This window comes from Solea solea, chromosome 8 (genome assembly GCF_958295425.1).
Source record: "Solea solea chromosome 8, fSolSol10.1, whole genome shotgun sequence".
Classification (NCBI taxonomy): domain Eukaryota; kingdom Metazoa; phylum Chordata; class Actinopteri; order Pleuronectiformes; family Soleidae; genus Solea; species Solea solea.
The window spans coordinates 8314228-8415889 of NC_081141.1; the positions used below are offsets into that span (position 1 = coordinate 8314228).

The following is a 101662-nucleotide window of genomic DNA, read 5'->3' on the forward strand; positions in this document are numbered from 1 at the left end:
GCTCCGTTTATACATATTTTCAGTTTCATTTTCACCTCATCAGTCAAAAACTAAATCCCTTGCTGACTATTTTCGTTTCTCATAAGTTGTATTTTCGACAGAACTTTCCTGCACAGCCCACCACTGTCCACTTTCCTGGAAGAGAATGGACAAATACTCTCAGCTTGTGTTCACTCAAATTAACATTAACTACCGTGCAGTGAAACTTACTCTCATCTCAAGGTTTATTTAATATATTTTTTACACCAAATTAGTGGCAACACCTGGGTTTTCTTCGATGTGAGTAAAACTGATTAAAAAGGGTAATTGATAGTGTTCTACAAACATATAGTAAACAACCAAAGTTAATACCACAAAGAAATCTGACAATGTTATGGTGGTAACACTTTTATGTCTTTCACTGTAATACTCTTTCATACACGACAGCAACTGAATAATTTAAAAGTGCTGCAGCAGTCTTGTAATGTAACAAAGTACAAATAATTAATTGCTGTACTTACTAACAAAAATTCAAGTGTCTGTATTTTCTTTGTAATTTATATTTCCAGCAACTTTTACTTTTACTCCACCACATTTACTAAATAAATGGTGTACCTTTACTTCAATACACTTCCCCTAACTATCTTTGTTACCAAATAAAATTAGAAGAGTAAAGCTTTTCTAGTCTTGATGACCACTCAAAGTTACAGCTTTGCCATTCACACCCATGCACTTACATTCATACAGCACATCTACATCTTGCTGCTGGCAGAGCCGCCAAGACCAACCCAGCGGGGGTTAAGTGTCTTGCCCAAGGACACATACTAGCAGAGCCTCGAGTGAACCCACAACCTTCCAGTTCAAAGTAGAAGAACTCACTCTACCACTGACCTACTGTTGCTCAATTCTAACTCCTACTACTTTTACTTCTAAAACTTGAGTACATTTTATGTCAATTACTTATAAGTAACTTTCTGGAAAGATACTTTTACTCAAGGATCCCTTGAGGTACTTTATGCAACTATACAAGACTGGTGCTGCCTGAATAGTGTACAATGTAACACTATAAAGATGACAATATAACTTTGTCCACCCAAGTATCATGTTTACATTACAGCTGATCAGGTCAAGAGTTTATAAAAACTTGTGTTTGTTACAAAGTGAATGATAACTGTATCTATCCCAAGTGCAGACAAAAAAACAGATGTTAATGAGTTTTTGCGACTTGGGCTATGGACAACAAATCCTCCATGTGACTGTCCTCACATATTTAGGTCCCCACAAGGTGAGAAATACCTGAACCACGCACGTGCACACACTCACACACAGATACACACACACAGACACACACACAGCAGGTTCTTTATATTTCCCACAGGACAGAAGTCTATTATTCAGAGCTTTGTTCAGTTCAGTGGGACAGAGACAGAGTTATTACACTTTACATCATGCTGTATGTCTTCAAGCTGTCACACTCTCTGTGTGATGATATTTGAAGCAGAGCACTGTGAGCTCATTAGCAGAAGATGCAGATGAGGAAATTAAAGAGAAAGAAACAAACATGTGAGTAAAATGATACTGTATCAGAGAAGGTTCACTGTGTTGATCCTAAATGGCAGGAATTGCATTCTTCTAAAGGATTTCCCTTGTTTAGTGGCTCACAGTCCACTCAAAGACCAATGATCATCCTTAAAGTCAGTTCACGTTTTTTGAAATGTGGCTGCATGAGGCACAAACACATACACCACCCACTTCACTGTGAGCGCCCCCTGTCAGAGACACGCATGCTGCCAATGGGGACACATGGATAAAGTGTTTTTAGACACTTAACAAAAGGCTCACCTGATCAATAAAAGCAGCTTCAGTCTGTGACATCTAAACAATGTGTTTGCTGCTTTATCTTGCAGTTAGAAGTTTGGAAATCACTCACTCTCTAGACCAAACTCCATAGAGAATATTAGTGTGTTTAGCTTTAAGTTGGTGAACTGCTGCCTCTTTAATAAGTTTGTGTCACTAAGATTTCAAATATCAGAGTCAAAACAATAACACATTTAAACAATGATGCGGATGGATGGATGGATGGATGATAGATAGATAGATAGATAGATAGATAGATGTTGTACTGCTGGTGAGGTAGGCAGATTTGAGGGAGTGTTACATAAAACCATCCTCTCCTCCTTAATCCATCCTCCCTCCTCTCCTCCGTGTGCTCACTCCCCCGCAGCCTCTTACATAACGTCCGAATATCATCACAAACTGACTGATTCATATGTGCCTGATAATTACACTCTGATAAATCAGCGTGTGTTGAGGCAAAAACAAAAGGATGGATGTAATAAACGCGGGGTAAGGAGGAGGGGGCGGGACAACAGGACACCTCTGTCCGCGGCGAGTCACTGCGCAGGCTACCCCGGACGACAGGGACCACAGCCGGGGGAGCGACCCGAACCAAAGTCCCGTAAACAATCATCCGCACATTATCCGTAATCCGTCAGTATGTGAGAGCACACTGTCCAGTTTCACTGCATATCAAGACATCGACCTTCTCTGGAATATCCCTTTAAAAAAGCCCATAAGTGTATTTGATATGACGTGTTCGGGCTGAATATAATTATCAATCGATCACATTGATCGGCTGATCAAATAAAGCATCAGCAGGATCTTACCTGTGAGTTGTTACCAGAGTCTGTCACAAACATCCAGCAGCTCCGTAATCAGCTGCTTCCTAGCAGCCACTGAGTGTAAGTGTGTATGTGTGTGTGTGTGTGTGTGTGTGCGTGTGTGATAACACAGCGGTGTATGTGTGTGAGAGAGAGACACACAGCGGTGTGTGTGTGTGTGAGAGAGAGACACACAGCGGTGTGTGTGTGTGTGTGTGTGTGTGAGAGAGAGAGAGAGACACACACAGTGGGGGCGGGTTGAGTTGTATTGTGTGTAATAATTACGTAATTATAACAAGTTGTTTTTATCACTTATTCATTGATTACTGATATACTTCGTTACTTAATCGGAGCCTCTCTCTGTATTTAAAGTTAAACTTAAAACTTTCCTTTTTGAAAAAGCTTATAGTTAGTTATGCTGCTATAGACCTAGACTGCTGGGGGATTTTTCCTGTGGTGCACGCACATTCACTCTCTCACACTCAGGGTATGAATATGACTTTTTATATGTCTTTATCCTTGTATCTTTCTCTCCCTAGTTTGTGTCTTTCCTTCCTTCTCTCTCTCTCTCTCTCTGTATTCTCATCTTGCAGGTTGCAGGATCAAGATCCAGTTTTCGAGGCTATTCATATCATACATATCATCACCATTATTATTGTGCTATAATTAAAAAGTTGATATCATTAACTGTATAAACTTGTAACTTCTCTCTCTTCTGTCTCTACCTGATCTCCCTCTTGTCCTTTCTCTCCCCCCTTTCTGTCCTCCACCTCTCCGCTGTCCCCCATTTTCCTTTCACCCCAACCGGTTGAGGCAGATGACTGCACATCTCTGAGCCTGGTTCTGTCAGAGATTTCTTCCTGTTAAGAGGGAGTTTTTTCTTTCCACTGATGCCTAGTGTTTGCTCATTGTGTGAACTGTTGGGGTTCTCTGCTCTCCTTGATGTTGTCTATGTACAGTACCTTGAGATAATGTATGTTATGATTTGGCCCTATACAAATAAAATTGAATTGAATTGAATTGAGTCTCTTCAGCAAACACTTTGGTCTATTCAGGACAATTATGCAAAAAGGTCTTCACTCTCATCCTATCTTCGAAACCGAACATACAGAGTAACCTGGAGAGGATCTGTGTCGGAACCTTGTCCTCTTACTACTGGGGTCCCTCAGGGTTCTGTCCTGGGCCCCATCCTCTTGTCTCTGTACACCAACTCTCTTGGTTCTTCCCAACACTGCTACGCTGATGACACCCAACTCATTCTCCCTTTTCCCCGGTCTGAAACACGTATAGCAGAACGGACCTCTGCTTGTCTGACCGACATTTCTCAGTGGATGTCTGACCATCACTTGATAATCAATCTTGACAAGACTGAGTTTCTTTTTCTTCCAGGAACGGACTCTCCCACCACAGACCTGACCATCACCCTCGACAACTCTGTGGTAGCTCCCTCTCATACTGCAAACATACCGCTCCCTCACTGCCAACATTGCTGCAACAGCTCGATCTTGCAGATACATGTTGCATAACATCAGAAGGATACGGCCTCTTCTAACCCAGAAGGCAGCACAGGTTCTGGTCCAGGCTCTTGTCATCTTACACCTGGACTACTGCAACTCCCTCCTGGCTGGTCTCCCTGCGTGTGCCATACGACCTCTGCAGCTCATCCAGAATGCAGCAGCTCGACTGGTCTTCAACTTACCAAAGTTCTCTCACTCTACACCGCTCCTTCACTCCCTTCACTGTCTTCCTGTAGCCACTCACATCCGCTGCAAGGTGGTAGTGCTTGCGTTCCATGCTACAAACAGATCCAGCCCACTCCGCTCTGCATCGGCAAACCGGCTTGCTTCTGAGAGGATTGCAGAGTCATTCATCAAACTCACGACTGTTCGCTGTCCTGGCTCCCAAATGGTGGAACAAGCTCCCCATCGTCATCCCAACAGCAGAAAGCCTCCACATCTTCTGCCACCGACTAAAAACACATCTCTTTTGACTCTACCTCGACTCAGACAACAATGACGACGAGACAAAAAAACATGTTTGTAAACAAATGTTTAAATGCACTTATTGTATGTCGCTTTGGACAAAAGCGTCTGCTAAATGACATGTGATGTAATGTAATGGTGTGTGGCCCTGCTGAGGTCACAGAGAAGCCTCCAGAGGTACTCATTGACTTTGTCCCTTTAAATGGAGCCTTGTTTACAACATGATTCCACATGAATATACCCTTATGTTGTATTCATTCAACAATTCACAAGTTGTAACATCTTTGCTGATGTCTAAAATGGCAGCGCCCATAGACATTTATTTTAAGATTATTGAAAAAATTATTGTCATTTTAACTGGAAATGTTCAATTTATTTATGTAAGGGTTCCCAAATTATTATTTTTTTTCCTCTGTCTTACTTGCATAACATAAATTTCAGAAAATCACACCACGTATAACCAATAAAAAGCATGCTTATCGCCATATTTATTCAAGGAATGTCTGTCTGTCCATCTGTTACTCTCATAACTGTCTTATGGTATGCTTGACAGGCATCAGACTTGGCAGGTTGACTTACAAAGTGCACCCACATGTGCAGTGACGACTTTGGTGGTATTTGGACGAAAAATGAAGACAGAGGCCACCCTCACCTTCCTTTGATCTATACACTGCGTTTTAAATTATTATGCAAATTGTATTTAAGTGTCATAAAGATTACATTTTTTGTTTTTCAATTAAACTCATGGAGGGTGTTGTGTCTCAGGGCTCTTTGGATCACTGATATCAATCTCAGACACTGATATCAATCTCAGACACCTGTGATAATCAGTTTGCCAGGTGAGCCCAATTAAAGGAAAAACTACTAAAGAAGGACATTCCACATTATTATTAAGGGTGAAAGGGAAATGGGGGACAGCGGAGAGGTGGGGGACAGAAAGGGGGGAGAGAAAGGACAAGAGGGAGATGAGGTACAGACAGAAGAGAGAGAGAGAGACCAGGAGCGAGGGTAGGGTTAGGGCAAAAAAGACAGGGCTAGGTAGTAAAAATTAAAAAAATATTAAAAAGATGGTATAGTATAGTTCGACGACGCTCCAGCGCAGTGCTGTCGCCACTGAGCCGATTGCCGGTGCCAACATCAGCGAAGCTACTAGATACCGCGTCTAAGGCGGAAGTGGTTGCTGCTATGTATACAACCACTAGGGGCGCTGGTTTTGAAAACGTAAACATAGGTCATAATTCCTGCATACGACCTGTATATACGTTTTATTGGAGGACAGTCTACAGGAGCAGATACACAACTGTATCAAGTTACAAGTTTATACAGTCAATGATATCGACTTTTAATTATAGCACAATAACAACGGTGATGATATGTATGATATGGATAGCCTCGAAAACTGGATCTTGATCCTGCAACCTGCAATATGAGAATACAGAGAGCGGAAAGGAAGGAAAGACACAAACTAGGGAGAGAAAGAGAGAAGGTTAATGACATATAAAAAGTCATATTCATACCCTGAGAGTGACAGAGTGAGTGTGTGCACCACAGGAAAATCCCCCAGCAGTCTAGGTCTATAGCAGCATAACTAAGAGATGGTCCAGGTTTCCCTGAACCAGCTCTAACTATAAGCTTTATCAAAAAGGAAAGTTTTAAGTCTAACTTTAAATACAGAGAGAGGCTCCGCCTCCTGAACTGTCATTGGAAGCTGGTTCCACAGGAGAGGAGCATGGTAACTGAAGGCTCTGCCTCCCATTCTGCTCTCACAGACTCTGGGAACCACAAGTAAACCTGTATTTTGTGACCTAAGTGGTCTGTTAGGGTGATAAGGTAAGACTAGGTCTTTCAGGTATGAAGGGGCCTGACCATTAAGTGCTTTGTACGTTAGGAGGAGGATTTTAAATTGAATTCTAAACTGTACGGGGAGCCAGTGTAGAGAAGCTAACACTGGAGTTATATGGTCTCTCTTTCTAGCTCCTGTCAGAACTCGTGCTGCAACATTTTGAATTAACTGAAGGGTTCTAACAGACTTGTTGGAACATCCTGATAATAAGGAGTTACAGTTATCTAATCTAGATGTAACAAAAGCATGAACTAGTTTTTCAGCATCCTGTAAAGACAGAATATTTCTAATTTTCATAATGTTCCGCAGGTGGAAGAAGGCTGTTCTGGAAATGAGTTTTATGTGTGAATCAAATGACATTTCCTGGTCAAAAGTAACTCCAAGGTTCCTCACAGTGGAACTGGAAGCCATGGTGATGTCATCTAAAGTGACAATGTGATCAGAAAGCCTTTCTCTGAGGTGTTTAGGGCCGAGTAAAATGACCTCAGTTTTTTCTGAGTTTAAAAGTAGAAAGTTACAGGTCATCCAGGACTTACTGTCTCTGAGACATTCCTGGAGTTGAACAACCTGATTAATTTCATCCGGCCTCCCCCGGAGCTAAATATAGCTGTGTGTTATCTGCATAACAATGAAAGTGTATGTTGTGCTTTCTAATAATGAGGAAGCATATATAAAGATAAAAAGTATAGGCCCAAGCACTAAGCCTTGTGGAACTCCACAATTAACTTTTGTTTGTAGTGAGGCTTTATCATTAACATGAACAAACTGGAATCTATCAGATAAGTATGATTTAAACCAGCAGAGGGCAGCACCTGTGATACCAAGGGTCTGCTCCAATCTCTGCAGTAGAATATTATTAATAAATAATAATACATTTTATTTGGAGGCGCCTCTCTGGGCACTCGAGGACACCGTACAATACATAAATATATAAAAACACTAAGAAAACAAAACAAACAAACAGATTAGAAAAGACAATGTAGATAGTTAAGTGGGGTAGGCAGTTCGGAATAGGTGAGTTTTAGTCTTGTTTTGAAGAGTGTGAGAGAGTCCAAGTTCCTGAGGTCCGGTGGGAGTGCGTTCCAGAGTTGGGGGGCAGAGCGGCTGAAAGCCCTGCTCCCCATGGTGACGAGGCAGGCGGGAGGGACAGCGAGGTGGACAGAGGAGGCAGATCTGAGGGAACGGGAAGGGGTGGTGATGTGGAGGAGTTTGGACAGATAAGGAGGGGAAAGGTTGTGGATGGCCTTGAACGTAAACAGGAGGATTTTGAAGTTGATGCGGAGTTTGACCGGGAGCCAGTGGAGTTGCTGCAGAACAGGGGTGATGTGGTGGATGGAGGGGGTTCTGGTGATGAGCCGAGCTGCAGAGTTCTGAACCAGTTGGAGTTTATGGAGGTATTTATGAGGTAGACCAAAGAGAAGGGAGTTGCAGTAGTTGATGCGGGAGGTGACAAGGCTGTGTACAAGAATGGCAGTGGAGTGGGGAGAAAGGGAGGGGTGGAGGCAATTAATATTGCATAGGTGGAAGTATGCAGACCGGGTGATGTTATTGATATGGGATTGGAATGATAATGTGCTGTCGAGGATGACACCCAGACTCTTAACCTGGGGGGAGGGGGAGACAGAGGAGTGGTCGATAGTGAGGGAAAAACTGTCCGTTTTTGAGAGGGTTGATTTGGTACCAATTAGAAGGAATTCGGTTTTATCACTGTTGAGTTTAAGGAAGTTGGAGGAGAACCAAGATTTGAGCTCGGTGAAGCAGTCAGTGAGGGAGGAAGGTGGGAGAGTGGAATTTGGTTTGCTGGAGAGGTAGAGCTGGGTGTCATCCGCATAGCAATGGAAATGAATGTTATATTTACGGAAGATATTGCCAAGAGGAAGGAGGTAGATGATGAAGAGAAGGGGCCCCAGGACAGAGCCCTGGGGCACACCAGTGGTGACGGGGGACGGGTGGGAACTGAAGGGTTGGAGTTGGATGAACTGAGTGCGGCCTGAGAGGTAGGATTTAAACCAGTCAAGGGGTGTGTGTGAAATACCAATGGAGATTCATCTGTTGAGGAGGATAGTGTGAGAGATGGTGTCGAAGGCCGCACTCAGATCGAGGAGGATGAGGATAGTGAGTAAACCAGAGTTGGCTGCCAGGAGGAGGTTGTTTGTGATTTTGATTAGTGAAGATTCAGTGCTGTGGAGGAGGCGGAAACCAGATTGGAATTGTTCGTACAGGTTGTTAAGGGTTAGTTGGGAATGAATTTGGGAAGCAACAGTTTTTTTCGAGGATTTTGGAGAGGAAAGGTAGATTGGAGATGGGACGAAGATTATTGTAATTATTAGGATCAGCACCAGGTTTTTTTCAATATTGGAGTGATGGCAGCCGGTGGAGGCTTGAGCGGGTGAATACGGAGCCGATGGAGTTCAGCTGCTGAGTACTGGAGGAGTCCTGTCACCGGTTGATGGAGAAGCGACAGGAGAAACCAGACGAGGATCCCCGTATAAAGCCTACGAGCCCACACACTTTTAACCACAAAGGTTAAAAGTTATCGGCGAGCAGCGGCAGCATCGGCGCCAGCGTTCACTCGTGCCGTCATACCATACCATACCATATTATGATCAATGGTGTCAAATGCAGCACTAAGATCTAACAGGACAAGTAAAGAAACTAGAACATTATCTGAAGCCAAGCGAAGGTTGTTACTAACTTTAACTAGCGTTGTTTCTTTGCTATGGTTTAATCTAAAACCTGACTGAAAATCTTCAAACAGATGGATTAGTGGAAGGTTGGTGGACGACCACCATGTCCCACTGTGACGTCAGTAAGGAGGTGGCGGAGTCATGTTTTGGGTCGGAATCATGGGGAGAGAGCTGGTCGGCCCCTTTAGGGTCCCTAAAGGTGTGAAAATGACCTCTGAAAAGTATGTGGAGTTTCTGACTGACCACTTACTTCCATGGTACAAAAAGAAGAACCATGCTTTCTGTAACAAAATCATCTTCATTGCATGACAATGCACTATGTCATGCTGCAAGGAATACCTCTGCATCATTGGCTGCTATGGGCATAAAAGGAGAGAAACTCATGGTGTGGCCCCCATCCTCCCCTGACCTCAAACCTATTGAGAACTTTTGGAGCATCCTCAAGCAAAAGATCTATGAGGGTGGGAGGCAGTTCACATCCAAACAGCAGCTCTGGGAGGCTATACTGACATTCTGCAAAGAAATTCAAGCAGAAACTCATAAGTTCAATGGATGCAAGAATTGTGAAGCTGCTATCAAATAAGGGGTCCTATGTTAAGATGTTTTTGATTGAAATAGCTTTTGATTCCAATAAATATGACCTCCTAATGCTGCAGATTCAACAAATGACAATTTTCAGTTCTTTACAACCTATAAAATGTTTTGAAACTCTGTTGTGCATAATAATTTGGAACAGTGCATTTTAAGTTTTTTTATTTTTTGAAAAAAATACTGTTATCATTGGAAGGTTTGTTCAATAACATTCAAATGATATTCTAATGGTTAATGACTTGAAAATAATGCTGACTGTTATTTGCATTTAGAAAAATTAGAGAAAAATATCACTTGCATAATAATTTGGAACGCGGTGTATGTGGATTACTGCAGCAACAATGGTAGTAAATTACACACTTACAAACAAGTGTGTGCAGTGTGGACTTTGCTTGGATAAGATATTAAGGGGATATGGGTAGCAGGGGTCGCGTTAACCGAATATTTTCCGTCATTTACCGTTTTTTAAAACGATGACGGAAAAATCTGAGAGCCATCCGTCATTTTGACAGATTGCAATTCACACCCCTAAAAACTATGTTGATAAAAGAGGTGAAAAAAGAGGGATAGATGCAGATGAAGGACAAACTCAGCCCTTGGCCTCAGCGGAGCAAGGAAGCGGCAGTAAGGAGGTTAGGCGAGTTCAGTGGGAGCGGGAGTTCTCCTGGCTGAGGAGGGCGGATAGAAAAATGTTGTGCGACAAAATAAAGATTCCCATCGGAGAATCTGAGCATAATTTCTGACCTGGACACCGTACTCAATGCATCTCGCTATCCTTGTAGTGCTGACAGCGTGTTAAAGAGCTATGGACAGGAGGCTTTGGAGCGCGTCTGTGACCGGTGCAGCTGATCCACTGGTGCAGAAGGAGCGCATGTTGCGGGATTTCCTACCACGCGCAACTACACGCAAGCAGGCACGCGATTTAAGTCCATGTGGACCAGGAGGAAGGTGTGAGACTGTGCGTTTAGGCCACAGGTGAACTGTTCATATTCCACTGCAATATGAACAATGCAATTGAATATGTCATTATTATCATTTAAAGTGACCGGTAAAAATTGATTATGACGGGATTTTTATGACCCTGTCAGTCAAAATGACAGACAACGAAAAAGTCTAGCGCAACCTCTGATGGGTAGTATATTTTTTAGAATCTAAACAGAATTACATAATGGGTGTCACTTTTTGATGATCTCAGTCTCAGACATGGATATATGGTTTTGAATATAACGTCATGTCATTGTCTTGTCTCACGGTGTCCAGGTAATGACCCTGACAGCAGTCTGAGCAGCCCGCCGGATGTCCTCGTCCTCCTCTGCTGCCTCACTCCTCCTCTCCAGTAGAGGGAGCTGCTCCAGCAGAAGGCAACGGCCGTTTGGAGCTTCAGCCAGAGCGGTCAGAGCTCGCAATGAGTACATGATGAGGGCCTTCATCCTCCTCCTCCTCTCCATGTTGTCATCTTCCTCTTCCTCTTTCTTCTTGGACACAAGGTCAAGGAGAATGGGGACGACGTCCAGATCGAGACACTGCAGTTTACCTGCAGGAAGAGAAGGTACAGTCATGACACCCATCATCTGAGGACAACCTGATTAGAGCTGAAGATCCGACAGGACCCGACGGGTTCAGGCTTAATTTCTATCATTTTACACAGGCTCCGGCTTGCGCGGTAAATGAGCGGTCAGGTGATATGTTTCAATTAGCGTGAGAAAGATGCGAAAGTGGATCTTAAGGAGGCCCCGGACACACTGGGCTTTTTGATAGACTTTCTGTAGATGTTCTATGAAGCACAGCGGGAACTTGAGCTTAATCGTGTGTGAGAAACTGAAACGCTACTATCAGCCCAACGCCCTGGACTCCCCTCAGCAAGCTGTCGTGCGTAAACTGCATGAAGACTGGCTTGCGCGGAAAGTGATAATACAGGACCTCCACAAGATTGCAACATTCCTCTGGCCAGAATTTAACCAGGTGTGAATGTTGTCACACTCAGACAGGAATGCTGTAAATGCTCATGCAAGCCATGGCTGCAGGTGCACCAGATGTGGAGAGTCGAGACCCAGAGCTCTCTGGAGTCGAACCCACTCCTCTTTGAGAGTGCTGAGATGTTACGATGTTAACAGAGGACTTGTTTTATTTCTTTGTTCCAACTTCCAAGTGGCCTATGTAAATGTATAAATGACTCATTCTTGACAAAAGGCAAAAGAGCTTTGTGCGTGTACACATTTGAATAATGTCGGGCTGTAAACGGGTTCAGGCTTTTAAAAAGCTGTCAATCAAAATGTACTTGTCGGGCTCGTGCTGAATTCTGTCGGGCCCGGGCCTTGTCGGGCCTAACTTTAACCTAACCTGATGGGTCATGTGGTGCATTTAAAGCACAACTCAACCCCCTCTTTTGCACCTAACTCCATCCAATGTCTGATTTTGAAATATGTCAAGAAGTGGGCAGAGACTTGAGTGAGAGAGAGGAGGGAGAGTGGAGCAGCAAGTGAGCATGGTCTGGCAGTGAAATCTGACACCGAAATACAGCTGTCTAACAAGGTGCTCTGTTCTTCACGTGGCAGAGAGCGAAAGGAGACAGAACAACAACTCCTGTGTTTTTAAACAGTCTGGGACAATGAGCCTTGCACTGATTAGAGTGTACCAGTGACGCAAGCATGAACTAAAATAGCCAATGGCAACATTTTAATGCAGTATCTGGTGTTTGACCAAAGAGTGACATAAGGTACACCAATTTTCAACTCAACATGTATAATTTCAATACTTTGCACTAAACTGTGAAGATTTGCACCTGGATCAACAAATAACATTACTAGATAAGACACATACACTGGTTTTCACTTTAAGGTGCATGAAGATAGTCCTTTCAAAAACATGAATTCTCTCAGTGGCCTGTACCTGGAGTGGTGATGGCGGTGTACATGATGACTCCTGCAGCGTTGGCCTGAACCTTGACATCTGTGTCCTGCAGCAGACCAACCATGACAGGAAGTACGGCCTCCTCACACACCCGCCGCTTCCCGTCCTCAGGAACGCTAACCATAAATGAGCATAAGTGCACAAGCAAACAAACAAACCGAAAAAAAGAAAAAAAACAGTAACAAACAACCTCTGCACACACACAGACACAGACACAGACAGCAGACGGCATTTCACCTGAGCGCCATCATGGCTGCAGCAGCCTCTCTGCGCACGTTCGGGGAACCGTGCGAGAGTTTGTGTCTCACAAGTGACACAGCATCAAGGGCCAGAGCAGGAAGAGCATCCAGAGAGGAGCAGCAGCTGAGGGTGGAGAGGAGTAGCACCTGCACCTCCTCCTCCTCCTCCTCTTCCTCCTCTTTGAGCTTCATCATTAGTTTAGGAACCAGACACAGGAGAGCATCTGCACCTGCAGGACAACACACCTCAGTGACCTCATACACACAGCCTCATGCTCAGTATGACTTCATCCAGATCAACAGTCATCACAACAAACATCTCTTAATTTGTGCCCCAGAGAAACATAGAAATAACTCAATCATTAAGTTGCTGAAAATTCTCAGCCTTAGAAAAAACAAGAAAATACAATCACTTTACTGAGCAAAAAAAACATCTGTAATGGTTCTGCTCTCTCAATATTGATATTTAGTAACATTTCCACATTTTACTTGCTGCTTTCTTTTATTAATAACTTTTTGAGTTATCACAGGGTCGGTATTATTGACAAAATATGTACAAAAATAAGAAGAACTTCAAAACCAACAACCTTTGAATGACAGTTCGCTCATGTGCAAATTCATTGACCTGCGTCTATCTTTTATGTCGCATAATTAAAAATCTATCTATGGGGTAGTAATTAATTCATCAAAATAAATATTTTTCATGCATTTGTTATTTAAGTTGTGGTGGAAACATTTTCTCTGGTTGAAGAGTAACCTCTACATTAGAGTGTATACCTGCAGGCAGCAGAGCGAGGCGGTTCAACACCTGGTGGACGTTTCTCCTGCAGGACGATGAGTCGTCGTCCAGCAGCTCTGACAGAGGGGGGAGGAGAGAGGAGGAGAGCAGTGCCTGTCTGCAGGAGGTCACAAGAGAAATGTCATGGAATAAAACTAAAGACAGCACTCAGAGTCTGCCATAACTGCACCCATGACTGAATTAGTCACCACCAAAATCAAATAAAGTCTTCCTTGGGGCCATAAACTACATTCACAGACAATTATATCGAAGCTGCAAACAAACAAACAAACAAACAAACAAACAAACAGCCTCTTCTCAGTAACATCTGCAACTAATTGTTGCAGGAATCAAAGTTAAACCACATGCAGGTGGTAACGCAGTATAGCTCTGGTGCACCAATGAACGCGTCATGTCAAATTAAATTACATTAAATGTAATTGATCTTCAACAACAGTCCATAACACGTGACTGCTATGAGACAACATGGAGACAGTGGAGTTAACAGCTGTATAAACGTCTTCTAATGATTTGTGGCAGACAACAAACATTACATTGACAGGTGTAATGCTGCCCTCTGCAGTATGAACTGTATGTACCTGCCAATGTTGTGGCCGCTGAGCAGGTGCAGCAGCTCGCACGTTTGTTTTCTAACTGTTGGATCTTTGTCCTTCAACAAACCCTTCAATTGCTCAAGAAAACCTGCAGAGGAAAAGGACATACTGTCATCACAACATGGAAATCTCAGCTTCCTGGTGAAGTAAAAGTGGAGAACGTGCACCCAGTACAGAGTACAGATTATGGTCTTGATGTGAGTAGTTGATCTTGTCAGAAGCCCTAATATCTTGTTATGGATTTGGGTACTACTTCAAATACATTTCTCATATACATTTCTATAAAGAGTACAAAAAATATATATATTATTTGAGTACTTTTTAGATTTAATTTCCACATTCAAAAAAAATAAACTATTTCAAATAGCGCCCATGACCCTGATAAATCAATAGACATTGGGACTTCAGGGACACAGTAGTTTCTAGATAGTGTGTATAGTTTACAGTTTACAGTGGATGTGAGAACGTCAGTGGCATGCACACAGACATTTGGAAATTAAAAGGGCACCTACTGCATACCAGTGGGGCAGGCACTAGTGCAAAAACCCTGCGCACTAAAGTCAAAGTGGAAAATTATAAAATAATATCATTTCCCACATTCACTTTAGTGCGCAGGGTTTTTGTAAATGGTAAATGATCTGTGTTTTATATTTTTCTAGTCTTGATGACCACTCAAAGCTGCTTTACACTACAGTTTTGCGATTCACCCACTCATTCACTCACACTTTCATACAGCAGTGCATTTTCTATCACTCATCTTGCATATCCATTCACACGGAGCAACGTGGGGTTAAGTGTCTGGCCCAAGGACACATCGGGCAAGACGAGACCTCGACGAGAGTGTTTTTGGTTTTCCCGATGTCTCACTCACTCACTCACCTCCGTTAACGGTCTGGTAGATCCGCTCCGGCTCGTGCATCAGGTCGCAGAGTGAAGCCAAAGCGCGCCGCCTACTATCGCTCTCAGGCCGCTGCAGCTGCTCGAACAGCTGCGGAACAGCTCGACGGCCAAAGGCAACCGGAGCACGGGTCTGGTCCAGCAGAACAGCGTCCATCCCGGATATTAATAAGTATATTTCTCTCCGGGTTAAAGTGCTTTGACAGATGAACAAAAATATAATCCTGAGAGGTAACACAAGAGAAAACGATGGCGAACACAAACAAACACACTATCTTAACATTTACTTACCGGTATCGCTGAGAAGCCTGTCACTCTCCAACATCTGAGCGAAGTAAGAAATGAAACAGACGATAAAAAAGATAAAAGGATAAAATGACGACATCGCATTAGGACAAAACCCCGACCTATTTCTGCAGAGAGAATGGTCAGACCCGTGCACCCACTGCTAACCCTAACATTTCAACTCTTAGAAACTATAGGCGGCAGGAAACCCAAACAAAACTCTGTAGCTGTTGCCTAGTAACCACATGATTAGACGACGGTGCTGCGTTCTCGGATGGTGGGACTCTACGAGAGCTCGCCAGACCACGTGACCAACACGTGACGCAATGCATTCTGGGGGTAAAGGCAAAATGCCGGTCGTCCCAAGCAGTCTGGTTGTTTACTTGTTTACTATTGACGCACACGCATGAACACAAACACATAAAAGCACCCCACTTTTTTGTATATGTGGCAGCATTACGCTTCCATAGATAAAACTTCAACAACCTGAACAACTGAAAAGAACAATAATTCGGGTCGTAAATGCTAATGCTGTAATATACTCTTATTACATTATATCTAAACTCTACTGTCATTCTTCATGCTCGTCTTTGCCGAACATGTCGACCATAACACACTGTGGACGGGAAACGGGTAACGAGCAGGTAAAATGTCCATGGACACCTGGTGGGCAGGTGGGGTACTGTAGGAGACAGTGACGGGAAGGCCGCCATGAATCATAAAGGACAGGATTATACAGAAACCAAAAAATAAAACAAATTTTGACTTTTATAATCACTAATGTGACCTCCCTAGTGACCCGTTTTTATGGATGAGGTGTAAAGAATGATGATAATATACGCTGATAATATCATCCAGGTGGATTTAATGTATCAGTAAAAATCTGTATCATCCAGTTTTTGTTGCACCAATTGCACTAAAATCACTGTTTTTTGCTCACGGAAAAATGGGAGCTGTTGATCTACTGCTGCTTGTTTGGCAAGTCACAAAATAACACATTTAAACTTACTGATTAAAACAACACAAGATGATATGACATAAAATCATTCCGAGACTAAGTTGTTTAAAAAACGAACAAACTTTAATTTTCTGTTGAAAGTGTGTCCAATGTCACATTTTTTAAGATATTTAACGACTTAAACTGACAGATTTTATTTAGGGATGTGTGATATTGACACAATCTTGGTATTGGCTGATGTTGGCTTTAAATATATTATTGGATATTGGCAAACACACCAAGATCCCCAGATATGACTAAGGATTAAAACAGCAGGCAGAATAGACTGCTGCCTCCTTGATGTCTATGCCATATTGTCAATGAAAAAGAGCCTGGATTACAGGCAAAGTACTGTAGGCGTGCCAAGCTGACACTAAACAAAACAAAAACAAATAAATACTAGACACAAGAGTCAAAAGTAATACTTAAAAATGTCAAGTTTATTCTGAACAAAGACTCAATCCAGGTCCATTAACCACACATGAAAAAACAATATGCAGAATTCAGGTCAGGTTCAGCAGGACCAAGACCAGTTCTGAACTGCAGCAGAGCTCGTCAGGATGTTACTAAAACTACAAAATATGCTCCTGAAAAGGTCTTTGCTTAACGTCCATAAGGAAGATCCATTTACTTAAACATAACTGATATCTTTTGTCAAGGATCCATGACTTTAACAAAATCAAAATGAAGCCGTTTGAGAAATTAAACAGGAACAAAAGCCAATTTCAGATATGACCTATGGGCGAGACTCTCCAGAGTATCTCGCAACTCCTGTGGACATCAGCATTTACACATATATAGCCCCATCACACCATCTCCAGAGTTCAGTGCATGTCTGAGAGCAGCTTTACGATGCACCTCCACCACTTCACATAAACTCAAAGCAACACACCTGGGAGTTTTTAACATTGAAAACATTGTCTATTTCTTCTTTTTCTTGCTCTTCTTCCCCCCCTCTCCCTGCTGAGAGCTGGTGTCTGCTCCACCCTTCTGTGTCCGAGTCTTGAGTTTGGGAATCATTTCAGCCACGTAAAACATCACATCTTTACCTGAGGAAAAAAGAAATTTCACCTTCAATTTATCCACTTTAATTAATATTTAATTGATTAATTACTAGAGATGCAACTAACGATTATTTTCATAATCGATTAATCTGTCGATTCTTTTCTCGATTAATCGTTTGGTCCATAAAATATCAGAAAACCTTAAAAAATGTTGATCGGTGTTCATTAAACCTGGAAATGATGATGTTCTCAAATATCAGAAGAAGATTCTCACATTTAAGAAGCTTAAACAATCGGAAATCTTGTTTTAATCCTGACAAAAGCTTTAAACCGATTAATCGCTTTCAAAACAGTTGTCGATTAAATTAGTAATCGATTATTAATAATAATGTAACAATATGTAACAACCTGAAAGTGTGTACAAACACAAACATATACACACAGCAGAGTGTGTAGGACTTACGAGAGCCGAACCTGTCCTGACAGAAGTGGCCTTCTTCCTGCTTCAGCTGAACTCTAACACGACCTTTGAACTGGATGTCTCTGTTCCACTCCCTGGGATGCATTTTGTTCTGAACAAATGACAGACATAACAAACTTAATTTATGAAAAAAAGCAATTTTCTCAACAAAGATGCTGACTGGAACGAGTTTGGAAACCACTCATTCTAGCATTCTTACACAAAACTACATAGCAAAAATTTTACATTTTAGCTCACAGAACACACGAGCTGCTGATTTTCTGCTGCCTCTTAATTAAAATCCAAAATCTCGAACGTGCAGTGAATCAAATCCTGTGTGCTGTGATGAAAAATCAAAGCTTTTCTCTTTGTACTTAGGTGACTTTTGTGAGTGAGAAGTATCTTCAAGGTTATATCTAATAAATGTATTACGTTATAAAATAACCATACGCCATTAGAGATGAAAGAAACTGAAATGATTTAAATACCTGCATTTAAGACCTAATGTGTGTGAGATTTTTACCTCCATGTAGACGTTCAGTCCAGCAGCAGTCAGGACATCTCTGATTTCAGTACAGGACGGATTCTCCACAGCCTGCAGATACACAACAGCAGCTACAGTTAAATGGTTTGCTTCTTAAACTGTGTGCTTCTAAAGCGCTTGTGCTAAAAGATGAATTAGTACCACTAGGAGGGAGGAGATGATCCATTTTTTCTCCAATTGATGTTATTTTATTCACAAAGAAGTAAATGGTTTGTATTTATAAAGCGCTTTTCTAGTCTTGATGACCACTCAAAGCTGCTTTACACTACAGTTTTGCCATTCACTCACACTTTCATACAGTGCATCGATGTGCAGCGCATTTTTTGTGCATCTGTCGCTCATCTTTCATGCGCATTCACATGCTGCCGATACGAAGTTCATGAAGTCATCACTGCTCAGTGTTAAAGGAATAGATGGTTCAGTGGAGCTGTGGCTCTCTGTCAGCCTGGCTAGTGCTATAAAGAAACCGGTGATTATTCTTTTTTTCTTCAATTACAGAATAATAATAATAATAATAATAATAATAATAATAATAATAGGCAGCTCTAGCTTCATGTAGGGCTTTCTTGTATGCTACAAAACCATCTTTCCAGGCTATATGAAATTCTTCTAGATTAGTGGAACGCCATTTTCTTTGTGATCTACATAAAGCCTGTTAAATACCGTTAGTATTGGAGTTAAACCATGGTGCTTGTCTCCTCTGATCCAACTATCAATAAGGTTATCTATGAGGATGGGAGTAAAATCACAATAGGTAACTTCACATGTACTGACATATGGCACTAAAGGTTGGATATATGGAGTAAAGGTTGCACTGTCTCTTTGAATGTGAATGTATTAATATTTTTATCAGACAGACACCGGATGTAGCGGTATTTTTCCTTTATGTTATTGGGGTTAATTATTGTACAATTAAATGTGAGTAAATGATGATCAGTTAGGAGAGGGTTTTAGAGAAAATTGTTGAAGTTTTAAATGTCAATAACATAAGTTAGTTAGTAACACCTAAGACTATCACTGTCAATATCTATCTACATGGATGTTGAAATCCCCTACAATTATGACAGATTAGTTTCTTTGTTTTCACACTCTCTATGTTTGTTTGTTTTTTGTTGTTTTTTTAAATTGGTGACCGCTTAAAAAGAAGCCCAGAGAAGCGTGTAAGACTATTGCCTCCTACATCCGCTACTTCTGCACTCCATATCAAAAGAAATCATATTCCAACCAGACAGACTGTTGGAGATGTTGCGGAAGCAAAGAGGCAAATCATTATCATGTATTTTGGAGTCCTGGAAACGGTTTTCAACAAAAATAACTTTATGTTTCAATTTGTTATATCTGATTGATCTGGAGGAACAAAGATAAATACTTGCTGAGAATATTACTGGTGGCTTGTAAGAAATCCATAACCAAGAAATGGCTGAAGAGGGAGACACCTAGTGTAGATTAATGGATTGATATAGTGCACAACATCTTTGAAATGGAAAGAATTACTTTTTATCTGAGAACACAAAAAGAGGTATTTATTGAAAATTGGCAAAAATGGATTACAAGGACCGTCAGTCCTTTTTACTGCTCTCACTCGCTCAGCTCCTGTTCCCTCCGCTCCATTCCTCTCCCCCTCCCTCCACTAGTTCTCTGATAATATCAACATGGCAGCGTGCGTGGAAAACAGCGAGAGTGCCGTCACAGGAAGAGACGTCCGACACAAGGATCAAGCTGAACACTGCCGAACTGTAAATCAGTTAAAAACACTTAGGGACAGCACCGCTGATCGCCAGCGGCGAGCTGCATAAACTGCCGCTGTATGTGACTGTGTGTGACCTTTTCTTAAAAATGTGTGTGTTTGTACGTCGGTGAAATACGGTCGCTGACTAAATACGGCGATCGCTGGCCACAGTCTGATGTGAAGTGGTGCGAACACACAAACACACGTTTGCTGACTTTATCCGGCACATTAGCTTCATATATAAAATCCTCTGAGGCTGGAAGTTTGTGTAAAACACTGTGCTCCACTGTGCAGCCACCAACAGCACACTTGTCCCTCCGCGTTGACATAATACCGCTCTTCCTTCCTCGCCTGCACTCTCGCATTTTATATGGACAAGGTGGAGCTAATGTGGAGCTCTCCAAGTACACTTACTGGTGGGGTGATAACATTTGCGGTGAAATGCGCATGCTGCCGGCATAAGCGCAGGGAATTCAACATCACATGTTTTATCGCCTATACTTGCACTAAGGGGGACCACGAAAACATGACTGAGTATTATTTTTCCACACCTTGGCGACTGGTAGGGCCTCCAGAGTCCCAAATATAAGTATTGAAATGGTTAAAAAGTTGATTTTGCATAATATGTCCCCTTTAATACTTTTATTTATCTACTTTTATTGCTTGCTTTCATGTCTGGTGGTGATTACAAGTCTCTTTATGTACGTCTATACTTTTCCCCTGATATTATTGCACTCATCTATAGGTCTTGGGTTGTTAATAAACTTCACTAAATTTCTATATTAAAGAGCTGCTCCATCCAAAGTGGGATGGACGCCAGTCATCTATAAAACCAATGTTTTCTGGACACCACTTTGACAGCCAGCGATTGAATGACGACATGCGGCTATACATGTCATCACTGTTCACATTGGGCCATAGAAAAATGACAGTGTGCAACATTAATTTAGCATACCTACACATAGTCAATATTACCCTTTGTGACCGCCGATTGGAGTAATCTGGAGTCATTACTGCCTAAATGAATAGTAACTTTACTGAATCTACGGTTATCTTTAGCCAGCAGTTTCAGATAAGACTATGTCACCCACTCTGGCCCTGGGAAAACTATTATTGCTATTTTCACATTCTTGAGGATAGTCACAAATCACCAGAGTTTCCTTCTCAGTCTGTGTGGTACTGAGTGAGGAAGAGAAGAGTCACCTTCTCTGCAGGGATCCTGCGTCCCTCAGCCAGTGTCTTCTTACTGTTGATGTAGACCGGGTAGAGGCAGATAAACCTGAAACATGCAGTGAAGGCAAAGTTTAAGGAGACACTGAAGCGAACAAATCAAAACAGTGGGAGACAGTCAACTGTAAATAACCTGACAGGATACATTACACTAAATGTAAAAGGTGCTGCACAAATATAACAGAATACACTTTCTTAGAGTGTACTCATTCTATAGTTGTCTGTTCCACCATCAAGCGGTGCTGCCATTACTGTGTCAGCATGGAGAATCAGGTTCAGTGTGGAAGAAGTAGTAACCTCTAATGGTGAGAGTGCAGATGGTAGGACTCCTCCACTCATTCCTCCCTTTCCCAAGTGCATCAGATAACCGTGTGACATTTGCTATTGTAGAAAGGATATTTTTTTTCCTAAAGTACATATTACATTACATTACATTACATTACATGTCATTTAGCAGACAATTTTATCCAAAGTGACTTACAATAAGTGCATTTCAACATTTGGGTACAAACAAAAGCTAGAAGTAAGTAAATGTAAGTACTACATATAAAAGACATTCTAAGGCTGTGAGGATCTCATCTTCATATATACTCCTCCAAAGGTATTTATGGTAATATATTGAATTTCTGCTAATATATCCTCCTGAATAATCCACACTGGACCTGTAACCAAGAGAAAGCTGTTGTGACTTGGAATGCACCATTATTATTAATAAATTAATGATTTACGCTTTTTAAGTAGGGTGCAAATCGGCAAAAGTCAAAATGGCCCGATGTTCTTGTTGAGTTGAGGCCATGGATAATGTCGACTTTTTTGTTCGTCTTGGTCTATAACATCTTCCCACCAAATTCGGTGGAGTTCATTTTTGCCTCCGTGTTCACCTTAGGGGGCGCTTTAGAGCCCTCGAGCAACGCACGGGTCCGGGAACTATGCCAATATCGCACTTTCGCCAGACCTGACCTCAATGCAAAGTTTCAAGATTTTTACATACGTTAAGCCCCTCAAAAATGACCGCAAAGCAACGGATATAATAACAATTTGAAGGATAACAATAGGCAGAAATTCGTGCCAGTATCCGTTTCGGCCCCTGACTTTCGTGGCCCGGGTCCTAAAAAAACGTATGTTTTAATTAATATGTCTTAACTCATGTACTACGATGGGTCTCGTTTGAGAACAATGTGACGTGAGACGGCTGCCCTTTTAACATAAAATACAACATAATCCAGCAAAAACAAGAAATCGGCGGATAAATGGACTTGTACACGTCATGCTAACGGGCTTCTCGGTACCACACCACATTCTATGCAGGAATGCATTTTAGCATTGTTAACGCAACATAAAAGTGGCACAGCTGTTAGAGAAATTAACCACATTATATAGTAGATGTTTAAGTTGCCAAATATCCTATGTAAGTTTTATAATGCGCGAGGAGGCGGCTGAGCACTTCTAGCTTAGTTTAGCTGACAGGCTAGCTCTAAAGGAACTCACCTCTCCTTGTCGGCGGGGTTCTGCGTCAAATGAGCCATTGTTGGGTTTTGTACACCTGGTATTCACAGACTGGATGTTAAGAGTCGTATTTTTCTTCAGTGTACAGTTTGTGTGGAACACAAACAGCCATATGGCCGCTTCTCTGACACGTTCACTAATGTTGACAACCAGCTGGCGTTCAGTCTCGGGAACGCGTATGAACTAGCGGATATGTCTTAATACACTTCCGGTAGGTTGTAAACTTATGCTGCCCTCTAAAGGGTGGCTGAAGTAATGATTCCTGATCTTATTATCAGAATCAGAATCAGCTTTTTTGGCCAAGTATGTGAACACATACAAGGAATTTGACTCCGATTTTATCCAGCACACGCTGTACATTAGACGTAAAACATTACATACATAAACATAACATAACAGACATTTAACTGGGAAGAATAAGGACAACAAAGAACAATAATTTAAATATATATATATATATATATATATATATATAAATAAATTATATAATATGTTTATATATATATATATATATATACATATATATATATATTACATTATTTACACAGAGAGACGTTGAGAATAAAAAGTGCAAAATAGTGAATACATTTAAAGTCTGTTGGATTTGGAGTCAAGGGGGTTAATGACACTGGGTGACTGATCAGGTGTTCATCAGTGTGACGGCATGGGGGAAAAAACTGTTCTTATGTCTGGATGTTCTGGTGTACAGTGTTCTGTAACGCCTGCCAGAGGGAAGAAGTTCGAACAGATTGTGTCCGGGGTGTGATAGATCTGCAGAGATATTACCTGCCCGTTTCTTGACTCTGGATGTGTCAAGTCCTGGATGATGGGCAGTTTAACACCAATGATTCTCTCTGCAATCCTGATGGTCTGATTCAGTCTGTTTCTATCCTGTTTGGTGGCTGATCCAAACCAAACGATGATGGAGGTGCAGAGAACAGACTAATGCCGTCTAGAACTGGATCAGCAGCACCTGGGGAAGGTTGTACTTCCTGAGCTGACGCAGGAAGTACAGCCTCTGCTGGGCACTTTTTGACTATGGAGTCAATGTTTGGTGCCCACTTTAGGTCCTGGGAGATAATAGATCCCAGAAACCTGAAGGTTTCCACAGCAGACACAGAGTTATTGAGAACGGTGAGGGGGGGCAGAGCAGGGGGGCTACTCCTGAAGTCCGTTGTCATCTCCACAGTTTTGAGCGTTTTCAGCTCCAGGTTGTTCTGACCCCACCAGAGGACCAGCTGTTCCACCTCCCGTCTGTATGACTGTCGATGACTGTCGTGTCATCTGCAAACTTTTAGGAGTTTGACAGATGGGTCACTCGAAGTGCAGTCGTTAGTGTAAAGGGAGAAGAGCAGTGGGGAGAGCACACATCCCTGGGGGGCGCCATATTAAATTACAGAAGTTAAGATTTAAAAGACATTAGTTAAAGATTTACACTTATTAATAAATGGTCACCCATATCAGATTAGGCTACTCAATAAATTAGACAAAATCAATTATCCTACCAATCAACCATGGCTTCAAATCATCACCATCCAGTCCAGAAACATCAGATATCTGGGTATACATTTTCTCTCCAGGCTGTCAGATCTAACACAATTAAACTATACTCCACTACTTAAATCAATAGAGGATGACCTCCTACGATGGAACTCTAACTATATCACTTATAGCAAGAGTAACCACCATAAAAATGATGATCTTACCAAAAATCAATTACCTTTTTTCAAAGATCCCCACTCAACCTTCACCAATCTGGTTTAAATTATTAGACTCTGCCACCATTAAATTCCTCTGGAAAAACAATCCAACACACATTAGTTTAAAAACCCTCCAAAAAGCAAAAGCCTATGGTGGTCTGGAACTTCCAGACTTCCACAGTTACTTTCTTGCAGCTTCAGTATGTCCAAAAATTGATTAAACCCAACCCACTGGACACCCTGTGGCTAGACATTGAGAAACACTCCGATCTGCCATTTATAAGCAAAACCATCAAACGACATCAGTGCTTTAAAAGCGTAAATATAACTACCTTCCTGTCAGCCTGGTGGGAATTTATTAAACTCACTGGGTCCTCACATATTCCATGTAAATTTACCCCAATCTGGAATAATCCAGACATCCTGTGGAATAAAACAACATTAAAACTAAAATCGTGGCAAGAAAAAGGTATAAGGCACCTGAAACAAATTATCCAAGATAACAAATTCATCCAATTTCAGAACTTAGTGGAACAATATGGTATCAACAGCAACACGGTTTTTGAATATCTACAAATCAAATCTGTAATCCAGACGAGGTTTTAAAACTAGGAAATTGGGCCTAGAACTACCTTCAGCGATCAAACAATTTCTAAAACGTATGTCTCCCAAAATGGTGTCTAAAACACATGCTCTATTAACAGAAAATGATTGTACAATTTCTTTGCCAACCACAAAATGGGAGACAGACCCAGATAAAAATGTCTGGTTACGACGGACACACATACACATCCCACTACATTATCCCATAACTGATACCCTCTCTTAATGTGGTTGTTAATGATTACTATAGAAACTGTACCTGTTATACAAATGAATGTCAATCTAATGTTGTTTATGTTTTGTTTTGTGAGTATGTTCCGTCTGTTTTATATAATTTTAATTCTTTAATGTTGCTAACCTATACACTGTCATTGATATCGTTGTCCACCTCTCTCTCTGTTTAAAAGGCTCCGACAGCATAAACAATTTAGTTTTTTTCTCAATTGATCAGTGAAAGACGTTGCTGTCACATCTCTTGAAAATCGGTGTTTTTAGCTTTAACTAACAATATGTGTTAAATGAGCGGTGCACCGACATCCAACTCCATTTCTATCCGTACTTGAGCAAACTGTCCATTCAGTTCAGAATCAAGGCAGATGATAGCAATGCAATCTTCATGTGTCGAAATGGCTATAACCCTAAATCGACCAATGGACATATTACATCACAAAAAAATTGAAGGAACACAAATCTTTTGGCCAGTTATCAGTTTTCCGACACAAACCAGTGTGTTGTTGAGGTCCTCATCCTCACACCACTGCTACCTTGAGAGGGTAAGCTTGTTTCACCAAGACAAATTGAAACAAAAATAACATGTATATACTGTACTTGCTGACTGGGGATGCAGTGGATTGACTCCTGTGTGTCATGATGTAAACAAATATCTATAAACTTTGCTGTAGGGATGTGGACAATTTACAATGTGACACAAACTTTAATATCCTGTTGTAAAAGTCCAACAGTGAGAGGAAGCTGAAAGCACATTATTTTGGAATGAAGCTGCCATGTTTTCAACTGAGAGCACGCCTCCAAGTCTCAGGCAGGTTTTTCACAGCAGTCAGCACCGACTGCTGTTGTGTCAGGTCCTTTACAACCACAAAACTTGAAGTATCATGAAAGACTACATGGAAAAGTGACACAGCTGACCTCATCATGCAATCACAAAATCATTAGAACCAAAAACAAAACATACTATTTCACATTTCAGTGAATAATTTCAACAAAATAAGGACAATAAGTTCAGTGGAAAATCCTTCAGATCATTGGAAAACGGTTTTATTTAGAGCTGAAACTTTCCATCACTTCCTTTCCACATTGTCTGATGTTACAGGCTGCTGTTCATGTCATCTCTCCATCACACAATCTACCACGTGTTACAGAAAATAATCTGGAAAAGAATGAGACTGAAATGTTCAGGACATTTACAAACATTTTGTAATGTTGCGATTCCGAAGCATCCACACGTTGAGAAAAAGCTTAATTTCAAAAAGTGACGGTTTTCAACACATGGTCACCATGACAACAGACACCCTGAAATCCTCAAACATTTTCTTGTACCAAGTGACATCTCTTAATATACAAAAAAACAAAAACATTAAGATAAAAAGTTGTGGTTCAGATTTTTATTGTCGCATTGTCCTTACGTCCACTGAAACTTTTGACGTTTGAACACAAATGTCAAAATGGGATCCGTTTCCTGATTTTTTTTCTTTAAGATTCACATTCTCGATCCAACTGACATGGATGTTTGAGTACTCAGAACAGGCGTAAACTGAAATGAAAGAATAAATGAATCATATGTCCACTCTAAAGCAACCCTCTTGTTTGAAATTAAAACTACAATCCAAAAGTCCTAATGAAATCTGAAGATTCAAGAACCTGGAAAACACTGTTTATGGTTTGGATGAAGGTTTTCTCTTTCCTGAAGTGAAATGCGGATTTGTTGATTCACCTTCATTTTAAACCTCGTTCAGAGTCACTCACAGTGTTTTAAATACCACGCTCTCCCTGGATGGTCCACCATTTTGTATACAACATCATTGTCATCAACAGCACTCTGCTTCAGTTGTCTTTGTCAGCAGCAGCTGAGAAGTGTGCTTAAAGGGTTAACCTCCTTCCAGCTTCCCCTGCTGTACTTTAGTCCAGAACAGAACCATGGTCTGACATGAAACTCTGGAACTTTGTCTCTCAAAACCTTAACTTCTGCACCCGGGACATTCAAATTAGTCCTCCAGAGGCATTCAGGGTTAATCTTGCACACCGTAAAAAGAAAGCACCTGGTTTTAGCCTGAGAATGCTACCATTAACACATTTTTAACAACGCGTTCATCGTTAATAAGGTAAAGAAGAAGCTACATGTTAATATCTGGTTGAGAAAACAAAAAGGAATTATCATCAATGGGTTCCTAGTCATGTTAAAGGTAAATGTGCCAATTTAAAAAAAATATTTTTTCAACTTTTCCACTGACAACTTGACTTTTCTTTAATGTATTATGTTTAAATGAGACTAAGGATCCATTCATATGCAACATCCAAATGGAGGTGTTTATAAGGACAAAGACCAGTTTGACCCACTTCTTTGGCACCGATTATCAAAAAATGGGTTGACAGTTGGGAACTGCAACAGATACCCACTGCAATTAATACGCATCGTAACAATGTCTTTATTGTTTAAGTGTATGTCTTCAATGATGATGTATTTGTGTGCGCATAAGATGCTGCATCTGAATGGCTATATCCATAGGCTAGATCCACTCTACTCTGTTATCATTTAAAACACATTAATCTGATATGCCTACTGTCAATGCTCGCATTATTAAAGCTCTCAAAATGGACACATTTGTAAACACTGCTGACTGATTTTAGTTTGAACTCCAGGGCTTTGTTTTAGTCTGAACAGCTGTCATTTCAGTCTCACAATGTCATGCCATGTCAGTTCTGCCTTCTGTTTCCACCAACATGTGCATGCCTAGTCTACCTGAATGGTCAGGTGATATAGGTTTCCAGGTGTGTCAGTGTGGACGCAGGTAACCCCCAATACGGAGCTGGAACACCTGCTGAACAGAGATCAGGACTGTGGATGTAGCCTTAATGAAGTTGACAGAAAACATGCGGGCGTGAGAGTGGGGGTTCAACAAGTGTTTCTGTTTCACTGTGATCTTCAAATGTCTTCATGTAATTTTCACACAGAGGTTTAAATGCAGAATCAGGTTAGATAGATGTTTGGGAACATGTGTCAGACCAGGTGTGCACATGAGGTCTGGCTGCTGGTCTATGATGATGGTGTATGTGAAAATGGGCTGGGGCAGGGTTACCGCCTCTGCTGGCTGTAGACGGGGAAGGCCAGCGTGACGTTGAGCGAGTCGTTGTGTTGGACCAGTGATGTGTGCTTATAGTGCAGCACCAGCTCCTTTAGGGATCCATAAAGGTTGTAGGGCTCAGCGAAACCATAGCCAGTGCTCGTCTTGTTGATGACGCAGTGCTTCACCTCCCCATCCACTCTGCGAGAGGAATAGAAACAGAGAGGATAGTAAAGTCATGTAGCTTGCAAAGTCACTCCACCTTTGGGGTTTACTATGTTATATGTATATTTTACAGTCCACAGTGCCACAGAAAAGCGAGAGAAAATGTGTATTTGTTCCTCCAGTTGTTTTTTGCTTTCCCCTATGCCAATGACTGCAGCACATACACTGGTGACTCTGGCCAACAGGTTAACATTTTAAACAAACTAAACAGGTCAAGAGGCAAAACTCACACCACAGAGCAGGCGTAGCAGCCCGGTTTGCTGCTGTCTCGGACCAGGAAGGTGCCATCTCGCTTCCCTCGCAGCAGAGACTCAGCCTGACTGCGGTTGATGTTTCCCAGACGCCAGAGACGATCGTCATGATGGGGGAGGTCCTCCTCGTCCTCCACCATACTGTACTCACTGGGGGGAATATCATGTTAGTGCCACCAACATAACCAATTTGAAGTGCTGTTCTAATTTTGAGGTGTGGTACACCCCTTTTCATCACTGTTGTGGAAACTACTTCAAATTTCGTCACATGGGTATTGGTTGGTGTTTACAGCTGAAAGAATGACTTAATAGTAAAACATACAATATTTCCTATATATTAAAAACTTTTATGAGGAGACAACAACTCAGGCCTTTGTATAATATTGAAACGGATTAACACTGGTTTGTATACAAGTAAAAGTGTATGGTCTCACTATCACTATTTTTAGGTTTTTTTTCAATACAGCATGATGTCTATTTTGTTAACTATGGTCCCATTTTAAGTCAAGTAATAATAAGTTACCCTTCAGGCAGGGCTACGGTGTGATTGAGAGACCTGCTGGCAGTAAGGTCCATCCCTTGTTTTTTCCTCAGCTCCTCCTCATCAAGCAAAACTTACACCTGCTTTCAGAAAACCAAGATGGCGCCAGACTAATGGCAAAACTGCAGCTCACAAAACTCTTGTTGACATCACAACACACACTTACTCCTCTGTGGTTTCATTTTTCAGGCCGAGCCACTCGTTCAGTTTCCTCTGACGAACGCCTTTCTGTGTCAGCCACCTGAGAAACACATGCAGCTGAGGTGTTAGTACTGTGTACACCGATATGATACAGTCGAAGAAAATAAAAAATGTGATAAAAGAGGAAAAAGAGTGAGATCCTGTATATCACACAAACCAACCTAAGCTTGAATGTATATGTTACATATGTTACAGGGCAAGTATGTGACTTACATGAGGTATTGGTCCCTGGTCTTGCGCAGCTGGATAAGGTCTGGTTTGATGCTGTTCATCTTCTTGTCTATCTCTCGGTAGTCAGCGGCCTGTTTTTTCAGATCCACCTCAAGGTGATGTTTACTGTCCACAATCTCACTGATTCGAGACTTTAGCTTGTCGTAGTTCTCCATTATTCTGTAATGACGAAGGAGACATGAGTGAAACCGATTATGTTTACTTAGAAATGACAAACCTCACATGAATATTTCAAGCACTGACAAAAATGTATAAAGTGAGTCAATGCATTCTGTCTGTAAAGAACAACATCAACATCAGTGACTGAAGGAAGGAAGAGAGGCAGAAGGAGTTTGACAGAGTTTCACAGACTCCAACGACAACTACTTCCAGCCCTGGACTAGATTTACCAGCAGGTGGTTTTATTCCTGTAGGCACTGTTGCCACAGCAACAAGACCTCCTTTGCAAAAAAGTCTCTGTCAGTTACTACGGTAACAGCCAACCTCTGAATCTCCTTGTCATTGCCCTCTCGACGAAACTTCTCAATGTACTCTTTGCTGAAGCGCTCCTGAGTCTGACACTGCTCCTCAAAGATCTTTATGGTCTCGTTGAATGCCTCAATGGCTGTCCGCTTCATCTGGATCTCCTGAGGGATGAAGAAGAAGGGCGAGAGGAAAACAAACAGGACAAATAGATTAAAACATATTCTGGGAGACTCGAGAAAACTGCTGATACTACATTTCCCAACGTGTGACCTGTGACGACTAAGTGGTGGAGGCTCCACCTTGTGTTATAGACAGAAAACTTAACTTTGTGTCATACCATGTGTTTGTACGCACATGCACGGGAGAGAAAATCAATCAAGACCACGCAGCTAGGGTCCAAGAGAGAACAACCCAAGTAGGGATGGGCATAATTAATCAACGTTCGATTAATTGATCATTAAGAATTTCATCGATGGCGTTAATTTTCTATCGATAAAACTAATGCAGGTTCTGTTGCGTAGTCAGTGGAGATCGGTAAGGCGACTATTCCAGAGGCTGAGGGAGACAAGGAGCATGCGTTGTCTGACACAGACGGGGGGAGAGCAAACACTAGAGTCGCAGCCTCCCTGTCCCAGGTCTCTGCTATTACACAACTCCTGCACAGGTACCTGTGCAAATTAATGATGAATTGAAAATCGATCGTTAATTCTTGCAGCGATCGATTCAGAAAAATTAAACCCTAAACCCAAGCTTCTAAACCCATGTTTCTGTATCTGACCCAACCCAGAGCCTGTTGCAGTTAATATAAACACAGTTCCCGTTGGACAAATGTAACCATGGTCACTGCTTACTGTCTTTCATCACCAACATGTGCATTGTAAGTTACTGCTACAACACACATACTGATATAAAATAAGAAACTTGGTCAACGTCAAAGAAGCAAAAGCAGACCAAATACTGATTGGAGATCTCAACTATGTTCTGCTTCTATGATGAGGTTGCTCTGTGCATGACTGCCTGGCAGCAGAAAGAGAGAAAGTCCCAGAATGCATCATTTATAGCTAATTTAGTGAACAATTGTTACAATGGAATTTGAAAAAAATATATAGTGGAATTTTAGGTTGCAATTGCCCACCCTGGTGTATAGTAGTGCTGATGTGTACCTGTGATGTTCTGGTGTACTCTTCATACAGCCTATCGTACTCTCTGTTCTTCTCCTGGTACTGCAGATGATACTCATGGAGCTTCTTACCCACAGCTTCGATGCTGTCCTCCTTCACCACCTGGTCCTGAAGAATGACAACGATGCTTCCAATCAAATGACTCAACAACGAATATAAGAACCCACTACTGCATTGTGCACTGGGAAAACATGAGCAGACCTGTTGGTGTTTGGAGACTGGGTAAAGCAGTTTGACGTCCAGTTTGGGGTTATACTGGGCCAGAGATTCATGGCGGTAATGGTTGATCAGCTCCACCACTGAGCTGAAGGTCAAAGGGTCAGAAAAACCGTACTTCCCCTCCCGATGAAAAATCTTTATCAGCTTGTTGTTGCCTCCTTTCCTGTGAAGTGGAAGAGGACAAATCAGGCCAACTACCTGTGTCTGTAGATAGTTCTTTAAAGCAGAGCTGCTCAAAGTGTGGGGTGAGGTTTGTAAAGCGGCTCCTTCTGAAAATAACTGCAACATTTTGTTTCAAACAATGTTCGAAAAAGCGGTGTGAATTTTGAAAGTCACTTTTTAGCACATATATGTATATATATATATATATATATATATATATATATATACATATACATATATACACATATATATATATATATATATGTATATATATATACATATATATATATATATACAAAAAAAAGAGAAACATCCTCTCTTTTTTACAGGTGTCAAGTATTTAGCGTGATCTACCCTTACACTTGAACAATAACACAGCTCTGTTAATACTGGAGTGGAACCTTAATTAACGTTACTGGTAAATCCTGTGTTTGTCCTACTATTTAATTTAAAGAAATATCTGCTGTAAAAAACGTCTATTACGCCAGGTTTATTCAAGACATGCTTGAGCATTACATACACATGTTGCATGAGTTAAAGTCACTGACAGCTCGTTAATATATAAGACCAGCTTTAAGTCGTATCACTTCATTCCAATGATCACAGAATTTGACAGAAAAAACAACAGAGGTGGTGGTGCCTGAAACTTTTGCACAGTACTGTGTGTGTGTGTGTGTGTGTGTATATATATATATATACACACACACATATCTACATATAGATATATACACACACACACACACACATATATATTATTATATTATATATTTTATTTTCTATATATGTACACACACACACACACCCACACCCACACCCACACACACAAACATGAGATTCGTGATGTGACCTAAAATTAGTTTTGTGGGAAATAAGCCTGTATATATCGGTATCGGTTGATAGTGTTAGACAATATCAGCATATCGAATATCGGTGAAAAGCCAATATCGGACATCCCTAGTGCTGATATGAGATAACACAGCAGGAGAAGCTCAGGAAGTGTTGTTTCTTCTACATTCATGACCTGGAGATGTTCTGTGAACACGTATGACTTGACAATCAGCTGGACTTGTCTAATGTGAACAACAAATTCAGAAAAATTCAAGGACCCAGTGTTGCAGAGGTTGTTACCTCAGCGTTAGAGTGTAGTCTCCATGCATCTTAGTGGAGGCGTCTCGCACCAGAAATGTACCGTCAGCTGTGTCTCTCAGTTTCTCGTTTACCTCCTCCCTGTTAAACACAAATGCAAAAGCATACATCTTGATTTTTGAAATCAAGTCAACAAAAGCACATAACAAAATAGAAAATGTTCAACGTGTGGAGACCATAGACTGTACATGAAAAAAGTGGACATTCCAGATGGATCCTGAAACCAAATAGGAAGTGAAAATATATTGAGGAGCCACCAGGTGGCAACCCTGGTGGTTGCAAAAAGAAGTTTGAATGGACGTTTATGGGAAATTGACTCTATTTCTCACTCAGTTGTCTAATGAGTTTATTGTTAGTTTCACCTCTTCTTCACACACAATGTCAGATTTGTATATTTAGAGAGTACGGCACTCGGGAGGTTGTTATGAATGACATCACAATCTCTTCCCACATGATGGAGACAAATACCAGACCAAAAAAATATCTTAGGGGCGGAGTATCTTAAACATCAAAGATCGAGGAAGTTGTTATAGGAATCAATACATAGTAAGCTGCATGGAAAATCTACACTTTCTTCTTTTATTTACATATTTTAAATATTTAATTAACCTTGTTTAATTGTTAAGCTTCAGCCCTTAACTTGGCTCTACTGATCTGTATGGCCCTTTTCCACAATGTGTGGCGTGCGCCCATGGCGCAGCAGGGCAGGGCACGGCAACGCACAGGTTGCATTTCCACTACAAAAAAGTACAGACTCAACGTAGAGCAGAGCAGGTGCTAAAAAAAAGTACCTGATACCAGGTACTATGCTAGTGGAAACGCAACCTAACTGTGCCATGGTGAGGCGAGTAGAGCCGGTGGAAACACGCCATGTTACCTGGAAATGTCTCCCCAGTACCACTCGGCATCCTGCAGAGCAATACTGTTGTTAAAGCTACTGGAAGCTGATGAAGTCGATGACTTGACTGGTTTTGGAGGTAAAGCTGAAAGACAGAATCAGAGATGAAAGTAGTAATTAAAACGGAATACAACACTACAAAGACACAGTGTGAAGACACAGAAAGACAAAGACACATAAAGAAGACCTGCTATTCTCTTGACATAATCAAATTGGGTTGTTTACGACATTCATTTGAACACTGGAACTGTAACTCTAAATTTTGTGTGGCTCAGAGTTCAGGATGTTGCTGTACATTTGCAACCTTCCATTTAACACAGCAAGGGACACGACATATAACAAGCTGAATGCTAGCTGTAGGCGACCTTCAGTTTGACTTCCAAAGAAGGTTCTTCACCCCCTGTACTTGTAAGTAGCGGTATTCCTTATATGCTTTTAGAATTCTTCACCTTTAACCTAATATGTGCATAGTTTAGTTCAAACACTTACTGTCTAAACATTCACACCAAACTGGGTAATGCCCACACTGAACTAATTTACTAATCTTTCTGTTCCTGAGACCCAAGGCCATATTTCTCCTTTCACAGGAGCCTTTTGTGTGCTACACAGATAAGTTCATGAGGTGAGAAATGACTATAAAACTATGTATCTTTCTCTGTGCCTCAGAGCCATTATGACTTGCCTCTGAGGTGTCCATCTTGACTCTCTCTTTGCATACATATACATGCATACATAATGTTCCATTTTTTTTGTGGTCTATCATGTTTTTAAAATTATAATTAGCAAATGCAAATTATAATTAAATATATTATATCAAATAATTTTCTTCAGAATAATCATGACACAAATTTTTCATATCATCCGCCATGACCATCTGTTGAACAGATGTATTCAGATATCCATCCGGCAAAAAGCTAACAGATGAAATCAAAGTTAGAATTAAATACAATACAATACATAACACAGCTGAAAATAACTAGCAGTAGCAATAGAATCTGACTTTTAAAAGATAATCACTATTAATCACTAACTGAATCGATATCCAACTATTTTGATAATCCATTAAATGTTTGAGAGAATTATTTAAAACATAAGAACAAGATCTGTGATTTTAGCTTCATAAATGTGTAGCAGTCTATGACAATAAAGTAGATGATTTTGGTTTGTTGACAAAAGCAAACATTTGAGGATGTCTTCATTTTCATCAATAAAATTATCATCAGCTGCCAGAAACATTTGCAGGACTACACTCTACACTGTGTGTAACTTTACAAAAACAAATGAAGACACACTCAAAGCAAAACAGTCACAGTAAAAACTCCATTTTAAAAAGTGGGACAGCGACGGCCATCTTATCATGTGTGAGTCACACCACTACAGGTGTTGTCCCCTCTGACAGCTCTGGCTTCAGGTCTAGGCTCCTACCTGGACTCTGCATGTCAATGTAGCAGAGTATTTTCTCCTGTCCTTCTCTCACCAGCTCAGCCTCAGCCCTGCTTCCCACATCACGCTCCATGTCAGCCTCTCTAAACCCTCACCCGCCTCCACGGCGTTTCAGCAGCAGAGCAAAACAAGGACTGTTTCTGTTTGGATCTCATCATCTCCTGCCTTCAGCTGAACTGACTGCTCCGATCCGGCCGCAACATCACTGACGTCATCTCATAGGAAAGAGGTTAGGTTACATTTTCCTCAGAGACCTTTTCTCTCTTTGTGATTATTCTCTTAATTTCTAAGAGACTCTCTACCACACTGAGACTTGCAGGATTTCTTCTTCTCCCCTTTCTAAACACCTCAGCTACAGAAAAAAACACCACTGTTTGTGTTTATCCAACACCAGCAGTCTTCTTCTGGCATTTAAAATAATAGCAACTTTCTCTGTCAGCCTCAGTCCCTCTATCATTCTCTCTTAGCCTCAGTTCAAAGCTCAGGAGAGCAGCTTGGTGATGTATGACATCACTGCTGCCCCCAACCAATCCAATAATGGCAGTGATATCACTGAGGTAACATCCCCTCCCCTCCTCTCCTATTCCCTTCTCTGCTGCATTTCTTGCTCTGTGGATGGATGATGTCATTGTTTTAATCGCCACTCAGTCTGACCGACTGACTAATCAATACACTCAAACTGACACTCAAACTGACTAAGCAGTAAGATTACTGGCCCTGTAATGTACTGCTGACTGATTGAAAGAAATCAGGCTGTGACAACGTTACTTAATTATTGAATATCTGTCAATCTTTTTTGATGAATTGAGAATAAATTGGAAATCCTCATCAATCTTTATCAATTTCTATCAACTGTGCTTTCTGTGTTCAGTTATATGTGGAGCTCACACCCACTCGTATTAGTTCAGCGACACTTCCTATAAAAGTGTATTTAAACAGGATGATGGTGACCCCAATGTTTTCAAAAAGAAAGAAAGGCATTGCTGCTTTGTGAAATTCCACCATAAACTGAAAAACACTAAAACACTGAGCCTCAGACAGGTGAAGAGTCAGATGAAGCTGTTTTATGTCACAGCAGTCAACATCAGCAGAGTCTACAGAGGTCAAAGGTCGCCACCAAAAGGTTTTCTGTTGAAACTTTACGACACAAAAATAAGGATTATATTTTCTTTGTCACAGTTAACAGAACATCTTCTCGTTTTACAGACAAAATGATGACAAAATGTTAAATACATTTAGTTGCCAAGGACACATCTAACTGAGGAGAGTAATGTTAACTTGGAGAGAGCGGACCAGCCGGTAAGGCTTCATGGGTAACAGAGAATCATTAACTACACTCACGCTGCTTCAAAAGTGTGAGAAAAGCAAATGCAAGCCCACTCAAACCCAAATAAGATTTCAAAATGATTTGTCCTTGAGTAGCTGTTCTGGCCACACATCAGCTCACTTATGTCACAGGGGAATACTAGTAATAAAAAAACAAGCATACACACTGATAAATAAAGTTGAGAACCATGGCGACTACAGTGCAAACCATCCTGTTCACTCAGCTAGCAGGAAAAAAATAAACTATAATCTAGTCTAAATAAACAAAGATTATCATCTACAATTATTTCTAAAAGCTGTGCTGTGTGTGTGTGTATGATACATTTTTCGAGTTTTATTTTAAATAAGGATATTGAAAATTAGCTGACCACACAATTTTTCCTATTTTCTTGCCATCTCTTTATTTAACTTCACCTCTATGGTCTCATTGTGTGGAAGGACATGACCATCATCTACATGTAACAATGAGACACAAAACCAGGGTGATGCTGCTATAGAGGAATAGAAATAGAAATAGAAAATATCCATTCAAGTGACATCAAAATCATTACAGCTAAGATCACTGATAAACACACACTTTCTATTTGCTCACAATGACAACAGAGCTGATTAATTCAAGCATTTTAGGGTTTCCTATCAACAGTATCACGTTTAACCTGTTAATACAGTTGTATGTTAATGTCTGTGTGTTTATGTTACCTGGTGCAGCCTGGTTCATGTTGAGCTCGCTGGTTATCAGAACCTCCAGGACCTGAACCAGAGGATCAAAACCAGACTCTGGCCTAAAGAGACAAACAGACTCATAGTTGGATTCAAGATAAAAGTGTCCTCTCAGGTGGACGTTACTTTAAGTCATCAGGAAACATTTCGCTGTTGAGTCTCATCTCCAAGTGGTAAAATAGAAATGCTTTGAGATGGAGGCTCTCTGTCCTTAGCTCCTCCCACCAGATAGGCAGAGGCACAAGCATGAGTATCTGTGGCTATCTCTCAGAAAACATTCAACTCTGGAGTCTACCTGCAAAAGATAGTGTCATCACTGGAAGGGTAAGTGTCATGTTAGCATGATGTAGCATAACATTAGCCACCATCTTCACTTTTACGACGAAAACAGCCGCCAAATGGCGCATTTCCACCGGCTCTACTCACCTCACCTCCCTCGCCCCGCCCCGCCTCGCCAAGTGGTTTAAGTAGCGTTTCCACTAGCATTGTACCTGGTACCAGGTACTATTTTTAGTACCTGCTCCGGCGAGGTTCCAAAAGCGTGCTGAGTAGGTACTATGCGATGATTGGTCAGACTGCCGGCCGCTGACTGGCCAGAGTGCCGTCACAGGAAGAGACGTCCCACACACAAATCAAGCCGAACAGCGCCGAACTGTAGATCACTTAAAACTACTTAACAATCCTAAAAACATAGGTTAAAGATTCCATAGCCCAAAAGTGCCAATTGACGCTGCATTTTTGTGTGTATCTGCATCATTACCTCGTTTATGAAGCCCTAAAAGTCCTTAAGAATCAGTTCAGCCACTGCTGAGAGCGCAGGGTTTTATTGTTTTCCTGAGCTCTACGAAGCGGAACGGCACTTCCGTTGACTAGTTACGTCACTGGCGAATTTCACCACTCCTCTAAACAGCAGTGCCTCCTAGTCCGGGCACTAGAGTCTGGGCACATCTGGTGAAGTAGTTTCAACCGTAGAAGAAGAAGAACTACTCTCGTTGTAGCTGCTACAACAGACCTGTGGCTCTCACAGGTCTGTGAGAGCCACCGATCTTGCGTGTTTGTAGGTGACCAAATACTTATTTTCCACCATAATTTACAAATAAATTCTTTAAAAATCCTACAATGTGATTTCCAGTATTTTTCACATTCTGTCTCTCACAGTTGAAGTGTACCTATGATGAAAATTACAGACCTATGTCATCATTTTAAGTGGGAGACCTTGCACAATACTTTTATGCCCCACTGTAAGTGAGATAGGACCATGCTATGGCCGCTTTAATCTCCAACAACTACCAGGGAAAACTCTATATTTAACAGAGGAGTCTAAGGCGTGTATTTAGGGACAGCATTGGCGATAGGGAGCGGCATCACAGACCGCTGCTGCTGTTGTCTGTGGAGTGGGAGGCTGTGCTCCGGAAACGTGTAGACAGAAATCAAGCCGAACGGCGCCGAACTGTAGATCACTTAACACTACTTAACAATCCTAAAAACGTGGGTTAATCTCCATCAACTACAGGAGTCTGTAGTGGAGAAGCAACCTAATTGTGCCGTGCCGAGGCGAGGCGAGGCGAATAGAGCCGGTGGAAATACGCCAAAAGAGACAAGTTTTCTGACATATTGCCTGACTTATATGTTGTCTAGTATACAGTACAAACTATACAGGTGAACAGCATTGTTGCCTGCCAAAGGGGTTTAAACTTATTTGCGTGATGACAGCTACTGGAGCTCAAATAGAATAAAACAACTAATGCAGTAAGCTCTGTATGTTTTGTGCGTCTTACTGACCCTGCCGTCTGTCTGAACAGCAGAGGGCTGAAGCTCTCTGCCAGGTTCCGAGGGCTCAGCTGGTTTCTGGAACCGTGAAAACAGACCCGGGCCAGGTGCCGCACGACGCTGAGCAGGGTCAAGCCATACTGGGTGGGACAGGCCGGTGAGCTTGCCACGCCTCGAAGCATCTGGGCGCAGTTCTCCGGGTCTCGGACCTCTACAGACAGAAACAGTGGAACAGAAGTATGAACAAATAGTGACCCAACCATGAAAAAAACAGAATTGTTAGGACATGACATGACTTCTGCTGACCTTGCACTGCATGGATCATGTCGGCCTGTAGTGAAGATGGGAGGACGGGGCCAGGGAGGTCCAGCAGGAACCGAACCACCCCTTCACAGAGTGATGGCACCTCCAGCTGCTCTGGGTCTAAAAAAAACAAGCACACCCCAGTTTAAAATTAACAGAGAAATTAAGGAACAGAGAGGAGAATCACGTGGAAGATTGAGCTAAATTCAGTATATAATTATTCTTAGTCATTCTTTACTTTTCATTACTTATTCCATTCCTGGCATCAAGAGCTCTGTGGCAAGAACCACATTTTTTTGGTAAGTATTTTTGATGTTTTTTTGGCAGAAAACATCAAAATTAAAACTCATTAGTCATTGCTGCTTCTTACCAGTATCTGCCAGCTGCCGGGCATCGAGACCTCCTCCACTCACGCTTCGATAAAGACTGGGACTGTCGAGACCTGTAGTATCACAGAGCTTTGATGAAATTCATGCTTATACAAAGTGCAGCATAACAGAGAGGATAAAACATAAGACTACGAAGCAGTGCATGAACACCCAACAGATTGAGCCAGATTAGAGTTCTCAACGGGTCGGGCCGGCCCGACAAACCCGACCGGACCCGTGGGTTCGGGCCAGGTTGAGTCCGAAAAAATCTGCAAATGAGGCGGGTCGGGTCGGGTCATGGGTTTCCTTTTTTCCGCTCAAAAAACAAATTTCTTGCAGGTTGTGTATGTGTATGTGTTTTTATTCACTGTAACACATGACCTTTGTACCTTTTGTCTCTATGGCCTCCATCAGTCTGCTAAGGAGGGGAGGGGCTGTGTCTGGTGGTCCAAACTGATCTGGGAGATCTGGCAACATGAAGCCTGAAGAAAAAACAAACAACCTGATCAGCAAAACAGACTTAATCATTAGAGTTAGGTAAAGGTCTGAGTTGCTTTCATTCCTGACTAAGGGCCCGTCCACACGCTGTGTTATGTGTCAGATGCATGCATAGTACGTTGGTCAACTAGAGTCTGTAAACACGGAGCAACAACATGGAGCGAGTGGAAAAACTCAGTAGTAAAACTTAGTAGTAAATACTTTCTGAGAAGGAAAAGCACAATGCTGCCACACAAGTAAGATGTATTTACTGCGGGCAGAGGCAGAGACACACCAAACCATCTCAATTGGGTTTAGGTCAGGTGACAGTAGCGGCCAGATCATCTGGCACAGCACTCCATCACTCTCCTTCTTGGTCAAATAGCCCTTACACAGCCTGGAGGTGTGTTTGGGGTCATTGCCCTGTTGAAAAATAAATGAAGGTCCAACTAAATGCAAACCGGATGGGATGGCATGATGCTGCAGGATGCTGTGGTAGCCATGCTGGTTCAGTGTGCCTTCAATTTTGAATAAATCCCCAACAGTGTCACCAGCAAAGCAGTCCTACACCATCACATCTCCTCCTCCATGCTTCACAGTCGGAACCATGTATGTAGACCAACCGTTCACCTTTTCTGCATTGCACAAAGACATGGCGGGTGGAACCAAAGATCTAAAATTTGGACTCATCAGACAAAAGCACAGATTTCCACTGGTCTAATGTCCATTCCTTGTGTTTCTTGGCCCAAACAAATCACTTCTGCTTGTTGCTTTTCCTTAGTAGTGTTTTTTTAGCAGCTATTTGACCATAAAGGCCTGAATTTAAAACCCCATAGAGACTGTGTCTATCCCTCAACCTACTAAAGTAAAAACTAAAGTAAATAAATCAATAACAAACAGAAGAGGAGTTAGACATTCTAACTTAATAAAGACTAATACCAACAATAAAATAGAGTCAAATAATACCACTTTTAAATGTGGACTATTAAATATAAGGTCACTCTCCTCAAAATCTGTTTTAATAAATGATCTTAACCCGACAATTGTATTGATTTATTATGTGTAACTGAAACTTGGTTACATGAAGAAGATTACGTTAGTCTAAATGAGTCAACTCCACCCACTCATGCAAATACCCATATTCCTAGAAGCTCAGGCCGAGGAGGAGGTGTAGCAGCCATTTTTATTACTACCAATTATGATAGTCACAGTTTATCGTCCACCTGCACCTTATTTAGAGTTCCTATCAGAGTTCTCTGAGTTCTGATCTGAGTTAATGCTTAAGACAGATAAAATCATAATTGCAGGGGATTTCAACATCCATGTAGATGTTGACCGTGATAGTCTACACTGTTGGAATCAATTGGTTTTATTCAACACGTTAATAAACCAACTCTTAGTCACACCCTTGATCTTGTTTTAACTTAAAGCATTGATATTGATAACTTAAACATAGTTCCTCAAAACCCTCTCCTTACTGATCATTATTTACTCACATTTAATTGTACTATAATGAACTACAATAACATAAATAAATAAAAAATACAGCTACACTCAGCTACAGGTGCCTGTCTGATAATAATATTAATACATTCAAAGAGACAGTGCAACCTTTATTTAACTCGGTGCCATATATCAGAACATCTGAAGGTACCTGTTGTGATTTTACTCCCGCCCTCATAGATAACCTTGTTGATAGTACAGCGGCCTCACTGCGTACTACATTAGATTGCGTTGCCCCTCTGAAAAAGGAAGTGGTGAATCAGATGACACGAGCACCATGGTTTAACTCCAATACTCGCACTCTTAAACAGGCGTTTTCAAATGTTTAAAGATGTTTTTCCTTTAATTAACAGCTCTATATTAACTCAAATTAATCTATCCTTATTAACTGGATATGTGCCCCATACGATTAAAATAACAGTTATTAAACCCCTTCTCAAAAAAGTGACCCTTTGTCCCAGATATTTTAGCTAATTACCGACCTATATCTAATCTTCCCTTTGTTTCTGAAATCTTAGAAAAGGCAGTTGCTAATCAATTATGTGAATATTTGCGCATTAATGGCCTGTTTGAAGATTTTCAGTCAGGTTTTAGATTAAACCATAGCACTAGTTAAAGTTAGTAATGATCTTCTCTTGGCCTCAGATAATGGTCTAGTCTCTTTACTTGTCCTGTTAGATCTTAGTGCTGCATTTGACACCATTGATCATAATATTCTACTGCAGAGATTGGAGCAGACTCTTGGTATCACAGGTGCTGCCCTCTGCTGGTTTAAATCATACTTATCTGATAGATTCCAGTTTGTTCATGTTAATGATAAAGCCTCAGTACAAACAAAAGTTAATTGTGGAGTTCCATAAGGCTCAGTGCTTGGGCCTATACTTTTTTACCTTTTATATGCTTCCTCTAGGGAAGATTATTAGAAAGCACAACATACACTTTCATTATTATGCAGATGACACACAACTATATTTATCAATGAGGCCGGATGAAATAAATCAGGTTGTTCAACTCCAGGAATGTCTCAGAGACAGTAAGTCCTGGATGACCTGTAACTTTCTACTTTTAAACTCAGAAAAAACTGAGGTAAAAAACTGATACTCTGCCCTAAACACCTCAGAGAAAGGCTTTCTGATCACATTGTCACTTTAGATGACATCACCATGGCTTCCAGTTCCACTGTGAGGAACCTTGGAGTTACTTTTGACCAGGAAATGTCATTTGATTCACACATAAAACTAATTTCCAGAACAGCCTTCTTCCACCTGCGGAACATTATGAAAATTAGAAACATTCTGTCATTACAGGATGCTGAAAAACTAGTTAATGCTTTTGTTACATCTAGATTAGATTACTGTAACTCCTTATTATCAGGATGTTCCAACAAGTCTGTTAGAACCCTTCAGTTAATTCAAAATGTTGCAGCACGAGTTCTGACAGGAACTAGAAAGAGAGACCATATAACTCCAGTGTTAGCTTCTCTACACTGGCTCCCCATACAGTTTAGAATTCAATTTAAAGGTGACATCGAATGCTTGTATCACACATATGTTAGTTATGGAGGTCTACTTGCATATATTAACTTGTTTTCATGGTTAAAAACCTCCTAATCGCTGCAAACAAGCCGATCAAAATATCTCCTCACTGACGCTCTCGTCAGCCGCGCTGTTTCAGACCAAAATCACACCCCCAGAACGTGGACTGTGTTGTGATTGGCCAGCCAACAAGAGCTTTCCCACTGTCCTGTGATTGGCCAGGTACCTGGAAGTGACGTAATTGGTAGGCCAGCTCTCAGATACACAGCTCCCCCTCTGGCACGGTGGATGCTCTGCATCTCAGCAGCTACAACGAGAGTAGTTCTTCTTCTACTGCGGTTGAATGTACGCAACCGGATGTGCCCGGACTAGTGCCGCACCAGGAGGCACTACGGTGGTGAGAGGAGTGGTGAGGATTTCTGGTGACGACATCAAATTACGGAAGTGCCGATCCGCTTCGCAGAGCCCAGGAAAACAATACAACACTATTTTCTCAGCAGTGGCTGAACTGTTTGTTCTGAAACTTTAGGGTTTCATAAACGAGGTAATGACGCAGATACACACACACACAAACGCAGCGTTAATTGGAGCTTCTGTTCTATGTGGCCTTTAAAATCCTCCTCCTTAACCACTTAATGGTCAGGCCCCTTCATACCTGAAAGACCTAGTCTTACCTTATCACCCTAACAGACCACTTAGGTCACAAAATACAGGTTTACTTGTGGTTCCCAGAGTCTGTAAGAGCAGAATGGGAGGCAGAGCCTTCAGTTACCAGGCTCCTCTCCTGTGGAACCAGCTTCCAATGACCAATGATCATGATGATGATCCAGGAAGCAGAGCCTCTCTCTGTATTTAAAGTTAGACTTAAAACTTTCCTTTTTGATAAAGCTTATAGTTAGAGCTGGTTCAGGGAAACCTGGACCATCTCTTAGTTATGCTGCTATAGACCTAGACTGCTGGGGGATTTTCCTGTGGTGCACGCACATTCACTCTCTCACACTCAGGGTATGAACATGACTTTTTATATGTCTTTATCCTTGTCTCTTTCTCTCTCTCTCTCTCTCTCTCTCTCTCTCTCTCTCTCTCTCTGTCTCTCTCTCTCTCTCTCTCTCTCTCTCTCTTGCAGGTTGCAGGTTGCAGGATCAAGATCCAGTTTTCGAGGCTATTCATATCATACATATCATCACCATTATTATTGTGCTATAATTAAAAAGTCGATATCGACTGTATAAGCTTGTAACTTGATACAGTTGTTGTGTATCTGCTCCTGGTCTCCCTCTCTCTTCTGTCTCTACCTCATCTCCCTCTTGTCCTTTCTCTCCCCCCTTTCTGTCCTCCACCTCTCCGCTGTCCCCCATTTTCCTTTCACCCCAACCGGTCGAGGCAGATGACTGCACATCTCTGAGCCTGGTTCTGTCAGATTTCTTCCTGTTAAGAGGGAGTTTTTTCTCTCCACTGATGCCCGTTTGCTCATTGTGTGAACTGTTGGGATTCTCTGCTCTCCTTGATGTTGTCTATGTACAGTGCCTTGAGATAATGTATGTTATGATTTGGTGCTATACAAATTGAATTGAATTGAATTTGCACAGTCTCCTCTGAACAGTTGATGTAGAGATGTGTCTGCTACTAGAACTCTGTGTGGCATTCATATGGGCTCTAATCTGAGGTGCTGTTAACTTGTGATTTCTGAGGCTGGTGACTCGGATGAACTTATCCTCAGCAGCAGAGGTGACTCCTGGTCATCCTTTCCTGGGGCGGTCCTCATGTGAGCCAGTTTTGTCTAGCACTTGATGGTTTTTGCGACTGCACTTGGAGACACATTCAAAGTTTTTGCAATTTTCCGGACTGACTGACCTTCATTTCTCAAAGTAATGATGAACTGTCGTTTCTCTTTATTTAGCTGATTGGTTCTTGACATAATATGAATTCTAACAGTTGTCAAATAGGGCTGTCATCTGTGTACCAACCTGGCTTCTGCACAACACAACTGATGGACCCAACCCCATTAAGAAGGCAAGAAATTCCACAAATGAACCCTGACAAGGCTGTGAAGTGAAAACCATTTCAGCTGACTACATCATGAAACTCATTGAGAGAAGGCCAAGGGTTTGCGGTGATGTCAACAAACCAAAGGGTGGCTACTTTGAGTCAAATATAAAACATCCATCCATCCATTATCTACCACTTTATCCTCCACCGGAGGGTCGCGGGTGGTGCCTGTGCCAATCTCAACTGACAGAGCGTTAGGCAGGTAAATATATAACATGTTTTGAGTTATTTCACACTTTTTTGTTTATTACATAATTTCATGTGTTCATTCATAGTGTTGATGCCTTCAGTGAGAATCTACAATGTAAATAGTCATGAAAACAAAGAAAAACCATTAAATGAGACAGTGTTTCCAAACTTTTGACTGGTAGCGTAGGAGACAACACCAGGCCAAGACACATCAATGTCCGGTTCCTACGGAACAAAGCCAAGACTGCAGTGTTAACAGCAGCAAGAATAAAGAAGCCAGTTACCTGGAACGGTGCGAGGATTTTTTTCTTCCAAGACTATGCTCAGGAGATACAAGAGAAATGCAAAAAATATGAGGACGTGAGATGAATTCTCTGTAAGCATAATACGAAATATGCCTTGCGATACCCAGTAATAATGACATTTTCACTGGACAACTGGCGGCAAGAGGTCTGGTGTGCGGTGTCTGCCAAAGCATTGCTCACCCGCCATGAAGATAAGGGGACAGCGGGGGCCAGTGAAGGAGAAGTGTGCGACACTGACAACACATGAAAATATGCCATGGAACAACACAGAATGCTGAAAAGTTTGAACTGAACATGAGCAGTCATTACATGGATGTGGACAGACATTGTGCGGTTTAAGGGATAAAACGATGGTCACTGGCGTGAAGCTGCCGATGTGGCTTTCGGGCTGTTTACATGAGCAGTGATTTTATTTTCTGGACAAAAGTGGATTTTCGGGCTGCTAACGCGAGTAGTGATTTTACTTTCTGAACCGACAGGTGTGTGTGCACGTATGTGTAGGCCTATATGCCTTTTTTCATTATCTTTGTTCCTTGTTGCCATGAACAGAAGAGAATATGTGACATTTTTCAGTTATTTCTGTCATGTTAAAGTCCTGTTGGAGGGACATGACATGTCCTTTGTGATTTTCAGTTAGCTTATGTCAAATATATTAAGACCTACAGTATATCACAAAAGTGAGTACACCCCTAACATCTTCTCATGGGACAACACTGAAGAAATGACACTTTGCTACAATGTTAAGTAGTCTGTGTACAGCTTGTATAACAGTGAAAATTTGCTGTCCATTCAAAATAACTCGACAAACAGCCATTAATGTCTAAACTGCTGGCAACAAAAGTGAGTACACCCCTAAGTGAAAATGTCCAAGTTGGGCCCAATTAGTAATTTTCCCTCCCCGGTGTCATGTGACTCGTTAGTGTTACAAGGTCTCAGGTGTAAATGGGGAACAGGGTGTGTTAAATTTGGTGTTATCGCTCTCACACTCCTCATACCATACGCCGCACACTGCATCATATTGATCTGTATGGCTGTTGTCCCAGAAAGAAGCCTCTTCTAAAGTTGATGCACAAGAAAGCCTGCAAACAGTTTGCAGAAAACAAGCAGACTAAGGACATGGGTTACTGGAACCATGTCCTGTGGTCTGATGAGACCAAGATCAACTTATTTGGTTCAGATGGTGTCACGTGTGTGTGGCGGCAACCAGGTTAGGAGTACAAAGACAAGTGTCTCTTGCCTACAGTCAAGCATGGTGGTGGGAGTGTCATGGTCTGGGGCTGCATGAGTGCTGCTGGCACTGGGGAGCTACAGTTCATCAAGGGAACTATGAATGCTAACATGTAGTGTGAAATACTCAAGCAGAGCACGATTCTCTCTCTTCGGAAACTGGGCCACAGGGCAGTATTCCAGCATGATAGAGACTCCAAGCATACCTCCAAGATGACCACTGCCTTGCTAAAGAAGCTGAGGATAAAGGTGAAGGACTGGCTGAGCATGTCTCCAGACCTAAACCCAATTTGGACACTTTCACTTAGGGGTGTACTCACTTTTGTTGCCAGCAGTTTACACATTATTGGCTGTGTGTTGAGTTATTTTGAATGGACAGCAAATTTTCACTGTTATACAAGCTGTACACTGACTACTTAACATTGTAGCAAAGTGTCATTTCTTCAATGTTGTCCCATGAAAAGATATAATTAAAAATGTATACAAATGTGAGGGGTGTACTCACTTTTGTGATATACTGTACATTTAAATTGAATCAGAGTAATAACTGTATGGGTTTAAAATGAATGTTAAATAAGAATTGCCTTTATAAGTGGTGGGGACAAAATTGTTGATCATAAATAGTGCTGGGGACATGTCCCTTAGTGTATCTGACACTTATGGGTGTTATGGCAATTGATGCACTGTCAGAAGAGCTGGGTCTTGTTGATATTTGGAGATTATTGCATCCAAATGAAAAGGACTTAACTTTTTTTTTTTTTTTACATACTCACTCGAGTTATTCTAGGATAGATTACTTGTTATCTGTTATCCCGTAATTTGGTCAGTCAGGTGCGGAATTCTGCAATTGGAAACATAGTACTATCAGATCATACACCAGTGAATTTAGTCTGCTAGACAAAGCTGAAAAAAGCTTGAGATGGCATTTAAGCAACTGTATGCTGAACAGGGAAGAAAACTGCAACTTTATTAAATCCAAAATGCAGGAATTCTGGGAGCATAATGAAAGCTCTATAGAAGATCATGGGATAATGTGGGATGGGGGGGCGTATTATTCAAAGAAGATCACTTATCAAGAAAGTAGAGGGTCAAAGGATACTTAAACTAGATCAAGATATCACAAAGCTTGAAAAGCAACACATGGAACAACACAACTCAGATATATGGAGTAAAATGAAAGAGCTCAAATGTGAATTAAATGACATACTGAACAGGAAAACTGAATTTGCACTGTTCTGTACTAGAAATATGCCAGAAAAGAGAGAGCTGGTAAAGTACTGGCACACAGAGTAAAACAAATACAATCTCAGAATATTATTCATTCGATTTTTGATAAAGACAACCTTATCATGAAAAAGAGAGACATTAATACCACTTTTGGGAATTTTTTTTATCAAGAATTGAATAAATCTCAGGGTGGGATGGACAAAAACAAATTTTAAAGTTTTTTTTTCCTTTTTTTGAAATCCCAGCTTTAGTAGATTTCTATCAGAAATTCAGAGAAGATCTTGCCCCTAAATTACTGGTCGTATATCGAGATGCGTTACAAAGTGGTAGGCTACCTGAAAGCATGAGGCCAGCGGTTATTACACTACTGCATGAAAAGGGAGATCTTCCAGGGAAGAGTGCTAATTACCACCCTATATCTTTAATTAATGTGGATGAAAAAAATTATAGCCAAAATATTAGCAACTAGATTCTTATTCATCAGGATCAGGTGGGGTTTATGTGGGACAACCTTCGAAAACTGTTACGCATTATGTGGATGACAAGAAATTATGACATACCAACTGTCTCTTCAGACACTGAAAAGGCTTTTGATAAAGTGGAGTTCCCTTTTTTGTTTTATACGCTAGAAAAATTTAGATTTGGACTAATACTTAGGAAGTGGGTGGAATTAATGTACACCGATCCATCAGCCACAGACTTAACTAATGGGATTTTGTCACCTAAAACCAGGCTAAATCATGGCATTTGACAAGGATCTCCTCTGTCACCTCTAATGTTTGCCATTTTTCTTGAACCACTGGCCATAGCCTTATGGGCTAATTAAAATATACGGGGTGTGCAGGCAGGTCAGGAGGAACACAAGCTTCTTATCTATGCAGATGATGTATTATTGATATCCAGCAACCCTGAAGCCTCAGTCCCAGAAATTTGCTAAGTTATAAAACTGTTTACAGAGCTATCTGGATACACTGTTAACTGGTTAGCCATGCTGTTATCAAAGACGTGCCCCCCAGATATCATAAATAATTGGAAATTCAGATGGATGCCAGAAGGTTCTCTTGAGTCCCAAAGCTTTAGAAAGGTCTTTGTAACCTTTTCCAGACCGATAGATGTCAATTACGTTGTTTCTCATTTGTTCCTGAATTGCTTTAGATCGCGGCATGATGTCCTCCTTTTTTGGGATCTTTTAGCCGACTTCACTTTGTCTGACAGGTTCTATTTAAGTTGTCTCTTGATTTAATAGGTCTGACAGTAATCAGGCCTGGGTGTGGCAAGAAAAAATTTCCAAAAAATGTGACTACCACAGTGACCTGATGATTTTACAAAGGGGGCAATTACTTTTTCCACATTAGGGCCATGTAGGTTTGGATAGTTTTTTCCCCCGTAATAAATAAAATCATCACTTAAAAACTGCATTTTGTGTTTAACTTGGGTTATATATGTGTGTATATATATGTATATATATATACATATATATATACACACATATACATATATACACATATACATACATACATATACATATATATATATATATATACATACACACACACACATATATATATACACATATATATACATATACACACACACACACACATATATATACATATATATATATATATATATATATATATATATATATATATATAGCTTCCTGGGCGCTACTCAGTGTGGCAGCCCACTGCTCCTAATTCTAGGATGGGTCAATATATATTAGAACTGCAACTAACGACAGATTAATCAATTATGAAAACTCTCGATTAATCATCGTTTGGTCCATAAAATATCAGAAAACCTTAAAAAAATGTTGATCGGCGTTGATGATGTTCTCAAATGTCTTATGTCCACAAACCAAAATGATTAACTTTTAATGATTTCTTTGTTTTCAGAGCTAAGAAATTAAGAAAATATTCACATTCAAGAAGCTTAAACAATCAGAAATCTTCTTTTAATCATGAAAAAAGCTTTAAACCGATTAATCGATTATCAAAATAGTTGTTGATTAATTCAGTAATCGATTAATCGTTTCAGCTCTAATATATATATCTTCCACATGGTAAGGTATACAGTTTATTAATTAAATGGAATCGGATCGTATTGGGTATCAGCCGATATGCAAAGGCCAGGTATCAGGAATGAAAATGTCGGATCGGTGCATCTCTAGTTTTGGGAGCTTCCATGTGGATGGAGGCATTTCCTGAAACAATGCCATGTTTACAAGAAACTTTTCCAAAACGGCAAAGAAAAAGACATTTTTCTTTTTCCTTTCCTTTCCATGTGTATATGGCCTTAAACACAACCCTTGAGTGTTTTTTTTTTTAGCATGAAACAGCAGCAGCTGGTCCTGTTTATTGATTCTGGTCTAATAAACTTCAGAGTAGAGTGGATGTGAGATAAAACTGTAGAAACAGTGGAGAGCCTTTAAGTTAAAATGTCAAGGTGAATATACATTATTTATTTATTATTGAGCAGAGAAGAATAAGGCTGTAAAATTAGGATTTACATCTGAGCTACACATACGCCTACATGAAAAGCACGATGTTCTGTGACATTTAAGTGCTGCTCATGCATCAAGTGTGTGTGTGGCCCAGGCTTTAGTTAAAAACAACTCCAGGAACTAGGGGCTCAGGGGCTTCACAGCTCTGTACACAAGAGGACCTTTTAATGTGAACGCAGCAGGAAGCAGAGGCAGCTCTGCCGCAGAAAGGCAACATCATCTGCTGCAACACACACACATTGGCAATGCATTCTTTTTGTAAACACTCATAAACATAATGCATTCCCTAACCCCTTGCCTTAGCCATCACTGCTAAATGCCTAACCCTTACCCAAAACCAAAGTAAATCCTAGCATAACCCTAAAACCAAGTCTTAAAGCAGAACTTTGCAAATGTGGTCTCTTTTTTGCCCTTTTCTCTACAGGGCTCCCCATACAGTTTCAAAGTACATATTTTTACAACACCGCTATAAACCTCCATCCATTCATTGTCTACTGCTTTATCCTTCCGTAAAAACTCACCGTTCCCCCCTCCCACATGCATTTGTTTTCAACGGATCTGGTGAACACAAACAGTGGAGCCATGTCCATGCCTGTCGACATCTGTTTTGGATGCTTCTGTGCTTTTAAATGATCTTCTTTTTCACCAGCTCCGCCATAATGAACATCTAAAATAATACTATGACTGCCTTCATCTTATAGTCGGTACCTGGCTATGGTGTATGTGTGTAGTGCAATAAAGCAATTTGTGTTTCCAGCGAGACCCGAGACTTTGGGAGACCTCCTGATTCTGAGGACTCCGGGTCGGTGGCCCTAATCTTGAATGGGTAGGTTTTCCACTAACAGATGGTAAGGGGTGTGGAGGAGTGTGGAGACAGCCCCAATCTCCCCACAACAAGCCATTTAAGCTTCTTAAATGACTGAAGCGGTTAAATTAGGGTAAAAATTCTGCACAGATCTGCTTTAACCCTCAAAAAACTTTAAAGTTGTGAGGAACTGCCAAAATGTCCTAACAAAGATAGGTTTGCATGACTATTGGTCCTCACAGTCTTCTAGAGACGTGTACACAAACACAAACACACTTCCTGTGTTTTTTGTTAAGGCTGGTGGCAGCATCTGATCTGTTCAGTCAGCAACCACAACATTGCTGTGTGTGTGTGTGTGTGTGTGTGTGTGCAAACTCAAAGCATTAAACATATACATGCTGTTGTGATGTTTTTGAAAATGTGTTTTCCATCTTGTGGTTAGAGTTTAGTCTGTATATGCAGTACAAAGATGTGACACCTGGTCACTGGCAATGTTTGAGGACACATTTCAGAAGAGGAGTTAAACTTGGTCTGACTATAAACAAAAGTTGTGTCCCCCATTTAAAAAAGTATTAGGTTAGGGTCATGTGAACCTTCAGGAAATGAAGGTAAATCTATATACTGGCCTCAAAAGTGTGTGTGTCTGTGCGTAATCGTGTGTCATTAAACTCATGATGAGGAAGCAGCTGAAGGAAATTGAAGTGTGTGACTCACACAAATCTCGTTTCAGGCTAAAAACAGTTTTTACTAAGCACCATCATATTTAAAGGAGCTAGTGGTCTTCAGAGGTCTCCTTACTATGGTTCGGGGTCTGCCAGCTTGGTTGGTCACACTGCATACAGCACAGATTATGAACTCCCCACAACATTCACTCGGATCCCCTGCACTTCATCATGACTGTACTTGATCCTCGTCATAAAGATCATTACTTGGATCTGGGGTGTACATTGAGAAATGATCCAGGCTGCTGTTTTGTTGTATGTTTTACTGTAAACATCATCGAATGCCAATTCAGGAGACATCGCCCAACCCTAATTCACACAAAGTGCATAGCAAATGTTTTTCTGGATGCAGGATCATTAATGTTTAATCGCACAGGTGTGAACATGATATCACTTTTTTTTTCCCCCCAAGAAAAGAAAAAAAGAGAAAGGGCCATTTTGTCGAACTTAACTCACACTCCGATTCTGAGTCAGTCCTCCCTGATGCTGCAGATGGCGGTCTGGGTGGGCGAGGTTTTGGTGTGGGAGGGGACATTCTCTTTCTGCCAATAAACTCCACGTATGTTCCTGGAAAGTCACCTTTTTCCTGAGGAAAATTTCAAGACACAGAGTTGTCCAAATATAACTTTTGATAACTTTAAATAGACACATGTTTATGTAGCATTAATCCAGTACAACCTAGTTAATCCAGGGCTGACATGATCAAACCATGTTTATCCAAGTCTGATTCAGACCAGCCAAATTAATCTAGGACTAACCTGGTCCAACCAAGTTAATGCCAGACTAATTTGGTGCAACTGCATTAACAACTAAGAACCCTAACCCTTAAGAACTAACCAGGACCATTCACAGCCTAAAACCATCTGACCTAAATAATCCAGAATGAACCAGGTGCGAACATGTTAATAAAGAAGAAACTGGTCTCACTGGTGTTCTCAGGACTGTGCTTAACTGCTTAACTGTTTCAGGGTCCTACCTGAGTGGTCTCATTAAAGCCTGGCAGCCATCCGATCTCTGATGGACGTTCTTCAGCTCCATTAGTGCAGCCAAGTGCAAGCAGTGCTCCTTTACTGACCAGCAACATGTCCCCAACATGCAGGTCGATGTCCTCCTCCCGCTCCTTCTTGTAGTCGTACAGTGCACGGTATTGAAATCCTTCTGAGCTCATCCTGACGTTTTGAGTATGTATGGCTTTGCAATAACTATCAGAAACAGCGATGAATAAAAATATTTATATAAAAATAGCTTTTACTTATCCTGAGGGGATCTAAACCAGATAATATCGGCTTCATAAATCCAGCTGTTTGTGTGTCTCCCCTGTCTCCATGTCTGCTAGTGTCCTGTCATCCCTCCAGGCCGAGCCACAGCCGCTCAACCAAAGTATCTTCACCGTTCATGAACAGGAGTCTGAGCAGAGGTAGAAGCCACATCTGGCGATGCGATGAATGAACCTGAGAGAGAAGAAATAGGTCAAAGTTTTTACGCAAGGACAAAGGACAAGCTAACAATGTTCAGAGCTTTGGCTCAGCAACAGAGGAAACCTTGGAGAGTCAAAACAACCGGTTGCAGAAATCCAGTCTGGACAAAATGAAGTGATGGATGATGATTTCCAAATCTTTACAGGTGAAGGTATGGTTTCAATGATGCTTAGTCCTTAACTAATAAAAAACACACTTCATGACACTAGAAACCTGAGTTCAGCCTATTGTTTTAGTCACCAGTCACACTGGGGGATCTTGGCATGTTTGCCGATATCTGATAATACTATCAAGCATGTAGGACTAAATGGTTTTTCCTTTCAATGTTCAAGCCTGTTCGGAGACTGCTGATAAATCTCTTAATTACGTTGACAAAAGTTGTGTTTATTTCCTATGATGTGGCAAAATGCAAGCTATTAAGCTTGAGGGTTTATGTTTTTGTAATGTCCTTCGGACAGACTAAACCAAGCATTTATTTATAGTCAACTTGACTACTACAATAGTGTGTTTGCACAGCTCTCTCTAGAAGAAAAAAAGAAGGAAATCATTGACAGCTGTAGCCAAGTCTAAACCAACAGCAAGGGAGGGGATTGTATCAGGTTAATAATTGAATTTCTAATCTAATGCATAAAAAGATATCAAAACAATTGATCAATAATCAAAACTGTTGAAAATATTATTTTAATTATCAACTAATCGATTAACTGATTATAGCAGCTTTTATCCAACTGCAGCTCAACACCATAAATACCCATCTTAGTGGCATCAAACACAGAATATCGAAAAAATACCCCAGAAGACAGTTAATAATTGGGGAAAATAATCAATAATCAAATCAATTGCAGCTAATTTCTTGACCTGATAAATGTCTAACAAATACTGTGCCTAGTTTCTGGAAAATAGCAGTCATTTGAAAACATAATTCTGGACAATCATGGCCATTTATAAATGTAAGAATTATGTAAATCAATCAATTATATGGTGAGTAAATTGTATATCAGAGACATCAATAAATAAACAGAAAAAACAAAACTTCAATTCATCAGATTAGCTGGAAAATGTATTATTAATCAAACCAATATAAATCAATACATTTCTTGTAATGTATGAAAATTAAGTCAATAATATAAAAAACTCCATATCACGAAAAGCAAATATACCAGGGTAATCATCAACATGTAGCAAATATTTATTGAAAAGGGGGAACGTCAAATTATTTGACAAAATATTTAAAAGGCAATCGTCTAATCGTGTTATACTCAATTCGCGTCAAGCCACAATACATGGAATGCTAGCAGTTTCAACGAAATAGAAAAAAAGACGGACATTCTTGCCGAAAAGACGGAAACATTGAACATTGTTTCACCTGCCCTTATTCTTTTCTAAAAAAGTATTTTGAATCTTTTACGTTGTCTTTTTTTAAAACTTGTACCGAGGAGAGATAAAAAAGCTGTTTATTTAATGGGCTTTCGTTTAGGACGCACTACACAGACAAAAACAAGGAAAACTGATAACAGACTGAAATGATTTTCTGTGTGATTCTTTCTTCTAAACAGACTCAGTTTCTTGAACAATATTTTCAAAGCCCAGATGTTAAAGATAATACGATAATAAGATTAAGCATTGATTTATTTGTGAAGTCCCAATCAAAATGTAACTTCACGAAATGCTCCGCGTTCTTCATTTTGACGCAGGTTGCAGTTGATCATCTGAGATTTTGCTTGAATAATAATTATGACTTTGTTGTCATCATTTTACGACTTTTGTTCTCGGAAGATTACGACTTTATCCTCATAATATTATGACTTTATTCTCGAAAGGCGTAAATAATTAAAGAATAATAAATAAATAAATAAATAAATAAAATCTTCACTCCGTCGTCTAAATCAAATCAAGGCTTCATTTTAAGTTTTAAGTTTTTCATTTCACCACGAACACGAAAAAAACATAAAACGTTGTAAAAGAGTATCATAAAAAGCGCTGGCGTAAATCAGACAGTAAATCCTTCCAGGAAACGGGAAACGACAATCGACAATGCATGCCAACAGTAGCTTAGCATGCTAGCTTGCCAGTCGCGAAAGTGGCTCACCTTTTTAATTCTTTCACCACGAAGATCCTCCGGTACTGTAAAGAGCAGGCGGCATTATACAGCAACGAGCAGTCACGATATCCGGTTGTAATTCCAAATAGAAAACTTCATTGATTTTACCGAATATATCCAAGACAAAGTTTTAAGTAGCTCAGCCGTCTGATGTTAGCATAGCAGAAGTGCGTCAAGACGGCAAAATACCTCGACGCACTTCCGGTGCGGACTGTCAAAATCAAACGCATTTGTGGCATTACAATGTCAAACGTTTAAATGAAATATTAGTAATTTAGGTAAATTATCAGACTATTTTGAGGACTCAAAAATAAATATCCAATGTTCACCCAAAGCCAACTTTAACGCCATATTCATCTTGTGAATATACCAATATAACAATGGCGAGGGAAAGGAATCGGCAAGTTCCGGAATTATTTCAATATAAGAACAATAGCAACCATGTGCTGCAAAATAAATATCAGTGAAGTCATGTGCTTTATTGATTTATAACGTTTCAAATAAATATTTGAAACAGCTTCTGCAGCTCACATTTGTAGCGTTGAAACGACCCAAACGTGTATTTAAGAGATTATAAACGATTACAACTAGGCAAGGAGGCACGGCACTGACGTCACGTCCGGTGACCGAGATTTCAACGCAGCGCCGTGAAGACAGGACAGGAGTTGTGTGGGAGATGAGTGGTGGCCGCTCTGCTGTTCCCGTTCGCATAGTGAAAGGACGAGTGTTTTACTTGATTTGCGTGTCATTTATTTCTATTTTCACTTGCTTTATCCATGCAATCATCTCTTCCTCTGTGAAAATGAATGCAGGGTTAGGGTTAGCTATTCTTTAGCAGGACACTGCATTGACTTCCATTCATGTGGACAGCCTAAAACTTTATCCCTAACCTTAACTATAACCAGCTCATGCCTAACCTAACCACAACTCAAGTCAAATTAGGTTCTATCTCATTAGTACCAGGTCTTGGTCACCATGAGGACTTCTGGTCCTGACAAGGTAACTTCTTATGCCAGAAAATGAAAGGTAACAAATACAAGTGTACACACACACTTCAATAAAAATGCCAAACCTTTATTTTCATCAGTAGTGACAATATGTCAATCATCTGTTTTCAAAAGTATAAATATTCATAACCAGTTTTTTTTTCTCTCTCTTTCAGTTCAATAATAAATTAACTCATACAATTCCCATGCAGTTCTGCATTTATTAAAATCAGAAAGACCAATGTAAAAAAGCTATGCAAGTGATTAAAATATATTTTTGTACCATGTTGTGTCTTTAAAATATTTATTTATCTGCTGCTAAACTTAGAGATGTTGAATAAATGTTTGAAGGTTATTATCAGGGTTTATCTGTTGCTCATATTGCAAGCAAGTGTGGAAGCACACACACACACAGACAGACAGAGCCACCAAAAACAATACTTTACTCCCACTCCATGGGGTGAAGTAATAAAAAGACAAGGGAAGCTAAAGTCCAAGACAGATTTCACACACACACAAATCAACTCATTTAAAATGTCACACTTGATTTTGTTTCCTGACTAAACCCAACTTTCAGAGATGTGTCTGGTTTGACGGCATCTTTACTTCTCAGAAATCCTTCAGCTGATGTGTGAACAATTTCATTCTGGGTTTTAAAAACTTCGGTATTAAATGAGGCAGGCTTATGATCATGTTATAACAATATTGCTGTAACCAATAACTAGGTTTCTTGTGTCCCATGTTAAAGTGATAGTTTAGTTGTTTTTTTTATGTGTGGTTCTATGAGGTACTGACATATGCATTACATATCAAGGATTACAATGTGCCTTCACCTACTAAGGTTTTTTTGGGTTAGGAAGGCTCCCTAAAGAAAAGGTTTGTAAACATCTACATGCTGAGAACATCTCCCCTTCTGGGGACTGAGAGGACAATCTTCCCCGACAGCTGCAGCTCATTCTTCAGGAAATGTCCCACCTGCTCAGAGCAGAGAATATCGCAGAACACCCAGATCTCTGCCTGATCTCTTTGGATGTTGGCGTTGCATGTTGGAAGCCCTGTGCTTCTGACAGAACGATTCAGAGTCCGCCACACCTGTGAGGAGGGGGTCAACAACAGGGAAGAAATGATCAAAATCTAAATAAAAAGCCATGAACCATACTTTTTCATCATCATCAGTTTGTCATTTGTCTAGTATTTAACTAATGCCATGGCATTTCCATGAGCCTCAGTTGCCCTTTGTGTTTACTGCTAAATAACCACCTGAAACTAATGATTATTGGTGTTTAATCTGTTGACTTCTTTATTTTCTTTAAGGCTGATTAACTGACCTGTTCAATGTCCCCGGTTGCTCCACAGTTGTGCTCAGCAATAACCCATTTGGCTCTCTGGCGGAGGTGGAGCCTGTGGACTGACACCATGTGCCCAAACTGTTTGGACAGTGACTGGGAGCCTCGGTGCAGGATTCCTCTCTGTGTGAACACATTCCAGGAGCAACTGACAGGAGAGTCTGTGACAGTGACATCATCTTTGACTTTAAGTGGGGGTTTTTCAGGTGACAGTCTGGTGACCCCTCTCTCTGGTTTGTGATGGTTTGACTTTTCTAAGACACAGCAGGCAGCTTCTCTTATCTTTACTTTTTCAGGTGGACTTGTTGAAGGTGGATGATTATGGCATCTCCCAGCAACACAGTCGTCACCTTCAGGGTTTTTTAACTGGTTTCCTGCGAGTGCTGTGTTCAGTGTTGTGAGAATGCATGGCCTGCTGTGAGAAACAAGTGGACTGTCTGAGACGGTGATAAGGGGAGCTGGTTTGGCAGGTCTGATGGGCAGCCGATGGATTGAAGTTGTGAGGGGAAACCAGGACGTAAAGACAGGAGAAGTACGACAAGGAAAAGGCTTGAGAAGCTTCTCTGTCCTCTCTAACAGAGAGCTGAGCACTTCTGTTGATTCAGGCTGATAGTGCAGAACCACATCCTCCATGCAGACAGACAGGTCAGAGGACTGACTGTACTGCTCTCCTCCTCCCCATCTCCGTCTTCATGGCTACAGCACAGTCTAAGGAAGCCAAGTTTCTGTAGATATGGAAAAACATATTTGCAGTTACAGTTGCAACACATTTACTTGTGTTTAGATGTGGTTTGTGGTTCAAGGACATCATTAGAAACCTGAAAGCCTTTAGGTTTATACTTTGTATAGAAACGTTTCTATACAAAGTACAAAACCTAAACTGCGACTGTGTAAAAACCGTGAAAGGTATCAAAACATGGATTTAGGTGAGAAATGATTACGTTTTGCATTTTGTAAATTTGTTTTAACTTTTGTTAATTTGTTTTAGTATTTGTAAAAATGTTTTGCACTTTGTAAATTTGTTTCGGAAAATGTAAATGTGTTAATTTGTTTCTGTATTTGTAAATTTATTTCAAGTTTTTCGAATACTGGTTTGCAATTCCAGGCCACCGTACGAACCGACTTTACCTCGGTAGTAAAGTCTAGCTTTAAAACACACAGCACCACAATATCAACGGTGATACTGACTCGTTTTACTGTCATACTAGTTTGATTAAAGTCAATCTACAACTACTAGCTTTAGGTAATCATGTTGGTAAGCTAACGACAGCTAATTTAAACGATGGAAAACAAAGAGTATAACGGTAGTTCAAAATGACGACGAACGACAAAGTGAGATAAATAAATGCACATTACACCACAGAACACTCACCTTTAATATCTCAGCTTTCCATGAGCCAAAGCTTACAGAAACTGTTCGTTCAACGTTCCAGGACCGCCCGAGTCTTCTTCTTCTAACGCGTTTCCGGCAGGCTTGAAGTACTACGGTACGCTTGAAGTACTACGGTACGCTAAGAAGCACAACGTCCGAATCGTTGTTTGTTACATGCCTGGCAGACAAGAAGAGGTAAAGATTAACTCATCTGAATACAGCCAGTCACATCCACACTCCTCTGGCGTGTGTCCATGTTTATTTAGCCCTGTGGAAAAATAGCTCTGTTCATTTTCTCTCGTCCATCTTGTTTCGACTGTAATGTCATCCACCTCCACCTTGTGGACACATGTAGAAATATCTTCAACCAACAAACACAATCATGTATATCGTTATCGTTTGAGTAAAATGTGACTATATATTGTTGCCTTTGTTTATTGTTGACTAATGACAACATGTGGATTCTCCCCGTGTGTGTGGGTTTTCTCTGGGTTATCTGGTTTCCTACCACGGTCCAAAAACATGCAGATTTGGGTATTAAATTAAATAAATTGTACACTCTTATTTGACCGTAGCTGTGAGTGAGAGTGAATGGTTGTTTGTGGCCCTGTGATGGACTGGCGATTTGTCTGGAGAAGATGGATGGATGGATGGAGAACAAGTTGAGTTTTATAGTTGTAGTTTCTTTGTGTAACACACTTATCTGTCCCACATTGACAGGAATCCTGTAAAATAAATTGGTGATTGATCTCCTATATCATCACATGCTGTCACAGCAATCCAACGTCTAAGGTGGTTAGGGCAGTAATTAAAAAAAGCAGCCACATAATGACAAATGCTGCATATAACTGACATTGAAACAAAACATCCGTTTGTACACATAGAGAATAGGTATAATTACTTATCTTTCGTTTCTGAAGTTTTTATTTTTTTACACCTTTAACTAATCTACAGACTGCTTGTGTCACCTTGTAAATTGCTGAAAAATCTGACATTTTTGCTAAAAGAAAACAGGAGTTGCTTGTCTACTGCTACCCTGTTTGGTGCATTTGTCACTGAGGTAAATACAAATGAAAGAGGTCTTTCAGATAGATGAGTGTGATCGATCACCTTTTTGGAAAATGCTATGTAATTGCAGGAGTAAGCAGTGAAAACATTCATAAGACATTGTAGACTTATGCAGGAGGATAATCAATTCCATTAATTAAGCCTTTTTAAGAGCCTAAACCCTGCTTTTCCTGGTGTTCCCACTGGCAGCCATGCTCTCATCAACCAAATGTCAAAAATCCTGAGCTTCACAACATACTTGAACATAGCCTCAAAAACAACACAGACGCAGCCCAGTAGTTTGTCAATAGGACATTTTATTTCATACGTCTGTTGATTTATTCAAATTACAGTAATATACTTGCTGAGATGACCACTGGCTGCAGTCTGGACAGCTAAAACTGACAGCTGTACTACTTAAAGCAAACTTCTTTTTTTTTTTTTTTTTAATGTTTCCTCCTTTTTTTAAAATGATCTTGCAACAGAAAAAAAGCACATACTGTATATATGCCATGAGATGTGATGAGTGAAAGTGACATCAGGTAGGGTGGGGTCATAGTTGGGTTAAAGAACAAAAACAAAGAAATGAAAAACATGTTAAAGGATCAGAATATGGCACATTTGGTCCACGTTGGTAGTTTTATTATCTCATTTTCAAACATGTAAGAAACAAAAAGAAAGGAAACAGATAATTGCATTTGTACGTGTTGTTTTTCTTCAGAAGCACAGCATTAATGACAGCATATTGAAGACATGACTGTAGAGGGGGCCACTCTTAAAGTTTGTCTTTGTTAAAAATCTGGGATTCACCTGCCAATTGTTTTTATTCTCTCTAGAACAGTTTCATTATCATCATCATCATCATCAATGTTATTAGTATCTTCTTTACATCCAAAAATGGGAGGTATGTGGAGGTGGTGGAGCATTGTGGATGATTGGTAGGGATGGCTTTGGACATTCACAGGAAGTAGTCGGGAGTGCGTCTGGTCACATGGGGCTCGCCACGGCGTGGAGCCGGGTCAAACTGAAGACTGGAGGCAGAAAGTGTTTAGTTATTGATGAGGCCACTGATGGAAAAAAAGAGAATCAAGTACACAATAACAAGGCAATGTGAAATAGGATACCACATTAGCTATAACCATTCATGTTTGGAATAATAATAATAATAATAATAATAATAATAATAATAATAATAATAATAATAATAATAATAATAATAATAATAATTCATATCCTGATATATGGGCCATACGGTGGTGTAGTGGTTAGCACTCTCGCCTTGCAGCGAGAAGACCCGGGTTCGAGCCCCGGTTGGAACAAGGGCCTTCCTGCATGGAGTTTGCATGTTCTCCCCGTGTGTGCGTGGGTTCTCTCCGGGTACTCCGGCTTCCTCCCACAGTCCAAAAACATGCAATGTGGGGATAGGTAAATTGGACACTCCAAATTGACCATAGGAGTGAGTGTGAGGGTGAATGGTTGTTTGTCTGTCTCTGTATGTGGCCCTGCGATGGACTGGCGAACTGTCCAGGGTGTACCCCGCCTATCGCCCGATGTAGCTGAGATTGGCACAGCACCCCCCGCGACCCTCTGGTGGAGGATAAAGCGGTAGATGATGACTGATCCTGATATATTTTGGCTGAATTTCCGTTATACCTTTTTTCTTAATGCTTTGGTCAAAATGCAACTGTGCCACTTGTATAACTAAAAATACATTGATGTCAAACTGGGTATACCGCCAAGCCCTTGTTTAATGCTTAGTAACAGAAAATACTCGTTTTAAATTTTTTACCCACGTCTCAGTTTCTGGTTGTCCACACTTAAACACGTGTATAGTTTCTGGCCATTTGAGTACCATGTTCATGAAGAAGTAATTATATTTACAGGAGGTCCCTTGGAGGTTAAAAGAAAATCTCCCTTTCTGTTAAGGTAATCAATAGAATTGGTTGATGGTTGTTTCTACATGTGTCCCATCCTCAGCACTTAGAAAGGTTGTTAACTTGTTGGAACTCCTCCACAGCAGATTCTCTTGTATGCAGTAGTATAAATATGAAGGACCTAAGTGGATGGTTTTTCCTTCACAGGTCTGTCTGATTGTTTTTGACACAATCTGTCAAGAGAGACAGAATGAGTTTGCCGTCTTATATCATGTATCCTCCTCAGATAAACAGTATTGGATGCATCACACCAGCGATCACATCAGTCATCTGCCCTTCAAAGTAACTTGGAGGGCAACATTACAAAATGCACACATCATTCCTTTGGGAGCATGACTTCCTTCTCAAAGTTTTTCCACCATCCAACAGTTTATCTCAGTTTGGTAACAAATGGTAAAAGTGTGTGAGGAAAAAAAAAGGAAATGAGTATACGCACGGTACGCATGAGGCTTGTGTCTGTACTGGCTCTAATAGCCCTTAGCAAGTGTTTTTCATAAATTGGTCTTGCAGTATACGAAAAATTCATACCACAAAAATAAATAAATACCGGTTTTCGGTATGAACTTGTATATTGCCCAGCAATTCTCGAAATCAACAGGGAAGAGCTGAGAAAGTTTGCATCCCAGGCTCTCTCTATATCCGTTTGGGATCCGTCTGTATAATTCAGCACAAAACCACTAAAAAAACATAACAATTTAAGAAAAGTACTGGTTTTTAAACAGATCTCACACTCACTCTCTTGCACACAGGCCCCAGCAAAAAAAGTGTTAACTTATCAAAAAAATATTGGTAATGTGGGGAGACAGGCGAGGCAAACGCAGTCGAAATGCAGCCAGTGTGAACACCCACACACAACGCAGCCACGACACCCATGCAAGACATTCTGTGTGAACCATGACAAAAATGCATACTTTCATAGCATCAAATTGTATCAGAAATACAGTCAAATGTCAAAATGCGTGCCTGGTACACACAATGCATAGAGGTTGGCAGGTATGCACCATGTTTACAGAATTAATTTTCAGGGACCTAAAACAGGCAAAAACGCATTAAAAGCCACAAACGTACATGGCATTAATGTGATGGCACCTTCTTTACCAAGAAAACGCAGACAAACTAAAACTAATGTAGCTCCCGTGTGCAGAAATGAAACACCAGTTGGTGCGAGGTGCAAAACATTATGTGATGTTTACAGAATTTTCCATGGATCATTCAGACAAGCCTCTGTACTTACAAAGAGTATTTCAGAGTGTCATCCAGTTCCATGATGGCCGCCTGGTTTCCACAGCGGTAGCAGTAGTTTGGAGCACTGAAAATGGTCACCACATTCTTGTCATGGCCCCAGTTGTAGCCCTGAAGAAACAAGCACATGCAAAGTTTGGACCAGAAAACATTGTATGACAAGCTCGGCCTGACTGTGTCAAGGGCTGTCACGATAGAGGTTTCATTCACACAGAACAGGATGAAGGGAAGCAACTTTGTTCATCATGTCAACACGTTTGTGTTTTGGTGCCAGGAGAAAGGTTATGGTGGTTATTTGGTCCATAAAACATCAGAAATGTGTAAAAAAAAAAGAATGAAAATGAATATATATATATACATACATACATACATACATACATACACACACACACATACATATACACACACACACACACACACATACACTGTATATATACACACACACACACATTATATACACACACAACTCAAAAAAAGCTAGGGATATTCGGCTTGGTGAGAACGTAAAAAAGTTCACGCTACAGTGATATTATATCATTAAAGTAGGGCATTTAAGTAGAAGAATGCAATGGTGATTTCCTCATCTCAAACAATTTATTGAAACAAAAGCCATACAAAAAATGGCAATGTCTCAATAACTTGTCATGTGCCCTTGAGCATCAATTACAGCTTGACAATGACCTCTCATGCTGTTCTCAAGTCGACTTATTGTCTGCTGAGGCATGGCATTCCACTCTTCTTGAAGGGCGGCCCTCAGGTCATTGAGGTTCTGGGGTACAGTTACAAGCCTCTACACAGTAACTCAGTGGCCACTTCATTCTGAGAACATCCTGTTTGTAGCCTCGCAATGGTGAGGTACTGTTGATCAATTGTTCGGTGTCGTCTTGGTCTCATGATGTCAAAATGTGAATGAGGACGTTTTGAACTTTTTGAGGCATTTTTGAACTCAACCCCCAGGTGTAAATTCTATGTTAACCAAATCAACACAGTGTTTCTGCCATATGTAAGGCATCTGGTGTGTCTATTTTACCTCCATGACCAGCTGATGGGCACGGGATACCAGGGTGAGGCCATTGGCGTGGTTAAAGGTTTCTGAGATATCCTGTCCGAAGGTGTAACCAGCACCACGAGGAGAGATGCCCCACCCACCACGATCATCGGGGTCTGACCACAGCAGGTCACACATTGGGCCCTGACAGAAAGAAAAAAAGAATGTCACTCCTGTTCCACGGGTACATTTTCACAAATGTTCTTAAGTTTAACACAATCTCAGCTTAAACAGATATATTCAAAGAACCTTCTCAGAATGCAAATACATCTGTATATATGTATACCTCATGTGGGACTTCTTGGAGACGGTCCAGAGCTCGTATGTGATCCAGAGTGTCTATGGAGGGAGACAAACCTCCGTGGAGACAGAAGATCTGAAACAAAAATGCAAGAAATTAAGATTCAACCAAAAACACATCTGCAGCTTTTCACCCACAGGTGAACACTTCTGCCATTGTTACCAGTTTTCAGAACCAATGTGTGTATATAAACTCAGGACTACAGAGATTAAATGTAGACCCAATAATCATTTGGGGTAGGGAGATAAAGCACAACATTTTATCACCAATTTAAAACCCCATAGAGACTGTGTCTGTCCCCCGACCTACTAAAGTAAATCAATCAATGTCAAACAGAAGAGTTAGACATTCTAATTTAATAAAGATTACTACTGACAATAAAATAGAGTCAAAGGATACCACTTCTAAATGTGGACTAATAAATATAAGGTCACTCTCCTCAATATCTGTTTTAAAGGGGACATATTACGCAAAATCAACTTTTTAACCATTTTAATACTTATATTTGGGACTCTGGAGGCCCTACCAGTCACCAAAGTGTGGAAAAAGAATACTCCGTCATGTTTTCGTGGTTCCCCTTAGTGTAAGTATAGGCGATAAAACACTCGATGTTGAATTCCCTGCGCTTATGACGTCAGCATGCGCATTTCACCGCGAATGTTACCGCCCCACCAGTAAGTTTACTTCGAGAGCTCCACCTTAGCTCCACCTTGTCCCTGCGAGAGTGCAGGCGAGGGAGGAAGAGCGGTATTATGTCAACGCGGAGGGACAAGTGTGCTGTTGGTGGCTGCACAGTGGAGCACAGTGTTTTACACAAACTTCCACAGAGGATTTGATATATGAAGCTAATGTGCCGGATAAAGTCAGCAAACGTGTGTTCGTGTGTTCGCACTAGACAGCGGTCGCCGTATTTAGTCAGGGGACGTATTTCACCGACGTACAAACACACACACGTTGTTAAGAAAAGGTCACATAGAGCTCATAACTGACCATTCTGACACGTCCTAATTAAAAATATTTGTTCAGTACGTCCTCCATGACCGGAGCACAGACTCAGTCTGATACAATCACATATACAGCGGCGAGCGGCGATCAGCGGTGCTGCACTCTCTGTGCAGAGGTGCTGCACTCTCTGTGCAGAGGTGCTGCACTCTCTGTGAAAATCAGCTGATCGCCAGCGGCGAGACGCCTAAACAGCCGCTGTATGCGACTGATCACCAGCTCCGGTGCAGACCGGTGACTATGCTCCGGAGACCTCGCCACCGCGGCACCGCTGGCGCTGGCGATCAGCGGTGCCGCGGTGGCGATCAGCGGTGCCGCGGTGACGAGGTCTCCGGAGCATAGTCACCGGTCTGATACAGTAACATACAGCGCCAGCTTATGCAGCTCGCCGCGCGCCGCTGGCGATCAGTGGTGCTGTTCCTAAGTGTTTTTAACTGATTTACAGTTCGGCACTGTTCGGCTCGATCCTTATGTAGAACGTCTCTTCCTGTGACGGCACTCTGGCTGTTTTCTGCGCACGCTGCCATGTTGATATTGTCAGAGAACTAGTGGAGGGAGGGGGAGACGAATAGAGCTGTAAAGCGCTGTAAAGAGGACAAATCAGAAACCCCCTGGAAGAAGTGGGTGTGTGTTTGCCTGTGTCTCAATTTGCATGTAAAGGGACCATGCACGAAAACCGAGCGTTCTGAAAGGGGCGGGCTTAGCAGGGTTATTGAACTGCTATGATGCTTCATCCTTATGGTATTTTGACCAAGGCATGTCACTGAAATGTTCATTAGGACACCAGGGAACTATTTTGATGGGGGAAATAGGGTATAATATGTCCCCTTTAATAAATTATCTAATTTCTGACGATAGTATTGATTTATTCTGTGTAACTGAAACTTGGTTACATGAAGAAGATTACGTTAGTCTAAATTAGTCAACAGATCACTTAGGTCACAAAATACAGGTTTACTTGTGGTTCCCAGAGTCTGTAAGAGCAGAATGGGAGGCAGAGCCTTCAGTTACCAGGCTCCTCTCCTGTGGAACCAGCTCCCAATAACAGTTCGGGAGGCGGAGCCTCTCTCTGTATTTAAAGTTAGACTTAAAACTTTCCTTTTTGATAAAGCTTATTGTTAGAGCTGGTTCAGGGAAACCTGGACCAGCTCTTAGTTATGCTGCTATAGACCTAGACTGCTGGGGGAATTTCGTGTAGTGCACACACTCACTCTCTCACACTCAGGGTATGAATATGACTTTTGATATATGTCATTAACCTTCTCTCTTTCTCTCCCTAGTTTGTGTCTTTCCTTCCTTCCTTCCCTCTCTCTCTGTATCCTCATCTTTCAGGTTGCAGGACCAAGATCCAGTTTTCGAGGCTACCCATAGTATACATATCATCACCATTATTATTGTGCTATAATTAAAAGTCGATATCGGTATCATTTTTATCAACACGCTCTGCTGCTGCTTTATAAATTACATTGTATTGCTTTACACATGTAATCATTGACTGTATAAACATTAACTTGATACAGTTGTTGTGTATCTGCTCCTGGTCTCATCTCCCTCTTGTCCTTTCTGTCCCCCCTTTCCCTTTCACCCCAACCGGTCGAGGCAGAGGACTGCACATCTCTGAGCCTGGTTCTGTCAGAGATTTCTTCCTGTTAAGAGGGAGTTTTTTTCTCTCCACTGATGCCTAGTGTTTGCTCATTGTGTGAACTGTTGGGTTTCTCTGTTCTCCTTGATGTTACCTATGTACAGTGCCTTGAGATAATGTATGTTATGACTTGGAACTATACAAATAAAATTTAATTGAATGTATTTTTCCATAGTGATTGCTAGATGTTTATCATTTTATATATTTTTTGCTGATACTACGAGTTCAAAGAGCATCCTGCCAGAAGCCTGAAGAAACACGAGATGCAGTGACAGCACAAAATCAATGTGACCCCTCCCCCATGGGTGGTGCAACACTGTCTTAAAATGCAACACATTGTAAGACTTTAGTCCTTCTGCTTTTAATAGGTGGGAAAATGATAGATGTACTTAACTACAAACACTAACAAACTCATCTTCATTCCCTGCACCATTACACATCCCAATTCAGAGCAAATTATTCAATGCTCTATTTTCATGGTGGATTAACATCATCTATCGCTAGCTCTTCATACCTGTCCATCAACCAGCGCAGTGAGTGGCAAGTAGTCGAACAGGTCTGTGAAATACTTCCAAACATTGGCATTGCCATACTTCCTCAGGCACTCATCATAGAAGCCATAGACCTGTGTGATCTGCCGCGACTCGTGGTTCCCTCGCAGGATGGTGATTCGCTCTGGGAAGCGAACCTGAATAAAAAAAACAAGAAAGTTGAAATTATCAGTTAATTCAATATTTCCATTATACACCACCTCTGTCACTTACCAATTACCAATGTGAAGATTTGCTACTTCACACAAACAAGTTTTAGGTTTAAAACCGTACAACCTAGGGCTGGGCGATATGGACCAAAAGTCATATCCCGATATATATTTAGGTTGAATATCGATATATATCCCCATATTTTTTCCACAAAGTGAGAGCTGTGAAATGAAATGTTCAGTCAAAGTCAAAGCCAAATATGAGTAGTTTTATTGAAAACTCACTACTCAAACAACAATAAAACATAAACACTGTGTAACAGGAGGGCCTTTTTTGATATCAACGCTCCGTAAGGTGCACATTTAAATAAAAAAAATATCTTAAATAAAAATAGCCAATGAAATAAAGTAGGCCAATCTTTTTCTGAAATAAATATATTTATATGAGAAAAGTACAATATCAACATGTTTTAGTTACAACTATAAATGACTTTTTAAAATCAAACTAAGACTTTCTTCTCTTACAAAAGAACAAAATACGACAAACCCTACACTGATTTTGTTATTGCACACCACTTGTCTTCTCATACAGCACAAATGAAACTTGGGGCTGGAGCTTTGTCGGGTTGTGGACGGCTTGTGCCTATGGCTTCTGCAGAGCGCAGTTTCACACTCTTCATGCCACATTTTTAAGTGGTGAAAAAGATTCGTAGTGCTTCCACCACTGGCTGCAACGTGCTTATGGCACTCCCTACATATAGCGTGGTTTTGTTGCTCATCTGCCCCTCCCCCCTCTGTGCATGACAGAAGAGGGGCGGGGACAGCAGTGCAGAGAGCTAACTGCTGCCCCCGCCCCGGATAAGTCTCTCTCTCTCTCTCTCTCTCTCTCTAAACCTCACTTTGTTCCCCGAAACTCGTATTTGAGTAATGACAATAAAGTTGAATCTCATCTCTCATGAATTCACCTAAACCTGCAACCATACACCTATTGGATGGTACCAACTGCTCCAAATGGGATCATCTTTTGCAAAAATAGTAAATGGAAATCCTAAACTCATCAGAAAACTCCCAGGATTAATGCCTTGTAACTGTAACTGCTTGTAAACTAAAATAAAGGATACATTTGGTTTTGGGATTCATTCATTTTTTTTACATATCCAAGGTCTGATGTTTCAAAACTGCACATACTTTAATGAAGGTTATTTGACAATTTCACACAATTCCAATTAATTAATTCAATTATTTTACACTTCGTAAAATTCATTGTCATTGGACCATTCAAAACATCCCTACATTTCTAACATTAAATTGCAGGTACAACAATACTAACACCTCTCTCTGAAATCGTTATTGATGCTGACAGTGAATGCAGTCTGCTTACCAAGCAAAAAAAACACATTTTGGACTCGCCGTTTATCTCTGACTGTACATCAAATAATTTTACCTTGAGCAGCATGATCCAGTTTTAGTTCAGGTGGAAAACAACACAATTTACTTTCAAAAGAAGATAATCTCTCTTTCTCAGGGTAACTGAACGCAGAACTAGCAGACTATAAGAGGGTGGTATTTACCTTTAATGTGACGAGCAGCGTGACCGTCTCCACAGAGTAGTAGCCTCTGTCTACATAGTCTCCCATGAACAGGTAGTTGGTGTCGGGAGACTTGCCTCCAATCTTAAACAACTCCATGAGGTCATGGAATTGACCATGAACGTCGCCGCACACCGTCACCGGGCATCGCACCTGAGCAGGGACAAATAACATGGTAATTTGCCTAAAGCAGGACTGCTCTACAAGTAGCATTACAAAGCTGTGCTAATATTTTTTGGGTTTTGTTCGGTAAAACCGATTTTTGGCTTCAACTGTCCAACTGATCAACACTGGCTCAGAATGTCTACATGTGGCTGGGTTACATTTTTTATTTACTCATTTACCAAAAGAAGAGTATAATGTAGTAAAAGCAAAAACGTATACCCAATTAAATCCTACACCTCCACAGTAAAACATACATGGTGAACAATGAGATTCAACACAAACTTTTAGTTTACCCGAGTTTGTTGTGTGTGATTGTTCAAATTCTGGAGCCCAAGTGTAGCAGGTGCAAATCTTATTCAGGAACTGGGGCTATTGCTAGGCCTGTCACAATAACAACATAAATTGTCCCAGAAATTATTGCGTTAAACGATAATGTTGTCGTTCTGAGACCATTTTCATCTAATACAATGATAAAGGCATAATAATGCAGGTACACCTTTTCAAAGATCAATAAACTTGATGAAATGGATGTAAATAAAATTGCACACAAAAAATTAGGGATGTCCCGATACAACTTTTTCACTTCTGATAAGATACCGATATTGCAGCCTTGAGTATTGGCCAATACCGATCCAACACTATGTCAGCATAAATCATACATACTTTAATTACTTATTTTGTAGTGTGGAATGTTAGAATAGGCTTGATCAAGTGATATTACTTAAACAGAGAACACCAGTCAGCAACAGTAGGTATGAGAAAAACTGGCCCCATTTATGTAACGATTTACATAAATGGGTCCAGTTACATAAATTTTAACCTTCAACATAAGAATATTACATTTTTTGCCATGTTAATTTCATACAGCCTATGGTTAATTTCATCAGGAGGAAAGTACTAGTAAGTACTAAGTGCTAATGGGGGTGTTTTCAGAGCACCCGTGTTTCACAGAGACAGACGAGGAAAACACACAAGCGTGCAAATGGAAATTATCACGGCCAGAAAAATTATCGAGCTCATTTTATTTATCGTGCGATTAATTGATTTATTGCATATTGTGTCAGGCCTAGCTATTGCAGTAATTTATTTTCTTTGACACTAGCACACTGCTGTATAATTCAAGTTACTGTATTGTTTCTTAATATTTTAAATAATAATCAAAATAACAGATTAAATCATTATGTTAGCTTTGCAACTGACACAAAAGGGTAAAATCTACAGGGAAACTAACCTCTTGAACGTTGGACTCCTTGGTCAGAATTTCCTTGGCCTGGAGAGGAATAAAACACACATTCTTTATTCCATCATGGAATTTTTACAACATTCACTGTGAAAATGCAGCCATAAAGAAAGCAAATATAAGGTCAAATAAAACTTCACACAAACACTGACAAATGTACATGTTTATCCCGACATTTTCAGACTAAATTTAGAAAACACCCAAATACTAAGTCAGTGAAGTCTGACAGAAAAGTAAAATAAGGAGATGTATAACATTACTTTTGAAGGGAGGTTAAAGTAATTAATACTTTTGAGAGAGTAACAGGCAATGAAAAATGTCTCGAGTGATAAGCTGAACACTGGGTACAGCGTTACTTGATGAAAAAGGAAAACCGTACAACGTATCAACAACACAGTTTCAGCCATGCATTACTTGTAGCGTGTTCCGTAATTTAATTGGACACAATTCTAATAAAAAAAATTCTCTAAGCTGACATCTTCTAATTACGTCTTTGTCCACAAGTCCTACAGCAAATAAAGCAAATTGATTCAGTGAATTTCAGTCAATCATCAGATCCAGAAAATATTTCAGAGTGATAAGTGAAATTCTGTCACCAACAGTAATCAAGATCAGCACCTTAACCCAAAAGATTAGTTGATAATTAAATTGAATGAGTCAGTTATTATTTAACTACTAAATTAACACTAACTATTTTGTTAACAAAGTAATCATAGACGTCTTTATTAATTAGATTGTCAACTGCTTCTTAAATATAAATGTGTTCAGGTTTCTCTGCTCCTGCATGATAGTAGACTGAATATCTGAAGACAATGTCATGTTTAGGTGAACACCACATTTTCACCCTTATCATAAATTTTATGAATTATATATGTAATCAATTTACCAAAACAAAGATCAAACTATTTCCTGTGCGTACATAGGGCTGGACCAATTAATCAGTTTCAGGTCAACTGAAACAATGCAACTGGCAAATTGCAAAGGCTTCAATTTCACTACTCCGTTTTTGATTGTTTTATGTTCTATGCCAATTAAAAATATAATAGATATGTTGAAAGCCATTCGTATCTTTAAATTGCTATCCTTGCAATATTGGAGCATTGACATCAATATCATATTGAACTGATGCAAAATATATCTTGCTGTATCGGTCGGAGAAATCACAGATAATTTTTCCAATTTGTTTGGGTCTAAGGATGCTTTCAAATGTCTAAAGACAAAGGTGCAAGTATCTTGTTTATAATGACACCTGACAAAGAAATGATTCACATTCTGTTTTGATGTTGAGATCTACTTGTCACTTTGCTCTTATCAGTTATGAGCTGAAAGTGCAACATAGTGCCTCACATGGTATTAAGTGACAAATATTAGCTGTAAATATATAAGTGTACTAATGTATTGAGCACAGCTACACCAGGAGGCAGTATGTCCCCATTCAGCTTGTAAGTACAAGGCCTGGTATTTGCCATGAATTCCCTGCTGCTGTGGCTTCTTCTAAAGGTTTCCAGATCCAAGCTGGGGGGGGGGGGGGGGGGGGGGGGGCAGAAACATGGAGCAAGAGGAGAGTGCTCAGGCTAGCTCAAGCCCAACTGACTGTATACTTGTAGTAATAATTTGACTCCCAAGTGTATAAATTGGGTGTGGTAGTACAACTTGAAGAAATTAAATGTCCCACAATTTCAGTCAGAGTAACTTAAAGGTCAGCTCTTAGTCGAACTAACCATCACAAGACCAACTTGGGTAGGCATGAAATTTTACTACAATAAATAGATATCACCGTTGTTTTGGTCTGTCATTCTTGATCTGCCTCAAGCTCAGGTATTGCATATCAAACCTTTACAAATAAGATGGCCGATATAATATTGATTAAGCGACTAGTTAAATCAATTACATAAATGTCATATTACAGGGTGGTTGAACCAATTAGTACTTACCCGATTATAATTCAGTAATATAGTTCTTTATAACATAAGACTAAACCTCCATCCAAAACAAAGTTTTGAGTCTTTAAATTCATTCAACTCACAAAGAAATGTTATCATATAACGTATTGAGAGCACTTAAGAAGTCTTTGATGAAGCTTCGAATACAAATACTTCAAATAAAACATCAATCGACTTGTTTAACGGAGAGACAATCCAGAAGTGACGCCTGACACCTGGACTCTAAAAGGTTCACGCAATAATAGGGTTGATCAATAACGACGGGGCGCGGTACAAACATAACCCATACACATTCATTTGTGGTGATTTTCATTCTATATGGCGGACTTGTTACAGCAAACAAACATCGACCGAGTCCCAGTTTCTTCAATTTAAATGCATGAAAATGACTCCGTCTATCTGCTGGCAAAAATGCGCGTTTTCGGCCTTTCTGCTCCGAGACGACGGTCGCTGGTCCAACTCATCCAAATCAGCGTCGCCCCGAAGGCCCGGACTGTGCCAGAGCCAACACAACAGAGTTACTTTGTCGAGTTAGCTTAAAATAAGGTGCACCGAAACACATATAGCACATGATGACGATGAAAAACGAAATGAAAATAGCTGCCGTGTCCTTGCCTCATAACCAGAGATTAGTCGGGGCCACTTTGGCAACTCAGGCCACACTATGATCGAGGCCGACATAGACGGAATGAAAGACAGGCTGGTGTGATCCACTTACCTTCTCACAAAGTGTCCTGACTTGGTTTTCCGATAGCTGCTTACACTCGTTTAGCTGTTCGACCCATTGGTCTAGTTCTTTAGTAAAAGATTTGTCTTCCATGACAGCCGCGGTAGCTTGCTAAGCTAGCTGTGTTAGCTCCCTGAAAAAACAAACTGGCCTCTGTCTCAGCGCTAGCCGCGTTAGCTTTTAGCTTGTCGTATTGTTAACCCGATGTAGTCCCGCCAAACCGGTTGGTAAATCAAGGAGAAAACCTAAAATCTACAAGCCCCTTAATCAACTTCTATCATGATAAATCACATATGTCAAATAACCGACAGTAAAAACCAAGTTATATGGGCCAGGGGAGCCGAAAAGATCGCGGGTCCCCGATGCGGCAGACCGAAGGCGCAGGAGACAGCGGCGTCGCAATGGATAGCCGATTTGGTAAAAGAGCTAGTTTCAATAACATCCGGGCATTTCAGTAGCGCACAGAGTCAGCGCATGGGCGACACCGCGTGGACAATCTGTAAACAGTAAGAGCAGTAAACTCAGCATGGCATTAGATCAACCTGAGTAGACGCGGGGTATGGAGGACACAACCTCTAAAGACACTCGATAAATCTAGGATTTAGTGGCATGGAGGGGTGACATTGAATATGGCAACCAACTGAATACCTGTGTCACACCCCCCATCCAAGTGTATGAGAAACTAGAGTCGCCCTCAGGCCAGAAAAAAACTAAATATCGGATTTGTTAATTGGACAACCCATGGCCAAGAGGAAAGGGATTGGATTGGACAAATCCTGGGGCAGGTCAAAGGCTGCGGTGCCTCAGAGCAAGGCACCCAATTCCCCACTGCGCATGTGCACTACTGGTGTGTAATAAGGATGGATTAATGTGAACAAAAAAAACTGTAAGCTACTGTCCAAACTTGGCAGTATACAAATAGGGTGGATTCCATGAAAGAGGATCTGCCCTGCATCTAATGCAAAGGGATCATTGTATGGTCCCGGAAACACATTATTTCTTAATTTTCAGCTGATATTAATGAATTAAAGAAAACATAATTATACATTTCATGTTTAATGTCAGTTCATAGATCAATCTCCATTAATTGTACACACAGCACTTTTCAGAAAACAAAGTGATTTCCATTTTCCACATTGTTCAGACGTAAAGCTCCATTCTTCTCACAAAAACATTGCTCTTGATAAATGAAATGTAACCTCATTACATTTAGGTATCGTATCATAGTTATTTTGTTAATTGCAACTTTGGAGTGTGTTTAGTCATTGCTTTACAAGCAAAAATATGTAACTAAACCCTACACACCGAACCTTTGATATTCTAGTCATATAATATTATGAAGTGAAAACAAAAATACAAGAAAATGCAAAGCCAAAACACAATTTTAATATATTCAGAACAAAGGCTTTGATGCTTTAGTTGTTATATATGTTTTGTGTTGCTTAAAAAAAAGAAAAAAGAAAATTGCGCGCACACACAAAAATCCTTCATGTTGCCAGCATTGAAACCATTCATTTGTCACGTACCTAGTCACCGTCGTGCTGTTAAACAACAATGGCAGGGAGGATACAGGACACAAGTCACTTTATTGTGGTGTGTATTTGCTTTCCTAGGTTTTCATATGGTTTGAATTGCTTGTGACATTTTGTTTATTATACTTTGTCAGCTGAAGCAAACCATGTTGCCTTCAGTGTTAAGTGTTTGAGAACCGCTTTTTTACATCGCCCACAAGAGGGCTACAGCGCCACCCGCTGTAAAAATGAACGACAAATGAACAAAATGACGATTTGTTCAATTTACTGTCCGTGAGTCTGTGACACATGTTCACCACTTTATGTCACTGATAGTGTTTTCTGACAGGAAACTGAAATTTGTATTTCTTTGTAAACCACTCACTGCCCCTCACCAAAGTCCAACGAGAAAATTTGTGATTATACATCATGCCACACTAAAGTTGTTAATCCACTCACTACTGCCTCCATCAGTAAATTAAACATTTGTTATTCTGTGACTTCCATCCATCAATTACCACTTTATCCTCCACCGGAGGGTGCTGTGCCAATCTCAGCCATAGGGTGATACCATCATGGACTTTGTCAGCTGGTGCGAGCTAAATCACCTTCAAGTGAACGCCAGCAAGACGAAGGAAATGGTGGTTGACTTCAGCAGGAAACCCAAAATCCCTGCACTGGTGAACATCCAGGGACTGGATATCGAGAGGGTGAGGACATACAAGTACCTGGGTGTTCACCTAAACAACAAACTGGACTGGTCTGACAACACTGACTCACTCTACCAGAGGGGTCAGTGCCGTCTGTATCTCCTGCGGAGACTGCGTTCCTTTGGGGTGTGCAGGAAACTACTGAGGACATTCTATGACACTGTGGTCGCGTCAGTAGCCCTGTTTGCTGTGGTGTGTTGGGGGGGGGGGGGTTCTGTGCGGGACAAAAACAGACTGAACCGAATCATAAAGAAAGCCGGCTCGGTCTGTGGCTGTCCTTTGGACTCCATTCAGGTCATCCATGAGAGGAGGGCCCTGGCCAAACTATCTGCCATCATGGACAACACCTCACACCCTCTACACAAGACTGTTGGGTCCTTATGCAGCTCCTTCAGTCAGAGACTGATACACCCTTAGTGCAGGACAGAGCGCCTCCGCATGTCATTCATTCCAACTGCAGTACGACTCTACAACAACAGTGTATAAATATTATAACGATGTTTATGTCCCTGTTGTTACCACATTTCATTTTTGGTCTGCCATAACGCCATGTTTACACCCATTGTAAATTTTTACCACCGAGAGAAACTGCACCTTATTACATATGTATATTTATATTTATACTTATATTTATATATATATATGTAAATAATTTCCTGTATTACTTACTTGTATATTGTTTGTTTGTTTTTTATCTATTGTTGAGCTGCTGTAATGCCGTTTTCTCTCCACTGTGAGATAAATAAAGGTATCTTATCTTATAGGCGGGGTACACTCTGGACAGTTCGCCACTCCATCGCAGGGTCACACACATGTGACTGTGGACTGTGGGAGGAAGCCGGAGAATCTGGAGAAAACCCACACACACCAGGATCACATGCAAACTCCATGCAGAAAGGCCCTTCTTCCAACTGGGGTTCGAACCCAGGTCTTCTTGTGAAATGTTGCATTTGGGTCTACTTAAATAGAACAAACTTACCAAAAGAGGGAGCAGCAGACAAGCGTCACCCATGTCCCTGTGAGCTAAAAACAATGATTTCCTCTATGGACTTTGCTGCTAGAGAGTGAGCATTTTAAAAAGTGAGATAATAGACAGTGAGATAATGCAGCAAACATAGATAGTTTACATTCAAGCTAGTGTATTTTTTGTAAGGTGAGTCTTTTTAGTCTATACTTTTTTAAGTATAGGCACATACAACACATCACTTAACCAATCTTGAACTATCCCTTTAATGCAAATGCAGGCTATGATGCAACAGTAAATATATTACTTGCACCTTTAAAAAGTTACAATTTTATATGAATTAGTTTTGATATATTTTGTAGGCTGAACTTAATCTTAAACATGTGACTGTGTGATCATGTAAAGGGGATAATGTATTCTGGGTATGCCTGAATATCATTGAAAACAACAAATATTTTGGTCCTCGCATAGCTAATGTAAATTTACCCCAATCTGGAATAATCCAGATATCCTACGGAATAAAACAACATTAAAATTAAAATCATGGCAAGAAAGGGTATAAGGCTCCTGGAACAAATCATCCAAGATAACAAATTCATCCCATTTCAGAACTTAGTGGAACAATATGGCATTAACAGCAACACGTATTTTGAATATCTACAAATCAAATCTGTAATCCAGGTGAGGTTTAAAACCAGTAAATTGGACATAGAACTAACTGCAACCATTTCTAAAGTTTATGTCTCCCAAAATGGTGTCTAAAACACATGTTATAGTGCTATTGACTAAAAATGATTGTACAATTGCCAACCACAAAATGGGAGACAGACCTATCCATCAACATAGTTGAACATTTCTGGTTACAAATTGTAGGAGCCACACATTGCTTGCGGGGGATTATTTGGGCTTTGATTTTCTGCAGCGGACCAGAAGCCATTATGCCTTAAGTTCAAATGATATTTTGCACTTGTCTGCCTCACGCGTTCGGACCGAAATGGGAAAAAAAGCTTTCAGTTTCTCTGCCCCCTCTGCTTGGAATACCCTCCAAACTTAACTTAAATTGCATGCTCTTATTTCTTTTTATGCTTTTTATCCTTTTCATGCTCTTATTTCTTTTTTAAGATGGAGCTTTCCGCTCCATCTTAAAAGATAGACAACAAAAAACTATTCAACAGTGCCTGTGTTCTTAAATTGTTACTGCGACCAAAACTTTTGCACTTTATGTTTGTCTAGTTGTACTTTTGTAATTCTATGTTTGTATTGTAGTTGTTGTCTTCCTGTTTTTATTTAACTATGATGTGTGCTGCTGCCTTTCTTGGCCAGGTCACCCTTGTGAAAGAGATCTTGATCTCAATGGGTCTTTTTATCTGGTTAAATAAAGGAGAAATAAAAAAAAACGTCACATGGGCACCGTAGTAGGTTATAATTAGGGGCTGAATCACCTGCAACGGGTGGAGAGAGGAGAGTCAGGTAGCCGTAATTTTTGTTGACCGCTTTATGTTCAGCTATGATACACATACGCAAACAGTGCACCTACTACATCTTACCTGGGTGTGCATTTCGAAATAACCGCTGTAGTAGCTGTTGTGTTTATTAAACATCCTGAAACTTGCTTACCCGGACTCAGCGTGCTCCTCTGTACTGGCAGCGCGTAATACAAACAAACAGGACCTATCTCCTCTCAAGCGACGTTAAACGGTTGTTAAGTCGCAACACAAATATCATCTAATACATTCAAAATAATAAACAATCCAGACCTACAACTAATACAATACAAAATCTTACACAGAACACACTACACAGGACAAAGGCTGTTCAGAATGGGGTTCTCACTTTAGGGCTGGGCGATATACCGGTAGTAAGAGTAATACCGGTATATTTTGAAAGAGATATGTAGTTGAGACAATATCGCCATATCAGTATATTATATATTATTTTTATGTTGCCTTGCGAACGCCATTTAATTGCTGCTCAATCACAGCCCTTGTTCTCCCACCCATGCTACACATCACAACAGACATTTGAACGAAAACGTGGCGGACACGGTGCAGGCAGAGAGTGAGCAGTTGGTGACTAAGAAAAAGAATAATTTCTTAACCATCTTCGTTACTTGTTAATACAAAATAAAGGTTGAGCTGGTGACGTAATGTCTGTTTGTTGCCGCTAGTTTTTAGCGGTACCAGCTGTTAGCCGGTCAGCGGTTAGCCGCAGATTTTGGCTCCAAGTGGACTTAAAACACATCAGCGGCTTGTTGTTTACCGTGTCCGACACCGAGGCTCTGGTCTCCTGTCTCCGGGTTTCATCTATCAGCTGTTTCAGTTCTCAGCTGTCAGCTGAGCGGCCAACCGGTGAGCTAGTGTGCTAATGCGTTTTGTTCAAAATATCGTTATAATATCGCATATCGCCATTTGAACAAAAATATCGCGATATCAGTTTTGGTCCATATCGCCCAGCCCTAGTTCTCACAATCAAATATCTTCTCAAACTGCAACGAAAACACAGCAAATAGTTAGATGCATGCTATATGGCTATGAACAGCTGTGTATACATTCTGGTGTAGGGTATGTAGGGACCTCTCAGCATGTCTCAATTGCAACATACTGCCTACCCCCGCGCTATGCATATTAGGTGATTTAAATCGAATACATATAGACATGAAAAAATTACACATACTTATCACTAGCCTAAGCATCGCCAAGAAAACTATCCTCCTGAATTGGATAAACAAGAAAAACTTAAGTTTAAACCAATACAGAAATCTAATTTTAGATCACATCTCTATGGGGAGAATGTCTGCTTCCATAAAAAAACAATTAGCTGACTTTGATTTAACCTGGGCACCTCTAATTGATTATATTTCTTAGGGCAGGTAGGTGACTGTGTCTTTTCTGGTCGGTCTGCGGTGCTGCGGGTCAGGGATCCGGATGGGGGGAGGGGGCTGTCTTGTGGTCTGTGTGGGTTGGTGGCCCTGGGGGATTGGGGGTGGTGGATGATCTGCCGCTCTCCCCCTAATTTTATTGCATGTTAGACATTAGGGCCTGGTGGGTGGTGGGGGTGGCTGTGGTGGGTTCTGGCCGTGCCTCCTCGGTAGATCTTGACCTTTAAACTTTGTTTTTTATGCAGAGCCTCCTCAAGGTTGAGGTTGGTGTACATGTCAAAAGGCAACTTTACCCCACTGTGGTCTTGAAACTTCCATTCTTCTAGTGCAGTCATCAAGGCTTTGTTCTTCAGGATCTCCGTCCTCTCCACCTTCTTGATGATGTCCCTGAGGATCACAAGAAACAGTTACAGAAATAACTTAATTGAAACTGAAGATTTATTTAACAGTGATTTTTTTTTCTCTTATCTGGGTTAGGGTAATCAATAACTGTGGTTAGTGTTTGCTGACCTGACTGCAGAGTCTGCTATTAATACATCCCTGGTCAGACCCTCCAGGTGGATTTTTGACTCCTGGTCTTCTAGTCCCTTGTCCAGGCGGATGCTAACTGTCAGTTTCCTCTTCAGGGCCTTCAACTCATCCATGTCGGCCTGTGACAGCTGCCTGATATATGGGTGATTGATAGTTTTCTCTACCTGCTCCATCACAATTGATCCTTTTCCTTGATCCTTTTCTTTGCCGACTCACATCCTGCAGATCCAACAGTTGGGAAACAGGGACAGAAACGTTAAATTGACTGAAGTCAATGTGCCTGTCTTTGTGGGATTTGAACTGCAGGATTTGAATTGTCTGGTACAACTTATGTTGTATGTCCATGTCTGGGAATTGACTTAGTATGAATGATGTGTAATAGAAAAGGCATTGCACCTAGATGCACTGTATAAATGTGTGTGAATGACAAAACTTTAGTGTAAAGCAGTTCATTTTCTAACTTCATTCGTTGTTTCACTATGGGATATTGCCTTGGCATGACCAGCCAGGGATGCTCCAATGGCACCACGTCTGTCAGTGACAGGCAGGTCGAGCTGTGCCTGGGCCCCGCAGCCGACCCGCCCATTAAAATTATTCTCGATTTCTCCCAGTGAAGAAACTGCTCAGCTTTTCGGGCTAGCTTGGATCTGCTAAATTGTTCACAGACACACCGTTAAGGTCATTGTTGCCGAACACAGTCCCTGGCGTACGTCTGGAAGTACTTAGCAAGAAGTTTCCACTCAATCTTGGTGTAGTGTCCGCGTCAAGGCAAGCTGCTTTGCCGGCCACCCTGTATTGCCTTACCGGGGGTCGGCTGATTATAGATCAATTACCCACAGGCTAACGTGTTGCTGCGAGTCAGCATGGGTACGGTTGACATACGGTTGACTCCCTCGCCACCAGAGGGAGCTCACGCTCCACCAGCGAGTCACAATTCTCACTAGTTGTGGAGGTGATGTCACCGCAGCTTGACAAAGGACCTTTGGGTTAAAAAATTAACCCCAGTTCTTTGAAACATGAGTGAGGTATCTCACTATGGGACATGCCCTCCTGCTTTATAAGATAAGATAAGATAAGATAAGATAGTCCTTTATTGGTCCTACAGTGGGGAAATTTACATTGTTACAGCAGCAAGACAGTAAAGACAAAGATAATTAATAATAAACATGCACTACCAAAAAAAGAAAATTACAATATAAGAAGAAATTAGACTTAGACTATAAACAATTAGTTAAAAAGTGAATGTTGAATGTACATTATAGACAGCAGAATATGGCCTTGATATTTACCTCATAAATAGTATATTGCACTTAGTATTGCACGTAGACGGAAGGAATGAGGAGCCTGGTTATGTGTGGTCTACTGCGAGCAGTGTTTGTTGTACAGTCTAACAGCTGCAGTAAGGAACGACCTGCGATAACGCTCCTTCAGACATTTAGGATGTTTCAGTCTGGTACTGAAGGAGCTGCCCAGTGCTGTGATGGTGTCCTGCAGGGGGTGGGAGAGATTGTCCATCAGAGATGATAGCTTGGTAGCTATTCTCCTCTCTCCCAGCACCTCCACTGGGTCAAGGGGACATCCAAGGACAGAGCTGGCTTTTTTGATCAGTCTGTCCAACCTCTTCCTGTCCGCAGCTGTGATACTACTGCCCCGGCAGACCACACCATAAAAAATGGCTGATGCCACTACCGAATCATAGAAGTTTGACGTCATGTCATCTCTTCGGTTTAGATAAGCACACCTCTTCCTCGCTCCAGGCAAGGAGGGTGGTCTAGTGAGATACATCACTCATGTTTCAAAGAACTGGGGTTACTTTCTTAACCTACAGTTCTTTTTCAACATTTGTTTCAGTATCTCACTATGGGATATAGAGACTCTATTGCCAGACAAGCTTATCTCGAAGATCCGTTACCAGTCTTTGACCAGTTAAATAGACACATTTGGAACAGCACACACGCCCAAGACCGTATGTGACAGTGAATGTGTTGTGACATCTAATTTGCAAAACCTGGTAAAAGTGTCCGGCGTCGCCCAGCTGGCAGCCACACAAATCTCTTCAACAGACACACTGATTGGTCTATGGGCTGATTGGTTTGTAACGATCGATCTCTCAGGCGCATATTTTCACATCGCCATTCACCCTGCACACAGAAAATATCTAAGGTTTGCTTTTCAGGGCAAAACCTATGAGTATCAAACTGTCCCGTTTGGGCTGTCGTTAGCTCCGAGGATATTCAGCAAGTGTGTGGAGGGGGCTCTGTCTCCGTTACAGAGCAAAGGCATCAGAATATTTTCCTACATATGTGATTATCTGATATGCTCTGGCTCGCATGAGCAGGCAGACATGGATTCCACTGTGGTGATAATTCCTCTCAGGGATCTTGGGTGCAGTATAAACTGGACGGAAAGGCAGCCCATGCAGTGTACAGAATATCTGGGAATAAAAATAAACTCCCTGTCATATCGTGTCACGCCATCAGAAGGGAGAATAAAATCTCCCTAGACTAGTCTAGACTCATGGTGCCTTTTCAGTGTTCAGTTGTGGACCTGTTTTCTGCAAGAGTTGGTGGATAATGGCCCCTGGTTCCACTGTGGGACCTTTTGGTGGTGCTAGATGCCCTTTCTCAACATCCCTTTGAGCCTTTCAAGGCAGTGGGGTTGAAGTTTGTATCTCTGAAAACAGTTCTGCTTCTGGCTTTGTCTACAGCAAAGTGTGTGAGCGACCTTCAGGCGTTGTCTATCCGTGTCACAGTCTGCTCTGCGCCCCTCCTGCTCTGCTGCTCTGCCACACCCCTCATCAGCTAACTGCTTCCACCTGCTGCTCTCACCTGCTCATCATCTCCAATCAAGCCAGTATATATGCAGCTTCCCTCCACTCACTCCTTGCCAGATTGTCTTCGCTCTCATGCCTGACTCTCCAGCGTTCATTCCCGGACTGCTTACCTGGTATCGGCCTGATCTGCCCCTGACCTTTGCTTCACGCCTCAGCCTCGGTAAACCCACCTGCCTTCTGTCCCTGACTACGAGTTCTGCCTGCCTGTTTCTTGCTATCTGTCTGCCTGTGGCTGAGTGGCACTCAGTCTGTAGCTGCTCACGAGTCCCAGATATCTTGCCTGCCCTGTCTCCGCTAACTTGCTTGCCTGGCACCTGGAAGACCGGGGTTCGAATCCTGCCATACCCACCTGATACTCTGCTGCTTCATTCTGTTTGGTGTCAAATAAAGACTGTTCAAGTAAACCTGCTTGTTTGTGCTGCAATTGGGTCCAGTCAATACCCGTTACAATCCGCCCCTTCTGTCTACTTTACATTACATGTCATTTAGCAGATGCTTTTATCCAAAGCGACTTACAATAAGTGCATTTAAACATTTGGGTACAAATAAGAGCTAGAAGTAAGTAAGAGCTTCAAGTAAGCCAAACTATGAAGTACTAGTCATAAGTGCGATGTATAAGTTTTTTTTCGTCGTCTTAGTCAAGGTAGAGTCGGAAGAAGTGTGTTTTTAGTCGGCGGCGGAAGAGGTGGAGGCTTTCCGCTGTCCGGATGTTGATGGGGAGCTCGTTCCACCATTTGGGAGCTAGGACAGTGAACAGTCTCGAATTATGCGAATGCCTCTGCGATCCTCTCAGTGAGGGGGGAGCAATTCAATTCAATTCAATCTTATTTGTATAGCGCCAAATCATAACATACATTATCTCAAGGCACTGTACATAGACAACATCAAGGAGAGCAGAGAACCCCAACAGTTCACACAATGAGCAAGCACTAGGCATCAGTGGAAAGAAAAAACTCCCTCTTAACAGGAAGAAATCTCTGACAGAACCAGGCTCAGAGATGTGCAGTCATCTGCCTCGACCGGTTGGGGTGAAAGGAAAATGGGGGACAGCGGAGAGGTGGGGGACAGAAAGGGGGGGGAGAGAAAGGACAAGAGGGAGATGAGGTAGAGACAGAAGAGAGAGAGAGACCAGGAGCAGATACACAACAACTATATCAAGTTACAAGTTTATACAGTTAATGATATCGACTTTTTAATTATAGCACAATAATAATGGTGATGATGTGGGTAGCCTCGAAAACTGGATCCTGGTCCCGCAACCTGCATGATGAGAATACAGAGAGAGAGAGAGAGAGGGAAGGAAGGAAAGACACAAACTAGGGAGAGAAAGAGACAAGTTTAATGACATATAAAAAGTCATAAGCATATCCTGAGTGTGAGAGAGTGAATGTTCGTGCACCACAAGAAAAATCCCCCAGCAGTCTAGTTCTATAGCAGCATAACTAAGAGCTGGTCCAGGTTTCCCTGAACCAGCTCTAACTATAAGCTTTATCAAAAAAGGAAAGTTTTAAGTCTAACTTTAAATACAGAGAGAGGCTCCGCCTCCCGAACTATCATTGGGAGCTGGTTCCACAGGAGAGGAGCCTGGTAACTAAAGGCTCTGCCTCCCATTCTGCTCTTACAGACTCTGGGAACCACAAGTAAACCTGTATTTTGTGACCTAAGTGGTCTATTAGGGTGATAGGGTAAGACTAGGTCTTTCAGGTATGAAGGGGCCTGACCATTAAGTGCTTTGTACGTGAGGAGGAGGATTTATAAATTTAATTCTAAACTGTACGGGGAGCCAGTGTAGAGAAGCTAACACTGGAGTTATATGGTCTCTCTTTCTAGTTCCTGTCAGAACTCGTGCTGCAACATTTTGAATTAACTGAAGGGTTCTAACAGACTTGTTGGAACATTCTGATAATAAGGAGTTACAGTAATCTAATCTAGATGTAACAAAAGCATTAACTAGTTTTTCAGCATCCTGTAATGACAGAATGTTTCTAATTTTCATAATGTTCCGCAGGTGGAAGAAGGCTGTTCTGGAAATTAGTTTTATGTGTGAATCAAATGACATTTCCTGGTCAAAAGTAACTCCAAGGTTCCTCACAGTGGAACTGGAAGCCAGGGTGATGTCATCTAAAGTGACAATGTGATCAGAAAGCCTTTCTCTGAGGTGTTTAGGGCAGAGTATAATGACCTCAGTTTTTTCTGAGTTTAAAAGTAGAAAGTTACAGGTCACCCAGGACTTAATGTCTCTGAGACATTCCTGGAGTTGAACAACCTGATTTATTTCATCCGGCCTCATTGATAAATATAGCTGTGTGTCATCTGCATAACAATGAAAGTGTATGTTGTGCTTTCTAATAATGTTCCCTAGAGGAAGCATATATAAGGTAAAAAGTATAGGCCCAAGCACTGAGCCTTATGGAACTCCACAAATTAACTTTTGTTTGTACTGAGGCTTTATCATTAACATGAACAAACTGGAATCTATCAGATAAGTATGATTTAAACCAGCAGAGGGCAGCACCTGTGATACCAAGAGTCTGCTCCAATCTCTGCAGTAGAATATTATGATCAATGGTGTCAAATGCAGCACTAAGATCTAACAGGACAAGTAAAGAGACTAGACCACTCTCTGGAACTCACTCCCACAACTCATCAGGAACTCAGACTCACTACAGACATTCAAATCATTACTCAAAACCCACCTGTTCAAAACTGCATACACTTAACTGTCTATTTCCCATTGTTTTATCCCAGTCCTGTCCTTTGTTTTTGTTTTAGTTTTGTGTTTGTACAGCGTCTTTGAGTGTTAAGAAAAGCGCTATAAAAATATGATGTATTATTATTATTATTATTATTATTATTATCTGAGGCCAAGAGAAGATCATTACTAACTTTAACTAGTGCTGTTTCTGTGCTATGGTTTAATCTAAAACCTGACTGAAAATCTTCAAACAGGCCATTAATGCGCAAATATTCACATAACTGATTAGCAACTGCCTTTTCTAAGATTTTCGAACCAAAGGGAGGATTAGATATAGGTCGGTAGTTAGCTAAAATATCTGGGTCAAGGGTCGCTTTTTTGAGAAGGGGTTTAATAACTGCTATTTTAAACGTTTGGGGCACATATCCAGTTAATAAGGATAGATTCATTTGAGTTAATATAGAGCTGTTAATTAAAGGAAACACATCTTTAAACAGTTTGGTGGGGATAGGATCTAACTGACAGGTTGATGGCTTAGATAAAAAAACTAATGATGTTAACTCAGGGAGATCTATAGGGGAGAAACTGTCTAAATGTGCACCTGGTGCTTCTAAAGCTCTTGTGCTAAAAGATGAGTCAGTCCCAATATGAGGGAGGAGATGATCAATTTTTCTCTAATTGATGTTATTTTATTCGCAAAAAAGTTCATAAAGTCATCACTGCTCAGTGTTAAAGGAATAGATGGTTCAGTGGAGCTGTGGCTCTGTGTCAGCCTGGCTACAGTGCTGAAAAGAAATCTATGATTATTCTTATTTTCTTCAATTAAAGAAGAATAATAGGCAACTCTAGCTTTGTGTAGGGCTTTTTTGTAAGCTACAAAACCATCTTTCTAGGCTATATAAAATTCCTCTAGATTATTGGAACGCCATTTTCTTTCTAATCTACGTAACGTCTATTTAAGAGCACGAGTATTGGAGTTCTAGGAGCTTCTAGGAATATGGGTATTAGCATGAGTGGGTGGAGTTGACTCATTTAGACTAACTTAATCTTCTTCATGTAACCAAGTTTCAGTTACACAGAATAAATCAATATAATTGTCAGAAATTAGATCATTTATTAAAACAGATTTTGAGGAGAGAGACCTAATATTTAATAGTCCACATTTAAAGGTGGTATTATTTGACTCTATTTTATTGTTGGCATTAATCTTTATTAAGTTAGAATGTCTAACTCCTCTTCTGTTTGTAATTGAAACTTTAGTAGGTCGAGGGACAGACACAGTCTCTATGGGGTTTTTAATTGGTGACTGCTCGAAAAGAAGCACAGAGAAGCATGAAAGACTGCAACTCTGTGTCCTGGTCTCAGCTCTGGATTGTCATGGGTTTCTAATAAAATGTCCTAAGCTGCTAGATAAGAGAGCTGCTCCATCCAAAGTGGGATGGACGCCGTCTCTCCTCATGAGACCAGGTTTCCCCAGAAGTTTTGCCAGTTATCTAAAAACCCAATGTTGTTTTCTGGACACCACCTCGACAGCCAGCGATTGAATGACGACATGCGGCTGTACATGTCATCACTGGTTACATTGGGCAAAGGACCAGAGAAGATTACGTTGTCAGACATAGATTGTGCGTACCTACACACAGACTTAACATTAACTTTAGTGACTTCCGATTGGTGTAATCGGGTGTCATTACTGCCGACGTGAATAATAACTTTACTGAATTAACGTTTATCTGTAGCCAGCAGTTTCAGATAAGACTCTATGTCGCCTGCTCTGGCCCCGGGAAAACACCTGACTGTGGTCGCTGGCGTCGCTATTTTCATGTTCCTCAGGATGGAGTCACCAATTACCAGAGTTGGTTTCTCAGTCTGTGTGGTGCTGAGAGGGGAAAACTTGTTTGAGGTGTGAACAGGTTGGTGGTGGACAGGACTCTTAGGCTTAACACTACGCCTCTTACTGCGGACAGTCACCCAGCTGCCCTGCCGGCAAATCTGCAAGCCGGTTTGCCGATGCAGAGCGGAGTGGGCGGGCTGGGGTGTAGGTTTTGATCATGTCCTGGATGTAGGCTGGACCGGATCCGTTTGTAGCATGGAACGCAAGCACTAGAGTCTTGAAGCGGATGCGAGCAGCTACAGGAAGCCAGTGAAGAGAGCGGAGGAGCGGTGTAGTGTGGGAGAATTTTGGTAAGTTGAAGACCAGTCGAGCTGCTGCATTCTGGATGAGTTTCAGAGGTCGTATGGCACACGCAGGGAGACCAGCCAGGAGGGAGTTGCAGTAGTCCAAGTGTGAGATGACAAGAGCCTGGACCAGAACCTGTGCCGCCTTCTGGGTTAGAAGAGGCCGTATCCTTCTGATGTTGTGCAACATGTATCTGCAAGATCGAGCTGTTGCAGCAATGTTGGCAGTGAGGGAGAGATGGTCATCAAGTATCACACCCAGGTTCCTTGCGGTATGAGAAGGAGCTACCACAGAGTTGTCTACAGTTCGGTCCAGGACTCTCCAAGGTTTGCTTACGGCCCAACCCAGATTTTGTGCCTAAGGTGGTGGAGTCAACATACAGATGTCCCACAGTAGAGTTGCTGGCGTTTCACCTGCCTCCATTCTCCTCGGCAGAGGAGCAGAGGCTTAACTCTTTGTGTCCAGTGAGGGTTCTGCAGACCTACGTGAGCAGGACGGCAGATTTCAGAAGGGCTGACCAGCTGTTTGTATGCTGGTCTACTACCCATAAGGGGAAGCCATTGTCCCGCCAGAGGCTGTCTCACTGGATTGTGGAGGCCATTTTTGTGATGTACAGTTGCAAAGGTTTGCTGCTGCCCCAGGGTTTGTGGGCTCATTCCACCAGGAGTGTGGCCATTTCCTGGGCTCTATTTAGAGGGGTGTCTGTTCAGGACATTAGTGCTGCAGCAAGCTGGGCGACGCCTCACACTTCTCTGGTCCTTCCTTGGCACAAGTGGTGCTAGATGCCGGTAGCCCGGGGTTGGAGTGACTTTTTCGGGAGTGGTCCATATCTCCCATAGTGAAACACAGAATGAAGTAAGAAAAAGAATAAAGGGTTTACTAACCCCAGTTCTTTGATAACAGAGTGAGGTGTCATGTCCAGATTGGACATTGCGAGTGAAGCCGGTGGAAATGCGCCATAACTATCAAATAGTAAAAAGATTAGGGTCAGATCAGATCAGGTTAGAGCAGCCATAATGCTGGTATCTATCTGTAAAACCTGTCATAAATACACCATTTATACAGGGCGTTTCAAATCTGAGAGCCTAACACTGAGTCAGTTTTGAGAGATGTTTACAAGAAGATGAATAAAGACCAATTTCCACATTCTGCTACTTAATGTGGACATATTATACCTTATTTCCCCCATTAAAATAGTTCCCTGGTGTCCTAATGAACATGTCAGTGACATGCCTTGGTCAAAATACCATAAGGATGAAGCACCATAGCAGTTCAATAACCCTGCTAAACCCGCCCCTTTCAGAACGCTCGGTTTTCGTGCATGGTCCCTTTATATGCAAATGAGACACAGGCAAACACACACCCACTTCTTCCAGGGGGTTTCTGATTTGTCCTCGTTACAGCGCTTTACAGCTCTATTCGTCTCCCCCTGCCTCCACTAGTTCTCTGACAATATCAACATGGCAGCGTGCGCAGAAAAGAGCGAGAGTGCCGTCACAGGAAGAGACGTCCTACATAAGGATCAAGCCGAACACTGGCGAACTGTAAATCAGTTAAAAACACTTAGGAACAGCACCGCTGATCGCCACCGCTGATCGCCACCGCTGATCGCCAGCGGCGCGCGGCGAGCTGAATAATCTGCCGCTGTATGTGACTGTATCAGACCGGTGACTGTGCTCCGGAGACCTCGCCACCGCTGATCGCCACATACAGCGGCAGTTTAGGCAGATCGCCGCTCGCCGCTGGCGATCAGCAGTGGCGAGGTCTCCGGAGCACAGTCAGTGCTGTCCCTGTGTCTTTTTAACGGATTTTCACAGAGAGTGCAGCACCGCTGATCGCCAGCTGCTGTATGTGACTGTATCAGCGTGAGTCTGTGCTCCGGTCATGGAGGACGTACTGAACAAATATGTTTAATTAGGACGTGTTAGAATGGTCAGTTATGAGCTCTATGTGACCTTTTCTTAACAATGTGTGTGTTTGTACGTCGGTGAAATACGGTCGCTGACTAAATACGGCGACCGCTGGCCGCAGTCTGATGTGAAGTGGTGCGAACACACAAACACACGTTTGCTGACTTTATCGGGCACATTAGCTTCATATATAAAATCCTCTGAGGCTGGAAGTTTGTGTAAAACACTGTGCTCCACTGTGCAGCCACCAACAGCACACTTGTCCCTACCGCTCTTCCTCCCTCGCCTGCACTCTCGCAGGGACAAGGTGGAGCTAAGGTGGAGCTAAGGTGGAGCTAAGGTGGAGCTCTCGAGGTAAACTTACTGGTGGGCGGACATTCGTCATAAGCGCAGGGAATTCAACATCGAGTGTTTTATCGCCTATACTTACACTAAGGGGAACCACGGAAACATGACTGAGTATTCTTTTTCCACACTTTGGCGACTGGTAGGGCCTCCAGAGTCCCAAATATAAGTATTGAAATGGTTAAAAAGTTGATTTTGCATAATATGTCCCCTTTAAGTGATTCACTAAATTAAGTTCAACATCAGTCTGGCTTTCCATGTATGTGCACCTAATCCCACAATACCTATCAGGTGCATACACAGTCAACACATTCAGTCAGCAAAGTCACAATGTTTTGAGCTGCACATGGATGATCGCATACTGTTTCAGATCTATCAGACATTTACACCACTATCACACTTGTGGACGTGGAACCTAAGCCTTTATTCTCTGCATTTAAAACACTGACATGTCTAAAGTGGGAGGAGATTTCTTTAGGATACCTTTGATCTTGGTAAGGGTGCTCTTCTCCTCCACCTCCTCTCCCTCTTTCTTCTTCATGCTCTTGTGGAACTCTGTGATCATAGTTTCTGTTTCTTCCTCACAAAATCCACCACTGCTTCGACAAGTGCATCTGCGACTGCCAATGGGTCAGTCCCTCCCTGACCTAAAGGGCAGACAGGGACCAGTGTTGGTGATGTAAGGATCAACATTAGTCTAAGGGTACAGAATTAATTTGAAATCATTTTTTTTTGGGGGAAAAAAATGTAATACTGCATAGTAATATTCTTTTCTATTTGACTGGGGATTTTGTTTATATTAATGGCATTTGTTTAAAACTCTAGTTGTTTCCTTTAATATTGTGTCCATTGATATAATATGTAAGCAACAATTAATAAGTTATAACTCAGACAATTAAAATCACATTATTAAAGGATATCGGCTAAATATAGATATCGTCGAAAATAAAAAAATACATATTGAGATATTATTTTTTTCCCACCCCTATGAGACAAGCAGGAAAAGGCTCTTGAATGGCAAAGTACAACAGTGAACCCATTTGTTAAAAGCATACTTGTGTCCCCACTGGCAGTCATTTTCTTTTTTACTAAGAATGAGCCTCCTTGTCTCATGTTCATTCTTGGCACAAGGGAACAAGTGCAATGCATTCAACATTGACTGTGTGTCAGTATCCGTTTAAACTCTACTTTAAATAAATGAAACAAAGCAATATCCATTCAAAATCAAATGAGAGCAATTTTTGTCTGGACAAACTTGTTCCCAGAGCTGGGAAGGAGACAGAGGTGAACTTGTTTTCCTCACAAGGTTTCAGCACTGAGTAAACCACTTCCTTGATAATGGCAGGGTTGTTTTGGCTGACAACTTGGATTATGGCTTTGCAGGGCAAGAGACCGCCTGATGTCAGGATCATTGGACATTGCTGGTAACCTGGGGCTTCAGAGATTTTCAGAAATTACATTTCACAATAAGACTGAAGATGTTCAATAATCTGTGACAATATTCAGTCTAGCACTGAAATGATGATTTCAGAAGACTCTCAGCAGCTGCAGTACGTACCAATCCGTGAGCACTCCTGCATGACAGTTAATCCAGCACCATCTAAGATTGCTTTGGAAACTCCTGTTATTTAACAGAGACAGTGAGTATCAATGAGAAGCAATGCTACTTATGTATAACAGATAAAACCCTACAATATTTATTTTGTACAGTGTTAAATATTAATTATAAATACATTCCTTCCATTTCTCTTGTGTACCTACTGTAAGTATGTTTTAAAATTCACACTGTTTGCAAACATTCATTGGTTTTTCTATTAATAAAACTTTATTGGACTTTTTTGACATAGCAAATTAAGAAAACAAATCAAGAGTTACAGTAACCATTGAATGTTCATAGGACAGTCTCCTGATTTGGAGGAGTTGACAATCACATCACTGGTCTCCTTGGTGATGTCTCCTGATGACACCTCAAGGGTGATCTGGCCCATCTGCATCTGGTACACACCGAGGGAGGGGGGTGACACTTGGCTGAAGGAGGCTGTCACACACAAACAAAAATGTCCTTTCAATGAAAGTGTCGCTTCCACCCACCAGAAATAAAGCAGTTGTAATATTGTTACCTGCAGTTTGGTGTAATTGGCTGAGTGTTGAGTCGTGGTTAAACTCCTGTGCTTCATGTTGAATTTTTCTCTGAGATGTTTGACCTTTGAATTCCCTGGTGAAACACTGACAAACATTTTAACACCATCTGATTTTAACACCATTTTACCATTACATTTCTTTGGATTACTGCACTGGTGTGAAAGGGCCTGGTCACACCTTTATATTTATTCTTTTATGTGTTCAAAATTTTGGACACATTATGAGTCTAACCTTTTCAAAATCTCAGGATGTTGATATGAAAAAAAAACAATTTGATAAATCCAAGCTTTTGCGGTGATTTTTAAAATGTAACTAAAATTGTAATCATGGACATTTCCAAAAGCAACTGTAATTTAATAACACATTTTCTCCCAGTAATGTAACGGATTACAATTATGTAAATTTTTTAATAAATTACGTAACGTCGTGACATGTAATTGTTACTCCCCAACACTGGATGTAGGCAAGTTTGAAATCATCATAAACCTGCAGTGCATTGTATGGCTCTGTGGATAATTGTTATTAGATCATACAAATTCATTTCATTCATCCTCTACTGCTTTGTCCTTCACACACTGGTGCCAATCCCAGCTGACAGAGGGTGAAAGGCAGGGTACGCCCTGGACAGCCCCGGTTGGAACGAGGGCCTTTCTGCATGGAGTTTGCATGTTCTCCCCGTGTGTGCATTTTCTCTGGGTTCTCCGACTTCCTCCCACAGTTCAAAAACATACAATATGGGGTAAATTGGTCACTCTAAATTGACCATAGTTGTGAATGTGAGAGTGAATGGTTGTTTGTCTCTATGTGCGGCCCTGTGATGGACTGACGAACTGTCCAGGGTGTGACCCCGGCTATGTCAGCTAAGATTGGCACAGCACCCCCGCAACCCTAAGGTGGAGGATAAAGCAGGAGATAATGGATGGATGGTTTGGTCTGTCTTATTGGTTACCCCGCTGCACAATGACCAGACTAAGAACAGGTTTTAACAAATGCTCAATTTTTAGAGAGAGAGTGAGACAAGGATACAAATAATGGCCATCCAACCAGGAAGAAATTGATGTCAGCTGCCCAAAATAAATCATGTAATGACCACAACCGATCACAGTAGTGATGCAGCCTCTCACCTCCTCTGCCTGGCCACCTCCATTGTCCCGAAAAGGCCAAACAGAGTGAAACACTTCCTGGCATGCGAGGTTGAAGCCATCAGTGATCCCGACACCGCCATACTGCTAACTGCTGCCTCCAGGATCGCTTTGTAAACAGCTCCTTGGTTCAGATTCATGTGCGTGGAGATGGTGCTGACAATGACACCAGTCTGCTGATCAAAATGATAGGTCAGGTTAGTTATTTTATCTTGGATTCATTTTTTTTACTTGGATTCATTCCATAGGCAAACATACAAAACTATATTCTGTCAACAACTTCAAATCTGCATCTGCATCTGTTTGTTGAGTCTCATCTACAAGTGGGTAAATATATTTTTCACACATTTCCAACGTCACTGATTACCTGAGGTAATCTCTTCATCCCCAATAACCTTTTCTGAGTTAACCATTTTGGGCAGGTGTGAAAGATGTATATCAGCGGTGTAGTGTGGTCTATTGGAGTGAGTATACTAATGTCAAAACGAGCTGAAAAGGTGCTGAACATTCAGACAAGCAGTGGAGCCTGGTTTATACACCCTAACCGTCATACACCCGACCTGCCCACTCACTCTCTGTAACTTATCCAATGCTTCTCACATGAGCTAACTCAGACATTATCTGTATATATGACGAACTTTCACATATACCGCCCTTCTGGACAATGCCAGTAACTTCCTCAGTGAGGATCTTGAAGCCACTTAGTGACCAAATGATTTCTACTGATGAAGAAAAATCAACAGAAGGAGAAAGCAAACAGACTTTAAATTAGCGTCAGAAACAGAGCAGGAAAAAGTCATGTGTTGGACATGATAGGTTTACCTATTCGTTTGGCTTCTTTTAAATAAAAAAGAAAAAAATCTGATTTAAGAAGCTGAAAAATCTGTGAAAAAAATCAACACTCAAACAAAGTATTCTAATACAGTTAATGGTTAATAATGGATTAACTTTTGCAGCCACAACAACAAATAACCTTACCCTAAATGCCTGGGTAAGGTTGCCTGGGGTTTCCCTTGGGGCTCTGGCCTCCTCTGTTACCATTCTAGCCTAAACAAGCTCCAGCTCCTCTCCTCCCTTTTCCTCCTCTATTAAAACGATGGCCCCTTGGGGACGTGTACGATTTACAACCTCGACTCCTCTGATGTCCACTGGGAAGTAAATAATAAAAATACCATTGATATATACTACATATTGTTTATTGTAGAAGTAAAGATGAAAAGTTGTGATTTTTGGAGCCTTACTGCCAAATTGCCTGAAGCTTCTGTATTTAGCCCTCAGATTAAAGTAGGGTCAACTATTTTGCATTTGTAATTCTCATTTTTTATCTGTCAAAATACATGGAGTGATTTTCTTACTTTAAGACAAAGTTAGGTTAGATTACTCTTCAAGCTTATATGGTAAGTTAGCATTACCATGCTTACTCAAAACAAATAAAGCAAATGGAGGATTTCAAAGAAATAAAAACCCTTGAAGTATATCCTGATCAACAGTAAACGTTTGTCATAATTAAACAATGTTTAAGTTGAAGCTGTGACGCTTCTTCTGCCCACTTGCTGTGGTTCAGTCATAGTAGGCCCAAGGTCATTGAACACCTGGTTGACAGCTTTGGCCAGGACTCTGACAGTGTTACTGTTGCTATCTACCTGGTGAATTTCATTCAACCATCCTGGACCTTGTGAAATGTTGCAGAAATCTCGCACTGCCTGAGCAATTGACTCAGCACAGAGATCAACAGGAAAACCAAACACGCCTGAGCGGATGGCTGGCAGAACCACGGTTGAGCAGTTGGCCCGGGTCTGCTTGTTTCAGACTTTCTTTAACAGCAACCTTCAGATGCGACACTAACGTCCTCTTGTCCTCTTGTCAGCATCAGAGAAATGTGGACCAATTGCATGTATGACGTACTTGCAAGGGAGGTTACCTGCATCTGTTATGATGGCATCACCTGGGCGAAGATGTCCCTTTTTGGTGATGTAGTCATTGCTGATTTTCTGTAGCTGTGGTCCTGCCGCTTTGAGCAGTGCCAAAGCTACGCCACCAATGTGCTGTAGTTCCTCATTTGCTGCATTAACCACAGCATCAACACTGAAGCTACATATGTCTGCCTTGCGAACTGAAACTAGAACCCCCTGTGCAGTCTGCACATGGCAGTAACAAAGGCCACTTTCATCATCATAGCTCTCTTCCTCCTCCTCTTCCTCTTCCACTTGAATATCTGGACAAAACACCACTACACAGCTTGACTCTGTCATTATCTGAGACAGCAGCAAGCTTCCCTGGGACTGGAAATACTTCTTAGCTCCAGGCATATCCACAATTAAATTGTCAGTAGGGAGAGCACTGATCAGTTGATCAAAGCAGGATTTGGTTTTCTGAACATAAAGACGAGCCCCAGTGATGACGATCCTAGGCTTTTCTGAATCAAAATGGATTGACACATCATTGGCTTTGACAATACTGGATATATCATGTGATTTTTTCTTTTCAATAAATTAAACAACAGCAAGTGACTTCATATGCATGGTTTCTTGAACTTGTGTGTAGTTCACAAGAAATTCCTTCAGAGTATGGCTGACCTCCTTCATTGGATTCCCAAAACCAACTACCGTTACCTTGTCTCTTCTCTTGGGATCTACCTGAATGGCCACTGTTTTATTTTTTGAAGAGTTGTAGATGTCCAAAAGTTGTTGGTTGAGGTCCAACCAGGTGCTGAGTTTCAGAACTTCCTGGTCCTCCACATCCAGAGTGTTGAAAGACAAAATCCTTTTCATCTTGCGCTCTGCATCAGCAAGGATACTTTCAGAACTGCCCAACAGAAAAACCCTTTGTTGTCAATGCTGTTATGCCCCAGTCTAGGGGGCCTAGGACATAACATGATAAGGCCTCATCTTCCCCAAGTCCCAAGTGACCACAAACGATTTTTAGCGTTGTATTCACAAAAAGGATGATTTATTTACAAAAGTAGGATAAATTACTACAAAATGGTTGAACTGAGGACTAGGTTCAGGGTGGACTAAGGCCAAGATAACAAACAAAAAGGTCCCTGTCTAGAAAACAATAAATCTTACCTAAGCAACCCGAACCAAACCAAATGACAGGCACTTACCTCCCTACCTACTTAAACAGGAGAAAACGCTTTAACAAAAATGGCAGTCCACCCCTACTGTTTGCAAAACTACTAAACTATACCAAAAAGACAAAACTATGGTGGAAGTGTGGCCGGTTGGGAGAAGAGGAGGATGAGGAAGTGTGTGTGCTGCCATCCGCCATGCTGCTCTTTTGCCCCCCGTCGTCCACCATCTTGGCTCCTTATGTACCAGGTGGTAATCAAGTGCAGCCAATCGAGCGGCAGGGCCCAGAACCAGTCCACCAATCCTGGCACGGCTAGGACACAGCAATTTTCCTAGGAGATTGACAGAAAAAAACACAGGGCACACACAGCACTTCCACAACAACATAACGACGACAGTCGTAACAATGCTGTAGATAGCACTGATTCCTTGGGATGTGAACAGGTCTTGTTACAAATTCATGGGATCCACCATCTTTAAAAACTCTTGAAGACATTGTGGGACAATCAGCTGTTTTCTACTCATATGCCCATTCATCTCCATGATACTGCTGGGAATCCTGAAATGGTAAGTTTCTGGGTGTCTTCACTGTAAGAGAGGTTCATCTCAGGGGAAATGTCAAATGATGCTTTCTGTAGCCCACTGTGGGTCAGGATATAGAACATCTGAGATTCCGTCTTTTAATCTGACTCAGGAAAAAAACAAATGTGTTTTACCAGAGACTTTAATCAACTCTCCTCCTACCTTCACCGGAACAACCTTCTTGATCCTCTTCAGTCTGGTTTTAAAGCAGGTCACTCGACCGAAACTGCACTTCTGGCTGTCACTGAGCAACTCCACACTGCCAGGGCTGCCTCTCTCTCCTCTGTGCTCATCCTCTTGGACCTTTCTGCAGTGTTTGACACATTTAACCACCAAATCCTTACTTCCTCCCTTCAGGAACTAGGTGTCTCAGGCTCTGCACTTACCCTACTCTCGTTCTATCTTCAAAACCGAACATACAGAGTAACCTGGAGAGGATCTGTGTCGAAACCCTGTCCTCTAGCTACTGGGGTCCCTCAGGGTTCTGTCTTGGGCCCTCTCCTCTTCTCGCTATACACCAACTCTCTTGGTTCTGTTATTCTCTCTCATGGTTTTTCCTATCACAGCTACACCGATGACACCCAACTCATTCTCTCTTTTCCCAGCTCCGACACACATGTAGCAGAACGGATCTCTGCTTGTCTGACCGACATCTCTCAGTGGATGTCTGATCATCACCTGAAACTCAATCTCGACAAGACTGAGTTTCTTTTCTCCCAGGAAAGGGCTCTCCCACCACAGATCTAACCATCACCCTCAACAACTCTGTGGTATCTCCTTCTCATACAGCAAGGAACCTGTGTGTGACACCTGATGACCATCTCTCCCTCACTGCCAACATTGCTGCAACAGCTCGATCTTGCAGATACATGTTGCATAACATCAGAAGGATACGGCCTCTTCTAACCCAGAAGGCGGCACAGGTTCTGGTCCAAGCTCTTGTCATCTCAAGCTCGGACTACTGCAACTCCCTCCTGGCTGGTCTCCCTGAGTGTGCCATACGACCTCTGCAACTCATCCAGAATGCAGCAGCTCGACTGGTCTTCATTTACCAAAATTCTCCCACACTACACCACTCCTCCGCGCCCTTCACTGGCTTCCTGTAGCTGCTCGCAACCGCATTAAGACTCTAGTGCTTGCATTCCATGCTACAAACGGATCCGGTCCAGCCTTCATCCAGGACATGATCAAAACCTACACCCCAGCCCGCCCACTCCGCTCTGCATCGGCAAATCGGCTTGCTGCCCCCTCACTGAGAGGATCGCAGAGGCATTCGCAGAACTCGAGACTATTCACTGTCCTAGCTCCCAAATGGTGGAACGAGCTCCCCATCGACATCCGGACAGCGGAAAGCCTCCACATCTTCCGCCACCGACTAAAAACACATTTCTTCCGACTCTACCTCGACTTTATTTGCTAAAAAAAAAAAAAAAAAAAAAACTTGCTTATACATCGTACTTCTGAATAGCACTTCATAGTTTGGCTTACTTGAAGCTCTTACTTACTTCTAGCTCTTATTTGTACCCAAATGTTTAAATGCACTTATTGTAAGTCGCTTTGGATAAAAGCATCTGCTAAATGACATGTAATGTAATGTAATGTAATGTAATGTTGTCCCTGTTCACTGGACTCTTAGCAATTAGCAATAATGTGTTTTACACACTCATTGTAAACTACTAAGCTCAACACAAGTACTCTCATCATTTACACAAGAAAAACACGAATATTTTAATGAACATATACTGTAACTGTTTATAGAGACAGGTTTCTATGTCAAATGTTGTGAGAGCAGTAAAACATGTTCACAAGCAAATAATATTACTGCAACATTAATATGACGCCATAGGTTTCCTTTAGGTGTTGATTTCAAATGGGTTTTTAACAAAGTCATGCTTCTACAAGTAAATACAACATTAAAAGATGGTTAAAATATGATAAATATGATGTTTAAAATGGGTAAATATTGATTAAAAATGTCTTGAATATATATATATTATTTTTTTTTTTTAAATGTTTATTTTCATACATAGTTTGTGCACTTGAGTTAAGTTTTGTTATGATGTCATGGTGATGTCATCAAAGTGGCAGAGAAAACAATAGTATCCAGCTACAGCCCCGGAGAACAACACCCTCTCGTGACAACAACACCGTAGTGTGACGGACGTTACCTCAGAATTTTAGATTTTTTTTTCATTTAACTTTATTTAGACAATCAACTTACAACAGTCATTTTTACAATAAATAATAAAAACCTTTATTGTAAAACTATGACATGTCAGTAACCATTTTTCAAAGATGTTGTCATAAAATATTATTTATTGTAATTAAACGCTCTTAAAGGTTGCAGGCCGGGCATTAGTGCTACACACTATGGCTTATATTTACTATTTTATATGAATTGGTTGATGTTTTGCTTCAAACAGCAAAAGTTCCTTCTTTCTTCCTTCATATAGGCCTAGATAGTTTTAAGTTTTGTCTTTTCTTCTTCTTCTTTGAGTTTTCTGGCAGAATTCTCTGTTTCGGTGTGTAAAAAAAGTTTGTTTTTTTAAAATTCTTCCATCACACCCTAGAGTACTTCCGTCAGGCCAGAGTGTTGTTGTCACACCAGGGTGTTTTGTCTCTGGAGCTGCAGCTGGATGCTACTCATTGAAATGATTCAGCAGAAAGAAAGAAAGAAAGAAAGAAAGAAAGTAAGTAAGATGTCTCTTGTTTGACTAAATGGTGATATTGTCCAAACTTGATGCATCCAATTTATAGATCATATGACAGTATGGTACATCCAGACCCAACTTGTTTTTCAAGTACACATTGCCCCATGGAAACAGGTGAAAGGTGGGTCTCGGAACATGTGATGCCTACAAGGATAATGCTAGATAATCTATATAAGGTTAGTTTTGCTCTTTTGGGGGTTAGGGTAGGGAGTTGTTTGGAGATTTCAGCAGGGACACACTCTCGTGAGCTGCTGCAGCGCTCGGTCTGATGTCTGACTTGTAACCAAATAAAATCCCTTTGTTCGGTACGAGTCCTGTGTCAGAGGGGTTTCTTTCATCAACTCATCACCTATTGTTCACAAGAAGAAGGAAGCATGACTAAAACGACAAAAGAAAGAAAGAAAGAAAGAAAAAAGAACGTGATTAAAAGTGATCATTCTGGAAATAATCCTAACCTTTTGTTCGTCCCTTTTATCCACTTCCCTTCCTCATGACACAACTTTGATTGTTTAAAAAAGCACACACAAACAAACAGAACACCATCATCATTCTTCTCTGTTCACCACAACAATCTGTGATAGAAAGCAATAGTTCTCAAAGTATGGTTTGAGGACCACCGTGGCCTCTACTGTCAGGCTATGTGATCGGAGAGGAGCTGAGGAATTTAAACTGTAATAATAATAATACATCATATAGCGCTTTTCTGGACACTCAAAGACGCTGTACAAACACAAAACAAAACAAAGGACAGGACTGAAATAAAACAATGGTAAATACACAGTTAGGTGTAAGCAGACTGTAGTACATATAAAATGAACCAAAAAAACAAACAAAAATATAATAGTAATTTAACAACAAGAGGAGGAGCTGACTTTGCTCCGCCTTTTTACACCACTGTATTTAAACGTTGGTGATAATGATGTTACTTTGTTATTTTCTCAGAGTGGAACTTGGTATAAAAAGTTTGAGAACCACTGTACTAAAATATTTGTCATATTATGTCATTTTATTGTGAAATTCCCCTCTTATTTTGAAGTCATTTTCGTCCCTCGTCTGCGTCCTCTTT

The 101662-nt window shown here is 41.2% G+C and overlaps 6 protein-coding genes across 9 annotated transcripts in view; all 6 read right to left on the reverse strand.

The window, feature by feature from the left end:
• Positions 1 to 2771, reverse strand: part of LOC131463757 (dematin-like) — a 50911-nt gene extending 48140 nt beyond the window's left edge. For both annotated transcript variants that reach the window (XM_058635768.1, XM_058635767.1), the window contains exon 1: positions 2646 to 2771. In XM_058635768.1, coding sequence (XP_058491751.1) covers positions 2646 to 2678 — 33 coding nt within the window. In that variant the 5' untranslated portion in view covers positions 2679 to 2771. The remainder of the gene's footprint in view (positions 1 to 2645) is intronic.
• A 7646-nt stretch (positions 2772 to 10417) lies between these two features.
• On the reverse strand, positions 10418 to 15754 carry rsph14 (radial spoke head 14 homolog). Of its 2 annotated transcripts, XM_058635102.1 has the most exons (8): positions 15588 to 15754; positions 15472 to 15505; positions 15163 to 15377; positions 14269 to 14371; positions 13669 to 13787; positions 12890 to 13121; positions 12632 to 12768; positions 10418 to 11276 (listed from the first exon to the last, which is right to left on the reverse strand). In XM_058635102.1, the coding sequence occupies exons 3-8, from the start codon at positions 15335 to 15337 to the stop codon at positions 10990 to 10992; spliced, it is 1053 nt and encodes a 350-aa protein (XP_058491085.1). In that variant the 5' UTR covers positions 15338 to 15377; positions 15472 to 15505; positions 15588 to 15754; the 3' UTR covers positions 10418 to 10989. The 2 variants fall into 2 exon arrangements, with proteins under 2 accessions (XP_058491085.1, XP_058491084.1); XM_058635101.1 differs by having other exon boundaries at positions 15472 to 15754.
• Positions 15755 to 16881: 1127 nt separating this feature from the next.
• On the reverse strand, positions 16882 to 23124 carry srp19 (signal recognition particle 19). Its single transcript, XM_058635255.1, has 5 exons — positions 22918 to 23124; positions 21403 to 21478; positions 18450 to 18521; positions 17930 to 18038; positions 16882 to 17511 (listed from the first exon to the last, which is right to left on the reverse strand). Exons 1-5 carry the CDS (start codon positions 22953 to 22955, stop codon positions 17384 to 17386), a joined length of 423 nt encoding a protein of 140 aa, XP_058491238.1. The 5' UTR covers positions 22956 to 23124; the 3' UTR covers positions 16882 to 17383.
• Positions 23125 to 26491: 3367 nt separating this feature from the next.
• Positions 26492 to 56306, reverse strand: LOC131463507 (phosphatidylinositol 3-kinase regulatory subunit alpha-like). 2 transcript variants are annotated; one of them, XM_058635253.1, is made up of 17 exons: positions 56097 to 56306; positions 53506 to 53980; positions 52986 to 53115; positions 40377 to 40469; positions 39990 to 40061; positions 39623 to 39739; positions 39329 to 39527; positions 37526 to 37608; positions 34037 to 34142; positions 33142 to 33240; positions 31834 to 32014; positions 31615 to 31740; positions 30470 to 30612; positions 29969 to 30145; positions 29721 to 29795; positions 28993 to 29163; positions 26492 to 28738 (listed from the first exon to the last, which is right to left on the reverse strand). In XM_058635253.1, the coding sequence occupies exons 2-17, from the start codon at positions 53695 to 53697 to the stop codon at positions 28549 to 28551; spliced, it is 2154 nt and encodes a 717-aa protein (XP_058491236.1). In that variant the 5' UTR covers positions 53698 to 53980; positions 56097 to 56306; the 3' UTR covers positions 26492 to 28548. The 2 variants fall into 2 exon arrangements, with proteins under 2 accessions (XP_058491236.1, XP_058491237.1); XM_058635254.1 differs by lacking the exons at positions 37526 to 37608; positions 39329 to 39527; positions 39623 to 39739; ... (3 more) ...; positions 53506 to 53980; positions 56097 to 56306 and adding an exon at positions 35483 to 35899.
• Positions 56307 to 57161: 855 nt separating this feature from the next.
• zgc:101664 (uncharacterized protein LOC450064 homolog) lies at positions 57162 to 60141 on the reverse strand. The gene is made up of 3 exons (XM_058635645.1): positions 59813 to 60141; positions 58423 to 59165; positions 57162 to 58186 (listed from the first exon to the last, which is right to left on the reverse strand). The coding sequence occupies exons 2-3, from the start codon at positions 59071 to 59073 to the stop codon at positions 57983 to 57985; spliced, it is 855 nt and encodes a 284-aa protein (XP_058491628.1). The 5' UTR covers positions 59074 to 59165; positions 59813 to 60141; the 3' UTR covers positions 57162 to 57982.
• Positions 60142 to 61156: 1015 nt separating this feature from the next.
• LOC131463725 (serine/threonine-protein phosphatase 2A catalytic subunit beta isoform) lies at positions 61157 to 74811 on the reverse strand. The gene is made up of 8 exons (XM_058635644.1): positions 74384 to 74811; positions 71714 to 71752; positions 70300 to 70470; positions 68543 to 68716; positions 65370 to 65459; positions 65066 to 65227; positions 64028 to 64146; positions 61157 to 61890 (listed from the first exon to the last, which is right to left on the reverse strand). Exons 1-8 carry the CDS (start codon positions 74483 to 74485, stop codon positions 61818 to 61820), a joined length of 930 nt encoding a protein of 309 aa, XP_058491627.1. The 5' UTR covers positions 74486 to 74811; the 3' UTR covers positions 61157 to 61817.
• Between the last annotated feature and the right edge of the window lie 26851 nt (positions 74812 to 101662).

Coding starts and splice junctions, on each gene's coding strand:
- rsph14 (XM_058635102.1), bottom strand. CDS start 15,337: ATGGACGCTGTTCTGCTGGACCAGACCCGTGCTCCGGTTGCCTTTGGC. Junction 12,769..12,889: donor GCAGCCATGATGGCGCTCAG/GTGAAATGCCGT, acceptor ATTTATGGTTAG/CGTTCCTGAGGACGGGAAGC. Junction 11,277..12,631: donor CACCGCCATCACCACTCCAG/GTACAGGCCACT, acceptor CTCTTCCTGCAG/GTAAACTGCAGTGTCTCGAT.
- srp19 (XM_058635255.1), bottom strand. CDS start 22,955: ATGGCTCATTTGACGCAGAACCCCGCCGACAAGGAGAG. Junction 18,039..18,449: donor GACTGAACGTCTACATGGAG/GTAAAAATCTCA, acceptor TCATTTGTTCAG/AACAAAATGCATCCCAGGGA. Junction 17,512..17,929: donor TCAGGACAGGTTCGGCTCTC/GTAAGTCCTACA, acceptor TTTTTTCCTCAG/GTAAAGATGTGATGTTTTAC.
- LOC131463507 (XM_058635253.1), bottom strand. CDS start 53,697: ATGAGCTCAGAAGGATTTCAATACCGTGCACTGTACGACTACAAGAAG. Junction 40,062..40,376: donor GGAGGCCATAGAGACAAAAG/GTACAAAGGTCA, acceptor GTGATACTACAG/GTCTCGACAGTCCCAGTCTT. Junction 28,739..28,992: donor TGCTACGCCTGCTCTGTGGT/GTGAGTTTTGCC, acceptor TTCCTCTCGCAG/AGTGGATGGGGAGGTGAAGC.
- zgc:101664 (XM_058635645.1), bottom strand. CDS start 59,073: ATGGAGGATGTGGTTCTGCACTATCAGCCTGAATCAACAGAAGTGCTC. Junction 58,187..58,422: donor CAACCGGGGACATTGAACAG/GTCAGTTAATCA, acceptor CCCTCCTCACAG/GTGTGGCGGACTCTGAATCG.
- LOC131463725 (XM_058635644.1), bottom strand. CDS start 74,485: ATGGAAGACAAATCTTTTACTAAAGAACTAGACCAATGGGTCGAACAG. Junction 71,753..74,383: donor TCAGGACACTTTGTGAGAAG/GTAAGTGGATCA, acceptor ATTCCTCTCCAG/GCCAAGGAAATTCTGACCAA. Junction 64,147..65,065: donor CCCATCAGCTGGTCATGGAG/GTAAAATAGACA, acceptor TTGTTTCTTCAG/GGCTACAACTGGGGCCATGA.